The sequence below is a fragment of the Eublepharis macularius genome, chromosome 1, assembly GCF_028583425.1.
Source record: "Eublepharis macularius isolate TG4126 chromosome 1, MPM_Emac_v1.0, whole genome shotgun sequence".
In the NCBI taxonomy this organism is placed as follows: Eukaryota; Metazoa; Chordata; class Lepidosauria; order Squamata; family Eublepharidae; genus Eublepharis; species Eublepharis macularius.
The window spans coordinates 225,340,621-225,445,285 of NC_072790.1; the positions used below are offsets into that span (position 1 = coordinate 225,340,621).

General features: G+C 45.9%; 4 protein-coding genes across 6 annotated transcripts; 2 read left to right on the forward strand and 2 right to left on the reverse strand.

The window, feature by feature from the left end:
* Positions 1-32,110: 32,110 nt before the first annotated feature.
* Positions 32,111-44,625, reverse strand: PELI3 (pellino E3 ubiquitin protein ligase family member 3). 2 transcript variants are annotated; one of them, XM_054989860.1, is made up of 6 exons: positions 44,486-44,625; positions 41,847-41,871; positions 41,238-41,339; positions 39,003-39,200; positions 33,756-33,944; positions 32,111-32,677 (listed from the first exon to the last, which is right to left on the reverse strand). In XM_054989860.1, exons 1-6 carry the CDS (start codon positions 44,623-44,625, stop codon positions 32,111-32,113), a joined length of 1,221 nt encoding a protein of 406 aa, XP_054845835.1. The 2 variants fall into 2 exon arrangements, with proteins under 2 accessions (XP_054845835.1, XP_054845825.1); XM_054989850.1 differs by having other exon boundaries at positions 41,847-41,976; positions 44,474-44,625.
* Positions 44,626-53,796: 9,171 nt separating this feature from the next.
* Positions 53,797-77,483, forward strand: LOC129336537 (actin-related protein 2-like). The gene is made up of 9 exons (XM_054989667.1): positions 53,797-53,955; positions 59,773-59,883; positions 64,818-65,033; positions 65,732-65,804; positions 67,417-67,553; positions 70,201-70,350; positions 72,875-73,020; positions 74,764-74,896; positions 75,559-77,483. The coding sequence occupies exons 1-9, from the start codon at positions 53,908-53,910 to the stop codon at positions 75,727-75,729; spliced, it is 1,185 nt and encodes a 394-aa protein (XP_054845642.1). The 5' UTR covers positions 53,797-53,907; the 3' UTR covers positions 75,730-77,483.
* Positions 77,484-77,543: 60 nt separating this feature from the next.
* Positions 77,544-96,380, reverse strand: DRAP1 (DR1 associated protein 1). Of its 2 annotated transcripts, XM_054989682.1 has the most exons (7): positions 96,194-96,378; positions 91,172-91,244; positions 83,539-83,632; positions 82,650-82,769; positions 81,247-81,337; positions 78,839-78,924; positions 77,544-77,807 (listed from the first exon to the last, which is right to left on the reverse strand). In XM_054989682.1, exons 1-7 carry the CDS (start codon positions 96,233-96,235, stop codon positions 77,648-77,650), a joined length of 666 nt encoding a protein of 221 aa, XP_054845657.1. In that variant the 5' UTR covers positions 96,236-96,378; the 3' UTR covers positions 77,544-77,647. The 2 variants fall into 2 exon arrangements, with proteins under 2 accessions (XP_054845657.1, XP_054845667.1); XM_054989692.1 differs by lacking the exon at positions 82,650-82,769 and having other exon boundaries at positions 96,194-96,380.
* A 3,868-nt stretch (positions 96,381-100,248) lies between these two features.
* Positions 100,249-103,144, forward strand: C1H11orf68 (chromosome 1 C11orf68 homolog). Its single transcript, XM_054986412.1, has 2 exons — positions 100,249-100,461; positions 101,505-103,144. The coding sequence occupies exon 2, from the start codon at positions 101,527-101,529 to the stop codon at positions 102,262-102,264; it is 738 nt and encodes a 245-aa protein (XP_054842387.1). The 5' UTR covers positions 100,249-100,461; positions 101,505-101,526; the 3' UTR covers positions 102,265-103,144.
* Positions 103,145-104,665: the final 1,521 nt, after the last annotated feature.

Genomic DNA, 104,665 nt, shown 5'->3' on the forward strand with positions numbered 1-104,665 from the left:
CATACCAGTGACAACCTAGCCCAAAGCTGTGGGCTAACGGGGCAAGGGGGCACATATAGATGTTAAATAGCATCGGGGAAAGAATCATCCCCTGAGGGATGCCACATACCAAAGAATGGTAAGCAGACATCTGTTCCCTGAGTGCCACCCTCTGTCCTAGATTGTGAAGGAAGGAGTTCAGCCATTGCAGGGCTGTTCCACGAATCCCCACATCGGCAAGGCAATGGGTCAGAAGATTATGATTGACCATGTCAAATGCTGCTGTAAGATCTAAAAGTATCAGCAGTGCCGACCCACTCCGGCCCAGGTGTCGCCGCAGATCATCTGTGAGGGCAACCAGAGCCGTCTCTGTACCATGGCCAGGCCTGAAGCTGGACTGGAATGGATCCAGGATAGAGGCATCACCCAGGTATACCTGCAGCTGTTCTGCTACCGCCCTCTCAGTTACTCAAAGTTATCTCAGAAGTCTCAGTCAACTTGAGAGGAACAATCCTTAGTGAAAGTACTCCTTTTTAGCTCTCCAGAGAGCCAGCTAAAAAGAAGAAAGCAAACAAATTAAGTACCTGCAGACAAAAGTATCTCCTTTTCAAGTACAACACAATTCTCTCTCTCATTGTCTCACAGCAAACATGAGAAGGGGGTGGGAGTAGAAGACACTCTGTTGTGCCAGCTAGGAAAAAGGTGGGGAAATAGCTTCCAATGCTACAAAAAGAAACTTTTCAGCAACTTGAGGAAGCCAAGAAAGAAGTGAGAAGGAAAACAAAAGGGAAAAGGTGGGAAACTGCCTCCAGAGCTAAGAAAAAAACCCACTTCTTAGAGCAAACTGTATCCCAGCAACACCAAGAGAAGAGGCAGAGTGGAAAACACTAAAATCTTCACAGCTATTCTGCTGTGTCTGGAAAGAAAAGGGCAGAAAGTCAGCTTCATGGCTGCAATAAAAGGGAGGAAAGTAGGGAAATTCTGCTGTAGCAATGCGCATAGCATACTTGCTGCAGAGGAACAAGTGCAGGGAAAAATACCTCTGCACTAGAACCTACAACTATATAGCCAAGCTTTTAAGGTTTCCTCAAAATCTGAAAATCCTTTAAAGAGTTATGATGACCTTGTCCAATCCTTAAGGCCACTTTTGGTAGGTGCTCGGGAGGGAAAACTGGTCAAGACCAATTTGTCATCTAAACCTGGGTTTGATCAGAGCTGTATTTGTGCTAAAAATGCTTTAATCTATGCCTATAAGTTAGCACTGAGAGCTGATGAAAAGACCAGACAAGATGCATATCATTCTATTTCATTTTTAAAAAAGAAGTATAAATCACTGGTTGCCCGCTGTAAGAAAGAACATACCAGAAAACTGTGGGCCAATATAATTGAAGCAGCTACAAGCAAAAACTCAGTGGTGTTCTGGAAACTAGTGTCAAACCGTGCCTCCACAGCCGCCTCCCCCTTGGCTTCCTCTATCCCCCCAGATAAATGGACTTCTTTTTTCCAAAAATTGTATGATGATCCTATTCAACCCCCTCCTGCCCTAACAATAGAAAATCTGGCCAAATGCCCCCCAGTTCATGCCGAAGAAGTAAACGCTTATATTAGCCAGTTAAAGAATGCAAAAGCCCCTGGGCTTGATGGAATATCTCTAGAATTACGAAAAACAAATAAGGACTGGTGGGAAACTTTCCTAGCCTCCCTATTTACTTATATTGATGAAACCGGCTACATCCCCAATGATTGGGGAATGGCTATAGTAGTCCCCTTCCATAAGAAGGGAAAGAAGGAGGATCCATCCAATTATGGACCAATCAGCTTACTAAGCATTGTAAGCAAGTTGTCTACAAAACATCTGCTGAAGAAATTTTTAGACCGGCTAGAACAGGAGGATATAATTGCTGATGAGCAAGCAGGGTTTAGAGCTGGCAGGTCAACAATAGATCACTGCCTAGTAATGCAAGACCTTGTAGAGAAATACGCTACAGGAGACCAAGCATCACTTTACCGGGCATTTGTTGATTTAAAAGCAGCTTTTGACACAGTCTCTAGAAATAGACTTTGGAGGAAACTGCAGGCCTCCTCTGTTGATAAGCGACTGCTGTCCCTTTTGGGGGCTATGCACAAGCAAACTGCCCTGAGTAAGGTGCAGCCAAATTGGGCATTTGACTGACCCCATTCAAACTTACAGGCAGGTGTGCCTTCTAGCCCCCTTTCTGTTTATCTTCTACATCAACAATTTGGTAAACCTTTTGAATGCCCCTGGATTGCACCCTCCCAAATTAGCAAATAGGCACATTCACGTACTGCTGTATGCAGATGATGCTGTATTACTTTCTAGGACCCCCATAGGGCTGAAACGAGCCCTAAAAAAATTCTCCCAATTCTGTGATACTGAACACCTTTTAACTAATTACCAAAAAACTAAGATCCTGGCTTTCGGTAAAAATCCAAAGATCAGACGATGGGAGCTTCAGGGGCAGCTTCAAATATTTGGGTGTAGTTTTGCAAGCCTCAGGTACCAAAACAACACATAGCAGCTTCATTGCTGATGTGGGAGAAAAAACAGCACACGGTATACTGAAATTCTATCGATCACAAGGGGGACAGTATGTACCGGCTGCGCTCAGATTGTTTAAAGCCAAACCATTGGCCCAATCTTGGGGCTGCCATCCTCCTCTTTCTCTCAACTTGAGAGAGTGCACTCCAAATTCCTTAGAGCTCTATTACAAGTGCCCAAATGCATGCCTAACTCATGGGTTAGACTGGAAACAGGAATGTTAAGGGTAGAGGCCAGAATCACCATCCTTTCAATTTTCAAATGGCTGTCAGGGTGTCTAAACCCGCAACGTCTACTCCCTCTGTTATTCCAAGACAATCTAATTGGCAAAAGGCGACTCTGAAATCCCTGGGAAAATTGGGTCTTTCCCCTCAAAGTTTGCTAGTCATGGGGTTAGACCGAGCAAAATTACTCATTAAGCAGAGAGTGACAGACATTGAAAGACAAACATTTTCTTAGAGCGCCAGGTTTTATTTCTTCAGATACTACTAAATATATTGCCGCTCCTGCAGCCTATTTTTACTTTCTTGAATCCAGTAACTCCAGAAGGGCATTTGCTTTAGCTAGAAGTTCAACTCTACCCTCTGCCGTTCTGGAAGGAAAGTTTAAAGCTGTCCATTACTCTCTTAGGCTTTGCTCCTATCCCCTAAGAGAAATTGACTCAATGGAGCACATCTTCTTCAACTGCCCAAGTCATAGTAAAATTAGAGCGGAAACCTTCAGTCCATTAGTAGAAAGATTCCCTGGAAGTTCAAATAAAATCAAACTTGATTATCTTTTGTCTGATCGGAATCACCAGGCACCGTGTCAAGTAGCAAGATTCTGTGCCCAGGTCTACAAGCAACGTAAATCACATAAGGCAGCTTAAACAACTAATTTATGATGATCTTATTTTTTTACTCTTATATTTTTTCATCGTTCTTCCCCGGTATCCAGTCTCAATGGCTTTTAAACTGATTTGCAAATGGTTTTATATGTACTGGTCGCAGACTGTAATAATAAACTTGACTTGAGTACCTCTGCACTAAGAACAGCAGAAATACCTGAACCTACTTCATGGGGTGAAATATCCTAGCTACCACCAGAAGAAGCTGAGAAATGGAGAAAAGAGGAGGGTGTGGTGTCGGTGTTGAAGAGAATGATTGCACTTTGAAAGAGCTCCGTCTCTCCCATGCCTGAAATTTAAAATTTATGTTGAAAAGGTAAAGTAAAAATATTTACCCTTCCAACGTAAAGATACGCTAAGAGATCCGAAAGGCAGATTCATATTTATTAAAGGCACTATAGAAAACCAAACTTACACATTTGGCTCAATTTATGCTCCAAACCAAGACAGCCTAATGAAATTCTAAAACAAAGTTCATTAGAATACACATATATCACTTAGTATAATTTGCTCTAAACCATATTTTCATGACAAACCCACAGAAACAGCAGCAACATAATCTAAGAGTATAATGGAGAGCAAGAAATAGAAACAGAAGGATTAAAAATATCGTGCTCACTAGGTTGGAGGCAAGTTCTGACGACAACAGGGCCAACAACAAAGATTCTCAGGTCAAACTCCATGGTCAAGTAACAGATTCCAAAATCAAAGACTGTGACCCACCAAGGCTCAGGCAGCCAGAACCGAAGAGCTCACCAGCAGCTAAGTCCAGAATACCACAATTGTGACTAGCTAATCCCATGCTAGCTGCGGCCTTATAAAGGGAGTTTCTCCTACAGGTGAGGCTGGGTTCATTAAGCTTCTTTCTCCAAGCTGGCTCATCTCTGCTACTCAGGAGGAGTAGATCAGATCCTGTACTGGCTCTCCTGACATTTCCTCAGCAGGGGGAAGGCCGTGGGCTGCCAGGCATGCGCTCCTGTGCTTGGTCCATGCCTCTGCCCTTACCCTCAGCCTTCACTGCTCCTGGGGTTCTTTGGGAGACAGTGGCATTTGGAGATCAGTTGTAATTTGTGGGGATCTCCAGGAGGGTTGACAACCACAGAGTCATCAAGCCAGGCGGCCTTAGCATGGACCTGCCTGCTGCCAGAACTGCCACTGTCTCCCAAAGAACCCCAGGAGCAGCGAAGGCTGAGGGTAAGGGCAGAGTCATGGGCCAAGCACAGGAGCGCATGCCTGGCAGCCCATGGCCTTCCCCCTGCTGAGGAAATGTCAGGAGAGCCAGTATAGGATCTGATCTACTCCTCCTGAGTAGCAGAGATGAGCCAGCTTGGAGAAAGAAGCTTAATGAACCCAGCCTCACCTGTAGGAGAAACTCCTTTTATAAGGCTGCAGCTAGCATGGGATTAGCTAGTCAGAATTGTGGCATTCTAGACTTGGCTGTTGGTGAGCTCTTAGGCTCTGGCTGCCTGAGCCTTGGTGGGTCACAGTCTTTGATTTTGGAATCTGTTACTTGACCATGGAGTTTGACCTGAGAATCTTTGTTGTTGGCCCTGTTGTCGTCAGAACTTGCCTCCAACCTAGTGAGCACGATATTTTTAATCCTTCTGTTTCTATTTCTTGCTCTCCATTATACTCTTAGATTATGTTGCTGCTGTTTCTGTGGGTTTGTCATGAAAATATGGTTTAGAGCAAATTATACTAAGTGATACATGTGTATTCTAATGAACTTTGTTTTAGAATTTCATTAGGCTGTCTTGTTTTTGGGCATAAATTGAGCCAAATGTGTAAGTTTGGTTTTCTATAGTGCCTTTAATAAATATGAATCTACCTTTCGGATCTCTTAGCGTATTTTTACGTTGGAAGGGTAAATACTTTTACTTTACCCTTTCATCATAAATTTTAAATTTCCGGCATGGGAGAGATGGAGCTCTTTCAATGTGCTATCATTCTCTTCAACACCGACACCACACCCTCCGCTTTTCTCCATTTCTCAGCTTCTTCTGGTGGTAGCTAGGATATTTCACCCCATGAAGTAGGTTCAGGTATTTCTGCTGTTCTTAGTGCAGAGGTAGTCAATTCAAGTTTATTATTACAGTCTGCGACCAGTACATATAAAACCATTTGCAAATCAGTTTAAAAACAGTTGAGACTGGATACTGGCGAAGAATGATGAATAAATATAAGAGTAAAAAAATAAGATCATCATAAATTAGTTGTTTAAGCTGCCTTATGTGATTTACGTTGCTTGTAGACCTGGGCACAGAATCTTGCTACTTGACACGGTGCCTGGTGATTCTGATCAGACAAAAGATAATCAAGTTTGATTTTATTTGAACTTCCAGGGAATCTTTCTACTAATAGACTAATGGTTTCCGCTCTAATTTTACTATGACTTGGGCAGTTGAAGAAGATGTGCTCCATTGAGTCAGTTTCTCTTAGGGGATAGGAGCAAAGCCTAAGAGAGTAATGGACAGCTTTAAACTTTCCTTCCAGAACGGCAGAGGGGAGAGTTGAACTTCTAGCTAAAGCAAATGCCCTTCTGGAGTTACTGGATTCAAGAAAGTAAAAATAGGCTGCAGGAGCGGCAATATATTTAGTAGTATCTGAAGAAATAAAACCCGGTGCTCTAAGAAAATGTTTGTCTTTCAATGTCTGTCACTCTCTGCTTAATGAGTGATTTTTCTCAGTCTAACCCCATGACTAGCAAACTTTGAGGGGAAAGACCCAATTTTCCTAGGGATTTCAGAGTCGCCTTTTGCCAATTAGATTGAAATTTGTCTTGGAATAACAGAGGGAGTAGACGTTGCGGGTTTAGACACCCTGACAGCCATTTGAAAATTGAAAGGATGGTGATTCTGGCCTCTACCCTTAACATTCCTGTTTCCAGTCTAACCCATGAGTTAGGCATGCATTTGGGTACTTGTAATAGAGCTCTAAGGAATTTGGAGTGCACTCTCTCAAGTTGAGAGAAAGAGGAGGATGGCAGCCCCAAGAATGATCCGTATACTAATTGGGCCAATGGTTTGGCTTTAAACAATCTGAGCGCAGCCGGTACATACTGCCCCCCTTGTGATCGATAGAATTTCAGTATACCGTGTGCTGTTTTTTCTCCCACATCAGCAATGAAGCTGCTATGTGTTGTTTTGGTACCTGAGGCTTGCAAAACTACACCCAAATATTTGAAGCTGGTAAGTTGTTCTAACTGATGCCCCTGAAGCTCCCATCGTCTGGTCTTTGGATTTTTACCGAAAGCCAGGATCTTAGTTTTTTGGTAATTAGTTAGAAGGTGTTCAGTATCACAGAATTGGGAGAATTTTTTTAGGGCTTGTTTCAGCACTATGGGGGTCCTAGAAAGTAATACAGCATCGTCTGCATAGAGCAGTAAGTGAATGTGCCTATTTGCTAATTTGGGAGGATGCAATCCAGGGGCATTCAAAAGGTTTACCAAATTGTTGATGTAGAAGATAAACAGAAAGGGGGCTAGAAGGCACACCTGCCTGTAAGTTTGAATGGGGTCAGTCAAATGCCCAATTCGGCTGCACCTTACTCAAGGCAGTTTGCTTGTGCATAGCCCCCAAAAGGGACAGCAGTCACCTATCAATAGAGGAGGCCTGCAGTTTCCTCCAAAGTCTATTTCTAGAGACTGTGTCAAAAGCTGCTTTTAAATCAACAAATGCCCGGTAAAGTGATGCTTGGTTTTCTGTAGCGTATTTCTCTACAAGGTGTTGCATTACTAGGCAGTGATCTATTGTTGACCTGCCAGCTCTAAACCCTGCTTGCTCATCAGCAATTATTTCCTCCTGTTCTAGCCAGTCTAAAGATTTCTTCAGCAGATGTTTTGTAGACAACTTGCTTACAATGCTTAGTAAGCTGATTGGTCTATAATTGGATGGATCCTCCTTCTTTCCCTTCTTATGGAAGGGGACTACTATAGCCATTCCCCAATCATTGGGGATGTAGCCGGTTTCATCAATATAAGTAAATGGGGAGGCTAGGAAAGTTTCCCACCAGTCCTTATTTGTTTTTCGTAATTCTGGAGATATTCCATCAAGCCCAGGGGCTTTTGCATTCTTTAACTGGCTAATATAAGCTTTTACCTCTTCGGCATGAACTAGGGGGCATTTGGCCAGATTTTCTATTGTTAGGGCAGAAGGGGGTTGAATAGGATCATCATACATTTTTTGGAAAAAAGAAGTCCATTTATCTGGGGGGATAGAGGAAGCCAAGGGGGAGGCGGCTGTGGAGGCACGGTTTGACACTAGTTTCCAGAACACCACTGAGTTTTTGCTCGTAGCTGCTTCAATTATGTATTGTCGAAGGCTTTCACGGCCGGAGAACGATGGTTGTTGCGGGTTTTCCGGGCTGTATTGCCGTGGTCTTGGCATTGTAGTTCCTGACGTTTCGCCAGCAGCTGTGGCTGGCATCTTCAGAGGTGTAGCACCAAAAGACAGAGATCTCTCAGTGTCACAGTGTGGAAAAGATGTAGGTCATTTGTATCTACTCAGGAGGGGTGGGGTTGAGCTGAGTCATTCTGTAAGAGTTTCCCAGGGTGTGGAATGCTAATGGCGGGAGGCTTCACTGTAACCTGAGGAGGTTCTTTTGCATATGGATTGGTGCTTGATGTGCTAATCTTCTCTGCAGGGCTATTGTCGGGTGTGGAGTGTTTTGTTGGCCTGGTGTTTTTCAGAACTGGAGCCCATGCTCTGTTCATTCTTAAGGTTTCTTCTTTCCTGTTGAAGTTTTGCTTATGCTTGTGAATTTCAATGGCTTCCCTGTGCAGTCTGACAAAGTAGTTGGAAGTGTTGTCCAGTATTTTGGTGTCCTGGAATAAGATACTGTGCCCTGTTTGAGTTAGGCTATGTTCAGCCACTGCTGATTTTTCAGGCTGTCCAAGTCTGCAGTGTCTTTCATGTTCTTTTATTCTTGTCTGGATGCTACGCTTTGTGGTCCCGATGTAAACTTGTCCACAGCTGCAGGGTATACGGTATACTCCTGCAGAGGTGAGGGGGTCTCTGCTGTCTTTTGCTGATCGTAGCATCTGTTGTATTTTTCGGGTGGGTCTGAATACTGCTTGAAGGTTATGCTTTTCCATAAGCTTTCCCATCTGATCAGTAATTCCTTTGATATATGGCAAAAACACTTTTCCTGTAGGTGACTGTTTTTCCTTGGTTGTTTGATTCATCCTGGGTTTGATTGCTCTTCAGATTTCATTTCTGGAGTAGCCATTTGCCTGAAGTGCGTGGTTTAGATGATTAATTTCCTCATTGAGAAAGCGTGGCTCACATATCCGTCTTGCACGATCCACTAATGTTTTCATTATGCCTCTTTTCTGTCGGGGGTGGTGATTGGAGTTTTTGTGTAAGTACCGATCAGTGTGAGTTGGTTTCCTGTAGACCTTGTGACCTAACTGAAAGTTTGCTTTGCGGATGACCAAGGTATCCAGGAATGAGAGTTTTCCCTCACTTTCTTTCTCCATTGTGAATTGTATGTTCAGGTGGATGTTGTTGAGATGATTCAAAAACTCCCTCAATTCTTCCTCCCCATGGCTCCAAATGATGAATGTATCATCCACAAACCGGAACCATACACTTGGTTTGTGGGGTGCTGATTCTAGAGCTGTTTTTTCAAAATGTTCCATGTAGAAGTTTGCTATAACTGGGCTGAGTGGGCTCCCCATGGCCACCCCATCCATCTGTTCATAGAATTCGTTGTCCCATTGGAAGTAACTGGTTGTCAGACAATGATGGAATAAGGCTGTTACATCCTCTGGGAAAATCTGATTAATCAGTGCAATAGTGTCTTTTACTGGAACCTTGGTAAACAGGGATACAACATCAAAACTGACAAGTATGTCTTGTGGATTGAGTTTCAGAGAACTGATTTTGTTGATGAAATCTGCTGAATCTTTGATGTAAGACGAGGTTTTCCCGATGTGGTCCTGCAGGAGATCTGCCAGATGTCTAGCTAATTCATATGTCGGTGAACCAATGGCACTCACAATGGGTCGGAGTGGGACTGAATCTTTATGTATTTTGGGGAGTCCATATAGTCTAGGTGGCTGTGCTTCAGTCTTGCATAGTTTTCTGTGCGTGTCGGGATGTAGTGAGGAATTCTTGATCAGCGCATTTGTTAGCCTGGTGATTTTGCAAGTGGGATCTCGTTTTAGTTTTTTGTAGGTGGAGGGGTCCAGGAGTTCCTTAATCTTCTTTTTGTATTCCTCCGTTTTCATGATCACTGTAGCATTGCCTTTATCAGCTGGTAGAATGATGATGTCTGGATCTGCATTGAGGGTCTTGATGGCATTTCTCTCCTTGCGTGTTATATTGCTGGTGGGAAGCTTTGCCTTTCGTAGAATCCTGGCTGTCTCTCCTCTTATTTCCTCAGCTTCCTCTTCAGGTAGATGACGGATGGCAGCTTCTACATTTGCAATGATGTCTTCGACAGGAATTCTGGTGGGGGTGACTGCAAAGTTTCCTCCCTTTGCCAAGATGGAGGTTTCTTCTGGTGAGAGTTGACGGTCTGTCAGATTGATGACAATGCGTGCATTGTCGAGCATTGGGCTTGTCTGTCTTTTTTCCTGTAGTTTGTTAAACTTCTGCTTCTGTCTGGATGTGTGGTTGGTAAACACTTGTTCCATCTTCCTGTAGGTGAGATTATCGACCTTGTCCCAATCCTGACTTCTCATTTTTTTGTGAAAGACACTGCAGACTTGGACAGCCTGAAAAATCAGCAGTGGCTGAACATAGCCTAACTCAAACAGGGCACAGTATCTTATTCCAGGACACCAAAATACTGGACAACACTTCCAACTACTTTGTCAGACTGCACAGGGAAGCCATTGAAATTCACAAGCATAAGCAAAACTTCAACAGGAAAGAAGAAACCTTAAGAATGAACAGAGCATGGGCTCCAGTTCTGAAAAACACCAGGCCAACAAAACACTCCACACCCGACAATAGCCCTGCAGAGAAGATTAGCACATCAAGCACCAATCCATATGCAAAAGAACCTCCTCAGGTTACAGTGAAGCCTCCCGCCATTAGCATTCCACACCCTGGGAAACTCTTACAGAATGACTCAGCTCAACCCCACCCCTCCTGAGTAGATACAAATGACCTACATCTTTTCCACACTGTGACACTGAGAGATCTCTGTCTTTTGGTGCTACACCTCTGAAGATGCCAGCCACAGCTGCTGGCGAAACGTCAGGAACTACAATGCCAAGACAATACAGCCCGGAAAACCCCCAACAACCATGCTTCAATTATATTGGCCCACAGTTTTCTGGTATGTTCTTTCTTACAGCGGGCAACCAGTGATTTATATTTCTTTTTAAAAAATGAAAGAGAACGATATGCATCTTGTCTGGTCTTTTCATCAGCTCTCAGTGCTAACTTATAGGCATAGATTAAAGCATTTTTAGCACAAATACAGCTCTGATCAAACCCAGGTTTAGATGACAAATTGGTCTTGACCAGTTTTCCCTCTCGAGCACCTACCAAAAGTGGCCTTAAGGATTGGACGAGGTCATCATAACTCTTTAAAGGATTTTCAGATTTTGAGGAAACCTTAAAAACTTGACTATATAGTTGTAGGTTCTAGTGCAGAGGTATTTTTCCCTGCACTTGTTCCTCTGCAGCAAGTATGCTCTGCGCGTTGCTACAGCAGAATTTCCCTACTTTCCTCCCTTTTATTGCAGCCATGAAGCTGACTTTGTGCCCATTTCTTTCCAGACACAGCAGAATAGCTGTGAAGATTTTAGTGTTTTCCACTCTGCCTCTTCTCTTGGTGTTGCTGGGATACAGTTTGCTCTAAGAAGTGGGTTTTTTTCTTAGCTCTGGAGGCAGTTTCCCACCTTTTCCCTTTTGTTTTCCTTCTCACTTCTTTCTTGGCTTCCTCAAGTTGCTGAAAAGTTTCTTTTTGTAGCATTGGTGTAGCAGGGTTCAGTGTTCCCAAGAATTGAGACTAGACAGAATCTTCAGGAAGGAATGATGTTTATTGCCGGCAGAGCTCAGCATGACTAGTGCCACAAAGAACTGAGCTCCCGATTCATTCACAGTTCCTCATTTTATACATACAGCATATAGACACATCACATGGTGTTGGTGTAAGGTAAGCTAAGCTCATTTTAGCTAGAATGTATCTGTTTTCCCATCTAACAGCGAGGCACTTCAACTGACATTTTAGATGAACATGTCTACATTGCTTCCGCTTTTACTTTGAATGCAGGCTATTTTAGATAAGCATGTCTACATAGCTTCCTCTTTCACTTTGAATGCAGGCTACTGTAAAATGTGAGAACAAAGTTTATTTTTCATTATAATCATTCAGTATTAATGGCACTCAGCATTTGCAATCTATTAGTAATTAAACAATTGGTATTTCCTTCAGCTACATTTCCCCCCTTTCAGCCTCTGATTAGCGCAGCAAAGAGGCTGACCCAAAACTTTGTCTGTACAATTTATGCCTTTAGCCCTACATACTCCCCCTCCTTCTTTTCATCCTCTGACGGGAACCTCAGAGCCCGCATCTTAATTGAATAATCCCGTTCAGGAGATACAGAGGTAACAGTATATAGCTGAGTCAGGGGTGGGGCTCCCCTGGGTGGAGGCGCCACCGGTGTGGCCATCATTGTCATGCCTGAAACTGTAGATTGTATGAGGCGAATAACACAGGGAATACAACAAGGGAGGAATATAATACTGGCTAGAGCACACCCCATCAGAAGCAAAGCTTTCTTCCACCAACCTCCTCCTAAGAAGGAGTCCCACCAGGTAATGTCCCAAGCAGATTTCTACGTCTGCACAGGGACATGGGCTAGCTTGCGTATATTGGAAGCTATGTTTGTAACTGCTTGCCCACTGTCATCAATTGATAAACAACAATCCGAGAGATTAAACTTTCTACATACTCCTCCTTCCTCGGCTAGCAGGTAGTCTAGAGCCAATCTATTTTGGTAGATAGGTGCTCTCATTTGGGTCTGCTGCCGGGCCAAGAGTTCAAGAGCCGCAGCTGTTTGATTAGTAATAATCTCAAGGACAGCCTGAAGACGGATTAGGCGGTTCAGTATGTAAATAGGGTGTGGCAGCCCCAAGACCCATCCTGTGCCCAGGTGGCTGGGCCATAATACTCTATTATACGCTGGGGGGCCTGAACTTATGCACAGAAGAGCAAAAAGGCTTCATAAGGTCTGGCAGACCCAGGGCAGGGGCTTCCAGCAACTGGCCTTTAAGAGTCTGGAATGCTTGCTTCTGCTCTTTTCCCCACAGAAAAAGGATCCCGTTCTCCCTCCTTTGTAACTTCATAAAGGGGCTTTGCTGTTTTTGCAAAGTTGGGAATCCAAATTTGGCAATACCCTGCAGACCCCAGAAATCTCGCACTCGCCTCCTGGAGGAGGGCTCTGGAATGGAGCAGACTGCTTCTTTACATTCATGGCCCAGGGACCTGATTCCTTCTGATATATCAAATCCCAAATATTTTACTTGGGGCTGACAGAGCTGTGCTTTCTTCTGTGACACTTTGTAGCCAGCTTTGTATAGCACCTTTAGCAACTTCTGGGTAGCCTCATAACAAATCCCCTTACAATGATTGTTTTATCTGTCACGGGGACTACTGGCTGAGTTACTACTGAATGTTCAGCTCTAGTGTCCACTAAGAAAGAAATATTTTGGCTCCTCATGCAAATTTCAACCATGGGCTCCTGGGGGCCAAGATTGAAGGTGCTCAGTCTGGCTTATGCCTCCCATTCTTCGTCCCATTCAGAGTCTATTTGCCATCCATATTTGTCCTCTCTCAATGCTGCTTCCATGGCTGGTCCTCATCTTTTATACATTCCATCTCGGACTTCCCCTCGGCTCTGGGGGTCCCATCTTTTCCTTCTTCTATCATCTCGTCCTCTTCCACATCCCCTGATACTCTGTAGCCTCTCTTTGCACTCATCTTTCTAATGCCCTCTTTTAAAACACCACGCACATGTTTCAAAATCTAGGGGCTGCCTGCCTCCTCTCTCTCAGGGTGCCCCCCATACGTCCCCTTCCAGAGGGGTACTGTCCCTGTTAGGGCTGCTGGGCCAGTGCTACAGCCAGCAATTCTGCCTTCTTTTTCATTTTTCTATCTGTCTCTCTTTGTGCTTCCTGTTCATGATTAGAAAAAACTTTATGGGCAATTTCAAGCAGCTGCTCTATATTCATTCCCAGGAACCCTTCTTGCTTCTGTATTTTCCTTCTAATGTCCCCTGCTGCTTGGGTGACAAAAGTGTTCAAAACCATTCTCCTATTTTCTTCTGCTTCTGGGTCATAGGGAGTGTATTGACGGTAGGTCTGGTAGACCCTTTCTAGGAAAGCACCAGGAGGCTCATTTGGTCCTTGTTGACACTCTTGTATTTTTCTCATATCGGTTGCCCTTTTTCCTGCAGCCTTTATCCCTTGCATCAGGGCCTGCTGGTACCCGGTTAGTTTAGCCATGCCTCCCTCTTCATTGGCATCCCAGTTCGGATCTGCCATAGGAAATGCCTCTTTCACCTTTTGTTTCTGCATCCTCCCCTTCTTTCACTAGCTTTGCTAGGTATTTCCTAGCTCCTTGTATAATACGTTTGCGTTCCTCTGTATTGAAGAACGTGATTAGGAGCTGGTTACAGTCCTGCCAAGTTGGTTTATGGCTATTAATTATGGACTGAAACAAAGTAGTCACCGGTTCTGGCTGATCTGAGAATGGAGGTGTGTGAGTCTTCCAATTGTACAGATCAGTAGTTGGAAAGGGTATATATATTAAATGCGAGGTCCCTGAGCGAGGGTCCACTGTCTCTCTTAAGGGACAGGCTTTAGTTTTCTTCAAGGGATAGACATTGCTCTCTTCCCCTTCTTTTTCTAGCTCTGGGATATCTTTATACTCATCTTCTGCCTCTAAATTTTCTTTCCGTGTCTAAGATCTGGTTTTGGCAGGGGTAGCATTGGAGGGGTTTCTTGGTCCACCCCCAGCTCCCCTTACTTGCTCTTCTACAGGCCCTTCCACTCTCTCTCCTCCTCTAGGCAGTGAAGGAGCATATGGTGGTGGGGGCACCTCTTCTTCTTGGGTTTGTTGAACAGGCTTAGACTTCGGCTGGAGCCTAGCTTCTAGAGGGGCAGTGGGGCAGGCAGTATCTCGCTTTACTGGCACCACCGGGTAGATGCCTCCCTTTGGTGGTCACCTTCTTGACTATGGATTCATCCTCCTTCCTTTCCCTAGGGCCATAAGCTGCACCTCCTTCTTCCTAGCCCAGTACCCCGGCCAGTTCTTAACCCAGGGAGGGGGATTCAAACAAGTATCAAACCATGACTGTGCATATATAATCTGATCATCATGTTACTTAAGAGTAAAGTGATAAACATTTAGGGCAGTTGTTTCATCAAAAGTCCCTTCCTTTGGCCAGCCTAAATCAAATGTAGGCCAGAAAATTTCCAACAGCTCAGGGGTTGGATTCTCCCCTGACTGGACCCATCCTCCATACACCTCCTGGAAATGTTTCAACATCAATTTCAAGGGGGTTGTTTCTGGGGATGAGCATGAACCACCCATTATCAACACAGAGCCCAGACAAGACAAGACAGTCTAGGGATTAATAACAGTGAGAAAGCAGTAAGGGGTCTGCTTCTCACGAGGCCCTACGCACTCGCTTCTCATCTTTGACGACCTGACGAAATCGCCCAGCCAGGAAATGCGTCTCGGAGATTCACACACCAATCGCCCTAGGCGTTCCATTCATGTCATTCACATGACAAGTTTCCATCCCAGTTCCTACAAGCACCAGCGGGTTCAGTTGAGTCCCTCTGACTCACTTACTTGGGCTGTGCTAGGGGGTGATCAAGCCCCTCTTCGCTCCAAAGTGGAACGGTAACCCCAATTACTCCATACTCACATGTCCCGGGACTTTCCTGGATCACTCGTTCCTGATTCCGTCACCGGGTCGTTGACGCCCCAGTGGCGTACCGCTGACACCCGAGGAAGGCAGGGCCTGCTCCTGAAAAACTCAGGGGGCGCCCACAGGTCCACCACCAGTCTAGAACCAGCGGCCACGGACTGGGGGTCAAGGGGGTACCCCAAGGGTCCCCTCAATCCCGGAAGAACGAGCCCCCAAAAATGTAGCAGGGTTCAGTGTTCCCAAGAATTGAGACTAGACAGAATCTTCAGGAAGGAATGATGTTTATTGCCGGCAGAGCTCAGCATGACTAGTGCCACAAAGAACTGAGCTCCCGATTCATTCACAGTTCCTCATTTTATACATACAGCATATAGACACATCACATGGTGTTGGTGTCAGGTAAGCTAAGCTCATTTTAGCTAGAATGTATCTGTTTTCCCATCTAACAGTGAGGCACTTCAACTGACATTTTAGATAAACATGTCTACATTGCTTCCACTTTTACTTTGAATACAGGCTATTTTAAATAAGCATGTCTACATAGCTTCCTCTTTCACTTTGAATGCAGGCTACTGTAAAATGTGAGAACAAAGTTTATTTTTCATTATAATCATTCAGTATTAATGGCACTCAGCATTTGCAATCTATTAGTAATTAAACAATTGGTATTTCTTTCAGCTACATTGGAAGCTATTTCCCCACCTTTTTCCTGGCTGGCACAACAGACTGTCTTCTACTCCCACCCCCTTCTCATGTTTGCTGTGAGACAATGAGAGAATTATGTTGTACTTGAAAAGGAGATACTTTTGTCTGCAGTTACTTAGTTTGTTTGCTTTCTTCTTTTTAGCTGGCTCTCTGGAGAGCTAAAAAGGAGTAGTTTCAGTAAGGATTGTTCCTCTCAAGTTGACTGAGACTTCTGAGATAATTTTGAGTCTCCTAGACTATTTTGAGATGCAGCAATGACTGGCAGTGTTATCTGAAAGCAGGATGATATAACTCATAAGGTTTGCCTTTTTTGAGAGTTAATGATCTCATATTGCCTATCCAAAGCCATACCATACTGCTGTTATTCAAAGAACAATATACACGAATCACTAGCATCTTTTTCACCTTAATAATTACTTCAACTGGTCCACTTTGTTGGGGGAAAAGGTTAAAAAATAGCTTTTCTTCAGAGGTGCAATGGATCTTGAATCAATAGAGAGTCAGCACACGAGTTTAGCTTTTAAAATCATTTACTTCTAAAGGAAAAAAGGTTAACAGGATTGCCTACAAAATAACAAATGCCTGGAGCTACATTCTCACTACTGGTTACAAACAAAGAGCTGGGATAACTGAATAGAGAATCTTCTTCTCCCTCTGTCTTCTTGACCCTGAAAGAAAATCACCTGACCTGTTGACCAATAACAGTTTACAAACACTCAAGTTTTCTGGGCTTGCAGATTATTGGCTTTGAGCCAGGTTCCCCTTCCAGGTCAATCTAAACAATAGCATGGTAGGTAAACACATTAACCCCATAATGAGTAAATCTCAGACCTTGCAACACACATATATTCCAACACATTTATGGTACAGGTTTCTCATATTTGTTTTACATATTGGGAAATGTCTTGTTGAGGTAGTGGTGCTCATTCGAGTCTTTCTCCATCAGGCTGCTCCCTTTGCCAAAGATTGCTGGCATTGATTGTGTGGGCCTGGTGTGGGATGCCGAGGAGAGTATAGCCATCTGTCTGGTGTACCGATTGCCCAGCGCACCAGCAGATGCTGTGCCTGGCCTGTTAGAGGCGGTGGCTGGCTGAGCCTTGGAGTACCCCAGGCTTCTGGTCTTAGGGGACATCAGTGTCCATGCTGATGATGCTACCTCCTCACAGGCCATGGACATGATAGCCTCCATGGCAGCATTAGGACTCTCCCAGTTTGTATCAATGCCCACACATTGAGCAGGACACACACAGGATTTGATCTTTGGGTTCGGGATACAGGTGGATCTGGATGAAGCTATAGCAGTGCCATGGTCAGACCACCTCATCCTGAGGACTTGTCTGGGCACCATGACCCCCTCCTGCTTGGGCGATGAGCTGATTTATGCTCACCCGTGGAGTCAAATGGATCCAATTGAATTGCAGAACGCTCTGCAGGATCCGATGCCCCCTGGTGGCTCATTGGATGAGCTGATAGAGGACTGGAATGTCCGTTTCTCTGAAGCTATTGATGAGATCGCTCCCCATCGCTCTCTCCGCCCCCGAACTAGAGTAGCTCCTTGGTATACTTTTTTTTTGAAAAATTTTTTATTGGGTTAGAATCCGTTATTTTTACATTTACATTCAATTTTCCCCAAATTTTTCATTTCTAACCCCCTCCCTTTCCCCCCCCTTTTGTTGACTTCCAACAGTTTTCCAACCCTTTGTCCCTTTTCCCTTACTTCTATTAAATTTCTCTATCCAAAACAAATACATATTCTCCATTATACTAAGCAGTACATCCTTAACTACTTTTCTTATTATATACCCAAACTGTAAGTCTTTGTTTCCATCTTGGATAAACAATTTATCCCATTTTCCAATTTTGAATATTTCTATATATCATAAACCTATATATCATAAACCATAAAAATCTTACACATTTAAATCAAACAATTTGACTTATTCTCTATGTATTACTCATTCTATCTTTTTATGGTAATTCTATATAACTCTCGTCACATAGTCAATCAATTTGACTCGTCTATACATTCAGTTTGGTGCATTATACAAATCTTATCAAAGAAAGAAAATATTGTTGGTTACTCAATCCGTATATTTAATCCTTATCCTTAATTATTTTCTATCAATATTCTATTTATTAACCAATATATATCTATATATATATCAATCTGTTAATCTAACTGCTTATAAATTCACATTTATCTCTTCCCCCCCCCCGGTAAAGTCACCCCCCTCTACATTTTATTATACTTCAGTAGTTCTCAAACTGCCACAGTTTTCCTCCCACCTCCCATTTCTTCTCCAGATATTGTTTCACCTTCTCCCAATCTGTGTTAAACTGCCCTGAGTCCAGATTTCTCGGTTTTCTTGTCATCTTGTCCATTTCTGCCATGTACAGCAATTTGTAGGTCCAATCTTCAATAGTTGGCACTTCTTGTACTTTCCATTTTTGCGCATACAAAAGTCTAGCTCCTTGGTATACTGATGAGCTACGACAAATCAAATGGGAGCTGAGACGGCTAGAGCGAGTGTGGCGGCGACTCCATGATGAAATGACAAGAACATCTTATAGGACGTTTATGAAGGCCTATGAGATGGCACTGAAAGCTGCAAAGAGAGACTACTATGCAGCTTCCACTGCGTCCACTAGTTCTTGCCCAGCACAACTTTCCAGAGTGATTTGGTCTTTAACATCCCTCACACATGGGACAAATAAAAATGTAAATTCGGTAATAAGCTGTGAGGCTTTTGGAGACTATTTTGCGAATAATATCTTGTCACTCCGCTGGGATCTGTCCACCACAGTTGATGCAGTATGTGTACTGGAGGCCCTTTGGTCGTCCTCAGGGTTGATATTAAATCAATTCAGGCCACTCTCCCAGGAGGAGGTGGGAAGGGTCCTTCATGCTGTGAAACCTACCACGAGCTCACTGGACCCATGCCCATCATGGCTGGTGAAAAGTGGTGGTGATGGGATTTGGGCACCGTTAGCTGACATCATTAATCTTTCTCTGAGTTCTGGGTTTTTTACAGACTCACTGAAAGAGGCAGTGGTGCGGTCCTTCTTAAAGAAACCATCACTGGATCCTGCTGATCCAGCCAATTATCGCCCAGTTTCGAATATTCTGTTCCTGGGTAAGGTAATTGAGAGGGCAGTAGCGGAACAGCTGCAGGTATACCTGAGTGATGCCTCTATCCTGGATCCATTCCAGTCCAGCTTCAGGCCTGGCCATGGTACAGAGACAGCTCTGGTTGCCCTCACAGATGATCTGCGGCGACACCTGGACCGGAGTGGGTCGGCACTGCTGATACTTTTAGATCTTACAGCAGCATTTGACATGGTCAGTCATAATCTTCTGACCCATTGCCTTGCCGATGTGGGGATTCGTGGAACAGCCCTGCAATGGCTGAACTCCTTCCTTCACAATCTAGGACAGAGGGTGGCACTCAGGGAACAGATGTCTGCTTACCATTCTTTGGTATGTGGCATCCCTCAGGGGGCAATTCTTTCCCCGATGCTATTTAATATCTATATGTGCCCCCTTGCCCCGTTAGCCCGCAGCTGTGGGCTAGGTTGTCACTGGTATGCGGATGACACTCAGCTCTATCTGCTGATGGATGGTGTTATGACCTTTACTTTCTTTAGGGTATGTTTTCTTTTAATCTATCCCTTAACCCTCTGGGTAGTCTGCTGCCACCCGGAATATTTTATTCCAAGATATTTTATTTAAATTTTCCCTTTGGTAACGTTCCTAAGTGTCAGGCTCCTTTGTGGTTCTATGTGGCCCTGAAGATAAGAATGGGATATAGCAATGACAGCTATACTGGGATATAGCAAAACAAAAATAAGCTTTTATTTATTCGAGAAGCGTATTGGTTTCATAAACGTAGTTCTCGGTTCTTAAAGTTACTTCATTTACTCTCATTCACACAGCTGGCCTCTCTTTCCCTGACTGAGTGTCCTTTCACAAACATGCTCAGTTCAGGTTCCACACAGGTTATATTTCTCTCATAAACACTTCAACATATTCAGGCAGCACACAGCTAGCCTGCTTTCTTCTGACTAAAAATTTTCTCTCTACTCTCCGTCTCAAACTGCATTCACTCCACCCACCCTCTCAGTCCTCAACCAATCATATTGTCAGAAACTGTTTTAATCTAAGTAACGCCATATTTAATTGTGTAGTGTTTAGACTTCTTTCCCTCCAGGCAACACCAGCAAGGAGCCGATTCCATGGGAAAGGATCCTGTCTTATCTGCTGTTTCGACCTTGGCCAGCTCAGCGCACCTCTGAGAAGTTTTGCTGTATGAACTTGGGGGGGAGGCTGGACTCCGGGAGTGTGAAATGTAACAACCTTTGCTCTATGATTCATTCCTAGCAACGATTTGCTCGGCCAGGATCTCTAATCCTGGAATATGCACGTCTGGGCTTGAATGCTGTCTTTCACAATAAACCTTTTGAAATCAAAAGACCTCGTCTTCTTGCAGAAGGGAGTGAAACAGACTATCAAGTATGGAATGCCATAGCATGACACATATCACTCACTCATCCATCTCCTTCACCCCCCACTCTTCACCTATCTCATCAAGCATTTAAAGATACATGCACACATTTACTTGGAATCATTACAGATGGCCAGTCTGATCTTGCTTTGGATTCCTTGGTCAAGGGTCTTGAGGCTGTGACGGTATGGTTACATCAGAGTCACCTGAAATTGAATCCCCTGAAGACAGAGGTTCTGTGTCTGGATCATGGGGCAATCGAGCTGGGAACCGGCTCCCAGCTGTTGATGGGGTACAATTGAAACCTTCCCTGATGGTGAGGAGTCTGGGTGTGACCTTGGATGCTACACTTTCAATGGAGGCCCAGGTCATGACTGTTGCCAGGTCTGCCTTTTTTCATCTTCGACAGGGCAGGCAACTGGCGCCCTATCTTTCACCACAGGACCTGGCCACAGTAATCCATGCAACGGTCACCTCCAGGCTAGACTATTGCAACTCACTCTATCCTGGACTGCCCTTGGGTCTGACCCGGAAGTTACAGCTGATCCAGAATGCAGCGGCACGTGTCCTTACCGGAACGCCCATCCAAGCGCACATTCATCATGTGCTGTGCCAGCTGCACTGGGTTCCAGTGGAGTTCCAGATCCGGTTCAAGGTGTTAACCTTGGTATTTAAAGCCCTTCATGGACTGGGACCTCCATACCTGCCGGACCGCCTCTTCCATTACGTCCCCTGCAGGGTGTTGCGCTCTGCAGACAAGCAACTCCTGGTGGTCCCTGGCCCAAAGGACATCCATCTGGCCTCAACCAGGGCGAGGGCTTTTTCTGCCCTGGCCCTGGCCTGGTGGAATGCTCTCCCGATGGAGATCTGGGCCCTGTGGGACCTGTTACAGTTTTGCAGGGCTTGTAAAACGGAGATGTACTGCTGGGCCTTTGGCTGAGTGCCAGCGAGTGTCCTTCTTCTTCCATCTAAGACCACCATTTCTTCTGGAGCTGCCCTCAGCCATCTGCCATGCCTGTATACGGACTCCCAATATTTGTTTAAATAGCCTGCTCCTGGACCATTTTACTCATTTTTAAATAAATATTGATTTTATGTTTCTGTGATTTTAATGTATTTTTTAATGTTATTAGCCACCCTTAGCCCATCTGTGGGGAGGGCAGGGTATACATCAAATAAATAAATAAATAAGTTACGGTGAGCTTTTGAGCTGCTTGATGTCTGTGGACAGGACCATTTAGGGGGTGCTCAATAGGTTTTCTCTGTTGCATTTTTTTCAAGAAAGTAATCTGTATAAAACTATGCCCCTCTTGAGGTCTGTGCCCAAGGCAGCTGCCTAGTTGGTCTAATGGTAGCACCGGCCCTGTCTATAGTTATGGCAAACAGAAATGGGGAAAGGGGACAGCCTTGTCTAGTTCCCCTTGCTATATGGATATCTATTGAATGTACATTGTTAGTCCTAACTGTAGCTTTTGGAGAAAGATAAAGAGCATTAATGGCATTTTAGAATTGGTCGCCAAAACCCATTTTTTGAAGTAAAAGTTTTAGATATGGTATTTCTACTTAACCAAATGCCTTCTCTATATCAAAGGCCAGAAGTAATGCAGGGGTTTTGTATGCTTCACAGAAATTAATTATAGTTAAAGTGTTACGTGTATTGTCTGGTCAAGGTGAATGTAGTTGGTTATTTAAATTTAGACAATGTTTTGGCAAATATGCTTGTAAAGATCTTTTGGTCTTCATTCAGGAAGGGTATTGGTTGAGAAGATTTAGTATTTGTAATATGGTTGTCCTTTTTTGGAGTAACTACTATTTCAGCCTCTGACCAAGATAGAGGGATGCTACCTCCTAACATAACAGAGTTGCACGTGGCAGTTAGTGGAGTTGAAAGTAGGTGAATGTATTTTTTTGTAAAAATTTGACAGGGAATCCATCCCTGTCTGAAGCTTTGTTATTTTTTTCAAGGATTTGATAGTGACTGTAACATCTTCTGTTGTGACTGGTTGGTCCAGATATTGTTTATGTTCTTGTGAGGTTTTTTTCCAAATTTCCTGTGATGATAAATAATTTAAAATATGATTAGTGTCAGGATTGTCTGATGTACAAATGGTTTGGTAGTATTCAGCAAATACATCAGCTAATTTTACAGAATTAGTTTGAGTTTTTCCTGGGTGCCTTTAATAGCTTGTATAGAATGTGAGGAGGTTTTTTCCTCTAATTTTCATGCAAGCAAGTTTATAGATTGGGTGGCCTTTTTTGTGTTTATCTTCTCGTTTTCTTATTCTAGATATCATTTCATTTCTAATGTTTTCTTTTTGCTCTTCATGACAGGAGGCAACGGAGATTAATTTCCCTCTAAGTACCACTTCCATAGCATCCTACACGTGGATTTGAGGAATGCCACATAGTTTGTTTCTATTGTTTAATTTCTAAAGAGACTTCAGAAGAAATTTATTTGTTAAATAAAAGTGATTTATTTAGTTTCCAATTTGTTTGATGTCATTTATTCTCAGTGTACATTCTGTCGAAGCATAGTCTGTCCACAACTTGTCACCAATCCTTGATGTAAGAGTTTGACTAATTAATTTAGGAGATAAGAATATGTCATTTAAATATGTAATTTAGAAGATAAGAATATGTAATCAATCCTTGTGTATATATTGTGGATAGAAGAGAAGTATGTATAGTCTGTTACCAGTGGGTTTTGAAGATGTCACTAGATCAACAGATAAAGCCTAAGAGCCATCAATTGATCTTAGCAGCTTAGTAACTGTATTGTTAATTTTAATCGCTTTGACACGATAGGCAGTAAAATTTAAAGGTCATTCAGAGAGGAGTGATACAAATGTTTACTGCTGACACATCGATTTACCCATGTTGAACGAAAGCAGAATTGAAAGCCAAGAGAATCAAGCGCACTCTGCATGAAGACAGCTCGTCAGGTTGTTTTGATCTACAAGCAGCTCTCCACACTGAAAGCAGCTTTCTCAGTAATCATGCTTTGCGGTATTATCCAATACAATTTTTAAAGTTTGTATATGTACACTCACACATTATGCAATGCATTTATATTTGGTATCACTTTCATATTTATCAAAATACTTAATTTCACAGGTCAAGGGATGGTGTCATGGAAATATAAATAATAATAATAACCGTGCTTATATACCGCTCTTCTACACATATTAGTGCCTCACCCAGAGCAGTGAACAAGTTAGTGTTATTCTTATCCCCACAATGGAGTTGGGGCTGAGAGGAGTGGCTGACCCAAGGCCACCTACTGAACTCATGTCAGTAGTGGGATTCAAACCAGTAGACTGCTGATTATGGTTTAGAACACATACTTAGTGAAACTTATGCATTCTAAATAACACTGAATGAACATCACTGTACTTCTTTTTCTAGTATGGTGTATAACTGGTGCTTCTTTATCTTTATCTCCTCCTAAACTCTTAGGAGGAGTCTGTCTCCTGGTTGGGAGAGTGCAACAAAAACATACATCCCGTTTATTTTGTACTGAAAAGCAGTTTCTCTAAAACAGAGAAACATGTTTTCAGTTCTCAATTGAAGGTTTCAAGCTGCTCGGGATTTAAGATAAAACCTTCAACACATCTCTACCGAGTGTTTAATACTTTTTACTTAATGTTTACAAGTTATGTTTAATATTTATGCCTAATATGATTATAAAAGCAATACTGTTTGAATTGTCTATGAACTTATTTGAGTTGGATTGTTAGTAAAATTACAATTTTATGAAATTTTTACCATTTTATAACATTACAACTTTGTACCAAAAAAGTTTTGCATGTAGAAGAGGTTGCCAAAAATAAAACTGCCCTTGCCCTTGCCCTTGCCCTTGCCCTTGCCCTTGCCCTTGCCCTTGCCCTTGCCCTTGCCCTTGCCCTTGCCCTTGCCCTTGCCCTTGCCCTTGCCCTTGCCCTTGCCCTTGCCCTTGCCCAAGGCGAAGGCGAAGGCGAAGGCGAAGGCGAAGGCGAAGGCGAAGGCGAAGGCGAAGGCGAAGGCGAAGGCGAAGGCGAAGGCGAAGGCGAAGGCGAAGGCGAAGGCGAAGACGAAGACGAAGACGAAGACAGCCGGGCCCCCGGGGGTCGCGGCTGCGCCGCTCCCCCCGACGCCCCCCGCCCCGCCTGCGGCGGGCCGGGGGCCCCCGGGGGTCGCGGCTGCGCCGCTCCCCCCGACGCCCCCCGCCCCGCCTGCGGCGGGCCGGGGGCCCCCGGGGGTCGCGGCTGCGCCGCTCCCCCCGACGCCCCCCGCCCCGCCTGCGGCGGGCCGGGGGCCCCCGGGGGTCGCGGCTGCGCCGCTCCCCCCGACGCCCCCCGCCCCGCTCCCCCCGACGTCCCCAAGCCCTTCTGGCACACCCAGGGCCCGTCATTCCTGTCAGGGGCCTGTCATTCCAGTCCCTGAGCCCTTCTGTCACACCCAGGGGCCGTCATTCCAGCACAGAGCCTGTCGTTCCAGTCCCAGAGCCCTTTTGGCACACCCAGGGCCCGTCATTCCAGTCAGGGGCCTGTCATTCCAGTCCCCGAGCCCTTCTGGCACACCCAGGGGCCGCCATTCCAGCACAGAGCCTGTCGTTCCAGTCCCAGAGCCCTCCTGGCACACCCAGGGGTTGTCATTCCAGCATGGGGCCTGTCATTCCAGTCCCAGAGCCCTTCTGGCACACCCAGGGCCCGTCATTCCAGTCAGGGGCCTGTCATTCCAGTCCCAGAGCCCTTCTGGCACACCCAGGGCCCGTCATTCCAGTCAGGGGCCTGTCATTCCAGTCCCCGAGCCCTTCTGGCACACCCAGGGCCCGTCATTCCAGTCAGGGGCCTGTCATTCCAGTCCCAGAGCCCATCTGTCACACCCAGGGGTCGTTATTCCAGTCAGGGGCCTGTCATTCCAGTCCCAGAGCCCTTCTGGCACACCCAGGGGCCATCATTCCAGCATGGGGCCTGTCCTTCCTGTCCCCAAGCCCTTCTGGCACACCCAGGGCCCGTCATTCCTGTCAGGGGCCTGTCATTCCAGTCCCTGAGCCCTTCTGTCACACCCAGGGGCCGTCATTCCAGCACAGAGCCTGTCGTTCCAGTTCCAGAGCCCTTTTGGCACACCCAGGGCCCGTCATTCCAGTCAGGGGCCTGTCATTCCAGTCCCCGAGCCCTTCTGGCACACCCAGGGGCAGCCATTCCAGCACAGAGCCTGTCGTTCCAGTCCCAGAGCCCTCCTGGCACACCCAGGGGTTGTCATTCCAGCATGGGGCCTGTCATTCCAGTCCCAGAGCCCTTCTGGCACACCCAGGGCCCGTCATTCCAGTCAGGGGCCTGTCATTCCAGTCCCCGAGCCCTTCTGGCACACCCAGGGGCCGTCATTCCAGTCTGGGGCCTGTCATTCCAGTCCCAGAGCCCTTCTGGCACACCCAGGGCCCGTCATTCCAGTCAGGGGCCTGTCATTCCAGTCCCAGAGCCCTTCTGGCACACCCAGGGGCCGTCATTCCAGTCAGGGGCCTGTCATTCCAGTCCCAGAGCCCTTCTGTCACACCCAGGGTCCGTCATTCCAGTATAGAGCCTGTCATTCCAGTCCCAGAGCCCATCTGTCACACCCAGGGGTTGTTATTCCAGTCAGGGGCCTGTCATTCCAGTCCCAGAGCCCTTCTGGCACACCCAGGGGCCGTCATTCCAGCATGGGGCCTGTCCTTCCTGTCCCCAAGCCCTTCTGGCACACCCAGGGCCCGTCATTCCTGTCAGGGGCCTGTCATTCCAGTCCCTGAGCCCTTCTGTCACACCCAGGGGCCGTCATTCCAGCACAGAGCCTGTCGTTCCAGTCCCAGAGCCCTTTTGGCACACCCAGGGCCCGTCATTCCAGTCAGGGGCCTGTCATTCCAGTCCCCGAGCCCTTCTGGCACACCCAGGGGCCGTCATTCCAGCACAGAGCCTGTCGTTCCAGTCCCAGAGCCCTCCTGGCACACCCAGGGGTCGTCATTCCAGCATGGGGCCTGTCATTCCAGTCCCAGAGCCCTTCTGGCACACCCAGGGCCCGTCATTCCAGTCAGGGGCCTGTCATTCCAGTCCCCGAGCCCTTCTGGCACACCCAGGGCCCGTCATTCCAGTCAGGGGCCTGTCATTCCAGTCCCAGAGCCCATCTGTCACACCCAGGGGTCGGTATTCCAGTCAGGGGCCTGTCATTCCAGTCCCAGAGCCCTTCTGGCACACCCAGGGGCCATCATTCCAGCATGGGGCCTGTCCTTCCTGTCCCCAAGCCCTTCTGGCACACCCAGGGCCCGTCATTCCTGTCAGGGGCCTGTCATTCCAGTCCCTGAGCCCTTCTGTCACACCCAGGGGCCGTCATTCCAGCACAGAGCCTGTCGTTCCAGTCCCAGAGCCCTTTTGGCACACCCAGGGCCCGTCATTCCAGTCAGGGGCCTGTCATTCCAGTCCCCGAGCCCTTCTGGCACACCCAGGGGCCGCCATTCCAGCACAGAGCCTGTCGTTCCAGTCCCAGAGCCCTCCTGGCACACCCAGGGGTTGTCATTCCAGCATGGGGCCTGTCATTCCAGTCCCAGAGCCCTTCTGGCACACCCAGGGCCCGTCATTCCAGTCAGGGGCCTGTCATTCCAGTCCCCGAGCCCTTCTGGCACACCCAGGGGCCGTCATTCCAGTCTGGGGCCTGTCATTCCAGTCCCAGAGCCCTTCTGGCACACCCAGGGCCCGTCATTCCAGTCAGGGGCCTGTCATTCCAGTCCCAGAGCCCTTCTGGCACACCCAGGGGCCGTCATTCCAGTCAGGGGCCTGTCATTCCAGTCCCAGAGCCCTTCTGGCACACCCAGGGGTCGTCATTCCAGTCAGGGGCCTGTCATTCCAGTCCCAGAGCCCTTCTGGCACACCCAGGGCCCGTCATTCCAGTCAGGGGCCTGTCATTCCAGTCCCCGAGCCCTTCTGGCACACCCAGGGCCCGTCATTCCAGTCAGGGGCCTGTCATTCCAGTCCCAGAGCCCATCTGTCACACCCAGGGGTCGTTATTCCAGTCAGGGGCCTGTCATTCCAGTCCCAGAGCCCTTCTGGCACACCCAGGGGCCATCATTCCAGCATGGGGCCTGTCCTTCCTGTCCCCAAGCCCTTCTGGCACACCCAGGGCCCGTCATTCCTGTCAGGGGCCTGTCATTCCAGTCCCTGAGCCCTTCTGTCACACCCAGGGGCCGTCATTCCAGCACAGAGCCTGTCGTTCCAGTCCCAGAGCCCTTTTGGCACACCCAGGGCCCGTCATTCCAGTCAGGGGCCTGTCATTCCAGTCCCAGAGCCCTTCTGGCACACCCAGGGGCCGCCATTCCAGCACAGAGCCTGTCGTTCCAGTCCCAGAGCCCTCCTGGCACACCCAGGGGTTGTCATTCCAGCATGGGGCCTGTCATTCCAGTCCCAGAGCTCTTCTGGCACACCCAGGGCCCGTCATTCCAGTCAGGGGCCTGTCATTCCAGTCCCCGAGCCCTTCTGGCACACCCAGGGGCCGTCATTCCAGTCTGGGGCCTGTCATTCCAGTCCCAGAGCCCTTCTGGCACACCCAGGGCCCGTCATTCCAGTCAGGGGCCTGTCATTCCAGTCCCAGAGCCCTTCTGGCACACCCAGGGGCCGTCATTCCAGCATGGGGCCTGTCAATCCAGTCCCAGAACAGGTTATCTGAGCCCAGTCACTTTCCTTCAAAATCCATTCCACGTTTTCTTTGCACCTCTTTTTTTGCTCTAATGTGTTTCCATGGAGCCCATGCAAGTCAATGGGCATTCCAGTTTCCCATTATTTCCTATGGGCATTCAAGCCTCTCCCATTATTTCCAATGGGCAATCCTGTCATTCGTTTTAGTACATCCCCCTCCCGTTACAGGCTGAACCCCATCTACCTGACATACTGGTTTTTCGTGTCCAGGGATGCTTTCACCTCGCATTGTTTGTTTAATTCATGTATACTCGGCCTTTTTCCCCAAGGGGGACCCAAAGCAGCTTACATCATTCTCCTCTCCTCCATTTTATGCTCGCAACAACCCTATATGGTGGGCTGAGAGAGTGTGATGGCTCGAGGTCACCCAGCAAGCTTCCATGGCAGAGTGGGAATTTGAACCCTGGTCTCCCAGATCCAAGTCTGACAGTCTAACCACTGCATCACACCGAATCTCATTCAGTCACCCTGCAGCTGGAAATAATATAGGTCAGGAACAGGTTAACCATGTAGTCTGATCATATATTAGAGCAGACTGGAAATTTAGAAAAATTTGCTCAGTTGCAAGATGTGAGTGATGTTGCTGCAGAAGTGAAAAATAAATACTTCCTTGTTAGGGAGCTATGTATGGATCAAAAGTGCCCTCAAAAAAGAGGACAAAATTTGCATATGCTAATTTACACTGGCAGATGCGAATTTACACATCATTACTACGAACAGAAATTCTGCCAGCTCTGTTTGGGGGAGCAGGAGGCAGAGCTTAGCTCTTTGAGTGACAGTCTGTCACTCAAATGTTTGCAAAAAGCTCCTTTGGCAAAATCAAAACAGAACTTCGGCTAATACTACTCTATAGAGACAGAGCTCAGACTAGGGTTGCCAACCTCCAGTTGGAGCCTGGAGATCTGGAATTTTAACAACTTCAAAGATCAGTTCCCTTGAAGAAAATGCCTGCTTTGGCGAGTGGACTCTCTAAAAGAGAGGAAACTGTCCTCAAGAAAGGCTGTCTGTAAAAGAGAGTACTTGGCCATCCTTGTCCTATAAAGGTCTTCTCTCCCCTCATGACATTTAAGGCCACAATTGTGCTTTGGGGCAAGGAAAGCCGTGAGAGCTGTTGAGAGTTTTGTATGACGAACCCAAAGAAATTGCTCAGTAAGGGTGGCTGGGTTTAATCAGAGCCAGGGCTCAGTCGTGAGAAATAGAAGGAAATCAATCAGACCAAGTGCCTCTGTGCAAGCGCAGAGGCCCTTTCTCTGCTTGAGAGATGACAACTTGGCCCAAGGTAGCTGGGATTTAGACTGAAGGCCTTCAGGACAAAGGGCAAAAGACTTCTTTTACAGGAGGGAGGAGTAGATGGGATTAAGTCACTGACACTTGCAAACTAAAAGAGATGCATTGGATTAGGTAGATTAGAGTCCCATCCCCCCATTCCAAAACTAATAATAGCACACAGGGAGCTTAGTTTCAATAGGTGAAATCGTGATGGGGTGGATAGCTCCTCTCCACACAGCCTGAATCTGAATCGGGTATGCAAACAGCTGCAATTTATTTTTAAATGCATTGAGAAGATCCAGATTTACCAATATCTCCTGTACTTTTAGCCGAAGTCTCATATCTGTATCCATTTACAGGAGGCAAAACTGTACTCGGGTGAAATTGGTTCCCAGTCCCTCTTCCCTATTTGCATGCAATTCATGGCTCTTTATTCTCCGAGCCAGCTACTATCATTAATGATATTTAAGTAGCTCTGCAGTGCACGCCCAGACAAGCTTTGATGGCAGCTACCATTTTGCACTGAGGGTGAATTTGCCAGCCAGTTGCAAAGTGAGAGCAAGAACCATTTTACCAACTGACTCCTGGGGAGTTAGGACTTCCCAAGGGCCTCAGAGACCTCCTAATACAAAGCCCTTCGTGGCCTTGGGGGTTTAAATGGTTGGGCTGCAAATCAGCACTCTGGTGGTCCAAATCCCACAACTGCCATGAGCTCAGCAGGTGGCCTTGGGTCAGCCACTCCTCTCAGCCCCCAGCTGTATTGTGGGGATAATGATAATACTGACTTGGTTCACTCCTCTGAATAGGGCAGTAAACTGTCTAGAAGAACAGTATTTAAGTGCAGTTATTATTATAATACTATTATTATGTCTACAGGAGTGCTTCTCTCCCTATGCGCCATCACGGCAGCTTCACTCATCTGAATTTGACCTTCTGCAGGTGCCATCCTACAAATAGGCAAAATCAACAGCTGCCTGCGCATGCGCATTCTCTGCCCCCTCCTTAACGAATGGCCTGCCCAGAGATCAGGAAAGCCCCCCCTTTCCTGGCTTCTGCAAACTGTGCAAAATTGAATTACTCTGGAGGATTTTCGTACTGAGGCCACAGGACTGGGCTGTAAGGAAATGGACCAAAGAGCTGCTTCAATAAAAGGATAAATACTGCAGACTGTACATTGGCTGTTACTGTCATTTATCATGTCCTGTTAACTTGCTTGTGTTTTGTTTCAACGTCATTTCAGCTCTGTATCAGATTTCTGCTTGTTTTCGGATTTCTGCTGTCTATACTCTGGCGGTAAAAGAGTGCGCTCATGTCATAGCTGACTTATGATGACCTCTGGTGGGGCTTTCATGGCAAGAGACGAAAAGAGTTGGCTTGCTATTGCTTGCCTCTGCAGTCCTGGTCTTTAATGGAGGTCTCCATCCAGCTTCTGAGATCTGATGAGGTCAGGCTTGTCTCAGCTGTTGATTGTATTGAATTACACTGTGTAATCTGCCTTGAGTTTCAGTGAGAAAGGTGGACTATAAATAACATAAATAAATGTCTGTGTAAGGTGCTATAAAGTCACAGCCAGCTTATGAGAACCCCTAATGGGGCTTTCAATGCAACGGAGATGGTTTACCATTGTCTACCTCTGCATACCATTCAAGTGTTAACTAGGACAACCATACTTCTGAGATCTGACGAGACTGGACTAGCGTGGGCTATCCAGGTCAGAGCAATTTCTGTTCAGGGAGATCTAAAGCAACCCAGTGACATGTTCAGCAGCATGCTATTCAGAGGCGAGCTTTGCCACCTGTACAAGTTCAAGGTGCCAAATCAAAGCCTTCCTTCAGTCACTGGTTGGCAGGTGCTGGTGAGGAACAGAGCTGGGGCCAACAGTAAAGAAATCTGCCTTTGGAAGTGGTGCATGTCCTGCTACGCAGATTGGCCCTCTCCTGCAACTTAGGGCATTGATAGGGAGTCCGTGGTTGCTAATGTGCTACTGGCTGCTCTGCCCCTGGTCCTTGGAAAGCATCACAATCATCTGCTTCCATGGCTGAAACCAGTTTGGGCTGGAGGACTGCATACAATGAGGGCAGGAAGGAATAATTTTTTTAAAACGGGGATAGCATAGAGCTGGTTTAGGCTTCCCAGGTGCCTTTGATGCTTTCCGATTGTGTGCTGCCAGGGTGCTTGTTTCTGTGCCTCCATAATACTGTAAAATAATAAAGAGTCCAGTTGCACCTTTAAGACTAACCAACTTTATTGTAGCATAAGCTTTCAAGAACCACAGCTCTCTTCGTCAGATGAGAGCTGTGGTTCTACGATAGATCCGTAGATCTTCTGGATCTATGTCCATAATACTGATAATTGTAAAGAAACTGTTGACGAAAGGTTCCACATGTCTCCCGCCTTGTGTCCTCCAAAGCTAGCCCTACAAAAGCTGCCCTGAACTTTGCACCAACAAGAGCTATGAAAGCGAAAATCTGTGGTTTTCCGTTTGTATTCTGCGTCAGTGATGGGTGTTTTCAGTAAATCACACAGACACTTACAGTCCCTGTATAGGGTAAAATTGTTCCCAGATGTTGCTGTTTATTTTTAATCTCTCTCCATCCTGTCCCCCCACCCCCCAGCTCAGTCGAGAGGCCCCTGGAAGATGAGACGGACAAACCCCTGCTGGCCTGTCAGCCAGGTGCCACAGAAAGGGCAGGCAGCGTGGAAAGCGTGAGTGCCGTGGGGCAGAGGGATCTGCGCCCAGTACTGCACAGTCTTGGCGGAGCAGACATGGCCACAGGGGCAGAAGGCATGGGTGGGGCGCCCGGCGTCCAGGTAGAGCCCTGCCTCGCAGCCTAACCACAGAGGCACATAGGGCCCAGAGCGCCGGCACATGGGGCACTCCCGCTCCAGGCCCCCTTTCTCCTTGCGGAAGCCCCAGTTGTGGAACCCGTGGACGTGGCCGCAGTTGACATAGACCCAGGGCTGTTTCTTCTCCACCACGCCCCTCTGTGCCAGGCTGGGGAACGCCAGCGTGCTGAAGCCCACTGGGCACTGTGGCCGGGCTGCGTTGATCTCCTGGCGCAGGGCCTCCAGCTGCTGTAGAGTTAGCGTGCGCAGGAGCCCCTCCGACGTCCGCCACAGTAGGGTGGCGCCACAGAGATCAATGAGTGAACCATCTTGGAGCACATTAGACTCTGATTCCACCTGGAAGTCAGGAGAGAAGCCAGGCATTAAAAGAGACATTTGTTCATGTCATCTGGCAATAATGCTCTGATATGTTCAGTGGGGTGCCTGCCAAGCTGTCCCACATGCCATCCTGGCCACTGTGGCTGTCTTGTTGCTCGTAGTGCCTAGCCGGCTTGCTTACAGTGCAATTAGACTTAATGTAGGTGTGGACCTAGTGGTAGAGCAGTTGTTCTGCAGGCTGGAAGCCCTGGCTTCAGTGCCCAGCATCTCCAATTAAAAGAGTTCTAACTAGATGTTACATTTTTTTGTAACAAGTCGGGTCTGGGTTGCTCTGACCCGACTTGCATTTCCTGCAGACAGATGGCTGTTGCAGAGAACCAATTGCTGCATTGGGCTAATTCAGATCAGCACACTGCTGTGCTTTGCATGGCATGGAGATAAATAATATCACCAGGTAAATAACATCCCATTAAACCTCTGTTAAAGGGGCAAGGCATTTTTCTCCAGGCCTGTTGGCAACCCTGTCTTAGGCCAGCCCTGTAACTCTCTTTCTCTGCCTTCAGGCCCAACTAGACAAGAGAAAATCTCCTGCGTTTTTAAGGAAAAGACAACTACAGCTGCTGGGTGGATCAGGACCCTGGCCCCAGTTGAAGGCAGGGGGAGGCTAAACCATTTCCCCCGCATGCCCCAATATCAATTCCCTCTCCTTGGAGATGATATTTAAGTAAAATACAAAGAAAACATATGGATATACCTGCTGTCCCCTGCCCCACCCACCAGCAAAAAGGAGAGCGAGAGAAGGAGAAAATGCTGGGAGGAAAATAATTAAATCTCCCTCCTGCCCGAGCTGCTGCTTGCCTTTTAAAAGAACATGGGAAATCCAATTATGATCTTCAGGTAAGCTGACAGACGTGTGTCGCAGACCAGGACTTTCTCAACTGACTCCCCTGGGACCAGGACTATTCCGAGCCAGGTTTCATATCCCAAAATCTGAAGTGGCCAATGTTACCAGGAGGGACTGGCGGGGGTGGGGGAGAGCTATCTTTTATCTGCCACAGGCTCTCCCCTTTTCCTTCCACCACCTCTTCCAACATACCAGTTTCCCCCATTGCTGTGCAGAGCGACTGTCGCGCAAGGCATATACGTTCCCACACACGGAGATCTCGCGCCACACGCCCGGCGTGGAATCCTCACTGAAGCCACCGTTGGGGTGCATCACTAGCACCCCATTTGTGGTCAGTCCATCCATTAGCCCATCTGGAGTCCTCCACTTGGCCGCCCTCTCCTGCCAATGAAATCAGAGACTGGCATCACAGCACGGCTTGGGCAGGGGGTGTTGGGTTGCAAGAGTTGTCATCTGCCCCTGTTTCTCCTAGATGTGGATATTGGAGCATTCCTCTTGCACCCAAAGCAGTTGTGGAAGGAGCAACATTGCATTCTAGTAATGTGAAGAGAGTTGGTATGTGTGTGTGTGGGGGGGGTTGATCTCCCATCTTTTTAAACCTGTATAAATAGCAGACACTTGGATGGGGTGAATATTTGGACAGGACTTGCATCACTGAGTAACCCTCCCTCTATTCCCCTAGTGTAAAATCTCCTTGGGTGTGGTATTTGCCCGATAGCAGACATAAGGGCAAATAGCACTTATAGAGATCTGATTCACACTGGGAAAAGGATGGGGCAAGACACGGGGTTTAAAAAAACTCTAGCCCAGCACAATGGCACTGATCCAAAATAGTGGTCCCTGCAGCTATTATTTATAAGAGTTTAAAGAGATGGGAAGTCCAATCGCAGATCTTCACATTCTCCTCTAGTGCACTGTGAATGCTCATGTATTGTGGTAATTTCAGGCATACATGAATGGGATGTTGAGCAGTCTTTGCTGGACTATACCACTTCAGACTGGAGGTGAGAGACTGCATGTTTTGAATGATCCCTAGATTGAAAAAAAATCTCTCTGCGCAAGGAAGGAAGTGTGGCTTAGTGGTAGAGCACATGCTTTGCATGCAGAAGATTTCATGTTCAGTCCATGGTATCTCCAGGTAAAGGATCTTAGGTAGCAGATTTGGGGAAAGCTCTTTCTTTACCTGAGACCCTGGAGAGCCACTGCCAGTCAGAGGAGACAATAATGATAGAGATGGACCAATGAGACTCAGTGTAGAGCATCTTCACAAAGTGGCTAAAACCCTCCCCCCTGACACACTAGCTTTTCACAAGCAGGGATATTTTTTGTATCTGAAATACAGCTGTTCAGATGATGGGAAACCTAAAAAGAGCGCATTTAATGAAATACCGGGGTGGGGGGAGGGTTGGAGCAAAGACCTGGGTATATTTCTTTTCATTTATTTCCCATCTATTTCTCCTCAGACATTTTTTAAAAATTTCCTCAATAATGTCAGCAAAGGTTGATTTTGCCTTCTGTACCAGTGTCTGACAGGAAGCCAGCGCAGGGATGTTAGAAGGGGCCTGATGTGATTAGAGCAATGAGTGGTTTGGGCAGAAGATAGAGGTGAAGGGGTCAAGGTGGAGAAATGAAATAGAGGTTTCCAAAAAGTCCTGGAGGTTGCAAAAGTCCTGGAGAGAGGGCAAACTGCAGTTTTTGCTGAAAAGGTAGAGAGGCAGGCCTGTACTTCTGCAGTGTTGTAAAGGGAGAACTGGTATGACTTGGTGAGAGACTGAATATACTATGGAAAGAGAGAAGAGTCAAAACAGTGGCTTCACATCTGCTGTATCAGAGGAAGAGGTTGTCAGTGGCTGTGGAGAAGGTAGGAGAAGAACAAATGGAAGGAAGAGGGGACATTGGAAGCTCAAGGGTGAACCTGCTGAGTCTGAGAAAGCCATGAGACATCCAAGTCAAAATACCAGACAGCAGGGCTTTTTTTCAGCAGGAACGCGGTGGAATGGAGTTCCGGAACCTCTTGAAAACGGTCACATGGCTGGTGGCCCCGCCCCCTGATCTCCAGACAGAGGGGAGTTGAGATTTCCCTCTGGAGGGCAATCTCAACTCCCCTCTGTCTGGAGATCAGGGGGCGGGGCCACCAGCCATGTGACCGTTTTCTCTGAGGGCAACCCACTGAATTCCACCACCTCTTTTCCCAGAAAAAAAACCTTGCCAGACAGCAATGAGAGATGGCAGAACTGGGTGGAGGGAGAATGTAGTGAGGGAAAACTGGGTTCCCTCAGCCTCTGGATCAGTGGTACTCAGTCCCCAGCTTGCTGAGAGCTCCATTTATAAGTGTCAGAAACCAAATGAGCCACATGGCTACTGTTCACCCTGCGCACCACCCTCCCAAACACACATAATAATGTAAGATAAAAGTATTATACATGTAACCATGGCTGCACCAAAATGATTTTCCAGGCCGATCCAGTCCCTTCGGTGGTAGATGTTCAAGGTGGGAACCCCATATCAGAAACAAGCCTTAGCAGGCTTGCCTATTTTCCTGGAACAGGGAGCAGATGCTGTTTTGGGGAATGGTGCTCCAAAGAGCCACAGAAGTCATGTCAAAGAGCCACATATGGCTCCCAAGCCACTAAGTGGGCATCACTGATCTGGATGGTACTGAAGGCCACCCAAGGATTTAATGAGCCCACCCAAGGATGTAGCATAGAGACTAGAACTGGATTCAATCAAGACAGATCCCTAGGAGACCCCAACAGAGAGAAGGAAAGCATGGGAAGAGATCCCCCTCCCCCTTCCTCTGGAAGCATTGAACAAGTGGTTAGACAGGGAGGAAGGGAACCAGCTGAGGGCAGAGTCACGGAAACCAAGGGCAAGAAAGTCAAGCAGGAGAGCGTGATCTAAAGGCAGCAGAGTAGTTAAGGAGGAAAGAGCCTCTGATTCACTACTGAGGAGATTGTCGGTAATGTTGCTGAGGGTAGCTTAAGTGGTGGGCAGAAAGCAGAAAGCAGATCATTGAAGGTCAAGAGAATCAAGGTATTGGGGGGAAGCAGTGTAGGGTAGGAGTCTGGAAGCAAAGGGTAGAAGGGAAATGCCAGTGTAGTTGGGTGGGTCGAGGGAAACTAGTGAGTTTGAATGCAGAGGAGGAGGACAGGATGGTTAATGACAGAGGAGATGGGAGCCAGAAGGGATAGGATCAAAGGAGTTGGATCAAGGGGTTGGATGAGGTCAAGAGCATAGCCCACTCATCAAGTGAGAAAAAAGGGCAGGAGCAGGTGTAAGAAAATGGAAAGCTGAAAGGAAAATGGAAAAGGGTAGATGGAAAAGATTAAGCAGAGCAGATAGTTTCAGTGTTATGACGGAAGAAGAAGGCAACGTCTTGAGTAGAGATCAAGGAGGGGGTAGGCCAGGCCTCAATAGAGTACGAAAGGTGGATCAGTGGTATGAGATCCCTAGAGCTCCTGTGGGTCACTGGTGTTGCTTAGCCAGGTAAATGGCAGATGAGGGGGGAAAGGATGAATTTATACTGGGCAGAAATCCATCCACTGTTCGTTCTCGTTCAAAGCCATTCAGCTGCTTGAGAGTATGAACAGAGATAGCAAGTGTTCCATTGCTGGGGATGAGAAGGATGGATGGTTTGCTGGGAGACGGCAGAAGAAGAGTCAAGAGCTGGGATGAGCTTGGGGCAGAATTTGTAGAGTCTAAGGAGCGAGTAGATGACATGGAGAAGAGGGGACAAAACTTTCAAGAAAGCCACTCAGTGGCCTTCAGGACACAGAAGGAGCAAGAGGCAGGATGTGAGAAAGGTGGGCTTGGGGCAGTGCTAAAGACGGTGATGGTCAAGCTGTGAGAGAGGCTGAAGACCAAGTCGTTCTTGGTGAAGATGAGATCAAAAGAGTGTCCAAGGCAGAAGGCGGGGGGATCAGTCCAAAGTTGTTAATGGTCAGGGAAAGGAGATGGGAAGCAACAGGGATTATTAAGATGAATGCTGAAGGAGCAAGTTGGAGGTGTTGTCAGAGACCTGGGAATCAAGGTCCAAAGAAAGGTTGAGAGCCTGGGAGATGATGAAAGACTGCAGACTGGAATTGCAGAGAAGAGTCAGAACCACAGGGTTGGAAGGGGCCATACAGACCTTCTGGTCCAACCCCCTGCCCAATGCAGTCAAGCCATGAAGAAAACTTTAAAGCTTAAATAGCAGAGCAATGGCAGTGTGAGCAGGGGTGCAGGTTGCAGAATTAGGAAAGAACAGGGTCAACACGGCCAGCGGCCTTCAAGATTAGGTGTACTGGACAAGACTTTACCTCCCAAAGATAGGGCAGTGACTGTGGCCTTTTCAGACGGGAATCGTGTTTCATTAATGGAACAAAAGAAGAAAAGAGGGAGCTCCTTTGCTGGTGACAGTGCAGCAATTCCAGAGGGAGCAGGAGAAGGGAAAGTACTGAAAGGGAATGACATTTTGGAGAGAGGACAGGTGAGTGCCATGAAGCACCAAAAAAAGAAGCACAGAAAAACCAAGGAAGGGGGAAAGAAGGAAGAAGAAGAATTGGGCTGAGATGTGGCTGTAAGGTGAAGCTATAAAAAAGAGAAATTCTTCATACATGTACTATAGTACTATAACACTGTATTAATATTTGGAATGGAAATAGATGTGACAAGAGATCATTACCGAGTTATAGCATTATAACATTCTAGCACTATAATATTATTACAATTACTGTGTTTTTTTAAAAAAGCTCTCAAAATACCCTGGTGTGGCAGTGGGGAAAAAGTTGTGAAAATGGCACCTGCAAGGAACTGGCAGCAGGAAAATGGTACCAATGTGGGCAGGACCTTTACTGGGCAGAGACCTGCATCCTGTTTCTTCCAGATGGGATGCTAATTCAGTGGGACTGCATTCTTTTCAAAAAGATGAGAGTAAAACAGATTTGGGAAAGATTGTATTAAGGATGGGGGAAACCTGAAAAAGGACAATAAGAGCATGTCATTGTGCTGAAGCACCAGTCCCCTCCCACAAACAACCACTCCACTTTGGAAGACAAAGCAGAGAAAAAGCTCTGTGTGGAAGATGCCACCATCGCCTGAGAATCAATCGAGAATTTAAAATTCCAGCCCTTCCCAATAATTTTGGAAAGCAAAAAAGCCCACAACAAGCAGGTCAGGTAAGCTTTCCTTGGGCAGGATGGGGGCCATGAGAGAGAAGGCCCTGCCTTTTCTGGCCCTCAGACTGTCTTCAGATGTCTGTGGCATTGGGAGCAGAAACTTATGACTGCCGTATGGCTGCACAAAGATGGTGATCTTTTCCATCAGCATGCTGGGAAAAGCTGCCATCTAGCAATCGTCCACCTTGTCACCAGCCTAATCCTGACTTCTGCCTAGTCCATCCCTCCATTTCCCTGCCCAAACATGCAAAGAGACACACAGTCGCTCCGGTGACTCACTCACTCCAAGGAAAATGTTGCGGGAGGCATCAAAGCCAGCAGCGTAAATGCGTGCCGTGTATGGGGGGTTCCGTTCGCAGATGACACGGCACGCAAAACGAGAGATGGTGCTCTGGGCTGACTGACCATCAACAGCTGAGTTTGTCCCGGGAGTTGTGTCCGTCACCACAAAATCAATCATACTCTCTGTGGAACGACCAATCTGGGAATAACAAAGGTGAGGTGGGAGAAGGGTTGGATCCAAACGAAAAAATGCCAATATCAGAATGGAACTTCCCTGCCTCCCCACTCCCACTGTGGCCTATTGATCTGAATGAAATCTTCTTCCTAGGTGGCAGGGGAACCTGATGGGGATATGCAGCAAAAAGGGGAAAGTGGATCCAATTTAGTATGGATCCAGCTCTTTGCTTCCTGAATCCATTGGTTGTTCACTTATTTTGTATTCACGTTACCCAGGCAATGAATTTTTCTCTCATCAAAAGGTTCTGAAACTCTGGCACAGAGAACTCGGGGCGGGCGGGCAAACTACCGTGCCAGATCAACGTGCCATTTTAATGCTACAATCACAGCTCTGTCTGCATTTCTTTGTCACCTCCATTAAAGATATTCTTCTTACAAAGCTTCCTATAAAGCTGTTTAGTTATAGCATTCTTTGTCCTGGGTGTAATTTCTATTATAAATCATAAAACAAAAGAAGTTCCACATCAGAAAGTACAGTGGCCTGCATTGTGCTTTCAGCCACTGAAACCTGCTTATTTTTGTGTCTAAGGGCCAAGAAGCATTCTCCTCTAGCTAAGTCATAACTTAGCTCATCTTCTTGGAACTAGCTTCTCCCATAGTCTCCCTGTAGGAGGCGCTATGGCAGCAGTGCTGAATTAAACAGCAAATTTCAACTTAATGCATGTGCAAGTACTAGGGTGCCAACAGGCCTCAAGTAAAATGTCCTGCACTGTTTAATGTGTGGAAATAACAACAACAACAACGTTTGATTTATATACCGCCCTTCAGAACAACTGAACGCCCACTCAGAGCGGTTTACCAAGTATGTCATTATTATTTCCACAACAATCACCCTATGAGGTAGGTGAGGCTGAGAGAGCTCTAAGAGAGCTGTGACTAACCCAAGGTCACCCATCTGGCTTCAAGTGGAGGAGTGGGGAATCAAACCCGGTTCTCCAAACTAGAGTCCTGCCATTCTTAACCACTACACCAAACTAGCTCTCAGAGAGGGTCTTATCTGTGGAGTTGTCTGGGTAATTGCCCAGGGTCCCACACTGCGGTGGGCCTAGAGTTGCCAGGTCCCCCATGACAACCAGCGGGAGGTGGGGGTGGCAGGAACTGAAAGCGCGATCCTCATCTCCATGTAATGATGTCAACCCTAACATCATCTGGTAAATAACATCCCATAATGCTGCTATTAAAAGGTACAGTTTTTTCCAGGCCTGTTGGCAACCTTAGATGTCACAGACTAGCTACTACAATTTTGCTTGGGAATAAGAACAACTGAAATAATGGTCACATGTGTATGAGTAAACAGCCATAGGATTTGTTTTTAAAAATATGTGGACATGTTAATAAAACCATTTTATTCATGATACTGCTGTCTTTTAAATTGTGCTGGGATTATTAAGGTGAGACCCAGCTAAACTTGTAAAATGTATGGTAAATAACATCCCATCCAGTGTCTATTAAACAGACAGGTCATTTTTCCTCAGGCCTGGGGGCAATCTTCTACAGAACTACAATTCCCAGAAGTCTCTTATCAGGATCCCTAAGATTTACATGATGTTAAACCATCTGGACTGTACACATTCTTTAGAAAAATCCTGTGTAAAGCTTTCAAACTACTATTTGCCCTTAGTAAGACAGCCCCACTCATACGCCTGGGTTTTCTATATGGATGAATCCCTTGGCTTGCAGGCTTAAGGCAAGACTCTTGTGTAAAGTCACAAGGGCTTTTCTGCACCAAGTTTTTACTGCAATTCAGCTTCTCAACTGCACCAGTCCCTCTTCTTTACACAAAGTATTGTTTACTACTAGTTTACTCTCGCCCCCCCTCTTTTATCTCCTTAAATTCTGAGTATGGAAGATCCTCAGGTGAAGTTTGTTCTTCGTTCTGTTGTACAACACAGGATTTCTGTCCTGTGTTGTACAACAATAAAAAGGCACAGGAGCTCTGCCAGAAAACGGGACTGGGTGGGAGGGGCAACCCTATTCCTGCTGTGGCTGTACTGGGTACCTGAAACATGTCGGTTTCGCTGTCATGAGTGTACTCCACAATCACTGAGTGGCTTCGGGAAAGCGTGTATGAGATGCTGTGCTGGCCTTTGTTACTCAGTGCCTGTTGGGGAGAGGAAAATAGCCATGCAAACTGCGTGAAGCTCCTCTCCAGAGCTGAACGCATCACCCCACCCCACCCGCCATTCCCTAAAACAACCTATTACCTTTCCAGTCTTATGTGCAGTGGATTCCAAACCTGCTTAAGGGCCAGAATATTGTCTCCTACAGTACTGCACCCTTTAATCCTAGAGTAACCCAAAGTGACAACCATTTTTGAGACTAAAGAAAAGAGTTGCAGAGACTTGAATCTACCTGGAAACTACACTGCTAATGTCTCAAATTTACAGAGGTTGCCTGTAGTTTCTTTGGGAAAGGAAATGCACTTTGCACATTCTCAGATCTGCACTTTTTGTTACTGCAGCCCATCTTTCAATATGACTCTGGCACTGGAAAAACAGATCTGCATCTGACCCCTGAAAAGCCTTGGCTTGATCTGATGACTGGGACAGGAGACCTTCTGGTGGCTAGGAAGTGGTTCTGAGATTTTTTTCAGGGGGGGGGAGTTCACCTTGGACACAAGCGGTGTGGAGATATGGTGGATGACGTCAGGTTTCACCCCATTAGCCTTGGACCTCTTGAACAGGGCCAGTCGGCTGCGGCGTCGGCCCTTGTCACCATTGGGCAAGGATCCATTGTACCTGTATTGGAAGGGGTCAACATGCTTGTCTGTCTATTCATCTTTAAAACAGATATCAATAAAAAAATATGCCAACAACAAAATACTTTGTCCAAATTTTGAATGCAATCAGCTGAAAACAGAACAGAGTTCTAACATTAAAGGATATATTCAGAGGCCGCAGTAAACGGAGGCAAACCCAGGCTGTTGTGATGGCTGAATGGTGATAATTGCTTGGAGAAAAAGGTCCTGTCTCTTTAATAGAGGCTTCATGGATACAAATGGGCAGATGAAGACTTTCATGTCATGGAGGTAAGTAATATCATCTGGCAAATAACAGCCTATTAAACCTCTATCTCTATCAGAGGGACAAGAAGACATTTTTTTCTCTCCAGGCGGTTGGCAACTATAATGCAGAGTCTATCCACCTGCAGTTTTGAGCTAGTGCCAAACTGGAATTGCAAACTACAGCTTACAACTGGTTTGTTAACCACAGTTAACAAGCTAATAAACTGTTTATGCAAAAAAAATGATGATTTGTTCTTAGGCCTTCAACTGCCGGGAGCAAAACAGTCCTGTCCCTGTCATAGAGGCTTTATGGGATGCTATTTGCCAGGTGATCTTATTTACCACCATGCCATGAAAAGTTCCACCTCTCAATTGCTACACATTAAGCCCAAACTAAATGGACAGGGCATTTTCTCTCCAGACCTGTTAGCAACCTTATTTGTTATTTAAGACTGGCAGCCTAACCAGTTTTGTTGTACCGACCATAGTTTTAACAAACCACCATTTATTGTTCCATTTAAATGCAGCCAGGGTGTTTATATTTACTGCTACTGTGTTAAATAGTGCCAGGTATTTTTAGAGATTCATAAGACAAATTGTTATTATGATCTGAATTATTTATTATGTTCACTCATGTTCTGTAGTTCATGTTTTCCTGAACTATTTGGTAATTATTTTTAAGGACTGTATTTTCTCTTTTTCTGTGTTTGTCATGGCCTATGGCCTACAAATAAACTTTGAATTCAAACGATGGGAAAAGGTCAAAGTTTATACCCCGAGTACAAAACAATGAAATGCTTGTTCTGGGTGTGTAGCTGTGTTGGTTGCAGCAAAATGAAACAGGACTCCAGTAGCATATTAATGGCTAGCAAAATTTATTCCAGCATAAGTTTTTGTGAGTCACAGCTGACTTCATCAGACCCATGAACACTTTTGTATTTGATGAATTAGGCTCTGACTCATGAAAGTTTTTGCTGGAAAAAATGTGTTATTCCTTAGTTGAAGGTGCCACTGCTATTTAATTTTTCTTGAATCTTGTAGATACATTTCCCAGGCAACTTTCTGAAGTATTACCCTGATAATTCAATTCATTTGCACTCCATGTTTTCCTGAACTGCCTAAATCCAAGTCTTAGGTAGTTTCTATAACATGGAGAGATGCCAGTCAGCACCATTGAGCTCTAAACTCAGTCTGATCTGCACAACTAGTGGTCCCCCATCACCCACTACAGGTTGTGGCCTGCCTGTTGCTTGACAACCCGCCTGGTTTTGCCATAAACTAGCAGGCAGCACATCAGGAAGTAGAAGAGTACAATACCTAAGCAGCATCAGGCTTAGCTAGGGTTGCCAGGTCCCCTTATCCTCCTGATGGGAGGGGGGCGGCACTTACCTTTTTTATTTCTGCGTGTGTGCGCAACGTGTGCATGCACTCTCAGCATGGCACAATGATGTCATTTCCGGGAGTAACATCATCACACAGGGCCCGGGAGTGCTCTCAGGCTTCACACTGGGCTGATTTGGGTCCCCAAATGGGCCAAGCCAGCCAGCTCAAAGCCTAGGACCTCTCCCAGGGCCTGTGCAATGACATCATTCCTGGGAGTGATGTTGTGCTGCGCTGAGAGTGCGCCCTGGAAGGCAAAGGCTCGTTCCCACATCTTTCCCCACGCTGGCCGGATGAGTGGTGGCAGGGGAGGAGGCTGGGAGTGGGAGATCCCCCACGCTCACTGGGGGAACGGCAACTCCTGGAATTACAACTTCTCTCCAGACTATAGAAATCAAGTTTCCCTAGAGAAAATGGGAGCTTCAGGAGCTGGACTCTATGGCACTATGTCCTCCTGAGGTCCCTCCCCATTCCAAATCCCACCCTCCTCAGGCTGCAGTTCCAAATCTCCAGGAATTTCCTAACCCGGAGTTAGCAACCCTAGGGATAGCTCGTTGCAATTGATGTGAGCTTGTTTCTTTGAATCCCTGCTGAATTTCTAAAAAGAGAGGTGATGGGCTCTCATCCCTCGAAGACAAATTCTCTGATCTGAAAGCCTTTCCCACTAAGCCTGGATGGGGAGGACGGGGGCAGGGTAGATTGGGCTAGCTCTCGTTATTCAGTGGTAATAAAAAACATGTTCTGGACATGCTCAGGCTTCCTCATCTCGTGTTCCGAAACCCAAGCATGCTGGAGCGAAGGGGGTGCTGGCCCAGATTCAGCCCTGCCCTGCAGAGAGGGGCACTACTTACCCCAGCACAATCAGCTCCCCATACTTCACTGGCTCCTTGGTCAACAGGATACTGTCCCCTGGAGAAGGATAGATGCGGCTGCTCTTGGGGCAAGCTCGCCGGAGATCTAGGGACTGGGAACTCACTGCTTCTGGACTGCTTTCTAGCACCATCCTGCAAATTACACGTCAGACAGTAGACAGGTCACTCTTAAGACTTTATTCTTAAAATTAGAGGTACTGAGGCACACCTTCTCACTGGGACACTCTTTTGCTAGCCTCAGAGATCTGTTTTGAGTATTGCTCAAAGTGGTGGGGTAAGACACTCTACGCATGCTCAGATGGTCATTATTACCGAGTAATATTTCGCATCCTGCCCTCGTATTGTCACAACCTGTTTGGATGGCTTCCCCACATCCATCTGTTGCCACGGTGACACTCCCTGACCTCTACTGCTTCTGCGTTGCCATGGTGATACTCTTGCCTCTAAGTAAACACCTCTAGCATTTCCTGGTTTCTGAAGCGATGCCCCCCAAAGTCACCCCAGTGACAGCCCTAAACTACCTCCGCTCTGTTACTACGGCAGCATTTCAGATATTTAATGCCGCCCTGTTACCATGGAAACACTCTCTTCTTCAACCTGGTGTCTTTGAGCAGTGGAGGCCAGGGTGGTTCGCTTAAATCCTTTAACTATCCCCTTTTCCTGATCCTGCCAGTCCCCTGGACCTCGGACTAGTTCCAGAAATGTCACATGCACACAATACACTCTCCTCCACAAGGGAAAGAAAACTACAGAGACCTGGAGATCAGTAACAGAAGGCCTCACAGCCTGGTATCCTTTTTTTAACACCAACTGCAGCCCTGTACTGTGGGAAGTGATAATATAAATAAGCAGGGCTTTTTTTCTGCGGGAACGTGGTGGAACGGAGTTCCGGAACTTCTTGAAAATGGTCACATGGCTGGCCACCAGCCATGTGACCATTTTCTCCAAGGGCAACCCACTGAGTTCCGCCACCTCTTTTCCCAGAAAAAAGCCCTGTAAATAAGAGTGCCCCTAAGCATGTGCAAAGCCAATTCCTCTCATAATTGAGCAACCACAGTCATTCTACATATACGTGTGAGATGGGTCCAGCTTAGAGGATTTGGCACAATTAATCACTAGTAATTCATTAACATTTCTTCTTCTTAATTACTGTGTTCACAATCAAAGTCATAAACAGTGCATCAACATCATCTGTGGTGTGTGTGTGGCTGGGGAACCAGTTGTGGTTACTCAATAGAGAAGCTAAAGCACTCTGAGTACAAATCTGAGGCTTGTCTTTACTGTTGCTTTATATGTCCCAAAATTGAACTCAGGATTAAGAGGGCAAGCCCAGGTTCTCTCTGTCTTTGTGTGCATATCAGCATCATCACACCCAGACCAGAGCTCCAAATGATAGCTACAGCCCAACCAGCACACACCCACCTGCCAGAATTGTAGCAGATGCCCAAGCCCTTCCTAGTATAAACAGCAACACCACCCATTTCACGGCTTTATCCCAGTAACCACACCACCATTGTCAATTCTGGTGTACAGATCACCATAACTAAATCTCATGCTTTTAGACCAGCAACAAAACTACACACAAGTACTGTACATCTATAAACATATCAGAGTCAAAGTCAACATTCATGACACCCTGATTGTGGTGTACAACCCAGTACAATTTTCTCCTCCATAATTATCCTCTTGTTCATAATTTCTGAGTAAATGGAACCATATGGACAGGGCCACTGAGATAGCCTTCCACTTAACCTCCTCAAATGAAGAGGCCATTTCAGCTTCCATAATACAATTGTCACAGGTCTATAAAGGCTGTTAAGGGCAGGAATCTTAAATATCAGAGCTGAAGCAGAGCTGAAATGATATTATGTACTAATGCAACAGTTCATTACATTTTCAAAATCTGAATATGAAATTTTGAATTTTTAAATGTTTACATTTTGAGGTTGTTGACAGAAGCCATGATGTCCTATATTTCTATCTCTCCCAACCCCCCCGCCATCCAGCAGTACTCACCACTGAAAAATTGTAAAAATACTTTGAATTGGAAGAATGGGGTAGTGAATTTTTTTAAAGGGGGCAAGCAAATTCAGTTAGGGGAACTTTTCCTTTTCTAGGATGACCAGGTGGCATGTTTTGGGGAGATAGTGTGAACACAGAACCTCCACAAGGGAGTTGTATTGTTAATAAGTATGGAGAGGGGGCATGGCTCAGTGGTAGAGCACCTACTATTTGCAGAAGGTCTCAGGTTCAATGCCCAGTATCTCTATTTACATTATAAGGATCAGGTAGTGATCGAAAGACCTCCACTTGAGACCCTGGGGAGCCACTGCTAGTCAGAGTAGATGACACTGTCCTTGAGAGGCCAAATGTCTTACTCAGTATAAGGCAGCTCCATGGGTTCATGTGTGCAGCCAATCATGGAAAGTTTGGATATTAATACTGGGGGAGGGGTGCACCTCGGAAAGTGGCTGTGTGAATGGACCCAGGTCCCCTGGAGACTCTTATGAGAGTAGGATTTCCTGAGAAATCTGGCTGGGACCCACATGAAAAGCCTACCCTTTGCATGCTGAAAAGTTATATAGAAGTGGGCAACAAAGCAATTTTAAAATGAACAATGAAAACAATACCAGAAGGGTTATACTTGGAAAAGAGGGCGATAGAGTGGAAGCCAAGGAACAATAAAGCTATTATTATTATTATTATTATTATTATTATTATTAATTACATTTCTAACTCGCCCTTCCCACAAGCGGGCTCAGGGCGAGGTACGGCAGTTATAAAAATATAATACAAATATTAAAGCAATTCATAAAACAACAGTCCATCATAAAGTCAGCGACAGATAATAACTGTCCCAAGATGGGGTCAATTCCAGATTCCTGCCCATCAACATACAGGGGGAGGGAAGCGGACAGATAATGTACTGCAACCCATACGTGGGTCAGCAAATGAATGGGCACTACATAGCCCCTTGCTGTACCCATATGTTGGGCAGCCGGCCGGTGGACAGTGTATAACCCCACACTTAGTGGGAGGCTGGTGGGAGGCTAGGGGTGTAGCTGGGGTGGAGAAACCAGGATGTGCAGTGAGAACGGCAAAGCAAAAACAAAGAAGAGAGTGCCTCTGAGCAGATGCAGAGTGTCTTTCATTTCTCACCGAATTTGCAGTGCACAGCTCTGGGTAAAGCTTCCAAGTCAGACAGGAAGTGATTTTCAGGCAGATGTGAATCCCAGCACCTCAATGTTTGAAAAACAAAAGCGGGTCCATTATACTGCATCAGGACATTCTGGGCCAAGAGTGTATTGAAACAGAGAGAAGTGACTGAGTTCCTGAATTTGGGGGGAGAGTCAAAATCTATAGGTTAGTGCAGTGCACTGGGTAAAAGGACCAAGGCTTTCTGCATTCCGAGCTGGCATAAGTTGTTATTATAGCATGAGCATAATAGGTGTGCATGGGTTAATATCAAAGGAGAATGAGAGGGCCGCATCCTGCTATACTGAGATTCTAAGAAATGTGCATTTTTTTTTCAGGGGGGGGGATAGAACTTGAAAGGGTGGGGAAACTATATGTTTAACAAGACACCTATGATATGGTAGAAAGAAAGGCACAAATCCTGCTATACTGGAATGTTCAGTAGGCTGCATGAGGAGAAATCAATGAAGCTGCAAGGGAGCTCGGAAGTGTGTCTAGGGTGCTGAACGCTTGCTGTAACTTGGAGTGGGTTGAGAGGTTGCATTTGAAGGAAGAACTTGCAGAGGGGACAGAGACCCAACAGACCTAGGGTGCTGAGGAGGGAAGATAAGACTGGAGAGGGACCAGCCCTTGCTATTTTGATTTATCCACCAGGGTGCTCTTTGAAGGAGGGAGGAGGGTGGGGTTGAAGCTTCTGGGAAGTGTTTGCTGGGCCATTTGGGGTGCTCAGACTAACACCCAGGGAAACTGTATACTGAACTTGCATTGGGGGTGAATATGGCAGGTGTGGAGCATATACACTGAGAAAGGACTCTGGGGAGGGGGAGGAAGGATACCTGAGCCTTTGGGGAGAAGCCAGCAACATTTTGCCAGTGACCCTTTGCTTTAAAAAAATGCTGCATCTTTTTTCCTTAACGCAACATGTTTTGCGAAAAGATAAACACAGGCAACTAAAAGAGCAACAACTGGATTGGGGGAGTGGGGGGTACACTGGATGCACAGAGAGATGGGGGAGGACTGTGGATAAGGAATTAAGAAACACCAAGCAGATTGGGGGGTGGGAGGGAATTAGGGGACATAGGGATCAAATGTGGGGTGTTGGTGGTAAGGCTGTGAGTAGAACTAAGGAACATTTTACTAAATTGGGGGATTGGATTAGGGGTGGGAATTAAGGACACTGAGATCGCTTTGGGTAGGCAGATAAGGAATTAAAAGCAGAGGGGCAGGAATGAAAGGACATTCCTTCAAATGAAGGTGGACGCCAAGCTGGATTAGGGGAAAGGATCAATTAGGGGGCATTAAGAATCCAGGGGAGTCAAGTCTTACTGGAGGCGGTGGTTAAGGAATGAAGGGACAGGCAGGGGTCATGCCAGATTATGGTTTAAGGATGCCCAGCCCGATGTGGGGGTTGAGTGAGGGATTAAGGGATACTCTTCCAGATTTGGAGAGGGGTGCAGAGCGGGTCCCCCAGAGCTGATGGAGGAAGCAGACCGACGGGGGGGGGGAGATTGTCCAGACAGACAGACAGATAGACAGACAGACAGACAAAACGCAGAGACTTGGCCAAAGTGCGGGGATGGAGGGGATGAGCGAGGCATCTCTTTCCTCCCTGCCCTCCCTTCCCCCCTGCACCCCCCTCCCGCGGCGTCCTCCCTCCCCCGCCCCAGGGTTGGGGGTCTCTCTGGCTCACCCCTCTGCGCGTCCCCCCCGCTCCCCTGCGGCGGGTCCCTGCTCAGCAACCGCCTGCGCAGGATGGATAGCCCTGCATTGCCGAAGGAAGGAGGCGGCTCTGCTGCTGCTGCTGCTGCTCCGGCGCCGGGCGGGATCACGGGCTCAGCTCCCCCCCCCCGCCCCAGTCTGCAACACACAACACACACCCAGAATCCGAGAGGGGAAGGGAAGGGGGGGCACTGCCGGGCCCTCTTCTCTCCTCCCCCGTCCGGGGGTAGCCCAAGCCATGCCCCCCAGCTGCATCACAAAGCAGCCGGAGGGAGAGAGAGAAGGCGCGGGGGTGGGGTGGGGGGCGCATGTTTGTTTATTGTCTTGCAGGTGCAAACGCCTGGAAAAGGCTAGAACAGATGGGAATGGAGGGATGGAGGTGTCCAGGCAGCGAGGGAATAGAGAAGGAGACGATTGGCTCGTGGGGAGCAAGGCAGGCGAGAAGGGGAGAAAGAGCCAGGCATGCCTCGCTTGCGGGGGGAGGGCATAACAGAGAAGTGCAACAGATAGCAAAACCCCCTTCCAGTACAGAGCAGAAGACAAATCAAGGAACCAACAGGGGACTCAAGGTTATCAGAATGATGCAGGCGATAAGAGCAAATACAACCGTATCCTGATCAATCAAACAATGATTATATGCCATCATTTTGCGAATAGTGATTCCCATGTTCAGATCAGGATATTATTAATATAAATGCATTGTTCTGATGATGATAACAACAATAGCAATAACAATAATATGTGGATACCGTATCAAAAGCACTTTCTGCCACCCAAAAGTTTAACGCACAGAGTTTCAATGGTACGAGGGAACCACGAGGCTGCAAGAATTATCGGGTGGGGTGCTGGACGGACAAAACTGGGAAGCCCCTGGGAAGGAGTTAGTTATTGCGGATTAATGATGGGTGGGGTGGGATATTAATCGAGGAGGCAGGCTTCGGTTACCAGCGCAGGATCCAGAGTCGGTCTGAGGTGTGCTGGTTTTTGTATGAGGAAGTCGTAGGCATCCCCCCTCCCCACATCAGAGGGAAGGATTTCTCCAGCGCTCCCCTCCCACCTTTGCCGGATCGTGACCAGCCAGTGTCTCTGTTTGTCTGTAATCTCGCCCCCCCCCTTCAAAAGGAAAAAGTATTTAGGGTGGGGTGAGGTGGGGTGGGGTGGGGCGCAGCCTGTGGGCAGAGCAGGAAAATCTATTTCGAGCCTGCCAGGAGCCGCCGTCTCTCCTTGTCTTTGCATAACCAGCCGTTCTCCTCCCAGAGCAGGCTCGGTGAGGCCCGGTAAGCCGCGTTCACACAAGCAGGAAGAGATGCGGGGCGAGGGAGGAAAACCGGAATGGGTTATTTCGTTCTAGCATCTTTTGTGTCCACCATCGGAAGCCATAATAGTTAAGCTTCAGGGTCATTCGGTGAAGATGATAGGTGTGGGCTTAGGACAGACCAAATGCTCAGTTGACAAATGCTCAGTTCACTGATGGAACTCATTGCCACAAGATGCAGTGAGGCTGTCAGGCTTAGATGTCAATAGCCATGATCACTAAGTAGAGTTGTGGGTCCAGAGGCAGCCTAGATCCAATACTAGTTGTTAGGAGAGGGCTATACTTATACCCTGATTGGGCACTGCAGGGAGGTCTCTGGTCAACCACAAGAAAAGAGATGGCTGCCTTGGTTGGTCCTCCGGTCCCATCTAGTAGGTCTCTTCTTGTGCTCTCCTGTTCAGATTGCTTGGCACCTGTTGCTCCTGGGTGCTCTCCCCTACCTTCTAATCAAACTCACGAAGGTGGACTGGAGAGCCAGAAGTGGCTGGAGGTATTAAAAGATTCACTAGCCCAATGCGCTCCTGTCCACCCCAGTTCCATACCCCGCACTGTTCTGCTGTGCCTGATGAGCCAGGTGTACATTACAGTGGCCTACACATGCATGCACATGTGTCAGACTAGGATCTGGGGTGTGTGTGTGTTGTGAACCACTTTGGGTCTCCATTGGGGAGAGGAGTGGGGTATAAATATCCAAACAAACAAACAAGCAAAATGACTTTGCCCCTAGAGTCTCTGGAAAACCGTCCTTTGCAAATTTCAGTGTTGACTATGAATATTCACCTAAGTGAATGCCCAATCCTATTGGATTTCAGTATTGAAAGTTGACTACCAGATTGCTGAGATGCAGCAATTAATATTTGGCTACACATTATGGTTGACACTGGCACCTGTTAAATGACATGACACTAGTATTTTAGAAGGTGACAATTTATCAGATTTCATAGTTGACACCTGTTAAAAGCAGATGGGAGGGGCTGTGGCTCAGTGATAGAACATCTGCTCTGCATGCAGAAGATCACAAGTTCAAGCCCCCAGCCTCTCCAGTTAAAAGGGTCATGCCACAGATGATGTGGAAGACCTCAGCCTCAGAGCCTGGAGGGCCTCTGCCAGTCTGAATAGACAATAGTGATCTTCTGGGCCAATAGTCTGACTCTTCATAAGGCAACTTCATGTAGTAGCAAAGAAGAGATGTCTCTGAGAGTAATGTACAGAAATCTTGCAACAAACAATTTAAAGGCATTTTTTAATGTTGGGAAATTTCAACATTTTCTACAATTTTGTTTCAACTTTTAACTGATTCCCAGAGTGAGGATCTAGGAGGTATTGTTACAAACACTGCCATGTACTTCAAACATCACAGAAGGATCTGGTCAGAAGGGATTGGGGGAGGGGGATGCTAACTGAACTTTGAACCCCAAAATAATAGATGTGTGTTTCCCCTTTCCAAAAACTGTGCAAAACTGAATTATTCAGGAGGGCTTTTTTAACACAGGTAATAGGATTGTGCTGTTAGGAAACAGTTCAGAGAGAGGCGTTGAAAAGGGATAGGGACTGTAGACTATACTACTGGATATTGTCTGTTGCTGTATGTGCCTACTGAAGAGTTCCATGTAGTGTACTATATTATGTCAATTTGCTTATGTTTTGCTTCAGCATTGTTTTCCACTCTGTATTGGATTTCTGTTTGTTTTCAAATTTATGCAATCCTTATCCTATTGTATTGTTTTCCTATTGTATTGTTTATCAAATATCCCAGTCATTGATCACATTGACTTACACTGTGTAATCTGTCTTGAATCTCAGCAAAAAAGCAGATTTTAAATAATGTAAATAAAACAAAATCCGAATAATGATCTTATAAAATGTATGTGTGTGTGGGGAGCTATCACCACATTACAAATACAAACCACAAACCAGTTGCAGGACATCGATTCTCAGACAAGGAATCTTGGGAATTGTAGTTCTATGAGCTCTACTAAAATTCCCATGCTATTTGGAAGTAAACAATGACAGTTTAAAACAAAACACATGTGCAACTGGTGTACAGCATACCCTTGATAAGACTAACAAAATTTGTGGTTGAGTATGAGCTTTTGTGAGTCACAGCTCACTTCTTCAGATACAGCCAGAATGTGAGTCCATCTGTCCTTGTATCTTGGAAAGTGGAGTGATTTCAGATGCCCAATGACAATAGCAGGTAAATGACAAAAGCCGGTTAATGACAGTAGCAGGTGTGATTGGATAGGGTGGGGTATGCAGAGAGGTGGTGGGTGTGGAGAAAACAGCATTGGTAATGAGACAGGAAGTCTAGGTTTCGATTCAGTCCCGGTGGATGCATTGTCTTGAGCGTCCTTATCAGTTGCAGTTCAGCAGTCTTTCACATTTATGCAGATGCTGTTCCTCAGTTTCATTTTTAAAGTGCATACACATAGAAGTATGCACGTACCTACAGAATGTAGGTATGTCCTCTGTAACATGTCAACTGGGCTACTGAGTGAGTCCCTTGGTCTGTCAAAGTCAGTATCGACTACTCTGATTGGCATCACCTCTCCAAGTGCATTTCACATTACCTATTATCTGGTTTGTTTTTTTAAAAACTGAAGTTGCTGGGATCGAACGTTCTCTTTCTTTCTTGTCTCCATCACTACGCCTTTCTTCCGAGCAGAGCCCAAGCCGTATCCCTCAGACGGTCCGCTTTTTGGAAAGTTCTCAAAGGTTTCCCCAGGCCCATTTGGCTAGGGATCCTGACGGTGTTTTGCCATCTTCTGGGCATGGAGCAGGGGTCACTTGAGGTGTGTGTGGGTGGGTGGGGGGCGGTAGCTGCGAATTTTCTGTATTGTGTAGGGGGTTGGACTAGGTGACCCTGGAGGTCCCTTCCAAGCCTCTGATTCTATGAAAGACTTTTGCAGCCTGGGGACTGCCGCTGAGCTCCGCTCCCCTGGCTCGGAGGGCTTCCCCGAGTCCTCCGCGGGCCCTTTGCGGTCCCGCCCTGCGTGCCTGGCTCTGCCTCTGCCGCCCTCCCAGCCCAGGATGTTGCATCACGGCCGGGGCTCGACTCCCTCCCAGCTCCGGCGCCTGCTCCCTGCACCAGCCCAGCCCCAAGGCCGGGCGGCGGCGCTTCCTGCCGGGCCAGCGCGAGAGGGAAGCTGCGAGCCCGCGACCCGGCGGCGGAGGCGGCACCACCATGGACAGCCAGGGCCGCCGCGTGGTGGTCTGCGACAACGGCACCGGGGTGAGCGCCTGCGGCGGGGGGGCGGCTCGGCTCGGCTCGGCTGCAGAAGCGGGCGGGGGGAGGAGGAACCGGGGCGAGGCGCTGCCCGGGCTGGGCGAGGCGCGCTGGACGGCTGGGAGGGGCCGAGGTGGTCTGGCGAGCGTGCAGATGTCGCCCGGACCGCAGCGAGCTGGAGCCACTTTCTTGGCCCGCCTTCCCCCATCCAGGCCTCGCTTCCCTCCGGATTGCCGCCCCGTGGCCTTAAGCGAGAGCCCCCTTCGTGCCCCCGCGCGCCCCGGGATAGTTCCCCATTGAAAAGAATGGCCTGACTGCAGTAGAACGGATACGATCCCAAAGCAGAAGGGCCTGGCAGGGAAAAGGAAAAGAAGCTAATTCGGGTAGCAGAGCTTTGGGCGCTTCAAAATACTAGATGATGAGTGCCTCTGATCATGAGCAGAGGACCTGTGGGAAGTCACAGCAGGCCACATACATTCCATTCATTCATTCATTAATACTCAAGACTATTTAGTTGTAAGCATACTGCACATATCCACATACACACATTCAGAGGGGGGACTGTAATATAAGGAAGCTGTCTCAAAGAGATGCATCAGTAAAGGGATAGGGAGTGTCCACAGGCTTGACTACTGTAGCTGTTAGTATGACCCTACTGGGTAGATCCTGTGTTGTTTAATATGTCAGTCTTAGAATTACTTATTCTCTGTTTCAACATTTCTTCAACTCTGTATTGGATTTCTGCTGGTTTCAAATCTTTGCAAATTCTATTAAGTGTGTACTGAAATGTCTTTGAAATTACACTCTTGTGTAATCCACCTTGAGTTGCAGCGAGAAAAGTGGGCTATAAATACATATACAGTATTTACATAAAATATAATTATTTAAATGCCACAGACAAAAATTTTACCACTGCAAGAGTCACATGAGGATCAGCATTAGCTAACTACTTAGCTGGGGTCCGTTTTTTAATATAGTCTATGATCCACTTATCTTGAGCAGTATTGTACTTGTTAGAATCAATGGACAAGTGCCAAATAGTGCCTAGTTTTTTAGATTTACAATCACATAACTGTTCAGAGAACATACATCTGGGAGGATGGGACAGGTCTTTAGAAACACAGAGTAGCTTCCAGATAATACTCCACCCTCCCTTTTTAAAGAATCTTAGAGTACATTTTTGCAGAATTTAGCGAATACTCCATTGTGTAGGGACTTTCGCTGGATCAGCTGGAGGTAATAGACCTGGGGCTTTCAGATAACAGGGATGATTGATACACACACAGAGAGTCCTCACTCAATGATGGTAACATAATGATGACTTGCGTGCGTAAAAACAACCATCACATATCAGACAACCCATTCAGCAGAATTTTAATAGAGCATCAAAAGCAGAAATGCTTTCCAATAGTTCCTTTTTTGTTTGGTTCAGATTTATTTGTTCAGTCAACTGAACACAGCATTACAAACGTGTAATAAATATTCCAAGAGTGCAAAATGCTGTCACCTGTGAGTCATCCAAAGCGATGCATACATTTGCAGTCCTTTCTCAGTTTCTGGTCCTGGCATTCCAGAAATTATTGGAAGCTGCTGTATCAAACCTTTCGTGTAAAGGCTCTTGTGGCATGTAGACTTGATTGTACCTTTGTGCTCCACACCAATTAATCCACTCCTGATTATGTACTGACGATCTCTAGCTTGGATTAGAACTTGTGGAAGGGGGTGTACTCCAGAACAGTTGATCCTTTCACAACAACCTTAAAACCAATTTGCCTTGTTCACAATCAAGGTGGTCCAAGGTTGAACTTCTTCCCCTGTACCCTTTCAATGCATGTCAATAAATGAAATAGAAATTCTGATATGTGTTACTGTTTGTCAGTAGAAATATGGGATGGGTTGGGGGTTATTCCATGTTGTATGGTGCCCATAGAACTGAAAAAACATTGGACTCAGGCCTGCAGGTCAGGGTGTAAAGTGGGAAGTGCATAATGTGGGCCACAGTTCACCTGGCATTCCCCCGCTTGAGTATGTGTGTGAGATTTTTTGTTCTAACTTTTGGGGGGCATGTGCAATATCTCCAGGGGAAAACGCAAGAGTACGAAGATACTGAGTATACGTTTATACTAGCAGTGAGGGAATATTGAATGAATTGATTCTGGGTGTTTTTGTGAGTAGAAGGAAAATTCCCTTGTGGTTTCCTACTTCCCTTTCAAAGGTGGAGGGATATGAAGAAGATGATTGCAATGGAGTTGATCTGGGCTGTATGAGAGAAAAGAGTTCTGACACTGATCTAAGGTTGCCAGCTCCAAGTTGGGAAATTCCTGGAGATCTGAGGGGTGAAACCTGGAGAAAGTGGGGTTTGGGGAGGGAAAGGACCTTGACATGGCATAATTCCATAGAGTCCACCCCCCCCCCCAAAGTATCCATTTTCTCCAGGTGAACTGATCTCTGTGGCCTGGAGACCAGGTGTAATTCTGGGAGATCTCCAGCCACTACCTGGAGGCTGGCAACCCTACGCTGACCCCAAGAGAGGAGAACCATGTAAGCCGCTTCGGGTCGCAATAGGGGAGAAAGGCGGCAGGGTGTAAATGAAGTCAATAAATAAACAAGATATTAAGCTGCAAAGAATTTACAGTGCAATCCTAAGAAGAGTGACTCCAGTCCGAGTCCGTTGACTTTGTTCTTGTGACTGTCTCTCTGGCTGCACATTTGTCAGAAGCAGGGTCAGCAGAGAGGTGCTGAAGTGTGACTTTTGGGGCAGCATTTCCACCTGCTGTTTCCTGGCGCTGTGACTTTGACAGCTTTCTGGGGCACGGCTCTGTAGGCGAAGCCACCCCCTTGCGTCCTTGCAGATTTCCACGGGGTTTTTTTGTTCCCAGATTTCTAGCTGAACATGACTCACAAAATCTGGCCATGAGCATTGTGGGCGGGAAGGCGGCGTGTTCTGTGATTCACCAATGCTTGCTTGCTTTATTTATTTACTTACGTATTTGATTTCAAAAAGACAGAGAGATGGAATCGCGGCGTAAGCCTGCTAGGAAATCTCTCTCTTCTGCCCCAGAAGACATTTTTCTTCCCCCCAAACACTAGGTACTAGACCAGGGGTAAGAGGACTTCGGGCCTTTTGGGACCACTGACTTTTTAGTTTTATGGTATAAGGAAATCTGGCTAAAACACACTGCCACTAAGGAGGTTCTCGTTGTAAATAAATAGTTGCCTGAAAGAAAGGCATGAGCCCCCGCCCCGCCATTCTGTAAGGCAAGAGCAGTGGGGAAGCATTCCACTGGGGCTGATGTGGCAACGAAGCTAGCAATAGATAGCTAAAATCAGCAGGAACAAAAGATCCTCTCCGTACCAAAGTATGCACATTTCTGAACCCACAGGCTGCAAGCCGCTTCCTTCTTGCTGGCCTGTTTGTTCCATCGCCGTGAGTCACCACTAGCAATTTCGCTTCCTGTTTCTCCACTTCCTCTTGCTTCTCAGTTTCTTCGGTCTGGTTTGAGGGCAGATCTTCCGGCCCAACGGTGTCTGTATCGTGGTGGCAGCAGGGTGAATATTGGGCACACTGTGTTCTAATCCCATGGCAGCCCCTTTCGTTGCTTCTTGGCAGTCTACAGACCTTTCAGCTGCTGTTCAAACATGCCTAAAACTAACTGCGATGAAGATCAGATGCAAATGAACGTGCTAAGTCCATGCAGCCCAGCATTCTGGGTCTCCCCTCATTGAGGCAGTCATCTTATACCTGAGCTGTATCACTTTAGACTGCAAGTCTAATGGATTTAGGGTTGCCAGTCTCCAGGTAGTGGCTGGAGATCTCCCGGAATTACAACTGGTCTCCAGGCCACAGAGATCAGTTCTCCTGGAGAAAATGGCTACTTTGGGGGGTGGACTCTATGGAATTATGCCATGCCAAGGTTTTTTCCCTCCCCAAACCCCACTTTCTCCAGGTTTCACCCCCCCCCCCAGATCTCCAGGAATCTCCCAACTTGGAGCTGGCAACCCTAGACAGATTGCACCTCCATTAAAAAAATCCCTGTATGTAGAAAAGCAGATCCCAAAATGGCTTCTAGGTTAGCTTTCTCCTTGACATGCTATTCTTCCAAGTGCCAGGATGCTTTTGTATGGAGTAGCTTTCCATCATGAGAGCCTCTCCTTGAAATGATACAGCCCAGGAACAGTTTGAAGCAGACTTTGGAGAGGTCAGCAAGATGCACCTGGGAGCTCATAAACATAGTTTCCCCCATGCAGACTGAGCTTCAAATCAGGAAATCTTTGTTTTAAATTTTATCTCTGCCATGAACTCATGTCATGGCTATAAAGAAGCCAGCCCGCTCCTCCTGGAAATCTGCACCTTACAGGGTGCCCAGACCTGAGTGGCCCAGGCTAGCCTGACCTCATCAGATCTTGGAAGCTAAGCAGAGTCAGCCCTGGTTATTGCTTAGATGGGAGACCACCTAGGAAGTCCAGGGTTGCTATGCAGAGGGAAGAAATGGCAAATCACCTCTATTCAATTCTTGCTGTGAAAACCATATGGGGAGGAGGGGGGGTCACCATAAATCAACTATGACTTGATGGCAATTTACAAACACCTTACAGGGTTGTTGGAAGGGTTACAGTGAGATAATGTCAGGGAAGTATTCTGAGTGCTTAAAAGCGTTATATAAAGACTGAGGATCTCTTCTTTGTAGTGGAAGCACACTATGTAACTTCGGACCAATCATTCTCAGCCTAAGCTACCTCACAGGGTTGTTGTTGTTAAGGATAAAATGGAGATGGGGAGAATGCTGTTGTAAGCCACCCTGAGTTCCCATTGGGGGAAAAAGTGGGGAATAAACAAATCAATAATGCAACAGCTAGATTAGTATGGGTTGCATCATGCCCTGTATTTCCACAAATGGAACTGAGGGTGACTTTTGCGGACTCCCTGCTATGATCCTGGGGGTACTCTGCCTCCCAGCATCAGCATTTCAGTAGGCATTTTGGGCTGCAGCAGGAACAGGGAGATAGGGTTGCCAACTTCGAGTTGGGACATTCCTGGAGATTTGGGGGTGGAGCCTAGAGGGGTTGCTCGGTAGGCATGTGGTTGCATGGAGCTCACCATCCAAAGTTGTCATTTTCTCTGTAGTCTGGAGACCAGTTGCAATTCCAGGATATCTTTAGCACCCATCTTGAGGTTGGCAACTCTGCAGCGAGGGGAGGCCGTCCTGCTCCATGATAGGAATCTCTTCCATAATGAGAAATATATCAGAGGATCCACGCTGGTGCCTGTATGTGCAAGATATCTCTCTTGCTTTCTCTCAGCCAAACTAGATGTTTGCTTTTTCAAAGAGTTAGGTCTGGGTTCCCCACGGCCATATACCAGCTATGGAGAATGGTTATTAAAAATAAAGCAGAGGCTATTCAGGCTTCGACCCTTCACAGAGGGAGGAAGGGTCCATGCCTCCCCCTGGAAGCTAAGCAGGGTCAGCCTTTTTCTGGGCTCAAACAGCATCTATGGGGGTATTTTCCTGTTGTTGCTTCTCTGTGTGCACAGAGTACTCAATGTGAGCAGAATGGGGAAATAATGCCCCTCAGTGCTGCTTTGGGACAGAAAATGGTTGGGGGGCCAGCGGGAAGAGTCCTTTCCCTACAGTGGCCTTCTGAGCCCAAATGCTCTCTGCTTTATTTTTAAAAAGCCATTCTCTGCAGCTGCCTGTGGGGAACCCAAGTTGGGTCCAGGCAATCCAGACCCAACTCTTTAAAAAAGTGAACATCTAGTTTGCCCCTACCATGCCAGTTTTTTTCAAGTTTATTTCATTTTACATATTTTCTTTCCTTTTCCAGTTTGTTAAATGTGGCTATGCTGGTTCGAACTTCCCCGAACATATCTTCCCAGCCCTGGTGGGACGTCCCATCATCCGTTCCACTACCAAAGTTGGGAACATTGAAATCAAGGTGAGTAGTGGTGGGGGTGGGGGGTGAGTGGGAAGGGCCTGCATTAAAGTTTGGGGCATACAAGAAGGGGGAATTCCAACACAAAACAAAACACCTACCATATATACTTCTTGTAATCGTTTGGAGGAAGTGTAGTGCTGCTGCAAATTCACATGAACTGAAGGAGAACAGAGCTGTGTAACTTCTGTAGGGGTTAACCAGGAGAGAGGGCCGTACTTCTGCTCTCTTTATGAATGTTTGAAGCTGCCTTCGAACAAGTCAAACCATTGGTCCATCCAAGCGGGTTGTAGAAGACCTGCTCAAGTTTGGCAGATACGTGCCACTAGAGGGCACTGTGCATCCTCCCACAGACCTTGGACTGAGAGCCAAGCTACAAGTGACGCCTGACACAGGTTGGACACTTGTCGGCTTCCCTCAAGATTTGATGGGAAATGTAGGCATCCTGGTCTTGCAGCTGTAATGGAGAGCCAAGCTGTAAAACCAGGACGCCTACATTTCCCATCAAAACTTGAGGTAAGCTGACAAGTGTCCAACCTGTGTCAGGCGTCACTTGTAGCTTGACTCTTAAGTGGGAAGAAGGTTTCCTCTGTTGTTCACCACCTCTTTCCTGACTTTGCTGTGTTCAGCCAGAGAAGCAAGACCCAGGGTGATCTCCTTGGCTACTTTCCCTTAGTCTTATGAAGGGCTTTGGTTGTCTTGGGGCCAGCCCCTTTGAAGACTCCACCCCTCTGGAACTACTTTGGTATCCTAGCAACTCTGAGGAAAGCTGCTGCTGTCCCCATACCCCAGCTGGGCTTCATCTCCTCATTTCCCCACCCCTGGCTCGAGGTTGCCTCCCAGCTGTCAGGCAATGGAAGGTTAAAGGGACAGTCTGAGTCAAGTAATGGAGCAGTAAGCTTTGCCTCAAAGACACCACATGCTTTGGGTTGCCAGTCTCCAGGTGGTGGCTGGAGATCTCCTGGAATTACAACTGATCTCCAGGCCACAAAGATCAGTTCACCTGGAGAAAATTGCTGCTTTGAAGGGTGAACTCTATGGAATTAGACCATGCTGAGGTCTTTTCCCTCCCCAAATCCTGCTGTCTCCAGGCTTCACTCCCCAAATCTCCAGGAATTTCCCACCTTGGAGATGGCAACCCTATTTGGTGCATGGACACTGATGTTGGGTCCCTGGGTCCCCTTAGAATCGGGGAGCCTGGGGGTCGACCAAATCACCCAGTATTATTTACTGCAGTGGGTGATGGTCTCATACTGAGAAGGGACTTTTTCAATGCTTGCGGTTATGCTGAGATCCTATGAACTGAAGATGCTGGGAACTGAACCAGGGACTTTCTCCGTGTGTTCTACCACTGAGCCATCATCCTTCCCTGCCAAATTAAGTCAAGGGCAGGGAACTGGAACATACAACTTTCTGATTTGATCACTAGTCTTCCTTCCATATGGTCCAGCATTTGGTCCGACCATTCTACAGACTTCTTCTTGGGCTCCAGTTTGCCTAACCAGAGGCAAGAGAGGTGTGAAGAGCGTGTACATATTTAGCTGTCTTATACCGAGTCAGACTCTTGGACTCACAAGGTTAGTCTTGTCTATGAGGACTGGCTGCAGTTTTCCAGAGTCTTTCCCATCGCCTGCTACTTGATTCTATTAACTGGAGATGGCAAGGACCTTTTGTATGCAGAGGAAATGCTCTGCCAGTGAATCACAACTCCACCAGAAACCCCAGCTAGTCTACGGAAATGGGGGTCTGAGCTTTGGTCCTCCGGCTCTTACTCCATCTAGCTGCTGATCCAAGGCCAAGGTCCCTTTTCATGCCAATGTATCACAGATGTACAGGGACACAATTGTAACACTCCCCTTTTCACATCAAGGATCCTGTTACAAGCACCCGCCCACATATTACAGAAGTCATCCCACTGCCTCCTGTGCATGGCATTTATTTATCCTGCAGTAGCCTTGCCTTCCTCTGATCTAAAAGCCACAACTTCCTTTGGTTAAAGAAATAAAAGGAAACTGTAATTGTCCTACATTGTTATCCACAGTTCAAAATTTAGCCAGGCAACTGCAGCAGGTGAGTAGGCAGGCCGTGTACTGCATGGTGCTTTATTGTTCATGCACATTCATTTACCCACATGTTCACTAGAGGCTAAAGGCCTCCACCCACCCGCTCCAAGATTTAATTTCCCGGTGGAGGGAGCTGAATCCGGAAGAATGTCAGTGCGAGGAGTTTACACACATACAAATGTTAACCGTGTATCCTCAAAAGGCAAAGACAGGAGCAGTGGAGGGACAGTTAGTTTCCACTGATAAGTCCCAGGGAATAGGGACCCTGGCTGGTAATCAACACCAGGAGCTGGAGATACAAGGCACTGGGCCTTACGTTTGCAAAGCATGTGCTCTACAATTGAACAGGGACAGGGAGATTCTCAGTTTCTTTCCAATAAGGAAATGATGTTCAATGAAAGTATGGGAGGGTATCCCAGAATTCTTTATGGCAAAACTACGAATTAATGACCTCCAAAACATCCTGTCATTAACAGCCTTGCTCAGATCTTTCAAACTGAAGGCTGTTTATTGAGACAAACCATCTCATCCTGGGTCATTATCTTTTCCTACTGAGTTCAAATTTCCTAGCATTATTTTCTTTTCTAGTTAATCTTGTGATGTGACCAAAAGTATGATAGTCTTAGCTGAGTCATTTTGGCTTCTAGGGAGAATTCAGGCTTGATTTGATGCAGAACCCACTTATTTGTCTTTTCGGCCATCTATGGTATCCCGAAAATTCTCCTCCAGCACCGGATTTCAAACAAATCAATTTTCTTCCTGTCAACTTTTTTTTTCTTAAGGGTCTTTTCTAGGTCCTTCATGGCTGCCCTTCCAAATCTCAATCTTCTTCTGATTTTTTGGTTCCCTTGCTTTCTAGAAAATAAGCAATTCCTCTCTTTATACTAATTCTAGAAAGATTGTTGTATTAATCTGGGGCAGCAAAATAAAACGGGAGTCCAGTACTACCTTATATACTAACATTTATTCCAGCTGAAGCTTTCGTCAATCAGAGCTCAATTCATTAAATGGACAAAGTGTACATCCGTAGCATAAATCTGTACACAAACACTTCAGTGCATTTGATAAAGTTAGTTCTGACTCACGAAACCTTATGCTGGAATAAATAAATGTTAGTCTTTAAGGTGTGCCTGGACTTTTGTTTTATTCCTCTATGGTAGGAAGGAAGTTGCAATCAGCTCTGTTCCTTGTACAGTTCAGACAAAAAAGATAAGGAGGGGTGGGGTCCGTGCTGCTTTTGAAAGAATCTTCTTGGTTGAACTCTTCTCTCAGAGCTGAACAGCATAAACACGCTTATCACTTGATAGCTGCTTACTAAGGCTTAGCTCCAATATGATAGTAAGATTGATGGACTAGGATCTGGGTGACCCAGGTTCGGTTCCCCACACTGCTGTGGAATCTCACTGGCCGTCTTTGGGCCAGTCACAAAAACTCTCAGCCTAACTTGTCTCACAGGATGTGAGGAGGGAAAGAAAGTGGAGAGGAAAATGATGTAAATTGCTTGGGTCCCTGTGGTGCAGAGTGGTAAGCTGCAGTACTAGCGATCGAACTCAGTTTCCTGGGGGTAAAGTGTAGATGACTGGGGAAGGCAATGGCAAACCACCCCGTAACAAAAAGTCTGCCAAGAAAACGTCCTGACAGAAGCCGGGTTGAAATAGCTGGCTCAAGGTTGACTCAGCCTTCCATCCTTCCAAGGTCGGTAAAATGAATACCCAGTTTCCTGGTGGTAAAGTTTAGATGACTGGGGAAGGCAATGGCAAACCACCCCGTAACAAAAAGTCTGCCAAGAAAACGTTGTGATGTGACGTCCCCCCATGGGTCAGTAATGACTTGGTGCTTTCACAAGGAACTATCTTTAGCTTACCCCATTGGGGAGAAAGGTAAAGTATAAATGAAGTAAAATAGTTTTTTTTAAAAAGGTCCTTACAGCTGAATGAAGGGGCAGAAACTTGACATGGCAAAGCAGATGGTACCACTTTAGGCTGCAGGTGATACGTCTCCATCTTAAAAAAAGTCCTTCAAATAAAAACACACACAGCAGGGAGGGAAGCTCTCTTCCAGCCCACTTCCCCATTGTGCTAGTTTTCTACTTGCTGGATTTCTTTTGCACTGAGGAGCATTTTTAAAAAGTGGGATCTGTCCACTTGTAACCTCATGTGGAGCAATCTGCTTCAGCGCCTCAGCACTCCATAAAGGATTTTTATTATGTACATTTTAAAAGTTTGCGCATTTTTAAAATCTGTAATCTGAGCTTTTTCTAATTCTGTGTTTTTAAACTGTGGATTAAAAAAAACGATCTTGTTAATTGCACAGTTACATTTTATATCTTTGCAACCTGGTACTGCATTGATAGAAGCCTTGAGTCTGAGGAGTATAAATGTTTTAAATAAATGAAGACATGCAGGGCTTTTTTTCAGGGGGAACGCAGGGGAACGGAGTTCCGGAACCTCTTGAAAATGGTCACATGGCTGGTGGCCCCGCCCCCTGATCTCCAGACAGAGGGGAGTTGAGATTACCCTCTGCGCCGCTTGCCAACCCAGAGTTCCACCACCTCTTTTCCCAGAAAAAAAGCCCTGAAGACATGTAGACTAGGCCAGTCACAGCTGAATGTGTCAGCTGCTGCTCAGAGATGTCACCATGTTCAAATCGAATATCATGAAAACTTACCTGCAATAGGAATACAACCTGCATTCAGGTCATATGAAGCACTTTAAATAACCAATCTGAGCGAACGTTCTCCCAGCTTCTGTTTGCACATGCTCTGAAACACAGGAGCTTTTCTCCCCCCCTTCATATTCTAAGAAGGATAATCTTCTGCTAATCAGACCAATAAAATTGAACTTTAAACTTAAATTTGGTATCTTGTCTGCCCAGGACCTGATGGTGGGAGATGAGGCCAGTGAATTGCGCTCTATGTTGGAGGTGAACTACCCAATGGAGAATGGGATTGTGCGCAACTGGGACGACATGAAGTACTTGTGGGACTACACCTTCGGGCCTGAGAAACTTAATGTTGACCCTCGCAACTGCAAGATCCTACTCACCGAGCCCCCCATGAACCCCACCAAGAACCGGGAGAAGATAATCGAGGTTGGGGAAGGGGGAATAATGGGAAATATTAGCAGAGGAGCTGGGAGAGGGTGTTGGGGAGGAAGACAGTAAGGTGCATGGTAACAGGAAAAATGTAGCTGATTTCATTTGGGTATCGGTTTGCAAGGGAGAGACAAACAGCTGGGATGTGTGGGCTTGGTTTAAAGTCAATATCCAGAAAAGTAGAAGAGGTGAAAGTGAGGGAGGACTGAAGCTGACCCAAACGGACTTAGGCTGAGACTAGTGTGGAAGGCAGTTCTCAGTTGTCAAACTTGGATAGTTTTCCCTGAGGCAGGGAAAATATAAGGGGTTTCCAGCCCATCCGAGGCCAGTAATGGCATGAGGAATCCATAGCTGAACTTTGAAAGGTGAGGGCAGGTTCTAACTCTTATAAGGCCTGATTCCCACATGCAGGAGAATAAGGTCATATTTGTAATGAGGTAGCAGAGCCCTGACATGGTAGAACGAAGTGGTACAGTCTTCCACATTCTGTCACCTCATTCTCCTGCATGTGTAAGCTAGGCCTAAGATGGTAAAGTGGGAAAGATCACAAGCATTTGATCTTGAAGGAGTGGAGGAAGCCCAAGGAAGGGGATAGTCATGTCAGCTTTGAAGGGATACATTTAGGAAAGTTGGGGGGGGGGGGCATAACCAGTCCCTCAGGCAACACTAACTGACTTCTTTTCTTCATGATTCAGGTGATGTTTGAGACCTACCAGTTTGAGGGAGTTTATATAGCTATCCAGGCAGTGTTGACGCTCTATGCCCAGGGTAAGTTAGGGCTTGAGGGGAGGGAATGGTGGAGAGCTTGTCATAGTTTTGCCTGATTAAGTTCCTCTTTTTGTGAAATTAAAAAAAACAACAACCTACAGATAGTGTAATGTTCGGGTTAGAATACCAGATTAGGACCATGGAGATCTGGGTTCAAATCCCTGCTCAGTTACCAAGCTCATTGGGTAACCTTGCCCCTCCTCCCATCAGACTAATTTATGTCATAGGGTTATTGTGAGGATAAAATGGAGGAGTGACAAAACATATACACATCTTGGGATAAGAAAAATAGATAGATAGACAGACTGACAGACCCTGCAGCCTGTCAGATCTAGGGGAGGATCATAATATGTGTGTGGGGGGAGGGCAGTCTACTCTGTTAAGTCTCTCCAGAGCAGTCTGTATTATAGAACACCATTGGAATCAGTAGATGTTCTCTGGTTCCTAGTCATGGTTGCCCATTCCTAAAATAAGAACGTCAGATGCAGAACTCATACAAAATAGCAGCTGAAAAACTGTCCAGTACGAGTGTTGACTCTTCCAGGAACCAATAATCTTAAACATGCTACTCTTAGCCTCCTCACCCTCATCTGTAATACAGAGATAATATGGACCTACTCCACAGGGCTGTTTTAAGAATTACAATGCTTTGAACTCATGATGCTTTCTAAATTTTATAGTATTATTTATTTCCTTACTTTATAGTCCGCCTGTCTCACTGAGATTCAAGGTGGATTACAGAATTAGGAAAATCAAAAAGAGTCCAGTAGCACCTTTAAGACTAACCAACTTTATTGTAGCATAAGCTTTCAAGAATCACAGTTCTCTTTGTCAGATGCATCTGGTTAGTCTTAAAGGTGCTACTACAGACTTCTGCTAGATTTTGCTACTACAGACTTCGTCAGATGCATCTGGTTAGTCTTAAAGGTGCTACTGGACTCTTTTTGATTTTGCTACTACAGACTTCTGCTAGATTTTGCTACGACAGACGTCGTCAGATGCATCTGGTTAGTCTTAAAGGTGCTACTGGACTCTTTTTGATTTTGCTACTACAGACTTCTGCTAGATTTTGCTACGACAGACGTCGTCAGATGCATCTGGTTAGTCTTAAAGGTGCTGCTGGACTCTTTTTGATTTTGCTGCTACAGACTTCTGCTAGATTTTGCTACGACAGACGTCGTCAGATGCATCTGGTTAGTCTTAAAGGTGCTACTGGACTCTTTTTGATTTTGCTACTACAGACTTCTGCTAGATTTTGCTACTACAGACGTCGTCAGATGCATCTGGTTAGTCTTAAAGGTGCTACTGGACTCTTTTTGATTTTGCTACTACAGACTAACACAGCTAACTCCTCTGCATCTATGACCATGAGAATTAGGAAACAATGGAACGAAGATAAGCGTAGTAGTTTTAAAACCTGCCTGAGGAGAAATAAAGTAACCGTACCTCTTCTTTTCTGGTAACTGTCCCAAAAGCAAAACATTCACCCGGACTATTTTTTTTTCCTTCCTGGTTGGCTGACAACCATATTCACAAGTGGGATACGAACTTCATCTCAGTATGCTGGTCATTATCTGCAGTTTGTCGGTACTTCAAGATGTTTCCTTTGCAGGGCTCCTCACTGGTGTGGTGGTGGATTCAGGGGATGGCGTCACACACATCTGTCCGGTTTATGAGGGCTTCTCCTTGCCCCATCTCACTCGTCGGCTGGACATTGCAGGGCGTGACATCACACGATATCTCATCAAGGTGGGGTCCGTAGGTCTGTAGCCAGCCTTGCTTCCTTAGGCTGGGGCTGTCCAATTCACAGGTGGGGCCTTCAAAGTAAAGAACAGAAAATAGATGATTCCTGTATAACCAGCTAAGAGTCCAAGTGTTTTTTAGGGTCTATGAATTGTCACTTATAGTAGTAGTTTCTACATTTTACATATGTAGTTGCTTCTACGTTAGGCTGTTTTGCATTGCTGGCGGGTTCCTTTTCTGCTGTCACCTGCAAGTAGAATTGGATTGGCAAACATGGGCAAGAAGATCCTACTTTGTGTTCCTTAGGAAGTAAGTCCCAGTCAGCAAAGTTCTTTTTCTCCCTGTAATAATTTTACAGTCAATTTATATGGCTTGCCACGGCATATCTGAATCAATAGTTACTCATCTGTTCTTGTTTAGGAGATGTTATACCAAAGTGATTGTTCTTTTAAAAAAATTGTAATTGCACAATTATATATCTAATTTTGAATTGGGCCATAGAGTGTGTGTGGATCAATAACATCACGAAATGGAACTAGGGATAGATATGTGGATTTCACTATAAACTTGAAGAAAGTCCCAGGCTTGTAGAAAAATCTGAAATTAAAAAAATACACCAGGTGTGTGTGTGGAATTAAACCTCCCAGAATAATAGAAAGACCTGTTGCATTAAGAGAAAAATGCTCACTGAGCTCTCAGTGACCATTTTGGAGATTACTGGGCAACATTAACAATGTTGTTGAGCCTTCTAAGCCTTGCTTTCTGTAAAGCAAAACCTGGTAGCTGGCTCTGCACAGCTGATCCTGGCCCGGTGCAACTCAGCCAGACTTTTCCTGGGGAAGGGCTGCCTGGAGGAGAGAAAGAGGGAAAGCTTAAGACAAGGAGGCAAGATAAAGGTAGGCTGTGGGTAGGTGAAAGGAGACAAAGCAGGGAAAGGGAAGGCTATGAGGATGGTCAGGGTAGGGAAAGAGGAAAGAGCAGGGGGAAAGGATATAGTGGAAAATGTGATGTCCCTCACAAGTTCTTGTGAGTCCCCCACTTGTGAAGTTATAATAATTGAAATAAAATAATGACCTGGACTGCCAAGGATGAGTGCAGTAATTTCAGTACCTCCACCAACACCCCCAGGAAGAAAAGCGTATGATTAACTATTTATTCTGGAGTGCTGTGGAAACACATCTGGACAGGAAGTAATTAATCAGGATGTAAAACAAATTGAAAGGATCTTTTGATGAACAGGTCTGACTAAACATGTATGCCTCCCCGCTGCTTTTACTGATAATTAACTATTGATTCAAGAATGCTATGGCACCCAGAGTGAACAGGCAGAAACTAATGCCCTTCAGGGTTTTTTTTTAGGAGGCTGGCTAAAATCTTTCTTTTTGGTTTAAGTTAAATGTAAACCTGGGAGGTTGATCTTTCTCTGGTCTAAACTAGCACCAACTGGGCTTTAGAGTAACAGGTTGTTTTAATTATTATTTGGATTTTATTGAAGCATACTGTATTATTTTGCAAGTGAGGTTTTTTTATTATTATGTGAATTCTGGTATATTTATACTGAAAAGCAGAAAAAAATGTTTTAATAAATACATGACCTGGAAGCAGATGGAAAGGAGGGAAAATTTAAAGTAGATAGAAGTATCGATAGCATTTTGTCCATATGGAACAGTCTGATAATGCAATTGCATATTAATGTTTGAAATCACCATGAATCGTGTCCGGGGAAAAAACCCATCCAGGAAAATGTGGAAAACAGTAGATGGAAACAATGTAATCTGGATATTCCATTAAAACTAAGTAAATGAATGACATCAATTCCAGACTCAAGTCGTTTCCACACGTCCTTATAGGGGCATGCCACTCACGGAACACTGGCAGCTTTCCCCCAGGATTCCAACTGTCTCTGTTTGCGAAATGGCTGCAGGATGTTTGGTTTCCGTTTTTTGGCGCCATTTCTCTTGGGCCCAGAAAAGGCGCCAAAAAACCAGAAACCAAGCAGTCTGCAGCCATTTCACAAATGGAGATGTCTGGAATCCTGAGGGAAAGCCCCCAGTGTTCTGTGAGTGGGATGTCCCTATAAGGACGTGTGGAAATGGCCTGAATGTGTGGAAGTAACAATAAGAACAGTTATTTTAACATTTGGAAGCTTTTACTTAAAGTGAACACCCTAGTTAAATATATGCTTTATATAAAATGGAAAGACTGGTGACATGTGGTGTGTCTGTCGCCTTTACTGTCCTTAAATGATTCTTTAAAACAGCTTCACTTTTAGCTGCTATGATTGTGAGTAAGGCAAGATACTTCTGTGTGGGAGCTAAAGATCTCTGATGGAATCTTTTGCAGTTTCCTGGTTTCTTGGGGGAAACCAGGATGTAATAAAACAGGTGTAGGTTAGTAGTATAGCCGCCTGAATAGCCCAAACTAGCCTGATCTCCTCAGAATTTGGAAGCTTAGCAGGGTTGGCCATGGTCTGTACTGGGATGGAAGTTCATAGCTGCTATGCAGAGGAGGGCAATGCAAAACTACCTCTGCTCATCTCTTGCCTTGAATACCCCTGTGAGGGATTGCCATACATTGGTTGTGATGATAGCACTTATTTATTGTCATTAAGTTACTAGTATACATGTACCCATTGCCTCCCTTTCTGTGGCAGCTTTTGCTATTGCGTGGTTATGCCTTCAACCACTCAGCTGACTTTGAGACGGTGCGGATGATGAAGGAGAAGCTCTGTTACGTCGGCTACAATATTGAGCAGGAACAGAAGCTGGCGCAAGAGACCACGGTGCTTGTAGAATCCTACACGGTAAGCAATGGGATAAGAATGAGGAAGTGAGGGGAGGTAATCTCTGTGAGGTCAGTGGGACTTAGTTCTTGTCACAGCTTCCTGGGGATGAGCCCTGTAACCATTTCCGGGAAAGCCTGGAAATAAAGTAGGTGTACCTCTGAACATCTTTGGTGTGTAGGCTTACACCTAGGAAAATGTCCTTAGTATTGTAGCCTTGATATATATTTTTTTATTCAAATTATTTTCAAATCATGTGTATGAAGTGGAAAAGAGCAAGAGTCTAGTAGCACCTATAAGACTAATAAAATTAGTGGTAGGGTATGAGGTTTTGTGAGCCACAGCTCACTTCTTCAGATACAGCTAGGATGTGAGTCCATCTGTCCTTATATCTTGGAGCATGGAGTGATTACAGAAGCTGAATGATAATAGCCAGTGAATGACAATGACTGGCGTGCTTGAATAGGGTGGGGTATGCAGAGGGGTAGTGGGTGTGAAGAAATTAGCATTGGTAATGAGACAGGAAGTCTTCGTCTCTATTCAGTCCAGGTGGATGCATTGTCTTGAGCTTTGTGATCAGTTGCAATTCAGCAGTCTCTCTTTCTCATCTCCCTTTGAAATTCCTCTGCAGGAGAACTGCTACTTTTAGGTCAGCAACTGAATGTCCTGGAAGGTTAAAATGTTCCCTCACTGTTTTTTTAATGTTTTGGTTCCTGATGTCAGACTTATGTCCAGTAATTCTTTGTCGAAGGGACTGGCCAGTTTGTCCAATGTAGAGAGTGGAGGGGCATTGCTGACATGTGATGGCGTAAATCACATTGGAGGATGAGCAGGAGCATGAACCCGAGATGGTATGGCTGATGTTGTTGGGTCCACTGATGATGTTGTTCGGAATGAGAGCAAAGTTGGTGTCTTGTTTTCTTGCAGTCCTTGGTACCAGAGTCCATGTTAGTGTTACATAGTTTATCACTGTGGGTGAGTAGTTATTTCAGATTAGCAGGCTGTGTGTATGCAAGAAAAAAGTGTCACAATCCAGCGTAGGTTGTAGGTCATTAATAATGCATTGGACTGGCTTGAGTTGTGGGCTGTAGGTGACCCCCAACAGTGTTCTGTTATTTTCTTTGGGCTTGTCTTGTCCCTGGGTGTCATTCTGGCCTTCCCAATCATCTTTCTCACTATGTCAGGGGGATACTGTAGTTGCAAAAATGTCTGTTGAAGATCCTTCAAGTGACTATCTCTGAGGGGTTGGAGCAGATGTGACTAGCGTAAGTGAGCTGTGGCTCATGAAAGCTCATACCCTACCACTAATTTTGTTAGTTTCATAGGTGCTACTGGACTCTGGCTCTTTTCTACTGCTACAGACTAACATGGCTACCCATCTTAATCTATTGTGCATATGAAATTCAGCTCTAGGGAACATTTTAAAAAGCCAACCAGCTGATACCTTGCTGATGAAGATAAAGACAATTTGGGTGGGACCCTATGGATCAGTTTCATTAATGGCAATGTTTCATCTTAGCGCAAGAAGCATTCCTTTGATGCAAGAAACCACTGCAGTTAGCATAACTTTTTTGGGGGATCCAATCCATCATATTTTTCATTTTAAATATGACTAAATACAATACTGCTGCCCATCCCTTGTTACCGCTGGCCTATCCCTTCCCCCCTGAGGATTGCCAGCTGCCTAAAGAAAAAAAAATCCTTTTAACAGAGGTTTAATGGCGTGTTGTTCTCCAAATGATGTTATTTACCTCCGCACTGTGAAAATCTTCAACTGCTCATTTCCACACACTAAGCCTCTGTTGAGGGACAGGGCATTTTTATCCAGGCCTGTTGGCCACCCTACTCTCCCTGCCCCACTCCCATGGCATCACTATAGGGGGTACTTTGCAAAGGGACATAAACCCAAGAGACAAGTCCCTGCTCCAAGGAGCTTACACTGCGAGTGTTGACAATAAGGAGTGAGTCTAGGGGGTTGGCAAGTCCACACTGGGAAATTCCTGGTCATTTGGAGCCAGTGGAGTTGGGGGGAGAGAGCTGCAGGGGTGTGATACCACAGCATCTGCCCTCCGAAACTGACATCTCCTCTAGGTTCTCTGATCTCTGTAGTCCGGAGATCAGCTAGAATACCTGAACAACGCCAGGCCCCACCTTGTGGCTGGAAACTCTAGGAGGGACGATAACCAAAACCAAATAAATATTGATATTAAGATTAATACTGATAACAATTGGCCCACCTCAGCAAACCTAGCTGTGCTTTCCCTCTCCAAAGCCGTCAAGGCCAGAGGCATATTTTATATTGGTTTAATTGTCTCCTCTCCTCAGAGAAGTTGAGTTATTGTAGTTCTGAGAGGTGGTGGTAAGGAAACAATCTCTGTTGGAACTCCTTCACCCAGTTACAAGCATCCCGTAACTCTTTGTTGTCAGTATGGTGCCGGATACAAGTTTGTAATGTAGATGTATGCTGGAAGAAACCACAGGACTGTGGGGGGCCCCGGCATCCATGTATCCCACTGATGCTACCCGTCGTTTCACATTCCCACAGCTCCCAGATGGGCGAGTGATTAAAGTTGGGGGAGAGCGCTTTGAGGCCCCAGAGGCCTTGTTCCAGCCACATCTCATCAATGTGGAGGGCGTGGGTGTGGCCGAGCTCCTCTTCAACACCATTCAGGCGGCTGACATTGACACCCGGTGAGCAGTGCTTGGAGAGGGTGGTGCGAGACCATTCTGGGTTTGTGGCAAGGGGAGGTGCAATGAATTTGGGAGTCCTGGGGGTTCACTGAGGAAATGCCTTGCAGCAGGGTCTGGCCCCAATATCAAAAGGAAAAGTATCTATTTCCTTCTTATGAAGGCTTCAGACAGCCACAGCTTTTAAACTTGGGTGAAAGTGTGGAAAGGCATAGTAGGGAAGCTGCACAAGATAGAATGTGCCCTGTGGGAATAGCAGATGTAAGAGAAAATTATTTGCAAACTAAGAGCGTAAGACGTGTTTTGCTGGACTCAGCCAAGGTCTCTCTTGCCTAGCTTTCTGTCATCAGAAGTGGTCAGATGTCCCTAGATGCGTGCAAGCAACGTTCGGTAGCGATCACCATCTCCTGCTATTTGTCCCTAGTCTCCCTTACATACTCATTCTGTATGTGGAGGTTCCATTTGCGTACCATCTAATAGCCATTGATAGAGCCATTCTCCAGGAATTTTTAAACCGTTTTTGAATGCTGTCTGAGCTAGAGGCCTCTGCCACATTTTGGCGCAATGAGTTCCATGTGTTGCGTAAGGCAGTCTGTTTTCTCTAACCTGAATCTACTGCTGTTCAGTTTTCTTGTTCTAATCTTATGAGAAGCAGTCCATGATAAGCCATGTCCTTCCCCATTCCTCTTTTTTTTAACCTCAAAAGCCTCAAATGCCTTTTCTTCTAGAAAAGATGTTCCCACCCTTCAATCCAGAATGGGAGTGGGGGGGTGTAACATAGTTTCCAGCTGTACATCTTTTGTGTCACACACGAGGTGTGACTGGAACTTTTAACAGTACTCCAGATGCAGTTGGGACTGTGGCAGCTTTCAGTTCCCAGTATGGAACTTGACCCTTATTTGTTGCCACTACATACTGAGACAACATCTTTAGTGAGATCTCCGCCGTGATTCCAAGATCTCGTTCCTGGTTATTTATATGCTTCATTTAAACCCCACATACCTCCCCAGTGGGAACCCAAAGTGGCTTACATTGTTCTCTTCTCCTCCCTTATATCCTTGCAGCAACCCTGCGAGGTAGGCTGGGCTAAGGGTGTGTGACTGTCCCAAGGTCACCCAGCAAATTTCCAAGGTAGAGTGGGACATCAAACCTGGGCCACCCAGATTCTAGTCTGACACTCTAACCACTAGACGATACTAGCTTACTCCCCGTGCCCACAGGCCAGCCTCAACATTCTCATTAACGTCTATTTTTGATTGACTGAACCAGCGTCTAAATTTTTCAGCTGGGAGAAACCACCACCCTCTTGGAAAAACTTTCCAAATGCTTTGAATAGGAGGCCGGCGTGAACAACTCAAGGATCTGGGACACAGTGCCGAAATTCCAGCCTTGTCTTGCTTCGGGATAGCAGCTCATCTCCTCCTCCCAGGCTCTGAGCGGGTCTTTTTGGGCTGTTTCTGCCTAAAAAGTCTTTGTTTCCCTCCATACACACATCCCTTCCTTGGGTAGTTTTCTTCTCCCTTGAGGAGGGAGGGTATTGGGTATAGCTGCCTTTCCACCGGGGGCTGAGGTAAGCTGTCCACCAGTCAAGCTTTCAGTTGATTGCAGGGCTCAGTCTCTTTCCCCCCTTCCTTTGGCTGGGAGATGATGACCGAGGGACTGGAAGCTGCGTCCATAGCTATCATACTAAAAACGCAAATATTTCTGAGGAAAGAGAGAGAGGCAACACTGTGTTTCTTGTCGCAGACCTGAATTCTACAAACACATTGTGCTTTCGGGTGGTTCCACCATGTATCCTGGGCTGCCATCTCGGCTGGAACGTGAGATTAAACAGCTGTATTTGGAGCGGGTGCTGAAGGGTGACGTGGAAAAGCTGTCGGTGAGTCAGAGGTGGGGGCGGCGCTTTCAGCCCACAACATGGGTTGGTAAGGCAGGCATCTCAGGCAGTGTGAATGGTCCCCATTTAGGATAGCAGAGTGGGAAGCAGGCAGAGCTGACCCACAAGTGGGGCACAGTCAACAGGGAAGATCTCCAGCTCCATTAAAATACATGGGAGCCAAACAAAAGCATGGTCATTCATACTGATGGGGCTTGCACAGAACTACCCAGTGGATTGTGCCCTGCGTTAAATGAATGGGCAGTAAATACATGGTTGTTTAAATTGGTCTTGAGAGCTTTCCTAGGAGTGGCCTGACTTTTGCCCTCTTGTTGCAGTCTTGTGCACTCTTATCAGTTCTGGTGAATAATTTCGGCATTGTTTCTTTTTGTTAGGTTTTATAATATGCTGTTAGCCACTTTTTAAAATTTCCTCCTCCCTTTTATTTTCACAATAAAGTTGGTCAGGCCGAGACACAGCAACTTACCCAGGGGAGCCAAGTACAGAGTGGCACTTCTGTCTCCCTGGGTCCGTTATGCCACAGCGGTTCTCTGTGGTTTATACACAACTTAATTTCATTCCCCCCCCTGCAAGTGAGGTGAGAGGGGGAGATCCCTGAAAGTGGCCTTTTTCCAAACTTGCTTTTCTCCCCGCTTCCATCCCAGAAATTCAAGATTCGCATTGAAGACCCACCCCGGAGGAAGCACATGGTGTTCTTAGGTGGGGCGGTGCTTGCCGACATCATGAAAGATAAGGACAACTTCTGGCTGCAACGAGCTGAGTACCTGGAGAAAGGAACCCGTATTTTGGAGAAGCTGGGGGTGACGGTGCGATAGGCCCTCCTCTTTCTCCTTGCCTTCATGCATTACCCACCCCCATGTCTTCAGTTCCTTCTTGTGTTGAGCCGACACACTGCAGACTCTTGGGGAGGGGGGAACTGGGGCACTGTGGCTTGGGATCAACACAAGAAATCTTAGCAGCTTCTAGTTTTCTAAGCATATGCAGTTATTTTGCCCCTCCTCTCCCCCCCATTCCCTCCTTGCTTTCTCCCTCCCAAGCTGCTCACTCTTATTAGTAACCTCATCACATTCATCAGACAGGACAGAAGGTTCCCCCCCCCCAAAGGGGCTTAAGGGCTCCACACTGGCCCCAAGTGAGCCAAAGTCCAATCTTCCAAGAAGTTTTGTGCGATACGTATTCTGTGGAATGCAAGCTGCAAGGCCTGGCTCAGGCAATCCATCTGCACCTAGCCTCCCATTGAATAAAAGGGGAAGAAGTTTTGAGACCACACAACTATGTTTTAAACATAGTTAACAGCTCAGGGATCTGAGAGACAGGGCTGAAGCCCAGGCCTTGTCTTCCTTCAAGATAGCAACTCATCTCCTTCCATGCTCTCAGCTCTCCCAAATTCTGCAAAACAGCAGGTTTTGCTCCTTCTGCCCAACCACATGAGCAAATAACTACAAGTCTTGCCTCCCGAGTCAGACATTGACTGCCTTGTGAGGAGGAGGAGGTGACTGCTACTCCATGGGAAGGGGAACCCTGCTCTTGCTCACCTAGACGTATGTTTTTTTCAGTGGTAGGCTCAGGGCTGGATTTTAGCCTTCCACGCTGGTAAGGATCTATACCAGAAGCCCCCTCCTTTTTTTAAAAAAAGGAAAGGAACAACCCCTAAGCCTCTTTTTCTACCAGTGGATCCAACATAAACAGGAACGAAAAGCAAGGTTCAAGGCCAATGTCTGGAGGTGCCTCTTTTGAGAAGGCAACCAGTACCCCAACCGATCCACCCATCCTCTGCCAAAACAGCCTTCCCAAAAGTAGAGCTGTTCCCTATTTTTCCTGACTGGGCCCCCATGTCTGCAGCTGTTATGTGACAGGCATAAACCCAAGCAGAAAGCATTTCAAACCAGGTCTGTTGAGAAAAACTGCACCGTTTAAAGGCACAGGAGTCCCCCCTTGGAAGAAGAGGTGGTAACCATCTTCCCTCCATCCCTGCCAAAGCTTTCTGCAGTATCAGTGATGCTGCTATACCTTTCACTTGTCCTCCTGCATGTCCTCCCCCTCCCCAACAGTCTGTTTTTTACAAGTGGAAGAGAAGGCAAGAGATAAGACAGCATGAGTTGGGGAGGGGGACACACCAGAATGGGACCAGTTGCTGAACCCCCTACTATGCTTGCTAGAAAGCAGAACCTAGTTCCTGCCACATCCCATTAACAAAAAATTGGGGGACCACAGCAATAATTGTTCATGCTGCCCCCACCTTACCCTGCTCGCCATAAACCTCTATCTTCCTCCCTCTTCTTTGATAAGACATCTGTTCCCCTGGTGGGGACTACGATTGCTTCCCCCGTCTCACTTTTTTAATGGGGCAGATTAATATGGGCATTTTGCACCAAGTTTGTTCTTTGTATCAGCTGTAGGGGAAGGAAAATCACTCCCCTCATTAACTGCTCTTTTAAAATCTTGATTTTTAAAAGTTGATTTGCTTTCCAAACTCTCTGGCTTTTATTTTAACACTGGACTGAGGCCTGGGATGGAGTAGGGATCTTGGGGGTGGGAGATGCCAATGGGTAAACCGGCCCTTCTCCTTGGAAGATTGGGGCCAAGGAGCAGGACCAGCAAGGGAAAAAAACTCATGTAGCACATGACACCATTTGTATGTTTTTTTTAAAATAAATTTAAGAACATCCCCATTCAAACCCATTCTGACCCCCCCTCCCCCCCAAAGTGGCAGCAGTGAAAACAGAAATGGGGCTAGGAGTCATAATCCTCCTCCTCCTCGTCTTCCTGGGCTGGAGCTGGTGCAAGCGGCACAGGGGGTGGTGGAACTGGCATAGCGCCTGTCGGTGCAGAGACGGGCAGAGGTATTGCCGGAACCGGAGGGGAGGTGAAATGTAAATACGGAGCTGGAGCCCTGCAGAAAAATAAGAGAGTTCAGTTACGTGCCTGCATGGGGGGAGAGGGGGAGGAATCCTGTTTTTCTAGATCTGTGGTTTTCAGACTGTGTCCCACGTGAACACAGGAAGCGGTCTTGCACCGATTCAGACCACTTTGCCCAGACTGTCACTGACTCTCCATAGTCCCAAGGAGAAATCTTTCCCGGTCCTGCTTCCTAAGATCCTTTTAATTGGAAGAGCTGAAAATTTAACCTAGGACCTTATGCATGCTGAACATGTTGTCCACCACTAAACGATGGGCCCTCCCCAATGCCTATTAGGTTCTCTCATTAAAAAAATCAGCAACAGAAGATTCTGGGTACGTAAGATGCATGCTCAGTTCATAAAGGGCAAGCGTAAGGCGAGTGGGCCTAGACTGTAACATCCAGAGTGCAAGCCCAGAATTGACTGTTAATCCACAGGGGCTTCCTGGAAGGGCAAACCAAGATGACTGCATCAATATAAAGACAAGGTTAAGAACAAAACAAGCCAGGCACTCTACTGCTAGTGTTGAATAGACTGCTTTAACTTACCCAACTACTTTCTACCCTTGAGTGGCTGCTTGAACCTGGGATCCCTCTGCATGCAAAAGCATGCATGCTGCCACTGAGTTACGGAACCGCCCCCTGGCATTCGTTGCTTGCTCAAGGGTTGAGGAGGTGGTGGGAAAGGAGACAAGAGGGCCCAGAAAGGGCAGGCTCTGTATCCAAGCTGAGAAAGTGGAGACTGCCCCTCTCTGCTGCCAGAGGCCCACACACCTAATCCTGCTGGGGATACTGGCAAGGGCAGGAGTATCCGGTCTCTGCCAGCTCCTTTCAAGTTGGGGGGGGGGCACACAGAGGGACTGCACTGGGACTTCTGGGAGGTTCTGTTCTTTATTCTACCTTTTGCCTGTAATTCTGGAAATCACCTGTGAGGGGCAGGGCTTCTGTGGGCCCCCTGTCCAAAAGGTTCTGAATACCCTGCCAGATAAAACAGATCAGAACAGCAATTAAAACTATATTCTTACGTGGAAAGATGCGTGGTGGGGCGCACAGAGGGAGCGGTCTGGCACATTTCCTCCTCCCCGTTACTCTCGCTGTCTTCTGAGTCATCCTGCAGGAACCAGGAAAAAAAATGGACACACCATGTGGACTGGCACTCTCACCGCCAACCTGCTTCTGTCTTAGCAAGCTGTGGTTTTATCATACCCAACACAGTCCAAGCAACCAACCACACATTCCAGCTTGCCAGCTACTTGACCACCCTGATTCTTGCAGGCAGCTAAAATGGTGGGTTAATGAGACCCAGTATGTGTGTGTGGGGGGGGGGGGAACATGGGCTGTGCCTCGCAGGTAACAAGTTGCACTGTTCTGACATGAAGTCAGCCTATTGCAACACACTGCACAGAATATAACAAAACACACCGCCCTGTCTAAAAAGTTAGCAGTCTATCTAAAGGACCATCTTTCCCCATATGGTCCCCATGTGCCAATGACTGCCCTCAAGTTGCCGGATCTACTGGCTGTTTCTCCATTAATGTAAGCCGCCTGGCACTGCCCAGAGCCTATGGAGCTAGCTTCCTGAGAAGGTTGCTTTCATACTCAAGGGGCTTTTAATGGTATGTAGACTGAAGGCATGGGCAGGGGGCAAGAGGTTTTGTTGTTCTTCGTATAACAACAACAACAACAATTCAATTTATACGCTTTTAAAATTTGGATTTGTACGCTGCCTTGAACCAGAAAGAAAAAACGGGGCATAAGTATTTTAAAAAATAAAAAAGCTAGACAGCTCGCAAAGGAATGGTGGACGTGTTGAAGACTCATAAATGAAAAGTGGACATGGATCGAAGAGTAAAATGAAGGTGGTTTGCAGAGAGGTGAGCTTATAAAGGTTTTAATTATTATTTTGTAAATAAATGGATCTTGGAGGAAAGTAACTACATCACCAGGGGACAGGGAGTGGAGAGGAAAGTCGGTTGTTCCAAGTAGAGTGGAAAGGGAGACGAAAACAAGGTTGAGACCCGGAGAACCATCAGTCAAGCGTGGGTCCTTCCAAAACAGCTTTCATGAGTTTGCATCACTCTTTGGTGCCATTTAGGTACTCAGGAAAGCTTAGAATAATCTCTACAGTTCACTGTGACGGGAAGAACGCTATCATGATTCCTGCCAAATAATTTAAAGGTGTCTTCTTCATCAGCTTCAACCAAGGGGTCTAGCATGAAGTGAACATGCAAGCATTGTCTATGATTTTACATAAAAGAATCTGGAGAGAGAAGATAGATATATGCATGGCAAAAATTTATAGAGAATTCCAGAAGAAACGAGACCTGTTTCTGACAATGTTCTGGTCGTAGAGTATCTTGTAGCCCACCAGCAGAAGGCTGCGCTCATGGCCCCAAGATCATCTTTGGGGAAACAGATACAGGAGGACAAAAAAAAATCAGGAAAGGGCTTCATGATGCAATTTGAGATTGTATTTGATCTCTGGCACACGCCACTAGGCAGCACCCACAATCTTTCTGCTACAGGACATCTCCCAGAGAAGCAGAGGCTAGTGACAGAATCAGGAGTTGGAAAGCAATGGAGAGCCATTTGGTTTGGGTTCTTCACTCAATATGATCAACTGAAAACACAAAGCTGCCTTACATCAGACCATTGGTCTCTCGAGGTCAATCTACTCTGATCACCAGCAGCTCAACCAAGAGTCAGGTGCAGGTCATTCACTGGATCCTACTACCTGATTCTTTTCATATTGGGATGGTGGGGACTGAACTTGGGACCTTTTGCATGTAAAGTAGGTGCTCAGCCATAGCCTGTCCCTAGTCCAAGCCACCTAGAACAGCAGCTGCCGCAAGCAACACCTTAAGGGCTGTCTCTTCCCGTATTTCCATCCCCAGACCCTCCAATCAGCACCTGAGGCCTCATCCTCTGCCCTTTCAGCCTCTGAGATGCAATCGGCTGGAAAAGGAGACAAGAACATCCAGTCATGGCACCACAGCCATAGAATGCCCCAGCAGGGGGTGGCATCTGCCTGTCATTTCTGTGAACAGCAAAAAGGTGGCTACTTACACCTTAAGCGACTAGTGTCTACAGAGCCTCTCTTCTTCTGTCTCACACACTTCAATCCTGTCCATCCTCCAGGGAGCTCACAATGATAAATACGGTACTCTGCCCTTTCTCCCCCCATTTGTTCTTCTGATGCCTCGCTTGGTGGTGGTTCAGCTAGTTGGTTTCTGTTAGCTTGTTTCATTTAAAATGGGCCAGAATGACAAGCAGCGAGCCAAGCCACAGCAGAGGATAAAAAGCAGAATGCACCGACAGCCAGGAGCGCTAACAGCTAGCCAGACTCATGGAAAAGCTTTCTTGACTTCAAACCGGAACAAGCAGATGATCTCCAGATTATGGAGGGAACATCCCAGCCCTGCAGTGGACCCACCTCTTGCTCAGATTCTGTGCCAGACTGCTTTGCGTCCCTTCCCTTGCCTGCTGTGCCGCCGTTCTTCCGCCCACTGCCAGGTTTGCGACCCCTGTACCAGAGAGGAGAAAATGGGGATGTATATGTGAGGGACAGACATCTCTCCCTCCCCAGACCAGGAAATGGCTGCCAATTTCATCCAACACACAAAGGAGTGGCTACGTTAAAAACAACCCCCATGTAGTTGGAAGGTCCAACTTCAAGGCACTCATCTACATTTTTGTCATTGCCCTTCCTCCAGCACATATAGTTTCCCTTCTCCATTTTAGCCACACAATAGCCCTGTGAGTTAGGTTAGGCTGAGTGAGTGAGTGAGTGAGAGACTGACTAGTCCTAAAGTTACCCAGTGAGCTTCATGGTAAAGTGGCGATTTAGCAAGGAGGGTTTTATCCCACCCTTCCTCCACTGAACTCAAAGCAGTGTGTATCATTCTCGTTCCCCATTATATTCTCACAATTACCCTGTGCAGTAGACACTGCTGAGAGAGTGACCGGCCCAAGGTTACATACACGGTGAGTTTCATGGCAGAGAAGAGATTTGAACCTGGGTCTCCCAGACTTGGCATGAGAGCCAGCATGCCTCTTTGAGGAATGACTCATTAGAAGGGGCTGTGCTCTATCCCTGTAAGGCAGACTTTAGATGTATTTTTTAAAAACAAAGGTTTGGATCCTGCACCTTTGGAAATGCCTCATGGAAAGCACTTCTGTTGGTGGAACAGAGGGCAATTTTTGCCGGTTCCCACTGCAGCGCCCCACTTCAGCCTCTGTGTAGGGGTGGGGGTCCACTGATCCACAGGGCAACAAGTGCAGGAGAGCGGGAAGAGAGAGAAGGGAAAGCTGCCACTGACGCAGCACAGTTCTGCTCATGCGGCACAGGGTCCAAGCCAATTACACATTTCTGTTCCATGTGGCCTTAGAGAACTTGTTTGAAAAGGTCATGGCAAAACAATGACAATGAAGAATCGGCAAAAAAACCCCAAGGATGGAAAGCGAAAAAGGAGAACATATAAAAAATGAACTAAATGCATCACAAAGCACTCAGCTCCCAAACAGACCTTTCAGAGCATGATTTCGTGACAGAGTTCAAAAGTCATTTTTTATCCCAATAAACCTGGCTGGACCAAGTTTTAGGGAAAGTTGAAACTCCCTCAGCCCCCCCACCCCTGCTTGCAAGGTCATACTGACCTATGTTATACATAGGCGGGAAAGACTTCCTGTAATTGTGTACAAGAAGCAGAACGACACTATAGGAACGGTTGTTATGATGTGCAAAGGCCTGTCTCAAGTCTGAGGCAACTGCTCAGATTCCTGAGGAGAGAAGAAAAAAAAAGCCTCCCTCCAGCATCTGCCACCAGGCCTTCCTACCTCCTGGAGACTCTATCCCCCTCCACATGGTTCTCCTCAGCATCTCCTTGCATATCTGGCACGGAGGCAACCAGGTCCTTCAGAAAGTCAAACTGCTGCTCCAGCTCTATGCACTGTTTCCTGCAAAAGCAGACCACAGCCAGACACGGTGAGAAAGCGTGGCTTTAGTCTAAAGCAAAGGAAACGACACTCGCCCTCGTGGATTCCGAACAGATTTACCAGCGTTTGAAGTGGCTGTGTACCCGAGACTAGCCGTTTCATCTAGCCCCAGGGCGATGATCAGCAGCGGCTCTCAAATGGAGGCCTTTCCCAGCCCTGCTACCAATTAGTGCAGAACTGGAAATGCCGGAGGCTGAACTCTCCTTGGGGGAAGCACACGCTCCACCACTGCACTTTGAGCCCACCCCTTCATTTAAACGTGTACTGAACTCGGGTCCTACTTGAAGAGAGAGAGAGAGAGAGGGTTAAAATAAGGAGGGATAAAAAGTTGGGCCTCACAGCTGCTACTCGGTCTCTGTTCCCTTTCCAGAGCTCTGAGTTGGATGCCAGATTTTCTTGTTTCCAGAACCAGCAACACGAAAAATCAGCATCCAAACTGGAGCGCTCAAAAATTCTTAATGACTTGCAAGCTGCTTGGTGATTTTTCAGAAGCCCTGGCCTGTGTGGTGTACCAATGCTCCTGACAAATTATTTAAGAAGCTTGAAGGCCAGGTGAACAGTTCCTGAGGCCACAAGGGGCTCCCCTGTATCCCAAGAGGGTATAAGCAGCCTGCCTCTGGAGCCGAACTGGCAGTTCCAGCAGCCCTCTCCAGGAAAAGGAGGCGGGCCTTTCTGGGCTTTTGTCTATTCTTCCTTTAGCAGGGGTCAGGGCTGTGTGGCAGATACTCACAGGTGCGAGGTGGTCATGGTCTTGGCATTTCTGGACTGCGTCACATGGCAAGCTTTCTTCAGCAAGGATTCTAGAAAGAGTTCCAGTGCCCGAGCTTGGGGCAGTCAAGAGTTAAGGGGTGCCACAGAGGGAAGACACCGCCCCCCCCATCTTGAAATAACAGGTAACACATGCAAAAAGAATCCTCAACAATGACATCACTTCAAAGGATTGCCTGCTGCAGTACACACAACACACACACCCCTCTGCTTATTAAGATCAGCCTCTGATGCACTGCTTTGTGAACTCTCACTTTTTAAATTTTTTTTATTTTAATATCTAACACAGAAAACTACAAAAACTACAAAAGTACAAGGGATAGAAAAAGGGGAAAGGAAAAAGGGAAGGAGGGCTGGGAAAAAGGGGAAGGCAACATACAGACAATAAACACTACACTACAATGCTTTCCCTTCATACTGCCATGATTAAAAATTAAACCTTTGTAAAATATTGCTGGAGTGGTTGACCTTACAAAATACAAATCACAATCCAACTTAAGTCTTCTTCCCCCCCCAAGGCCTCGGACGCAATTCTCTCTGAGCAGCAATAGCCGCAGCGCTCGTTGCCTCCCCCCCCCCTTCAGACTTCGAATCTTCTTCTTTTTGCTTGGTGTCTTGCCCAAATTCTTGATTTTTGGCCTCAAAATCCCTTAGCTGATCTTCTGAATTTATCTTGTAAGCTTGATCTTTATAACTGAACCAAATTCCTTCCGGAAATAGCCATTTATACTTTATCCCACGTTCCCTCAGGAGAGCAGCAAGCCTTTTATACTTGAATCTTCTTTTCCGAACTAGAAATGGAACGTCCTTCAGTATCTTAACCTTATTTCCCAGAAAGTCCAAGTCCGCATTATATGAGTTGTATAGGATAGTGTCCCGGACCCTCCTAGATGAGAATTCGATAAAAATCTCGCGAGGCAGCTGCCGCTTCATTGCATATTTTGAAGAAGCCCGACGGACTTCCAAAATGGCGCTTTTTACCTCTTCTTTAGTTGCCCTCGCGGGTGCCGCCAATAATTCCGAGGCAAGATCCCATAAATGCTCGTTTTCCTCCTCTTTCACATTCTGGAGATGCAAAATACTTTGTGAACTCTCACTTGATGTCACAAGATGGCTAGACAGAGGAGCCTGGGCCTTCTCCATTGTGGTAGCTCCGTTGCTGAAGACCCATCTCACCAGCTTATTTACCTAGGCCTTTTTAAAAATTGGGCTGTTTTAATACTTTAAAAAAATCATTGGCTTGACTCTCATGTATTTATTCTGTTGCTGCTTAAATCCTGATATTCTTACAGCTCTTGTGCATCTAGGAATGCTCTTTTGTACTGATTTTAGATTGAGTGCTGCTCCCATTTAAACACTATTTGAATGACTGATTAGTGCTGCTGTTTTAACAAGCAATTGTTGTTTTTATTGATACTGGTAACTGTTTTGAACTTGCTATAAAAATTGTTTTTACATGTTGCAAGGCGTTTTGAGCACTGTCAGCAAATGCCATGGGACAGAACTCAAATAAATTAAAAAAGAAACTCCGCCAACCACAAGGCAGGTGCCAGCTCTTCTCTTGGCTGCTGATCCACTGGTGTGCTAAAGCTCAAAAGAAAAGGGGCTCAGGTCAACCAAAAAGCTGTTTGGGGTATCTCTAAGATAAGGGAGCCGTTTTGGAATAGATCAAGATGGGTGGCCACGTTAGTCTGTCTGTAGCAGTAGAAAAGAGCAAGAGTCCAGTAGCACTTATAAGACTAACAAAATTTGTGGTAGGGTATGAGCTTTAGTGAGCCACAGCTTACTTCTTCAGATACAGCTAAAATTGGAATATTGGTTTCATTCACAAATAGTGAATGGGACCTGGGGCTGAATCTGGCTCCACAGGGAATCCTAAATCTAACAACAACAACAACTACAACAACAATGCATTTTCATGTAAGGAAAAGAAGACACAGATAAAAATGGATCATTTCAAAGACTATGGATGGATCCTAGGTAATATTCCGCTTCAAATGAAAGCATCCCCATTAGCAGAACAGAGCCATAAAATATAGTTAGTTCCTGGATTTTTAAAGACATCTTTTTTTGGAAATGTAAACTGGGATTTTAAAAAGCAAGTTATGTTAAGTATTCCTTTAAAATTGGCAGAACAGTACCTTGATGTCATACAAATATATCAATGCCCACTCACAAAAGGCAATTTTAGATTCTCTCGTACATTGAGTGAAACCCTGCTAAGAAGAACAGAATCAGTATAATTTTTTAAAAAACTTTTCAGGTCAGCATTAAAAGTACAGCATAAAAAGGTCACAGGTTACTGGTGGCCATTTTCTGGGGGGAAAGTTAAGGTACTTGTGCTGACAGGGTGCATGTGAGATTTTCACTGATTCCTCCTTTCTGCTGTAGACTCTCACATTGTACTTAGCGTTCTTTCTGTGGAGAGGGAGGGCTACCCTGAACCCTAGGCCAGCATTTGGATGCTACAGAAGGCTGCAGCAAAAAAAATTCATTCTGCTTGGCCGTAACTCTATGTATTTATTAATATACAAAATATTAAGACAAGGATGCATTCAGCCAAACAGTGAAGATTTTCCCTGTCATGGAGAAATACTGGTTGGCCCTGCTACCAACCCATGCTTCTGTATAGTTCTGGGTGCTCAAATGAAGAAGGGCTCCAGTACAGCATGTTCATAAGTCTACAGACAAAGTGAGAGTGCCAAAGGGAAATAATTGAGATCCCCAAGGCAGAAAAATACAAACACAAAAGAGTATTAAACAAAACTCCTGTGACTAGATAAGCAATGGAAGAAAGAAAAATAAAAGAAAGGGCTAACAAAAAGGGGCAGAAGTGAGAAAAAATATTATCCATGAATGAACTAGATAGTGGTCTACATGATTCAGAAAATGTTCCTTTACTTGGTGTTAGCTGACTTTTCAGAGAGGCCAGCTTCCACTTCCAAAAATGTGATGAAAGGCAATAATAAAACATGATCTTGTCATTCTTGGGAGATCTTACATGTTTACTAATTCTGATTACAATATGGTAGTGATGTCTGAATTGTTCTACTGTGTATGTGTTATGTGCCATCAAGTTGCCTTCGACCTATGGCAACCCTATGAATGAAAGACCTCCAAAACATCCTCTCATTAACAGACTTGCGCAGATCTTGCAAACTGGAGGACGCGGCTACTTTTATTGAGTCCAGCTATCTTGCTGTGGGTTCTCTTCTTTTCCTACTGCCTTCCACTTTTCCTAACATTACTGACTTTTCCAGAGAGTCTTGTCTTCTCATGATGTGATCAAAGTATGATAGCCTCAGTTTTGTCATTTTAGCTTCTAGGGAGAATTCAGGTTTGATGTGATTTAGAACCCACTTATTTGTGTTTTTGGCTGTCCATGGTAACCACAAAACTCTCCTCCAACACCCCATTCCAAATGAATCAATTTTCTTCCTCTCAGTTTTCTTCATTGTCCAACTTCCACATCCATACATAGTAATGGGGAATCACATAGTTTGGATTATCTTGATATTGGTCCCCAGAGAGACATCTTTATCTTTAAGGATCTTTTCTAGTTCCCTCACAGCTGCTCTTCCTAGTCTCAATCTTCTTCTAATTTTTTGGTTGCAGTCTCCCTTTCAGCTGATAACTGAGCCAAGGAAGATCTTGCACAATTTCAGTTTCCTCACAGTCAGCTTTAAAATTGTGTAATTCCTCAGTAGTCATTACTTTTGTCTTCTTGATGTTCAGCTGTAATCCTACTTTGGTGCTTTCTCCTTTAACCTTCAGCAGTAGTCATTTCAAGTCTTCACTATTTTCTGCCAGTAATGTGGTGTCATCTGCATATCTCAAAGTGTTAATGTTCCTTCCACCAATTTTCACTCCACCTTCTTCTAACTCTAATCCATCTTTCCTTATGATATACTCTGCAGAGCGGTTGAACAGGTAGGGAAATAATTTGCATCCTTGTCTGACACCTTTACCAACTGGAAACCATTCTGTTTCCCCATATTCTGTCCTAACAGTAGCCTCTTGTCCAGGGTACAAGTTGAGCATCAAAACAATCAGATGTTGCAGCACCCCCATTTCTTTTAACACCACCCATAGCTTTTCATTATCCACACAGTCAAAAGCTTTGCTGTAATCTATAAAACACAGGATGATTTTCTTCTGAAATTCCCTTGTATGCTCCATTAGTCATCGTAAATGTGCAATGCGATCTCTAGTGTCTCTTCCTTTTCTGAATGCAGCTTAAACATTTGGCATTTCTCACTCCATATAAGGTAAGAGTCTTTGCTGTAGAATTTTGAGCATCACTTGGCTTGCATGGGAAATTAATATGATGTTTCGATAGTTGCTGCATTCTTTGGACATCCTCTTTTTTTGGAATTGGAATGTAGACTGAGCATTTCCAGTCTGTGGGATATTGTTTTCTTTTTCATATTTGTTGACATATTATTAAGATTTTCATAGACTCAGTTTCTGTAGCAAGCAAATAGTTCTATTGGTATCCCTTCTACTCTAAGCCCTTTGTTTCTCCCAATTGCTTTGAGTGCAGCTTTCACTTCACTTTCTAAGATTTCTAGTTCTTCAACAATAAATTCTTCTTTGAAGGTATCTGCCATCCTATCATCTCTTTTGTATAGTTCTTCAGTGTATTGTTTCCATCTTCCTTTATTTGTCCTGATCAGATACTGTATTTCCGTGTTGATATTTCAGTATACCAAGCCATGGTTTGAATTTCCATTTGATTTCCTGGATCTTGTGGAACAGATTTCTTGTTCTTCCTTTTTGTTGTTCTCTTCTATCTCTGGTTATTATAACAGATTTCTTTGTCTCTGCATGCAAGTCACTGAAAAGCTGCATTTAGAATTCTGACTCTATTTCTGTCACCTTTCGCTTTTGCAATTGTCTTTAACAATTTTAAGAGTTTCCTCAGTCATCCATTTAGGCGTCTCCTTTCTTTTGGCTCCAGGAATACTTTGCACATTCTTCCTTGATAACATCTCTGGTTTCAGCCCATAGTTGTTCTGGTTCACAATCAATTATAATCAGTATTGCAAATCTGTTCTTTACATGGTCATAAATTCTTCAGGAATATTATTTAGATTATATTTTGGCACTATGATTCTTTTAGTGTTTCTCTTCAGCTTTATTCTAATTTTTGAAATCATCAACTCATGATCTGTACCACAATCAGCTCCTGGTCTTGTTTTAGCAGAGAGAATAGAGCTTTTCCATCTTCTTTTTCCAGTTATGTAATCTATTTGGTTAATGTATTGATCAACTGTTAATTTCCAAATACAGATTTCTCTTTTTGGTTGCCTGAAGCATGTGTTAACAATGAACAGGTTGTTGGCTTCACAGAATTCTATGAGTCGCTCTTCTGCTTCATTCTGTAATTCTAGTCCAAATTTTCCAACATGGTTTGATTCTGCTTTGTCTCCTACTTTTGCATTCCAGTCACCTATCATTATCAGCATATCTTGTTTAGGTGTATGATCAATTTTTTCTTGGACACTTGCATAAAAGTTTTTGATTTCTTCCTCCTCAGCATCTGTAGTTGGGGCATAAACCTGAATGCTGGTTATGTTAATAGGCCTTCCATAAAGTCTGATATTAATTGGTCATACTTCACGTTATAGCTCTGGACTGTGTGCTATGTCTCACCTCACTATTAGAGCAACAACGTTTCTTTTGAGTTTGTCATTTCCACAGTAAAATACTTTGTAGTTTTGTGACTGAAAATGTCCTGAGTCGGTCCGCATTAATTCACTCACACCCAGGACTGCCATGTTTAATTTTCCATTTCTTGTTTTACAATTTCTAGCCTACCTGGCTTCATACCTCTCAAGTTCCATGTTCCTATTATGTGAGTCACACAGCTTTGGACATTCCTTTTGCATCTATTCACGTCTGCAACTGGATGTCCTTTCAGCTTTAATCCAGTCCCATCATGAAGAATAGCGCTATTCGTCCGTGTCCTTAGCTCTTCCCCAGTAGCCAATTGAGTACCATCTGACCTGGGGGTCCTGTCTTCCAGCACTATATCTTTTTTCATTTTGGATTGTCTCATCACAAGGTTTTCAAGGTAAGAGATCAGAAGAAGTGGTTTACCACTGCCTTCTTCTGCTTCGCAGTACTAACCTGGGTTAGTTGAAGTGACACTGCCATTGTCTGTGAAAGATCCTCCGCCAGTGTCACTTTCCACTACTGCGGCTGCCCATTAGCTAACCAAGAATTCCTCCACTCCCATCACCAGTGGAACAGTCAATTCTCTTCTGCAGATGTGACTGTTGATTCCTGAAGGTAGTGGATGCATCTTAGTCTGTTGTCTCAGCTTTGACCATTCCACCTTGAGTGACTCTTCCAGGAGTTTAGTCTCTTGACCAAGCCTGCGCTCCTGATGGTATTACTCTCAGCTTCACTGACACACTCAAACCCCCTCAATACATTTAAGGTGTGTATCCAAGAAGGGGGAATTGTTCTATTACTAGTATCTATCAATGCCATTTTTACTCATATTTGATTTAATGTTTATATTAACATTCTGAATATTTCACTTTTAATATCTATCATCAATTTTCTTACTTATTGACTTTTGGTATTTCATTTGTTTTACTTTGAATTCTGTTCCAATTTTACACTTATATATTAACCATTATCAATATTTAATATTTTTATAATGAGCATACTACTTTAATTCTCAATAAAATAACAGGAAAAAAAGAAAATAAAACCATGATTCAAAACAAGTTTCAATGAGAAACTCACACTGCCCTCTCATTATGAGGAGCTTTTACCAGTAAGTATCAAGTGCCACCGTTCTGGCAAACCAGTTCTGATGCAAGTTTTGTAGTACAAAAGAAAGGCGGTCTGCAGGGCTTTTTTTCTGCTTCTGGACAGAATAAAGGCCCCACCTAGTTTCAAAGAGCTATTTTTTAACTGATGTAGCAACCTATTTGCATGCATACTTATTCAGCAAATATACAAAACAGAAATCTGGATATTTGTGTTAAATCACTGATTTAAATTCATTTCTTGATACAAACAATCAAATTGATTTAAATCGTTGATCTAAAACACCTTTCTTAGTGATTTTCAATAATTTAAGTCTCGGAAACATTGAGACTGCAGGAGCAACCCTAAGCAGGTCTACTCAGAAGTATGTCCCATTTTATTCAATAGGCTTACTCCCAAGGAAGCAGTTTTGCAGTTGCAGCCTCTATGTTCTTTTCATAATGCTGTCACTTGACTAGCAAAGCCAACTTAAGTTGGTCAGATTATTCTAGCCACAGACTAGTGTTTGGAAAAGGGAGTGGACTCCAACAATGCAGAAGTTTACCATCAATAGTTACGTTTGAAGATAATCATCTGACCCGCAAGCACATCAAGAACATTTCAAAATGCACACAGACTATAATAAAGAACCAGACTTGCTTTACATCAACTGCAGGCTTATAAAAGAGCTAGTCACCTGCAGTGAGTTAAGAACCTCCTGCAGGCAACCATGACACATTTCATCATGCTTTCCCAAACACTAACAAGGCTACCCACCTGAAACTATCCCCAAGGGAAGGTGGATCATGGAAGGAACGGCAAAAGGATACAGATGATCACAGGAACAGCAGCAGCCACCTTCCCAATCTCCTCGTCTGTTTGCATGATCTTCTTGATTCGGGCCTGCAAAAGGATGAGAAAAGTCTCGTGTTTTAAGCATCCTCACAATCCAATCCTTTCCCAACCCTGCCTTAGCAGAAGCATATCCATCCCAACCCGCTCTCCTTGACCCTTTTCCTGCCTGTTGAGTACAGTCACTTTTCTTCACTGGGAGAACAGATGACACTGAATTAGATTGTGCAAAGATGTGGCCCTGGGTCTTCCCCACAGGGGAGAGGAGGGGAAAGGGAAAGAAGGAACTATAACAGAACTTGGGGTTTGGCTGATGGTAAAGAGGGTCAACAGCCCTTCTGTTGACCTGTAGACCCTTCTTCAGAAGCAGTCCCAGTGATGTCTGAGGCAGGGTCCACCTGTTTTAAAAGCCCAACTGTTCTTTCTAGAGGAGCAAAAATAAAGACTCCTCTGAGTGTCTGCTGAGTACATTTCTCTCACCACTGTATAACTGCAGCTTGTTTTAAGTGTAAGGAATCAAAGAGTGTAGTTTCCCGGAAGGTTACAGTGTTAGCACTTCTCCTAAGTGCAGACAGAGCCTTTGCCTCAAGCGCGTGTCTGGGACGTGGCAACAAGCTGGCAGCCAACTCACACCTCCCTCAAGGAAAAAGGACACACCTCACTAGGAAAGCTTGTTCAGCTACCATCACACCCAGGTCTTCCTCCACTCTGATTGAAGTCCTGTATCCCTTGCTTGCCAAAGACATCCAACAGGCACTGCTGTCTGTAACAGCAGAAGGAGAGCAAGCGTAGCCTGAGGGTGGGATGTGAGCCTCAGGAAGCTGCACTTAAGCCCCCTGGACTTTTGGAGCCCAATATAGCAAAGCAAGTGAATAGAGCCAGCTGGTGAACAAGTGCTGTGCTTTCTGCAGCTAGCCGAACTCTGAATCCCTGTTTTATTTACTTCAGTTATACCCCACCTTCCTCCTCAGTGGAGACCTCTCCTCCATTTTATCCTCACAAGAAGCCTGTGAGGCAAATTAAGTTGAGCATATATGACTGGCCCAAGGTCACTCAGTACACTTCCATGACAGAGAAGAGATTTGAACCTGGGGCTCCTAGATTACAGTCCAACATTTTAACCATTACACCATACTGGCTCCCTGATGGAAAGGAAGGCTGCACCTTTATCTTTGGGAAGGGCCACAGTGCAGTGGTAGAACATCTGCATAAGGATAGGACATCCAAGGTTCAGTCCCTAGATTCTCCATTTAAAACACCTTGGGGAACATAAGCTGGGAAAGAGACCTTGGAGGTCTACTGCAGTCAGAGCAGACAATCCTGGGTTAGAAGGATCAATGGTCTGTCTAACTCATCATTAAGACAACACACATTCATAGAACTTCTCTTACACAAGCGCCGCTGAAGAGAAAAATCAAATCCAACTCTATGCTCTCAAATTCAATGTCCACAGGAGTAGAAACAACACTACCTTTTTACATCCAATTTTCAAAAGGGCAAATTTTTCAAGCATAAGAGGAAGGATATGGAAACCGAGTTAAAAAAGAAAACAAACTGAGCTAAAAGGAAACTGAGACAGCACACATCTAGGAGAGTCGAACCCCTTCAAGAAAATCACAAGGTCAACAACAGAGGCTCAGATAAAATACATACCAGAACTGACAAGAGGGACAAATAAGGCAAAAAGAATGCCAACCTGGCTGAACAGTAGATTCAAAGACGCTATAAAGGGCCAGGTGGCATCCTTTGAAAAACAGAAGCCTTGGCTAGCAAACTCAATGACAACCTACAAAAAGACAAGCCAAGAAGTAACCTGCAGAGGAATGCCAGCGGTCTCATCAAAATTTATTTTAAACACATAAAGCAGGCGAAGAGAAGCTAAAGGAGTTCTTTGCTTTAGTTCCATGCAGAAAAAAGATCCACACTTTTCCAGAAACAAATCAGATGAATTGTGTCTAACAGAAATTGTACTGGACAAAGTCTTACAATAAAATGGAGGTCTGGTTGTTATGGGGAAATGGCATTGGCCAAGGACTCTACTTCAAAACTGATGTTCTCAACAAAAATGCAAAACATTTAAATTATCCTTACCAGAGGATTTGGAAGTGGTAAAGTTTTAAGAAATGGGTTCTATGGGGATCCACAAGTTTACTCACTAGTCAGTTTAACTTTTATCCCCGATGACCTGGTAGAAAGCATGATTTTAGGCTTGAAGTGTTAAATTCAGAGAATCATTGCTGAGGAAGAATCAGCAAGGTTCCTACAAAACAAAGCACGGCATTGATACCTTTTGGGGATTTTTTTTGAAGATGCCAAGAAAAATGCAGAGTGAGGATTTCAGGTAGCAAGAAACTATATTCTTGCAATTCCAAAAAGATGTCAACAAACAAAAAACATGCACCTCAAGGCTATACATGTTTGTTCAGAAGTAACTCCCAATACATTCAGTGAACTCCACTATGCCTTAGAAGTCAAAGGACAAAACAGTAACTGTTGAATAGACAGGACACAGAGAGAATAGTTTTTGTCATGGATCAAAGTTAACAAAAGGATCAACTTAAGATTTGTACTGGCATCGTATTAATATATTGGAATTGGTGTGGACCATAAATGATGAAATCCTCAAAAGGCTATTTCCAAAGTGGAGGAGCGTGCAACAAAATGGCAGATGAGATTCAATAGAAAGGCTCTGTGAAGCATACGCTTCCCTGTGGCTCAGTCAGAGAGCATCTGCGTTGCATGCAGAAGGTCCCAGGTTCAATCACTAGCATCTCCAGATTAAAAAGAAAAAGATCTGATAGTAAGTGATGTGAAAAACCTTCACCTTAGTCCCTGGAGAGCTGCTGCCAGCCAACAGTGACTTTGATTCAGTAAAAGGCAGGTTCATCTATGTGATAAGGTGGCAGATCAGGTTGTGAAGCCAGCTTGTTGTGGATGGGATTGCTCTCTCTTCCCTCCCTAGTGCAGGTTCAGTCTGGGTGTTCTATTGGGTCTCTTTTGCTACAGAAGCTTAGATTTTATCTAAGCCATTTAGGAGAGCCAGTTTGGTGTAGTGGTTAAGAGCGGCAGGACTCTAATCTGGAGAACTGAGTTTGATTCCCCACTTCTCCGCTTGAAGACACTTGGGTGACCTTGGGTCAGCCATAGCTCTCTCAGAGCTCTCTCAGCACCACCCACCTCACAGGGTGATTGTTGTGAGGATAACAACAACACACTTTGTAAACCGCTCTAAGTGTGGTATTAAGTTGTCCTAAATTGAATGTTGTTGTAATTATTATTATTATTTCCAGAAAGTTCACCAGCTAGGCCCCTTCCTTGGTAACTGGTTGCAGTTATCCATATTCTTACCATATCCAGAGTAGATTACTGCAATGCACTTTATATGGGACCACCTTTGGAGACTACCTCGAAACTGTAACTGGTCTAGAATGCAGGTGTAAGACTGTTGACGGAGGGGCCACAGGTCAGTGGAAAGAGCAAGACGTTTGTTTGCAAAACGGTTCCATGTCCAGTTCTCAGCATGCCCCATTAAAGGGTCTCAGGTAACAGATGCTGGGAAAGACATTTCTCCTCCTGAGCCCCTGAAAAGCCACTGCCAACCACAGTGGCCATTAGCTAGCTGGACCAACAGTCTGGTTCCATATAAGGCAGCTTCATATATTTATGTACATTCAACTATTTCACCAGTATTGAAAAGACTGGAAGAGAATGTTTGAGTGCATTCTGATGCCTCTTCAAAGATAACCAATAGGAGGAGGAGGAGGTGGGATTTACAAGGGACAGGAAGTTGTGACAGTGAGAGGTCCTGGATGACAGTTACTGACAGTTACAAAGAAAGCATCCCTAGATTTGACATTTTGAAGAAATCTATAAAATGGCCGTTGTTCTCACAAACTGGTGACTGCCATCTCTTTAAAAATACTCTGCCTGGCCGGGCTGCTACAAAGCTACATTACAGGACTCTGCCAGCTGGCCATTGGTTTCTGGGCACATTTCAAAGTTGCTGGTTCTTACCTTGTTACCTCTGGTACTGAGTATTTTCTTTCCTTGAAAGCCTTAAATTGGGATAATTGATGGGCGGCCTACTACCAAAGGAACCCGCCCCAACAGTTCCAGTCTCCAACAGAGTCCATGCTCTGGGTGCTACCCCAGTGTTAGCCCCCATCCCCAACTTTGGCTGGCGTTAATATCTAATGTGTTGCTGAAGCTGCTTCTGCTGCTATTTTAATGTGAATTTCGTTATTTTGGTTCTGTTACGCACAGAACATTCAATTAAGCCCAGAAATCACTTAATTTAGAAAAATAAAAGGATGCATGTTTAAGGGTCAATACACGAACCGGCAACCAGGAAAAAGATCCTGTACAGGTGGTCAGTTCAGTGAAAACACTGGTTCAGAAGGCAGTGTAGTTAAACTCCAAACTATGGATTATTAAGAGACTGGAAATAAAACAGTGAGCACCACAATGCCTTTATATGAAGCAAGCTGCCTTTGGAACAGCGGGTACAGTGCGGGTCAACCATATCGAAAGGGAAACGGCAGGCTTACAAAGGATGCAGAAAGGGGCCACCCAAGCGATCGAAGAGGTTGCAGCACTTCCCCGAGCAGATCTATTCTAAGAAAACGGAGGGTGCCCGTGGGAGATCTGGGGCGATCGGGGGGGGGGCTTTATCAATGGGGCTGCCGAAGGGGTGGGCTTGAGCTGCGGGGCCGGATCTATGGCCCGTGGGCTAAGTGGATGCCTCTTATTCCGGAGGCAGATGCTAGACCGGCTCTCTTCTTTCTAATCCATCGCAAAAGGCTGCGCTTAATCCGGGTGGAGGGGGCGCCTTGAAGACTTGCCGGCGGGGGCGGGGCAGCGCTCCTCCGGGGGCATGCAACGAGGACTCCGCCTCACCCAGGCCTCGACAGCCCAGATGCCGCAGCCACCCCGCCCGGGGTAAATGGCTACGCTACTACGGGGCGGTAGTGCAACTCTACCCCGGGGTAAGTGGCTCTCACCGGAGGGAAGCGCGCGTTGTACTTCTTCTTCTTGCTCGGCATCGCCTTCTCTTCTTCGCCGCCGCCGTCTCCTCCTCGTCCTCCGGGCCTGCAGCGAGTCAAGCGCCGTCGCAGGCAAGCCGCCTCGTCCGACCCGGCCAGGGAGCCCAAGCCCGGCCCAGCCACCGCCCGCCACGTTCCGCGCGGTCCTAGAGCTGCTTCGCGCACTGGCCGAACGCAGTGAATGGAACGCCCCGCCCCCTCTCCGCTTGTCTCATTCAGAAAAAATAGGAACTCAAACCCCTGCGCAGCAGAAGCAGCGGCGCTCCCCAGAGGGCGCCTGGGAGTCAACGTGCAAAGCCTGCTTCATCGACTCGGTCGAAATCTGCAATCGTAATTAATAATAACTGTATTCCATGTCTATCCAGCCTTTGATGTCCATCCCGCCTTTGACCCGCCAAGATCCCCCGGGCAGTTTACATAAACAATACAAACAATTACATTGGGGATGCTTTCATTTCCCCCCCGCCCCGCCCCGCCTCACTCTTCACTATTTAAGAATCATCTTCGGTATTGGTGTTCAGATAGAGCACTTCATATGCTCTGTTTTATTATAATCCAGGGTTTTACAGCCAGTGTTTTGTAATGGTTAGTGTGAGACTAGAATCTGAGAGACCCAGTTTCAAATCTGCACTCTGCCATTTAAGCTCATTGGAGAACCTTGAGTCTGTCACATACTCTCAGCCTAACTGGAGGAGAGAAGAGCCGTGTAAGCAACTTTGGGTCCCCACGGGGGAGAAAGGTGGGGTATACATGAAGTAAGTAAGTAAATAAATGTTCAGTACTGTCTTTTAACTGTAATAACCTTTCACTATGTTTGACCAGTCTCTGTATCAGGCATCTGACGAAGAGAACTTGATTCTCGAAAGCTTATGCTAAAATAAAATTGGTTAGTCTTAAAGGTGCTACTGGACTCTTTTTGATTTCTCTACACTTGTTACTTTATTCTCTTCAGCCCCAGCCAGTACTCTTAAAGAAAGCAATCCTAAGCAGCTCCATTCATAACCCCAGTTATGTCTATTCAGTAGGGCATATATACCCAAGGAAGTGTTCTTAGGATTTGTTTTATCATTTATTTATTTGCCTGTCTTCCTCCTGGACATTTCAGGACCCAAGGTGAGTAATAACAATATAAAAAGATTTCAAAAGGGATCTCCTCCTGTGATTACACTGTACCCTTAACCAACGACATCCAAGTCCTTCTCTATCTAATAAACTCTCAATTTATAATTTTAAGTAAAACAGCTCTGTAAATATACATATTGCAGAGTAAAAACATCTCACTATAAAAACCTGCAAGAAACCATCTTATCACAGCCAGTGCGCTAAATCAGTATGGAAAACATTGCTCCATCCCTGAACCCATTTTCAGTGTTAAATCTCAGAGCTGGAAGAGAGAAATTATAATCTCAGTATCCTGACCACACAGAGTGTGTCTCCAACACCACCAATCCTGCAACATGTTTTTTATGCTGTGGGACATCATGTGCCTCTGAGCTACGAACAGAGTGCCCTCCTACAACATAAAGACTTGATTTTGAGCCCAGAAGCTCCATAAGCTAGGGCTGCCAACTCTGGGTTTGGACATTTCTGGAAATTTAACAAGTGAAGCTTGGGGAGGGCAGACTGCAGAAGGGACAGACCTCAGCAGGGCATATTGCCATACAGTCCACCCTCCGAAGCAGCCATTTCCTTCAGGGAACTAATCTGTGTAGTCTGAAGATCAGTTGAAATTCTGGGAGATCTCCAGACCCAACCTGGAAGTTGGCCACTGTAGTGAGGGCTCGGTCTTGGCCAGACTCATCCAAAATAATCCCCTCATGGATGTTTCTTCTCTCCACCAGCCAATGGCATTTCCAAGGTCTCTGGCCTTAGCTTCACTTTAAAAAAAAAATGAAACGGCATCCCCAGCAAACACGAGGTGCACTATTAACACGCAGGCAAGAAAGCAACTTTCTGTGGCACAAGAAAATTTTATGTCATGTAGAAAGGTGACTTGTATTTGAAAACATCTGACAGTGCAATCTTAAATATGCATATTCCTACTTGAGTGTACTCAATAGAGTTTAGGAAAATGGTTTTAGTATTGCACTTCTGATAGTGATCAACAGTATGGAACCAGTTGGGGAGAATAATATTTTCTAGAGTTGCTAATCTGGATTTTTTGAAAAACACCAGTGTCCTTTTAGAAAGCTGCATTGGTAGGATGTCTGCCTGCCACAGAACAGGCACAAAAATTGCCCCAAACAATTGAATTGTAACCTAAATTATTCAAATTAAATTTTTTATCCCGTCCTCCATTTTGTCCTCACTACAAACCCTGTGAAATAGGTTAGGCTGAGTGTGACAGGCTCAAGGTCATCCAGCAAGCTTCCATGGCAGAGCAAGGAATCAAACCTAGGTTGCCCATATCCTATTACCCTAGCCACTGCATTACACTGGCTCTCATGGAATATCAAATAAAAGTACAATAAGTCCTTGGGGGGTGACTTCTGGCTCTAATCAATTGAGTTATTTTATTGCACATAACAACCAGAACAACAAACATTTTTCCTACTGTGGATAGTCACATTGGTCAATCGAGTTTTCCTTCTTTGTGGCAGTGTTGATAGGACTGTGCTGCTCTTTATAACAGGCCTACCCAAAATCTAAGAAGCCAAAGGAAGTTTTAGCATCTCGTGGAATACGTTTAGCATGGAGCAGATTCTTTCATTACAGTGTGCCACCAGCACTCACATTCCTCATTTGTTGATTTCTTTGCTTCCTTCTTTTTGTGAGCTGACCGGCTCAGGCCCACTCTGAAAAGCCCCAATGCATTCTTTGCAATAAAGGGCCAAGTCCAGTGGCTCCCAATTTACGTAGAGCCTTTTATCTGGCCAGATTTAATGTTCTTCCTTCAGCCATTTTATCTGGCAGATTTCTCCGGATTCCTTATTATAGCAGGTGTCGTCCTTGTTTGATGGACTGTGTTGAAACTGTTTCCCATGTTCTCCTCCAGTGCCCTTTTTATCTGGCGCCACACCGGGATCTTCTACACCCTATATTAGCCCAACTTTCAGAGTTTTCTGATGATTTTAAGGTTCAGTTCCTGCTTGACAATCCAGATGGGGAAATAACTGAAATAGTAGCTAAGTTTCTCTACAGTGCCATGGCTATACGCCATGACAAGTAATATTCTGTACTGGTTTTGCTGCACTGTTGCCCTGCTCCTATCTGTATTTTAATCTCATTTTGTATGGAGTCTCTGTATTTAAAAAATTTGTATTTTACATATGCCAATAAAGGCTTGCTTGACTTGACTCGATAAAAGAGATCAGAAACACACACAGCCGAAGTCTTTGGCATTAAATCAAAAGCCATCTTTGGCCATAACTCTAAAATAGATCCAGAGGAGTTAGCCATATTAGTCTGTACTAGCAAAATAGAAAAGCGTCCAGTAGCTCCTTTAAGACTAACCAACTTCGGCTGTGTGTTTCTGATCTCTCAATCACTTCACTGGACTTGGCCCTTTTGAGAAGGTGGCTGGTGTTAGGGGGTGCTCATGAGCCTTTAAATGCTATGTGGCAAGATGGAATCTAGCCTGGAGAGTGTGGGGTTTAGGGACGGGAGGAACCTCAGTCAGGTATAATGCCATAGAATCCACCCTCCAAACCTGCCATTTTCTCCAGGGGAACTGATCTATGTGGCCTGGAGATCAGTTTTAATTTCAGGAGAAAGTCAATCACCACCGGGAGGTTGGCAACCAACCCCCTTTCAGTCTTTAACGTGCTACAAAACTTGCATAGTGACCGTTTCAGTCCTCCTGAAAGACTCCATCATGTCCGGTCTATTTTTGATAGGCTATTGGGGGCAACAACGCGACGTCACGGATCCCGAGGCCTATAAAGCGCCCCCAGGCCTGCGATCAAAAGCGGAGCGAATCTTAGGTTATAACTTCCGGCCTAAAACGGAAGAAGATTTTTACTCTCGCTTCAAGATCAAATCAGGTCAAAGACTGAAGGATGGCGACATCGAGATGCCAAAGCCTAGAGAGGAGAGCCACAGCCAATCACGGCCTTCGCGGTTTTTTGTTTTTTTTAAATAAATAAATGGGAGTTTAAATCGTGCGGAAAACCCAAAGAACGGAAAACACGGAGGACTCAGTGCGGGGACGGTTATTGCTTCCTGTTTCATCCCTCAGATCACTTCCGGGGCCTTCCTGGGGCGCCTCCGCTCGCCCCGCTCTGTTGGTAAGGTAACCGGGGCGTGGGGAGAGGGGCAACCAGCCGGCCTTCCTCGAGTGCCGGTGCACGCTTGCTCCTGTGCATGTAAATAAGCAGAATCCCGAACATCCAGATTGGGGCCGACGCGCCCTCTTTCCCCAACTGCCCTGCGAGGCAGGAGGCTTTAGACGGACCTTCCCCGCCGGGCCTTGGGGCTAAGCGGCGGTCGCATCTGTCGGGACTTCATCCTAGCCAGCAGGGAAGGAGCGCCCAGCTCCGAACCTCGCTTCCGCCTCTCTTTCTCTGCTTTCCATCTTGGTGTCTTTCTGCCCCTGCAGTATGAAGTTAGCCCACCTTACAGGGCTGTTGTAAGGGCTACTGACAGAACGTTCACGGAATTCTTTGAACACTGAAACAGGCAACCGAATGCTCCATATAGTTGCAAAAGCAAAATTCATATAATAGCTTTGTTAGGGCCAAATGAAATATCACAAAACAGCATTAGACTTGCCCCTAATTCGTGAAGGAGGGCGTTGGTTATATTTTAAAAAAAATGTGCGACAAGTAATGTTCATTTCCCTAAAAGTAAAACTTATTTAGATGCATGTAAATTCATTTCCTTTTGCTGTCACTGAGCTTTTATTTATCAAGTACAGCCCTTGACGTGGGAGAAATTGTCCCAACCTTCTATTTTATCTTTACAGTTACCCTGTGAAGTAGTGGCTTAGCCTGAGCACTGATGCCCGGGTAGAGCTTTGAACCCATCTTCCTTGGTCCAAGTCCAGCATTCTGGCCCTTACAACACATTGCCTGGCCATCTTGAATTGTTTAAAAGGATCCTCAGACTCAAACTTTCACAGTGACCATAGCTTCTAACCCCAACTCAACTGCTATGCTAAAAATTATTGGGTAATGGTCTCTGCTATCATCAGTTCTTCCAGCTATTCTCACAACAGAAAGAAGAGTTGGTTACAGTATGTTAGAAACATGGATGAACTAGACTAGGCAGGAGCTGATGGAATGCCCTCATCTGTACTGGGCTGATTACATCCTGCTTTTTCCTCTCCCAGAAACCAGGTGCCTTGCTAAGCCATGTCCAGCCAGGATGATGACACAGGAAAAGATGGGTCCTTTGGAGCTGAGCATCTGGCAGCTGAGTCCATGGCAGCAGACATGGATCCCTGGGTGGTCTTTGATGCACGGAAGACCCCACGAGCTGAATTTGAGGAATGGCTGCAAACTTACCAACCATCCCGGGTCTCTCGCTTTGGCAATCCAGAACGCAATGCAGAACCTGTGGGATGGATCGCAGTCTACGGACCTAGTTTCTGTCCTGAAAGGGGGGATGTAGTAGGGTTGCAGGAGGACTGGGAGCGGCTGCAGACCAGCGGACGCCACATCACTTTTGATACCATCAAAGAGCTGGCCCTTAACAGGCATGTGCTGACGGGAAAGTGGCTGATGCATCTGGACACCGGCTTCAAGGTGGATCACGCCTGGTGTGGCATTGCCCGTGCTGTGCTTGATGGACGCATTGGCGTGGCAAAGGTCAGCCCCTGCTGCCCTGAGTCAGAGCGCAAGCAGGTCATCTGCGTCTACACAGATGACTTCACCAATGAGGAGCAGGTGCTGATTGCTGATGCCATCATCCGTGCCACAGGTGTCAAGTGCTTGTTATCCTACAAGCCTGATGTTTATACCTACCTGGGCATCTATCGTGACAACCGCTGGCACCTCTGCCCCACCATCTATGAAAGCAAGTTTGACCTCGAATGTATCCCCCGCCGCTCCCGCATCACCAACAAAGTGAACAACACGGAAGTGACTTAACTTGCCCCCCATAATGTGCAGCACTTCTGTGTGATGGTGCTATTACCAGGAACTACAAGTCCTAGCATGTAGTGCTCACCTTCCCCCCTGCAGAGACCAAGCTCCTTCCAGGAAGCTGCTCAGGAGACCCTTGCGAACTGCAGGCCACCAGGGACGCAGCTTTTACAGACAGGATTTCCATATGCTCCACCCATGCTTTTTTGTTGCAAAGGTGGTCCTTAGCTTGTTTGCTGGTGTGCCGAGGGATGTCTTCAATCTGCCACACGACAGAGAAACATTTCATTTTGTCTCTTAAAAGTGAACTTGTAACCAGCACGTGCTGCCCTCCTCAGTTTCTAAGAATCTGCTAAAAGTGCATGTTTGCAAGTGACTCCAAGCTCCTGTGCTCTCTTTGGTACAAAGGCTCTCACAGCTGCAGCCCTCCTCTGTGGTGGATCGGAAGACAAATTGCTGGGGGCGGGGGTCAAAAAGAAAAGATACAGTAAGTAAAACAAAACTTGGGTAAGATGATGTAGCAGTATGCAAACTTTCTGTCATCAGAGAGCTGTTCATCTGGCAAAACAGTCTTTCACCTCTCATAGTATTCTGTGAAACTTGAAAATGTGTATGCTCAGATGACAGGCTGTTTGAACTGAAGGTCTTGTGCTCAGCTTTCTCTTGTGGAGAGGGGTGGCAATCTGTTTACAAAATGGCTGGAAAGCAACTTATACAATTTCTTCCTTCAGTCTCTCCAGTGGAATAGGATTTAGCTTTTGGGGACTTCTCTTACCTCCTGCATGCACAGACTGTTGCGGCGGGGTGGGGTGGGGAGATGTTCTAGCTTTTCCTGCTTACGAGGTTGCTAAATATGTCTGGACAGTCACTTTTAAATAAAACTATTCCTTTGGTCAAAGACTAGGTGGATTTCTCGCATGTGTTCTGTTAAGGATGTGGGAAAAAATGTGACCTACTGAGGCATTCACTTGTAAAATAAGTTGAAAATAAAATGATCACCCCCCCCCCCCCGGTTGCTGTGTGTGTGAGAAAGAAAGTGTGAGAGAGTGCGCGAGCACAAAGAAGAAAAATCAAGATTCCTGGAATTTATCTGATAGAATCATAGAGTTGGAAGGGGCCATACAGACCATCTAGTCCAACCCTCTGCCCAGTGCAGGATCAGCCTAAAGCATCTCTGACAAATATTCATCCAGCCTCTTCTTGAAAACTGTCAGTGAATGGGAGCATCTTCAACTTTTGTCTTCAAATTATCACTGATGGTAGTATGCAACAGTACAGGAAAATTTTGGGGTTGAGCTGGACTTCCATTTTCAGCCAGGAATGTATTCCCCCACCCCCACCCCTCCGCCACACTTTACGATAGTCAGCATTTGCTCCGGAATCCCATTCCAGGTAGCATTTCCTCCAGCTGGCCCTTTGTTTTCCACCAATATGGTTGAACAGTACATGGGATTAAAAAGTATCAGCGCTGATCTCTTCACCCCATAGTACCTGGGATCTCTTTCCCTTTCACAAAACAGATGCCATCTCAGTGGGCTGCAGAGGGTTCCATAGCTCTGCTTCATCTTGGGTCACTCTGTCCCAACATAGGCTGGAGAGGAAGTAGCTTTGGCCATTACAGTGCTCAGCCTTGGTACAAGCTTACAGTCTGGCTGTTGGCGCAACTTCTTGTGTTCTGGATGAAAAAGTCAGGCCTATATGTATTCCAGGATTCTGTGGAAGTAGAGTCCAATAGATGGACTGTTAGTTTTCTACTAAAAGGAAGATCAGCTCCACATTAGTTTATGATTGGCAATGGGCATGCCGGGACATCTTGTAGCAGCTAAATAAGACTTGGCAAGGGGTTTTACTACTTCCCCCCCCCCTCTGCCAACTAGTAATGCTGGAAAGGCCGCCCTGAACAATTTATGCAGAACACAGAATCAAGTTGCTTGTGGTGCAGAAAACATCTAGGAAGAGCTTTTGCATAGCTGCATTATAAAGTGTACAGCATCTTTGATCCTTGGATTATAGGACAACACAGAGTCTTTCTCCCTCCAGCCTCCACAGGCTTTTACCCAAAACAGGGTTGAGAAGACAAGCTGTCTGCAGTCAAGGAGCCAAGACGTGGGAGGCATTTCCCCCTGCTCCCAAGTCTGTAGTACAACTTTCCCCCACAGAGGGTTGTTGTTACGACTGTTTTCTTTCTCTTGGGTAGATTTGGTTTTTAAGCCTTTTATTCTTGCCCCCTCTTGGTAGATTGCTGCCACCAGGAATTAAACTCCAGAATAACTTAAATGTCTCCTTTTAGTAATGTGCCCAAGCGTCAGGCTCCTTCATGGTACTATGTGGCCCTGAGGATAGGAATGGGATATAGGAATAACTCTGGGATTAAAAAAACAGACTTTTATTTTTGTAAGAAGCGTAT

Excerpts from the sequence above, each read along its gene's own strand:
- PELI3 (XM_054989850.1), bottom strand. The coding sequence starts at position 44,625 with ATGGTGCTAGAAAGCAGTCCAGAAGCAGTGAGTTCCCAGTCCCTAGAT. Across the intron at positions 39,201-41,237 it reads GCGAAACCGACATGTTTCAG|ATTGGTCGTTCCACAGAGAG; the intron begins GTACCCAGTACA and ends TGTTATTCCCAG. Across the intron at positions 32,678-33,755 it reads CACAGCAATGGGGGAAACTG|GTGGAATCAGAGTCTAATGT; the intron begins GTATGTTGGAAG and ends CCTGACTTCCAG.
- C1H11orf68 (XM_054986412.1), top strand. The coding sequence starts at position 101,527 with ATGTCCAGCCAGGATGATGACACAGGAAAAGATGGGTCCTTTGGAGCT.
- DRAP1 (XM_054989682.1), bottom strand. The coding sequence starts at position 96,235 with ATGCCGAGCAAGAAGAAGAAGTACAACGCGCGCTTCCCTCCG. Across the intron at positions 81,338-82,649 it reads GGGGATAGAGTCTCCAGGAG|GGGTCGCAAACCTGGCAGTG; the intron begins GTAGGAAGGCCT and ends TCTCTGGTACAG. Across the intron at positions 78,925-81,246 it reads GCACAGAATCTGAGCAAGAG|GATGACTCAGAAGACAGCGA; the intron begins GTGGGTCCACTG and ends TGGTTCCTGCAG.
- LOC129336537 (XM_054989667.1), top strand. The coding sequence starts at position 53,908 with ATGGACAGCCAGGGCCGCCGCGTGGTGGTCTGCGACAACGGCACCGGG. Across the intron at positions 67,554-70,200 it reads TCACACGATATCTCATCAAG|CTTTTGCTATTGCGTGGTTA; the intron begins GTGGGGTCCGTA and ends TTTCTGTGGCAG. Across the intron at positions 70,351-72,874 it reads TGCTTGTAGAATCCTACACG|CTCCCAGATGGGCGAGTGAT; the intron begins GTAAGCAATGGG and ends ACATTCCCACAG.